We start from the raw sequence: 136,870 nt of genomic DNA, 5'->3' as shown, positions 1-136,870 counted from the left end.
ACGAAGGGAAGGGAAGGGAGGGAGGGAAGGAGGGAAGGAAAGGGGTTTCTTTCTCCTGCTCTTCCAGTTTCCCAAAGTCAAAGTGCTCACCTGTGTGTCCAGGCTGGGGTGCCAGGAGCTGCAGACTCTCTCTATCCCCCACCCCTCCTCCCCCACCTCCCTCCTCCCCACCTCCCTCCTCCCACCCTCTCAGAGGGTGCAGAACCAGAGTGGAGTCCTTGGCTCCTTCTTTCCAAGTGTGAGATCATGACCACGGATTTCAGGCGGTCTCCTCCCCATTCCCCCCAGAGGTGGCTTTCAGTCCCTGGGTGCCGGGAAGTCTCAGCGAGCTGGGAAGCGTCCTCTGGGGCGCAGGGCTGGGGGAGGAGTCCCTGTGGGCCTTGCCCAGTGGCCCAGGGTGAAGGAGCAACCAAGGCAGGCAGGTTCTGTTTGTTGGCATTTGTGACTAGTGCCCATGACGATGCCGTGTGGCTTCCACTGCCTGGCCGAGGCCCGCACTGGCATCCGCGTGCAGCTCCCACGGAAGGACCTGCAGCTGCAGGCAAGTTTCGTTCTGTGTAACGCAGGGACCCGTTTTATAAACATCGGCCTTCCACCTGGGGGCTTTTCCTGCGGGGCAGCCAGATGTCCCGAGTCAGGACATGACGGACGTTGTGAAGGGTGACAGGATGGGCCTGGGGACTGGGATGGGCAAGCCCGGGGTGGCGGGCTGGCAGACTGGTCCTGAGCTGGCTGGCCAAGAGTGGCCGGGGGCAGGCAGCTGGCGTGAGTGTGAGTGTGCATGTGTGAATATTCGTGTAACGTGGGTATGTGTATGTGTGTGAGTATAGATGTGTATACGGGCATGTGTGTATGTGCATGTGTTTAACCCACGTGGCCTCCTACGGGAGTGTGTGCCTGGCCGCGGGCTGGCGGGAGTCTGCGAGGCCAGGCTGAGTGGCCCGTAGAGAGGCCAGATGAGTTTGTCCTTGGCTGTTGTTGAAGAGACAGGCCTCTCTCTGCTTATGTGTCCTTGGGGAGAATCACGCAGCCAGAGCCTCCTTCAACCGTCAGCCCTCGGGGTGGTGGGGGCAGCGCTGTCACCTCCTTGCTTTTCTGCTCCTTCCTAGAAGGGCCCGGTTTTGTGTGTGGCAGCAGTGTGCTTAACTGAGGACGCCGGTCCCCCAGTGGTCCTTGCAGCTAGCTTGGCCACGTGAGTCAGTTCTGACCCGGGGGTGTAGGCAGGAGTGTCCAGGGAGGGTCACGCCTCCTGATGAGAGAGGTTTGCGGTCCAACCCAAACCAGCCCGACCCAGCCCCCAGTTGGGAGGTGGGTGGCTCCAGGGCACAGGGAACAGGGCGGTGGTCAGACACCAAGCACAGCCTGGGACCGTGGGGCCTGTGGCAGCCACTGCCCTCCTCCTGCCTCCTGCCCTCCATGAGGTGAGAACAGAATAGCCTGTCAGGGCGGTAGGCCCGTGACGGGTGGAAGCCTCCCTCCCCAGCCCAAGAGTCGGGGCAGAGGAGTACATAGGTGGCAGGCGGACACATTAACAGGTGTGCAGAGCTCGTCGCCTCCCTCATGACTCAGGGCAGCCAGCCCTGAGGCCCAGGCCCAGCAGCGCACAGCAAAGGCCTGACTAGATGTCCCCTGGGGAACATTCTTGGTCACCTTCTTGGGGCTTCATCTAACCGGCACCATCGGGTGCGTCCTGCTTGGGGCATGATAGGACAGAGGAAGAGGCCGAGGTGAGGCTGTCTCCTCCCCTGGCCATCAGCCCCTCCTCAGGGCCCTGCTGTGACCCCTGCCCCTTCTGCTCCTGGGGTCCTGGCACGGTAACCAGACAACCTGGGGTCGGGTCCTTTCCTTGCAACTCCAGTGAATAACTCCCCTCCTCGAGCCTCCATCTCCTCTTCTGTCCGTGGGGTGTGCAGGGAGGTGTGCGGGCAAATGCAGCGGAGCCCTGAGCTGGACGCCCAGTGTCCCAGGCGGGCGCCTGTTGCCCTCCCTGTCTGCTTTCATCCCTCATTGTCAGACCAGCCTCGGGCAGGCCTTTGGGAGAGGAGGCGGGGTGTGGACACAGGGGCTGATCCGAGCAGGTGAAGTGACTTCCTTCCCCTTCCTTCTGGCGCCAGGAAGGGTCAGACCCAGGTCCCCCACCCTGGCCAGCTGCCCTGGGGTTCACGCCCCCTCCCCTGCAGGGTCACCACCCTGCGGGCCTCAGCCAGCGCCGTCTTCGGGGACCCAGCCAGCTGTGGGCCACTAATACCACAACGGCTGCTTCACTTGCTCAGGGTGATGGTACATTTTTTCGGGCAGCTGGACTCTTCCTGGCTTGCAGTGTAAACGATGGTCTGGCTCTGTCCCGGCTGCCCCCCTCCCCCACACCGTGTCCCTCTCGTTTATCTTTGGCCCCTGGGCTGCCCCGTGGACTCCCTGCCAAAAGCAATGACTGAATTTTGAATCTTGTTTTGCTGATGGTCTAGAATATGTAAAAAATGTTCCATTGGGAGACCTGAGGGCACAGTGGGGACGGAGAGCGGGGACTTGGGAGCCGTGCTGTGGCCAGCCTCCCCCACCCCCGGGTAGACCTTTGGGGTGCCTGGTGAGCTGGGGGAGGGCTGGGGCGAGCGGGGCTGTTTATTTAGAGCGGGCGCTTGTTGGTGCTTCTGGAACAGCAGTGTGTGTGAACTTGTCGCGCAGTGGGGGCGAGGCTTTCCCTGCTTCTCGGGAGAGGAAAATGCTTTTACAAAGTGATCCCACTTCCTATTTGACAGGCTGGCTTGGTCCCTGTGGGCTGTGTCCCCCTGCCCACTCACCCCTCAAATGCTTCTCCAGTGCACTGGGTGACTAGTTCCCGCCGGGCAGTGGAATCTAGACCTGCCCCGCCGCTGGAGGGAGCTCCTGGTCCCATGGGGGAGCCCAAAGTGGCAAAAGGGCTTGGCAGGCAGGGGCAGGACAGGCGTGCGGCTGGGCCATGTGGCCCAGAGGGGAGGGCTGCGGTCCCAGCCTGCAGCGGGGACCGAGCATGCCTCCCGGCCACGCAGTGAACCCAGGCTCAGTGTGGCAGTGAACCCAGGCTCAGTGTGTAGGAACCCGCGGGGCCAGCCAGGCGGTGTGGCTGTCCTTCCGAAGGCCCCGGGGCGGGAAGCGGCTTGGTGCTGGGTTTGGATGGGGCTGTAGCCAGCCGGTGCGGCTGGAGAGTGAGACCGAGTGGGGCGTCGAGGGAGAGCAGTCTGGCTTTGAGAATGGGGTCTAGCCTTGGACACTCAGGCCTGGCCTGCGTGTGTAGGGACACTCGTAGGCGATGTAGGCAGAAGAAATGTGCTTGCCACACCAATACAGCAGCACGGCGCCTTCCCGCCTGAGTGTGGCCCCTGTCCCTTCCGGATGGAGGTCTGGTGCCTGTCTCGGGAGGAGGACGGCCCTCGTGCATCTGATGGGCCAGGCCTGGAAGGCTCCAGTGAGCTGCAGTCATGTGGCCGGCGTGGGGAAGGTCCCCAAAGATCACCCTGTAGCCCCCTTCCTGCCTGCGGACACGACGTTCTTCAGGGCCAAGAGCAAATGCCTCTGTCTGAGGACACTTCCTGGCTTTCTCTGCACCCTGAACCCAACGTCCCCCTTTGCTGGGACTTCTGCTGAGACAACAGATTTTGTGCCCTCTGTTGGACGGGACTTGCAAGTGAGAAGTTCCAAAGGACGGGCTGGTGTGCACGCGTGTGCAACCCCAGGGCCGGGGACCCAACGGAGCCGCCTGTGGCTGCCAGGCTCCACGCTACACCTGTGGGTCGGCTGGGGGCTCCCGGGGGCCTCTCCAGCTGCTGTCCGCGTCCGGGGTGTGCAGGGTTTGCTCCAGGACAGGGATGCCCTCTCCTGCCTCACCATCTTGCCTCTCCCCAACTCATTACTAAGAATAAAAGTTGAGTGCCTGTCGGGCCCCTCTGCTGTTTCTGAGAAACAGGCCCCTTCCTCAGACCATCCACTCCAGCCTTGGCTGTTTTCCCTCCTTCATTTCGAAGTTCAGACATAAGGCATCTGAGTCAAGAGCTCCAAGCATGGGGTCTGGCCCCTGAAAGGCTGGGCAGCGGGTCTTCTCAGAGGTGCTGTAGCTTTGAAAATTCTCCCACTTGCACTTGAAATGTGGGGATCATGCAAAGCACCCCCAGATTGGGGTGCAGCCAGCCCCACACCTCTCTCTGGGCAGCTCCCGGATGATGGCCGAGGAGCCCCTCGGTGGTGCAGAGGGCATGCCCCCATCCACGCAGCCTTGTAGCAGCAAGGGGGCTGTCTGACAGCTGGGCATCCCTGGGACCACTCGGTGCTTTCTCGGACTCTCCCTCGGGGCCGCGCCCTTCGGCTTATTCACTCCATCCTGGGGGGGGGCGATGGCAGAGGGGGGTTTCACCTGCTTACAACTGCGCGCAGCTTCTGTGTGAGGTCAAGGGCAGTGCCCTCACTGTTTGGGGCCTCCTGATGCTCCCCCTGGCCCCCACCACAGGTTGGCCAGCCTGAACTGCAGGCTGGAGGACCTGGAACAGGCCCCTGGCCTCTGGGAAGCAAAGCTGCAGCAGACTTGGCTTTCCCTCGGCCGGGAGTTGGGATCCCTGACTCGAGCAGCTGGCGAGCTGGAGCAGAGGCCTGGCCTCAGGGATGGGCTCCTGGGGCCCGGCCACAGACTGGGCATGCAGTCCTGCCCACCTGGGGCCCCTCCTGGAGCTCCTGTCCACTCGGTCTCAGCTGGGGCTGACCTGCCGGTCTGGGATGTGACGGGCTCGGGGGAGAACATGGGGCCCCCGGCCTGGGAAGGCCTCGCGAGAGATGGCGAGGTGGAACAAGGAGGTTGGGGCGTGACCAGTCCAGCGGGAGATGGAGGTTGGCACGCACACGGAGGGTGCAGTGGGAGAGACCGTGGGCTCTGCAGGTCTGGGTCCTGCCCTGTCACCTTCCAGCTGGCCCTGGCCGTGGGTGTGATGCCTGCCTCCCATGCTGGGTTGAGAGCACCTCGGCCTCGGCCTCGGGGCAGCCGGAGGATTACACGAGTTCCTACATGGAGCGCGAACTGGGAGCTGCAGCCCCGTGCTGGTGTCTGCAGGGGAAAGGGTCTTGGATTTCAGGTGATTTAAAGGGTTTTTTTAAATTCATCTACACATTTGAATTTTTCTACGACACACATGAATGACTGGGGTCATTTGTGAAAAAGTTAAATGGTTGCTTGGAGCAAACTAGAATTGTCACCTGTGTGTTGCCTGTGTGGTACAACGTAACTAAAAATTACTACGACACCAGACGGCTCTGCATCCCACACCCTGATGGGATGGCGCTGGCCGCAGAGCTGGGGATCAGCAGGGGAACCGAGTCAGTGGGGCGCGGTGGGGAGGGGGCTCTGTCCGTCGGAGACGTGCACGCGTGGGTGCGTGTGTGGACGCAAGGCCCCTCTCAGCAGTGAGTGATGAATGGAGGGAGGGGTTCATGGAGAGGCAGTTTGGGGGACCATGGGAGGGCCGGGTGTGAGTATGATTTTAACAGGCAGGGAGCAGAGTGTGCCCGAGAGCGTTGCAGGTGCAGGAAACAGGCCGTGTGTGTGCACACGCCTGCAGACACATGTACTCCCACGTGCACACACGGAGGCATAAAGTGAGTGCTGGGGGTGGCAGTTGCAGCCTAATGGGAGGGGAAGCCAGAGGGCAGGTGAGGCCGGGCCTCTGCAAGGCGCATAGGCTCGACAGGGTGGCCGCAGGATGCCACATGCAGGTTTTGCAGCCGGGGGAGAATGGTGACCTGGCCCCAGCATCTTACTGGGCAGGGGCTAGGAGAGCCGCAGTCTTGACCAGGAGGGGTCTCAGTCCGCAGTGGCCGGCATGCAGGATGCTGGGGCCAGGCTGCACCAAGGCCTCAGGGCTCAGTGGTGGCTTCTGAGGACGATGATGAGAACCATAGTGCAGGCTTCCAGAAGCTACCAGTCCCTCTTCATCCTTCTTCTCAGACACTCTGGGGAAGTCACCCCGCTTGGGAAGGCCTCCAGAGAAGAAGCTCACACATTCCTCTGGTTTGGCGCTAGAGATATCCTCCCACCCGCAGGGCTGGAGGCCGGGTGGGGGATTGCTTTGTCAGGCTGGGACACGCCGTCCCCTGGCCTGGCCTGGCCTCCTGGCGCAGGGCCGGTGCTGGGAATGGCGTCTGACCCTGTTTCCAGGCGAGGCTGGGGCAGTGTCCTCAGGACAGCTGTGCCCAGCTGTTTCCCGGATGACATCGTCCAGAAAGCCCACCCCCTCCCCAGCAGCTCTGCTGACCAAGGGACGCAGGTGTCGGGGCCCTTTTGGGGACCTTATGACCCTGGGTAACAGGACAGAGGCCAAGACTGCTTGGCTTGCATAGTCTGGGAAAACGGTCGACTTCCTGAGGCCTCCCAGGTACATTGTGCGGCTGAGTTTTGTCCACAGCCCGGTCCAGGAGATGCCCTTTGCTCGGGCTTACCTACCTAGAGGAGGTGCTGTCTTCCAGTGGAGGAGCTCATAACTCCTCGTCTTGGCCCCAGCGTCCCCTGCAGAGAAAACCCACCCTGCTGCTGCGAGCTCCGCCCTCCCTGAATCCACAGGTGTTCTGCCGGGAGCTCCTACCGGAGTCCTTGCTGGAGGCTTCAACGGGAGGAGGGGAACCTGTGGGTTTGCCTTGGAGCCCCGGGCGTGGCCACAGGCCTCGGGCAAGTCACGAAGCTTCTCCGTGACCTGGGGTTCCCAGGGGTTTAGTGGGCTCCCTCCTCACTCCTGCAGCTGCCTCCCAGAGGCACGGGCACTTAGAGGAGGGGTCCCAGCCTTGAGGTCCGGCCCGAATGGCCAGTGTGGGCTCAGGTCCCTCTGGAGACACTGAGCCTCTGACGGCTGCCACTGGTCTCTGCAGAGGAGGGCTCTGCGGACATCCCGCCTCACCCTGTGCCCACTCCCACGCAGCGTGAGTGTCCGTGGGCGGTAATGTCCCCTGGCTCGTTCACCGCCGAGTCTCCCCTGCCTCAGCGCTGCCTGGCATACAGAAGACGCTCGGTAAATATCGGATGAATGAATGAATTCACCAATCACTAACTCGGTGAGAAGGCAGAGTTTGCATAGGCCCTGGAGTCAGACAGTCCAGGTGCTGAGGTTTGAGTCCGTGACTTACTGGCCTCTGAGAGAGTTCATGTCCCTGTGCCTCGGTTTCCCCACCTATACAATAAAGGTAAATAGATTTCTGCTCTTATCGATATGAAAAGAAGCTATGAATTCAGGATCGAAGGAAAGATGTCCATCTTGAATGCTGCCTTCCGTTGGCAGGATGGGGGCAGGAGGGGACCCAGAGAGAACGTGGCACACTCGAGCTGGTTTTGCTTTGAGATGTAGGGGGATGAGGCCACCACGCCACATCTGGAACAAGAAAAGCTGCATGTATCATTTGTTAAGTCAGGGATTCCATGTTCGGCGCCTGGTGGCTCAGTCGGTTAAGCGTCTGACTCTTGATTTCAGCTCAGGTCATCATCTCGGGGTCGTGAGATCGAGCCCCACATTGAGCTCCATGCTCAGTGGGGAGTCTGCTCGAGATTCTCTCTCCCTCTGCCCCTCCCCCCTGTACTTTTTTCCTCCTCCAAAATAAATAAGTATTAAAAAAAAAAAAAAAGAAAGCCAGGGAGAACCGTGGTGGTGAGGGACAGAGTTTTATCAAGGGTGGCCTCAGGCCCTCCCCGCGGGGCCAGACGCTTTTGGACTGAGGAAGGGTGGTCGCTGGAACGGGGCTGCTCTTTGGCTGTCCCAAGCAGGTCGTCACCGGTAGGCTGGGGTGGGTTTGACGCTGGTCCTGGTGTTTACTGGTTGTGATGGCCAAAGGAGAGTCTGTCTTCTCTTTTTGAATATGGGGAGCTGAAACTTTTCTGTCTCATGGGTAAATTGGAGCATCAGTTTTTGGCTCTCTTTGGGACCAGGGATGGAGGACAAAGTGCTGGGCCTGGCCATGTTGGGGGTGCCACAGAAGACCACCTCCATGGGCTCAGGATTCCCAAGCACCCCACTTCACTGTCAACGTAAACTAGAAAATCCACCTGGCCCCCAGGTGTTGCATCAATAGTGTCTAGCTCAGCCCTGGTGCTCGGGAGAGGACGGAGAAGTCTCTAGAATTCATAATCCTGAGCTGGCCCTCGTGTGCACGTGCAACCTGAATTCAATGCCCCTCAGTTACCCCAAACCTCAAACAAGGGATTTCAGCCTAAAGGGATCTCAGGCTGGGAGTGCCCTGGTTGTGCGGCAGAAGCAAAGGCAACACTTTGCAAAGGAATCTGCCTTCATCTCAGGCCTCAGAAAATTTCCAGAAAGTTCCACAGCTTTAAACAAGCCATTCAGAGTAAAAATTCATTAAATACACAAGGGAACAAGGCACCATGAGCAAAAGCTGACAGAAACAATAGACCGTAGAATCAGATCGGCGAAATGAAGAAATAAATAAATACATAAAAAAATCAGATATTAGAAATACCTGACCTAAAAAACAAAATGAATGTGTTTTGTTATTTTTTTTAGAAGGGGAGGGGCAGAGAGAGAGAGAGAGACTCATGGGCAGGCTCCACGCCCAGCACGAAGCCCGACGCGGGGCTCGATCTCACCACCCTGAGATCGTGACCTGAGCTGAGATCAAGCATCAGACGCTCAACCGACTGAGCCACCCAGGCGCCCCAAGATTTTATCCTTTTGAGTACAGTCATCCCGGCGGGTGCCGGCTGGTGTTTCGGTGCGGTGTGATCTCGTGGTGTGGAGCATCTTCTCACGCCCTTGTTGGTGATTCCTAAGTCTTTGGTGAAGTGTCTGCTGAAATCCGCCAATTTTTTCTTGAATTGTTTATCTCATCACTGAGTTTTGAAAGTTTCCTTACATGTCCTGGATACAAGTCCTTTATCTCATATATATATATATATATATATATTACAAGTATCTCCTCCCGGCCTGTTCCTTTTCTTTTTAATTTCCTTGGTGATGGCTTCTGAGCACCAACGTTGTAAATTTTGATAAAATCTCGGTTACTAATTATCCTCTCTGACGGATCACACTTCTGCTGTCCTCTTTAAGAATCTTTGCGTGACCAAAGGTCACAAGGACTTTCTCTTACGTTTTCTGCTGGAAGCTTTCTGGGTTTTGGAGTTAATTTGGGCTGTGGTGTGAGGGAAGGTTGAGGTGCGTCTCGCCGGCGTGTGGTCTGTCTGTGCCGGCGTCCTTTGTTTCAAAGGCCGTCCGTTCCCGAGCGGGAGGTTTGACTACCTCTGTGCCGGCGTCCTTTCAGCCGCTGCTCAGTGAGGATGCAGAAGGCTGAACCGGTTCAGCCGCGGAGCTGAGTTGACGAACTCCTACAGAACGGGCGGAGAAAACACGCGTGCAGGCTCCAAGGCGCGGTTACGAAAACTGACCCACACAGGAGCTTAAAGCCTGTCTGAGCCCGTTTCTACACGTTGGTGTCTCGTGGACTGATCTCGGTACCCGTGAGCGATCAGTGATAGCTGGACCCCCCGCCCCCCAGTCTGCAAATCAAGAAAGAAGACATCATAACAAAATCAGAACAAGGGCGGCCACACTGCCAGTCTCCGAGGGAGGGCGGCGGTGGAGAGGCCCGAGGCAATGCGCACAGAGCAGGGTGTGGAAGGGTCTGCAAGGCATGGTGTATGCTGGTGGCCGGCCTTTCACTCCCTCACTCCTGCCGGGCCGTGCTCCTTTGCTGATTCACATACGGGTTTATGTGCTGGTGTTGCCGGCCAGCCCAGAATTCCCGTGCAGCGAGAAGCCACCGCAGCGCCGTGGCCGGGTTCCCGGCGTGCTCACAGGAGGTGAGCTTGGATGGTCCACGATGGAGTTCTGCATTGTGTCATCACACAGCAGGACCAGAGGGGCTGTGTGGGGCAGTGGACAAGACACAGGACTAGGGAGCCCACGCCAAGCAAGGTCAAGTCCCGGTTTGGTGGGCGTGAGACCTCAGGCACACTGACACGTCACTGATTTCTCAGTTTTGCAACCTGAGCTATGGGGACAGCCAAGATGCATTAGGATGAGGCAGCGATGACAGGTTTGAGAGCCCCTTCCTGGCTGCCGTGGGGCCGATCACACAGTTTGGAGGATGTGGGCATTGTGGGGCCCAGAACAGAAGAGCAGGCGTCTGCGGGAAGGACGATCAGTTGGCCTCTGAGGTTATCTGTGGTGTTGACGTTGTGGGTTCTGCCACTCTGTGATTTCTGGAACTGGCTGGAGGCCCCCGTCCCCTCGGCCCCTCCCCTCCCAGCCCCGGAAGTCAGGGCTGTTGGTCTGAGCCGGCAGCTTCCCGGAGCCCAAGCTGGAGCCAGCAGCAGGCGCTTATCAGCTGCTGCTCTGAGGCCCGCTACCGGGGGGCAGGGGGCCGGGGCTCTGCCAAACATCTTCCAGATGTGGCCACAGCTACCCGATAGCCTGGCTCTGGCTGGGGCCCTCAGCCAGCAGTCTCCTGTTAGCCGAGCTGTTAGGAAAACAAAACCCAGCGAAGTCACGGGAGGCCCAGCTTCTCGGAAGGGAGAGACGGGCGATTGGGCCGGACGTGCAGTTCCAGGCACTTGCTGGCCTCCTCCTTCCCTGTGGCCTTCTGGCCCGAGAGCCCGGCCTGCCCAGCCAGCCCTGAACTTGGGGTGGTGGCAGCCATCGGCTGGCTGCCTCCTGGGTGGGGATCTCAGTCTCCCCGGCTGAGGGCTCCCTGGGGGTTTCCTCCACAGCTCACATGCGTGGGTGACGTGGAGCTCATGTGCCCGCTGTCCCCAGGATGGCAGCTTGACAATGTTGCTGGTTTGCCGGTGAGATTGAGGGTCCCATGAGCCTCTGCCAGCCTTCCTGAGCCAGGAGAGGTTTTTGCTGGGGGTGGGGGGGCCGTGGGGGAGGCGCCAGCCTACCCGCCGCCCTGCTGGACGGCCCCAGCAGGATAAGCAAGGGTCTTTCCCTTTAGAAGTGTTGGGGCTGAAGGGTGACCAAGGCCACATGGCCCCAGGGAGGGGGCACCCCAGAGCTGTTTCCTTTCCAACTCTGGGCCCCTCCATCCTGCTCCCGGTGTGCAGGTCAGCAAGGGGTCAAGGCCAAGGCTGCTGAGGTTAATGACTGACTAGCCTTTTACCCAGTGTGGGCTCATCAAGGAGCCATGAGTCTGCCCTGGCTAAGACATGGAAAAACCCACCCATTCCTTTGTTGAGGAATATTTGTTAACTGTGCGTGGAAAGTCGCCTACACCCTCCCTCACAGCCCTCCAGCTCCTGGGAACCCGGCCTGCCCGCCCCACGTCCACCTGGCCCTGCCCCCAGCTCCCCAGGGCCGCAGCTGCCCCTGGCGGTTCCCACACAGACCCTTGACCCTTGACCCTCTCCCTGGACCACTGCTCCCTTCTCCTTCAGCGCGGCCAACGGCACCCACCCTGAAGAGCCTTCCCTGACCCCGGCCCCCTCGCTCACCTCTGTCTCCGTTGCACCACTAGCTTGTGTGAGGGGGGTAAGGCGGAGCCCGGGGGCGGATCCCGGGGGGCAAGGTGCTCCCTGTGAAGCCCTGGGGCTGGGAAAGCTGCTTGCAGGAAGGGCACAGCGATGTTAAGTGGGGCCAGGGCAGGCATCGGGGAGAGACAGAAACCCCAGAGCAGAGCTGGTGACAAGACACCAGGGCGTGGACCTTTCTTGGGCAAGGCTGCACCCCGAGGCCAGCACACGCCTGCTCTGAAGTGCCGTTCACGTGCTCAGGTGGCTGCACCCCTGCACCCCAACCCGGAGAGAGCAGGAGGGGGCCCAGTATGGCCTTCTTCCCCCTCCACCTTTGGACGCCGAGCACGCCAGGCCAAGCCCATCTAGCTCCCTGTGGTCCTGGATCACAAGCCAGAGACGGAAGCGAGGACAGTCCAGCCGTGGGCACCCTGCCCTCCAGCAGAGGTTCTCTCGTGGCTCTGATGGGAAGGAGGCAGGAGGTCGGGAGAGGTTCGGGGCACGGAGGACGGTCCGACTCAGAACCACGGCATGGTGAAGCCGTCACAGACGAGGCTCAGGGGCCAGCCATCTGCAGGCTCCTATGGTTCAGCCCACTTTGCTTTTCTAGTTTCAGTCTCAAAACTGCCTCTTCCAGGCAACCTTCCCTGCTTACTTCCTTGATCCATAATAAATACTTGCTTTGAAGCATTTCGTTCCCTTGACAAATGGGGGCATTTGGTGCCATATCTGGGGTGAATGTCTCCTGACAGTAAGGACCCCTTTACTTGTTTGCTCCCTACCCTCTTGCTTGCCCATGACCACTGATAATGAAAATAATGTTGCCATTTCTTAAAATGCCATTTATACAATACTGTGCTAAGTGCTTTGTATTCAGTGACCTTGTTTAATCTCAGCAACAGCCCTGCGGGGTGGACAAGAGGAGGAAGCTGAGGCCGAGGGAGCTGGGAGGGGCAGTGGTCACAGAGGGAGAGCTGTTTGCTCACCTCCACACCTGACCTCCCAGCCCAGCCTTCTGCTCCCTCTTTCTGCCTGTTTTACCTTCCCAAGACCAGTCTCACTGGCCTCTGACTCGGTTTACCCCATGGGCCGGAGTGGGGCTGTGGGCGAGGCCACTGTCCATGGTCAAAGGTGAGGACACCAGGTGCGGAGATGGGACGACACAGGCCCCGGGGCCCTGCACCGGGAGGGGGTCCCTGGTGGCCCGTGCCCAGCGTGGCCCTGAGCGGCTAGGTTTGTTAAGCAGCTGTCCGGCTCCGGGCCGGCCGGGTTACGCCCCGGGCCTTCTGCCGACTCTGCAGAACGGGTCTTGCCCACATACCTGGCGCTCCTCCCTGCAGCTCCCAGTTGCTTTCCTGCGGGGCCTGCGCCAAGCCCCTGCGGCCGAGCCCAGGGCGGATTCCTGCCGCAGGGCCGGCTTCCCCTAACTACAATCGCAGCCCGCGGCGGCCCTGCAAAGTAGATGGGGGGCTGTAAAGCCTTTTTAAAAGGGGCAATAAAAGTTTTGGGTTTCAGATGGTCTTACTGAAGGAGAGAGTAACAGAGACAGGAAATGTTGGTAGCAGACGGACAACGGCGCAGTGCACAGACTGCCCTCGCAGGAAGCACCTCCTTCCCAGCACACAGGCCGCCGGCTCCCCCGGCTGTGCGGCCCTCGCCCGGCTCCCCGCTCTGGGGCAGACGGAGGGGCCCCTGCAGTAGACTGTTTTGTCTGCGTGGTTGAAAGTGTTTATAATACTTCTCTGCCGCGGAGGAGGCGTGCTGCGCCCCCCAGCTGAGCCCCGTGCTCCCGCGTGGCATGCGTGTGTGCGTGCATGTGTGTGCGTGTGCGTGCGTGTGCACGCTGTGTGTGCACGGGAGGTGGCGTGCCTGGGTCCGGGTCACGCGTGTGCTCCAGCAGGGGCATCGGCAGGCAGCGTCTGCTCCTCGCTCTGCAGGATCCGGAGGCCAGCGCTGGCCCCGGGGAGGCCCGTGCCCCCCGCAGCCCCCGGGGTTCAGGGGGGTCCAGCAGGGGGAGGACGCCATCCTGCTCAGGCATCCTGCACACCGCAGCCCCTCTGCTCATGTCACTTGGTGTCACTCAGGACCCCCAAACCGCACGTCCAGGGAGCTGCCCCGCTCCTTTGGTTTCTGGCGGCCGTGTTGTCCCGGGCGGTAGCCGCTAGCCGTAGCCACAGGGAGAGGGTTGCCCCGTAAAACGCAGGGCGCCGTGTCCAATCGGACTTCCTGCTCAACAGTGACTCCTGCTTTAGTGTAAGTATGTCTCACGTAAACACATCCCTAATACGCGTGAAACGTACGCAGGCGGAATCATTATTTTTAATCTGAAATTCCTGGGTAACCAGGAGTCCTGTAACCCTGCATCCCTACACATGTGGCTATGCAAATTTAAATTAATTAAAACGAACCGCTCGTTAGCTCCTCTGTAGCTCGAGCCGCATTTCAGACGCTCCGCATCGGCGGGCGAGCCGGTGGCCCAAGCATCTCGGTATTCGAACGAGCTCTAGGGCACCGGCTGCCCCAGGCCTGCCGTTAACATCTCGGGCTCCGCGTTAGGGCGTGGGCTGGAGGCAAGCTCAGGGCTCCTGGCTCCCTGATCCCTCATCAGGACTGGGTGGAAGGTGAGTCCCGTCCAGAGCCCACAGGGTCCTGGGAGGGCCTCGGGGGTCCTTGCGGGCCCCAGGTGCCATGATTGTCAGATCCTAGGGCATGAAAACTGGGGGCCTGACGGCACTGGGGTCCAGAGGTGTTTGGTCTGAAGGCCATGACCCTCCTTCCCTTAGTCTCGAGGTGGACGGGTGGCCATTCCTGGTGGCCTTCTCCCTTTCTGTCCCCCTCCCGGGCACTCACGTCCTGGCCCTTGGCTGGAGCCACTAAGACGTCAAAGGGAGCTTCTGAGCCGGAAGAAGATGCCAGTAGGGTGAGGAGTGAGACCCTGGGGACATCGCCTCAGTGGTCAGTGTCCGAAGGCCTGGGGCCAGCCATCGGCATCCCGGCCCTCAGTGTCCTCATTGCACGGTGGGGTCTCCGTGGTGCTGAGCCCGCTTGGAGTGGCACAGCGGGCCTAGAGCCCGAGAGGCGGACGGGGCTGAGGGCTGGAGCGCGCCTCCTAATTGTCCATGACTTACAGACTTGGCCGGCCTCCCAGACAGCCTCATAAATCGGCACGGCCACAGTGAGTAGCCTGTTAGTGCGGCCCTTACGCTCTTGGCAGGCCCCTCACCTCCTCCCTGCGCGGGAGCACCCCGCTGTCTCCAATTTTCCATGTGCTGCTGCAGACCTGGGAGCTGGGGTGTGCTCGCAGGGCGTGGGGGGCAAGGGGGATGGGAGGGAGGTGCCGGGGAGGAGGGGGAAGGCCGGGGAGGGAGGCGACTGGCAGAGGCCAGCCACTTTGTGGATGCCTGTTTCCAGAGTGATGCCCCAGGCCCTCGGCGTGGCCCCCAACACCTCCCCCTTCCCTACGGCCGGGCGTCTCCCCTTGTGAGGACGTGCGACGGGCCGGATGGGAAGATGCTGGTTGCAGGGTGCTCTATCTCTTCACGGGGTGAGCACGCACATGGGGCGTGACGTGTGTGTCTACAGGGTGTGCCCTGCGCGGGGGCGGGTGGGGACGTGTCTCTCTGGGCGGATGGCCCCACGCTGCGAGGCTCACCTTGCTCAGCTGGGAAGCGGAGCCATGTTGCAGCCCTGCTCCCCAGGGCCTGGCCAGGACTCTGAGAGCCAGTGTGGCGGGCCGAGCAGCTGCTCTGTCGTCACCGGGCTATAGGGACAGAATGGGGCCGAGCCAGCACGAAGCTGTGGGCGTCCAGGCCCCCACACGCGGGACCGCTGGACCGTCGGGAAGTCGACAGACAAGGGGGCTGGGCGGAGGGGTCAGCCTTGTCCCCAGCGCTCTCCTGGTCCCCTGAGGTGAGCAAGAGGTGACTTTAGGACAAATAATGGGCCGCCCTATGCAGTGGGAGTGGGCGTGCACCTTCTGGAAATACGAACAGGCCCCAGACAGGTGTAGGTAACTTCCTGCCTGACAGATGTGCCCACATCATTCGGGAAGCCAGGGCTGCTGGGGAGGCTCAGGGCTCTGAGGTGATGTCTGGGAGGCCTGCTCCCGCCACCCCCGGGGCCCAGCGCAGACAGGCTCTGGGCCCGAGCTCGCTGACTACCCACTGCCCTGCGGCCAGCCGGCCCCGGGTGCCCGGCTGTGGGCCTGCTGGCCCCTGCTCAGGTTTCACTGCGCCCGGACCCCCTTCCCGCACTGGCTCTTAGCCCAGGGGAGTGCTCCCAGGGCTTGGAGGACCAACACAGGTGCTCACGCCCGGCCTGTGCGGCCGCTCCAGAGCCAGGTGGCGGGCCTGCCTCTGACCAGCGGACTGGGGTGGGGCCCCGCTCTGCCCTCACCGGCTCAGGGCCTCCCACACGCCATTTCCCCTGAGCCTCGGGCTGTCTTTAGAACGGAATGAGCATGCGTTACTGCAGACTTGCTTTAAGAGTTAGATCGAGGGCTGCGGAGACAGCTTCGGTGCACAGTAAGGTCAAGACAGAGAGGAGCCTCACTGGGGTCGCCGTTCCTGAAACGGCTGGATTCAGGGACCGGGCTGGAGGGCTGGCCACGCAGGCCTGGGCCAGGGACAGAGCTGGCCGCCCGCTGGCCTCTGTACTCAGAGCCTAAGGGCACAGGATAGAAGTGGTGTTTCCAAGAGAAAACAGATGGTGTGAGGAGCGGGCGCGGGCAGAACCCCTCTGTGGCTGGGACCGGGCCGAAACTTTTGGGTGAGGAGGGAAGGAGAGATGGGGGGACACACGCTGGCTCCGGGCTTCTGCAGACACAACATTGGTCATGACTGTGGGGGAGGAGGAGGGAGGAAATTCTTCTCTTTCCAGCATGATGTGGAAACCTAGTAACTGGGCCCTCAAGAAGGCACTCATCAGGGAGCTCCCCAAATCCCCAGGGACCTCCCAGGCTCGGAGGAAAGACGCTTCTCCTGGGTGCTCGGGGTGGGGCAGGACAGGAGGCCTCTCTCTGGGAGTGAGACGGGGGAGGGCAGGGGCTTGCGGCGGACAGGGGTCAAAGGACAGGGGTGCAAAGTCAGATGCAGGCACAGCAAAGGGTAGGACAGTCCAGCTTGGCCGGGGGCCCTGCGCTTCCAGCCTTCTTGTTGACCTTGGGTAGCAGGAGGACGAAGGACATGGCCAGGGCACCGTGGTAGAAGCTGTGCACATAGGTGTAATCCCAATCCTGCAGGGGTGGGGAAGCGGGGAGGGGGATCAGTCTGCGGCCTCAGGACTCCCCCCCAGCCCCCCACTCCACGCCTCTGCTCGAATGCCTGGCACGCTGGGGTACCCGCCAGTCACTCCCCCGCAGAATCTGGCCAAGTGCCTTCCTCCAAGGGGCCTATCCTCAGCGCGCCCCCCATGGGCAGTCTTTCCTGACCTCCAACCCCTGGAGCGCTGAAGGTGGAAAGTGAAAGCTCAGCACCATTCCCTGGGCCTTGACAATGAGGCTGGGGCTCCTCCCTGCCTCCCTCCGCCTCCCCCTTCCCGCAGGTTCAGGCTCCAGCCCCAGGCCCCCTCTGGGCTGTGCGCCTCATGTCAGATCCATGGAGAGGAGACAGCGAGAGCCCTGGTGCTGGCGATGGACGGTGTGCGGTGGGAGGGAGGGACAGAGGAGGCAGGAATGGGATGCTGCCGAGGGGCCCCAGTCCCCGTACCTCAAAGAAGAAGCGCAGCATAAGGGCCAGCGCCCCGAAACAGAGGCCGGGGCCTATCTGCTGGGTGTAGACACTCTTGTCAGGGTACAGGCCCTTCTTCTCCTTCATCCGTCGCAGCTGTGGGGGGAGTGGCCACGCAGAGAGGTCACATGCGGGGCTGCTGCTCGGAGCTGGCCCGGCACGCACACGCCCCTTGGCTCTCCCTGGGTGGGAGGCGGGGCTCAGGGAGATGGCCCCGCGCGCCGGTCCCGCGGTGGCAGGACCCAAGGGAGCCCCGGCCTGGATGGCTCGGCTGGGAACCCCTGGGCCAGTTTGCCCCGTGAGGACCCCCGGCCCTGCCTGCCTCTTTGGGGCCTAACAAGGCCACCCTTGCACGCGCACCCCTGCCAGCCAGAGGGGATCCCCCGGGGACCAGACACAGCAAGAGGGTGTTGGAGCGCTGGTGCCGCCCACTGGGTGGCCCGCGGGGGCGCCTGTGTGGTGGTCCGAGAGACGCTTCGGAGGCTCGTAGATCACGACCTGTCGTGGTGCTTCTGAGTCAAGCCGACCAGCGCACGGAGCTCTGGTGGCTCAGGTGCTCCGGTCAATGGGAGGCATGAGCAGGATTTGTCGCTTAAAATGATGGGTTCACGTGCACCGAGAGCGTGCAGTAAATGCGGGACCACATCCTGCAAACTCGAACCCCTGGGGCCAAGGAGTTTCAGGGTGCAAGGAGTTTGGGACCTCAGCACAAGAAACGGCTGCACACACTGCGGATCGTGGAACCCCTTGTGGGGCTGGGGCCACCCCCCCAACTGCACACACCCTCCGCGTGTAGGAGCCCTGTGCCGGTCGGGGCAGGCTGGGCCACCAGAGTCTGGGGTGCGGTTTTCTTGAATTTGCCATTGCCGATAAGACATCAGGACGGCACAGGCGCAGACAGCGCGTGGGTACTGCTGGGGGGCCTGGGTGCCGGTGGCCACGGCTGCGCCTGCCCAGGGTCGTGTCCTAGGCTGGCCCGGCCCTGCCCCGCGGCCCCCACACCCACCTCTCTCTGCTTCCTCTCCTTGAGGGCTGCCGTTCCCAACTCGGGCTCAAGAAGGGACGAGCCTCTGAGAGAAAAATCCACCCTCATTCCAGGAAACAACTGCCCTTGAAAATCCAAAATAAACTCCACGTTAAATGGTCTGAAAAACACAATTTGAGCCCCAGATGTAGGCAGCCAAGCAGACCTCTTGGTTCCTGTGGCCGGATCCACAGCCCGAGGGCCGTGGAAGTCGCCGTGGCGCTTCCCAGGGAAACTAGCGAGTGGCTTCTATTCTGGCTAATTACAATCCAGCCCAGATCCAGACCTGCCAAGATCGGCATCAGGAACGGCCCTCCAGGGCAGTCCAAGCAGCCTATCCTACTTCCTGCTGGGGAGTGAGCACGTTATCAAGACCCAGGGCTCAGTGTTTATGCATTCTAGCTTGTTCATTAACGTGGTCTTTCCCTAGGTCCAGACGTGGCAGACCCAACATGCCTCCCCTGCTCTCATAGGCAGCGCCGAGTGGCCTCCTGCGGGGCAGGAGGGGGGCGGCTTGCTTCCCCAAGCTGGGGTGAGAAAGAGGCTCCTTCCCTTCTCTTGGAAAGGCAAGGCCTGACCTCGGCTGGTGCTGTGTGACTTCTTGTTGATTGCTGACCTCTCTGAGCCCTACTTCCTTCCTTAACTGAGTGGCAGAACAAATCCTCTACTCCCTGGCTGTAGGAGGAGCCAGGCTTTCTTTTCCCTCCTGCAGCTGTAAAATGGGTTGATGGACACCTTCTGCACCACTTGCCCAGCCTGACCCCTTTCCAGAGAACTGCTCTCCTGCTCCCCGGGTGGTCTGGCCAGCCCCCCCATCCCCTGAGGCCCTGCCATCTTGGCCTTAATTTTGGGGCCCTGAGTGGGTATGTGACTTGGGCTGGGCTGGACCAGCCCTCCTGCCAGCATTTGGAATTGCGACACCCCGAGATTCCAGGGGGAGCTCCAAAAGGGGTGAAAATGTGGCAGAGGGATGTCACCTCGGGGCTGGGCTGCTGCACGGCTGGAGAGCGGGTCCAGTCTCAGGCCAGCCAGCAGGCCAGGCCTGCGCTCTGGTCCTTGCAAGCTTCAGCTCCTTCCCTCGGTCCTTCCTGCTCTAGCATCTGTCAGCTTGGGAAGCGTGAGCAGCTCTCTGCCCTCGCAGCCCAGGAGGGCCTTGGTACAACAGAGGGTGCAGGGAGGCCTGGGGACCGCGCGTCAGGGCCACTGGGGGTCCACCGAAGAGATATCAGTGTTGCAAACTCTGGCTCAGGCTGCCTCAGTGCTTAGGGGCAGTTCCATCTTCCTGTCCACCACACACCACAGCTTCCTCCTCGCTAGAACCAAACTTAAGGCTCACCGCCTCCGTGAAGTCTTCCCAGATTAACCCAGGCCATTTCCAATTGCTTTTGCACCTTTAAAGCAGTCATTCTCTGCAAAGCATGATAATGATAGTAGAAATAGCTCGTATGTGTGGAGCCCATTAGAAGCCCGGCTCTATTCCAGGACTTTTAGATGCATTAACTCAGTCCATCGTTGAACCAACCCTATGAGGTAGGTCCTGGACTGTTCCCGTAACAACCACTTTTCCGATACGGAAACTGAGGCAGAGAAGTGCAGTCACTTGGGTTAGGTCCAGAGCTAGTGGGTACGGATGATACAGACGGGGTCTACGCAGCGGGGGGGCCTGCTGCTCGTTGTCTCTGTGTTTTAGCTGAAGCCCTGAGATGGGAGGTAAATGGAGACCCCAAGGTGGAGGGGTCACAGGGGACAGGCGTCCCTGTCCGCTGAGGCTCGCACAGTACGCACCCACTTCGTGGCAATGATGAGGACAGCCGTGCCGATGGGGCCCGAGTACACCCCGTAACCCCAGCGGTCATGGTAGATCCGCACCGCGATGGTCAGGACGCCAAACATCACAAAGGTCGACCTCTTGGGCTCGTCGAAGTCAGCCAGCGCTGGAGGTGGGAGAGAGGAACCGGGAGGGGTGAGCGGCCTCTCTCTCCCTCCTGGCCAGCGAGACCCCATGGCCCAGCCCGGTCACCCTGAGGTTTGAGTTCTGGCTGGTTGTAAGGGACAGATGTGGACAGAGCAGCCTGGGGGCCATGAGCCCGAGGACCCCGGGGACGAAGACGAAGACACGCAGGTAAGAGACAGGAGAGATCTGGGTCCTTCACGGGGCCTGGGCAAATAGCAGGGAGCCCGTGCGATGGGGTCCACGTGCTCCGACATTGCCGCCAGACGGCGCTATGTGAGAAAAAAGGTGCAGACACCATACGCTTTTGAGTGATTCCATCCTCTTAAAAACCTGAGCTGACAGTGATGTGCGTGGATGCTTGTGTGAGCCTCAGGAAACGTCTTGGGGGCAAACCCTGACACGTGAACAATGGTCTCCTGAGGGGAGAGCCGGAAGCCCTTCCACGGGTTCCATCACCTAAAGTGGTCTGAACAAGCCTTCATTCATGTGCGAATCAAACGGATGTGAGGATGGGCATCAGGGCATTTAAGGGCTGTGCGTTCTTTCTCATCAGTTAAACCAGGCTTCGAACCCTAGGAGAGGGGAGCAGACACTCCCGATGCGGGGTGGAGAGCAGAGCCAGTGGGCTCTGCTGTTTCTGGGAGCGGGCAGGTGGATGGCAGGGCAATCGGGCGACAAGGCGCGGCCACTCACCCATCAGTGAGACCCACATGCTCAGCGCTGTCCCGTAGACGCTGAAATACTCCAGGACGTCGTGTCGCATGAAACAGAGCACCGACAGGCCGGGCCCGTTGCAGGCGTGGTAGACCTGCCGAAAAACCCACAATGGTCAGGGGCTGGAGAGGACGGCACGGGAGCCCCGGGCCACGGCTAGGCCCCCGCCACCCCCCGCCAGCCAGGCCGCTCACTAGCTCCGAGGCTCAGGCAAGTCACTTTGTGCCTCAGTTTCCCCACCTGAAAAATGGAAATGGCAGCAGTGCTGCCCACTGCTCCCCTCATGGGGTCTTGTGGGGAGTAGACGAAACAATCCATGTGAGGCGCTGGGGGCCTGGGCTGTGCTAAGGGCTCAGTTGTGTCTCTTATGTTCTCCGTGCGACATGACCAGAGTCTGGTGGTGCTCAGGTGGGGACCCCGAAGATGCGCCCTGCACGTTCCTTCAACACCTGGTTTACTGGCAGCAGGTACGTGTGTGTTCCCTCAGCGCCTCTGGGTGTGAGGCCACCGCCTATTTTCTGGATGCCAGTCGGCCCTTCTCTACCGCTCCCCGTCGTGACTGGGCCACCCCACCGGGGAAGTCCTCAGACGTGAGTGGACACCAGAACCCTGGGGGACTTGTGAAGACTTGGGCTGCGAAGTCGGCAGGTCTGGGGTGGGGTCAGAGGTGTGCTTTGCTACGAGTTTCTCAGGCTGATGCCAGCCACCCGTGGGGAATAATACACTTTGAGCACCTCCGGCCTATGGCTTCTAGCTCTGGTTTCTTTAAAGTTCTGGGAGACTGCGGAGACCCCGTGCTGAGCACAGAGTGGTAGTTTCACCCATCCCTCTCCTGTGTCTCCCCAACACCTAATTTAATAGCAATACTTTTTAAAGATTTTATTTATTTAGTTGACAGAGAGAGAGAGAGAGAGTGCACGAGTAGGGGGAGAAGGGGAGGGAGAGAAGGATTCCCTGCTGAGCAAGAAGCCCGATGCGGGGCTCGATCCCAGGACCCCGGGATCATGACCTGAGCTCACCAACGGAGCCCCCCAGGCTCCCTTTATTGGCAAATTTTTAAGCAAAATGGCACTGTGGAGTATTCTCACAGCAGTCCACTGATTTCTTAGAAAACAGCAGCTCTCTCTGTTTGCATACACATTTCATCACTTTAAGTAATATTTAATTATGTGATGTAATTATTTTGACAAGTTCCATGGGCATAAACGAGCTTGGGAACCAGCACAATCGACTCTTGGTGAACCCAGCTCAGGAGGAGGGAGGAGGCGTCCAGGAGAGCAGCCCAAGTCTGGAGGCCCAGGGATGTTACGGGGGAGCGGGAGCCCTGGGTCACTTGGTGAGTCGAGCAAGTTGGGGTCGATTTAGAGCTCCTATTAGTTACAGTCGCAGGCAACCTAAAGTTATGGTACACGTAGGAGGCATGAATAGAGGTATGGTGTCCAGAACAAGGGAGGTGACAGTCCCGATTCTCTCTGCTCTGGTCAGACCCACCTAGAGAACTTGTTGAACTTTGGATGCTGCACCCTCTGAAGCGACACAGGCAAAGAGGATGGAGGAGAGCAACTAGGCTGTGGACATGATCGTTTAGCTGGGGAAAGAGAAACTTCAGGTGGGGCCTGATCAAGGTGCTCAGACCTCTGCAGGATAGAGCCGGAAGGACACTCGCCGCGCCTAGGCCCTGTGAGTGACACGGACATTCTCCTGCTACTTCTAGAACTACATCCCTCCCCCCACCGCCCAATCCCATCATCTGCTGCTTCTGCACCCGTCCCTCTCCTTCGTAGCACAGATCACCATGTATAACCACAGGCTTAAGCACTATGAGATTCTCGGCAGTGTCCACCCCGGCCCCATGGAGAGCAGGAATGCTCTGTCTCAGCCTGGCCGTGCGAATGCAGGGTCAGGGAGGCAGGGTTTGGAGTGGTTTGAAGGAGAGCTGACCCAGGAGGGGTCTCCGCCCCCAGGCCCTTGGTTCATCTCTGTCGAATGGGTGGGGAAGGGGAGATTCAGAACAGCGCTACCTGCCAAGGGGGCAGGGCAGAGCAGGGACTGGCGCCTGTCCTCTGTGCCTGTGACGCCTGCCTTCCTCTTCCGATGCGGGGGGGNGGGGGGGGGGGGGGGGGTGTTGGCGGGGGTGGAGTGCCATGAGGGTCTGGTGGGAGACAGCACAGCCTCCAGAGGCCCCCTAGGAGGTCCTTGCTTTGTGAGCTCAGGCAAATGGCTGGCTGCTGGGGTTCTCCTCTGTCAAACAGGGACGAGAATACCCATTCCGTGGGGCGGGCCAGGGGATTCCACGCGACCGAGCACACGGCGCAGTGTTGGGAACAGAAATAGCGACTGTTGGAGGAGGGCTCTGCTCAGAACACAGAAGAAACCACATGGGGGGCAGAAGGCGCAATGGTATCGTTTAGGGCTCTGGGAGAAAGGGGCTGAGTGTGGCTTTGAGGTCGGAGGACATTTGTCACAGGAGGCAGCTGCTTCTGCCACTCTGGGTGGGCTAGGGCGGGACAGAATGGGCCTCTGAGGTCAGCTTGAAGGCAGCTGGGGGCCAGCCCAGCCCCAGCAGGGAGGGGTGGCCTGGCGGTGTCTGTGGTTTCTGGGGCTGGGTCTAACAGGGACCTGGGGACAAGATCCCTGGCTCCTCTCCCCAGCCCTAAGCCCCTTATACCCGCAGAGAAGTCCCGAGTCCACTCTGTGCCTGGGTTTCTCATCTGTCAAATTGACCTCCTGGGACTCACCCAGGCAGGGGTCCCTCGCGGAGCTAACAAAGCAGCATTGAACAAGACGCCTTGAATGAGCTGAGAGCCCCGGGGTGCCTCTTGTGCTTATACAGTGACACGTGACTCCGCCTCTGTGGGACTCAGTTTCTTTATCTGTCAAATGGGCCAGTCACAATCTCAGGCTCATGGGGAGCTAAGATTACGTGAGACAGTGTGTCCAGAGCACTGGCATGCCCTACAGCCTGGATGCTGGCTTGTGGCTAGACAGCAGCCAAGGTCTTTCCCGCCCAGGCCTGGAGACTGAAGCCCCAGGCAACCCCCAGCCCCAGGACCCTGCTGCCTAAGGGAGCGCCATCCCATGTGCACACGCAGCTTCTCCCGTTGCAGGTAAGCGTGGATTTGGCTCACGAGGACGTCGGCGTGACAGGTGCACACACGTCTGCAAACGCATGCGTGTGCTCACAGACCTCACTGTCCAGGGCTGCCCCAAGGACTCTGATGCTCGCCCACAGAGGCCCTGCTGCTGAGGAGCGAGGCCAGCTGGCAGCAGGAGGCATGCGATTTTTCACATGTCTGGCGCTGCCACAGGGAGGAGACTGGGGGAACGCTTGCCTCCCCAGTGCGTGCTTCTCACGGGGAGCTGGGCTTCAGAGAAGGGTGAGTCTGACGGGAGCTGATGGGGAAGACCATCAGAGCAAGGGAGGGAGTCTAGCCGTGAGAGTGGGGGACTCAGAGGGACACAGGTCGACACTGAGACACAGATTGGTGATGGGTGGAGCGATGGGACATCGATTAGGTAGGCAGAGCTATGACTGATTAGATAGAGAGGTACATAGGAGGGCAGGCAGACAGACAGACAGACAGAAGCTTAAGGACGGTAGATAGAGCCACGGAGACACATGGAGGGCCAGGGGAACAAAGCCGGACAGGGAAAGACCAGGAGGTTTGGGACGAGAGCAAGTTCTATGGAGACAGAGCTCCAGAAACCAAGAGCGACCCAGACACAGACAGAATAAAAGAAAAAAGTCAGATGCGGAGAAAACGAATCAGAGAAATGCAGAGGGAGAAAGCCCTGCCGGGAGGGAGGGAGGGGGAGGGAGAGAGAGAGACAGTCATCCTGGCATATAAATGGAGAAAGAAGGACTTAGAGAGAGACGTAGGCCTCGAGAAGGAGAGACAAGCAGACGTGAGCAGGCCCTCCTGAACTGGGGCCAGCTCCGGAATTCTGGAATCAGACTCACCCAGGCCCTACGCATTCCCTAAACCCTACTAACCCCCTCCCGGGCCTGGCTCAGCCCCTTCCTCCCTGCTCCGCCGCCCTGTGCTTGGAGCTGGGAGAGTGGCAGGGGCCCAGGGTGGGGTGGGGGGCCCCTGGGGTGGTCTGCCAGTGGCAAAAGGAAGGGCACGCCAGAAGCCTCGAAGGGCTTGTCCTGGACTGACTGACGCCGGCCCACGTGGGCCTGGTTTTGCGAACACCAATCCTAGAGTGACTTCCTGGCCCACATGGGGAAACTGAGGTCCAGAGAGGAGCAGGGGTCCCCCTAACCCTCTCTTTTGGTCTCCGGGCTCTTCCTTTCACCTCCAAATCACTTTTCTTCCTCACCAATACAGGAAGGTGGTGGGGAGACGGCCCTTCTCCTGCGCCTTTGGGAGAGTGGCCCGGACTTACCGCCACGAAGAACATGGTGAAGAGGTAGACCATGGCCTCCATGTGGAACTTGCGCTTGGCAGCGATGCTGACGGTGGGGAGGAAGGCCAGGCTGCTGAGGGCGGGCAGGAGCAGTTTCGCTGCGAGCGTCCCCATGGGCCAGGGAGGAAGGCACTGGCTGGGGAGGAGGGGAGGACGCAGGCCTCCCGGGTCCCCAGGGCAGAGAAAAACAGGGACAAGGCCTGCTCCCTTCAGTGGGGCTCCGACAGCAGCTGTGGTTCGAATGCCCTGAAGGGAGGCGGGGCTAGGAGTGCATATGTTGAGGGCACCTGGACGGGGTCCAACAGCTGATGCGTCATGTGATCAACACTTGTCTCTGATTCTTTTTTTTTTTTTTTTTGGAGAGACCAGAGTTGTTGATTCAAGGAGACCAGACCTCTTTTCTCTGAGGCAACAACCTTGGCATAAAGTCCCCATGAGTTACAATCCTCAGCTTCCAGGCTCTTTCCGTCCTGGTCCTCTCCCCAGGGCACTAGGGAGCCCAGAACGAGCGCACCAGTGGTCTCTGCTGCTTGAGTCACCTGTCCGCTGGTGGCTAGAGGTGAGAGAACCCAAGGTTTAGCCAGTTCTGATCACAAAAGGACCTTGCAGACAAGCTTCGTATTTTCCCAGCCCACATCAGGTTCCGCTTGCTCTTTCCCCACCTTGGTTTCCTTGGCAACTGGACTAATGAAACAGTCTTTTCTCCTTGGTTACATTGTTTCACATCTGTAGTAAACAGCGGGACGATCTCTAACGAGCTCCCAGTACCAGGCTGAAGCGTCCATCTCAGCATCCCTCGGCTGGCTTTGGGAAACAACCTTCCCGTGGCGTAAGAGGTCTTAGGGGACCTGTCTGGCAGGGTGCCCCCTTATCCTCTGGCCCAGGAATGATGGGAGTGGTGAGCCACCCAGGCTGACTCTCCCTGGCCTGATTGCTTGTTTCTTGATTGATTGGTTGTCAGCCAAAGAACGATCTTCACTTCTGTTCTCTTTTTTCATCCTGATATAATTCACATATGACGGAACGCATGGATTCGAAGCACAGTGGGATGAATTTTGACAAGCGCATACAGCTGTGCGACCACTGCGTCCCATCGCCCCGGGGTGTCCGCTCACGTCCTCCGCCAGTGTAAGCAGGCACTGCCCTGGTTTCCGCCGCATGCCTGACTTGGCCTGTTCTAGAATTCCATACAAATGGGACCATGCGGTGTGCATTCTTTGGGGTCTGGCTTCTTTTGCTCCACCAACAGAACGTCCCTGAGATTCGCCTACGTCGTGTCAGGTGGGTTCTTTGGTTGCCGGGCGAGTAGTACTCTACCGCGTGGCTGTGCCACGCTTCTGTTCTCCTGCGAGCTGGCCCGCAGAGGGTGATCTCCCAGGGACAGCTGGAGCGCAAGTGTCCAGAGCAGTTTCTGCTGTTGGCAGTAATGCATTCGGTCACACCATTTTTCTGCTTTGGTGCCTTCCAAGGCCCCTACCGTCCTTGGGGTAGAGTCCAAGGGTCGAGGAGACCACCAGGCCCTCCGCGGCCTGGCCCTGTCGCCCCACCACGGACCCGGGTCTCCACCACACTCTCAGACCCCGTCTCTCCTCTTACCTCCCCCCCTACCCACTGCAAGAACAGACTTGCTCCTCCTCCTCTTTCTGGTCGCTGGCTCAACAGCACCGTCTGTGGGGGAGGCCGCCCCCCGGCCTGGCGCCCAGGCAGGCCAAGGTGTGCCTGTGCCGGGCCCAAGCCTGGCACACGGTAGGTGTTCAACAAACACTGGCTGAATGAATGACTTTGTTCAAAGAATGAATGAAAGTCCAAGGAGGCCAGGCTCCTGCACATTTCAGTCTGGCACTTCGGAGCCCCACTCCCTCTCCAAATGAGAAAACCAGATCCCGCTGTGTGTGCAGCTCCGGGCAGGGCAGGAGGCAGGCGACCCCGCGTGGGCCGTCACAGAGACCGGCTCTCCCTGCCCACCTCTCCACCCCTCCGCTCCTGCTTGCACCCAGCCCCCAGCCTCTGCTCCCAGGAGGAATACAAACCCCGTGGTGTGGAAATGCGAGTAGATGTCAGGTGCTCAGAGAACTCTCTGGAGCCATAAACCCTGCTCAGAAGCAGGAAAACATTCCACAGTTGGTTTTGTGCATGAGTGTGTGCGTGTTTTCTTTGCAGCTGTAAACTCCTGGGCCCGGGCTGTAAGCTTGGGGAAGGGAAAAAGAGAAGGGGGAGGCGTTGGAGGAAGGCAAGGGTGCGGTTGGCTGTACATGTGTTGCAGTGATTAAGGCAGAAGGGGGCCGAGGGGGGCTGCCCCAACGTGGGGAGACAGGTGACCGGGCCTGGGGCAGCCCAAGGAGCCCTTGCAGCCCTGCCGGAAGTCCAGTACAGGGTGGAGGTGGGGGCGGCCCACATGTGGCTCCCCTCCGAGACCTGGCCGCCTGGAGACCGACCAGCTGGCTCGGGGGAAGGCATCCAGCTCCGAACAGGACTGAAATGACCCTCGGCTCTCCCTGCAGCAGGGGAAGCCACGGGCCTGCGGGCCGGGAGAGGGGGAGGCAGAGTGGGAGACACAAGCCGGCCGCTTCGAGGGGAGTGTAGCCCTTGGAGAAGTGTGGGGGGCTAGGGTGGGGCGGGGCTGGGAGCCACTCCACCTGGGCAGGCTCCACGGGGGCCCCAAGCCACCTATGTGCCACCTGTGGCCTCCGCCTGCGGGCCTGCCTTGCCCATCCCCGCCCCGCCACCTGCTCATGCCCTGGCTGCACCCGAGCCCACGGGCCGCACACCCTCCTTCCGCGGAGACACTCGCCGCTCGGGCCTTCCCCATTCACCTTGTAGCCCTCAGCCTCCCCTGACCCCTGCCGGGGTGCGGTCTCTCCCTTCTAACCTCCGCCACACTGTGTGTGTCTTGAAAACCACTCGCACACACATTTATTCAGCGCTGGCCATGTGTAGGGCTCTGTGCCAAGCGCTCTTCCTACTTCGTCCTGTTGGGTCCTGCCAGCAGCTGGGGGGGGTGGGGGTGGGGGTCACTGTCTCTGCTCTCCCCATTTTAGAGGCCAGGAGACTGAGGCTCAGAGAAGAGCAGGGACTGGCTCCTGGCCCCGACTCTTGCAGCGTGCTCAGGGTCTCGGGATGCCCTGGCCTCCCTGCCCAGCCCGAGGCGGCATCCCCCCTCCACCCGGCAGATGGCGCCGGCCCCAGTGGGTCCCCGCAGGCGGGGGGTGGGGGGGGCAGCTGCAGGGGGAGAGGAGCCCACCGCCTGCGCCCCCTTCCCTCGCCCCCTCGGCCGCGAGCGGGCCGGTTTTATAGAGGTGCTGAAATGCCTGGAATGCCACACAGCTCCCGCCTCCCGGACAGCTGTCTGTCTGCTAGGCCCGGCCCGGAGAGCCGAGCCAGCTGCTGCGCCTGTGTCCTCCAAGTTTTGAACACCCGACCCACGGCTCTTGGTCGCCCCAGAGCACAGCGGCCTTGTGCCCTGGCTCTCTGTGTAGGGGCCCGCTGAGGCGCCCCTGCACCTGGCAGGAGGGGTCTGGGCTTTGATGTTTTCCAGCTCGTTCCTTGGGGCCCACCCCCCTGGACTGCCATGCGGGGCGTCTGCTCTGTGCACGTGTGTCTGTCTGAGCCGTCATGTGTTGTCTTCAGCCGCCTGCTGAGAATTAGCGGCTCGACCCCCCCCCCCCCGGCCTCTGAGTGCCTGCCAGGTGAGCCAGGCGGAGGGCTCGGCCCCTGACCCACGGGGTCGCGGGGAACGCTGATGAGTGTGTGGTGCTCTGAGCAGTAGCCCGTCCGTCTGTCTGGCCTCCGGCCTTCGTTTCTCTGGAGCTCCCGTGGCAAGCTCACTTCTCAGCCGCGGCAGGGCTTCTCATGCTCCCGTCCTTGTTCCGTATTTGGGTGGAAAGGAGCCTCTTCTGGAATCCGAGAGCCAGAGAGGCCTACACACCTCCTGGGTCCCCCTACTTGAACTTCAAGCCTTGGCCTAACAGAACATGCCGGTGCTTCTGGCTGAGAAAGAAGGATGAGGAAACAAAGATATCCATTTTGGGGTCCAGCCTCCCACCTGCTGACCCCCCAGTGGTCCACAGGAGGAGGTCCTTCCCGAATGTCCAGGCCCTGGACCTAGGGCAGAGAAAGCTGTCTTCTCCCCTGAGCCGGGCAGGGAGCTCATGAGGAGGGGCTGGCTGCTGGGGCTGCCCTCTGGGGCCTGGTCCTCTTCTGGGGTCTGGCTGGTCACCACCAAGCTGGCCAGATAGCCCCTTGGTGGCCCAGTGCCTGTTGGGTGGGAAAGCTCCACTGTCAGAAGGCGCCCAGCATGCCCCAGGCACTGGGTGGACAGCAGAGAGGACAGGCAGGACGGTGGGAAAGATGGTACAGGTGAGCCGCCCTCGAGTCTGTGCTGGCGGGCCTCTGGGTGCCAGGGGCGAGGCCCCACCTCACACAGCCTCTGGCTGCCGTCCCCATGCTTCTGAGCTCTGCTCTGGACGCTTTCCTGTACAGGACAGCGCCGGTTCCCATTGTGACTGTTCAACCACCAGCACCCCCAACGGCTCACCCCGTGGCCCCCGGTGCCCCTCCCCAGCCCAGGATCTCTTCTTTTCCCTGAGCCTTCGTCTGGTAGAAATGTGCCTGATTTCCCGTTTCCAAGCTTCTCCCCAGACATCCAGAAGGCTCTGGTGGAAAGACCGTCTCCTAAAACACAGGGGTCTGCAGCACCCCTTCTGTGGCCAGGGCCCCGGGTGGCGATGCACGTGGGTGAGGCCACTCTAGGGGCCAAGGCCCTGGGAGCTGTCGGCAGGCAGCAGGGAGCTCTGCCTCAGGAGAACAGAGGACCCCCAGAGGACAAGGAGATGCTGGCGTCAGGAGGGGCCACGCAAGTCCACCCCTTTGTTTCTTGAGCACCTGGTATATCTAGATGATTCTGGCCCCACAGAGACACAGCGTGAGCCTGGAGCAGCCCCTGCTCTGTGGGGTCCCGGCCACCAGCCAGGGAAGCTCATTCTGAAGTCTCGACAGAGTGCTGGGGCACCGGGGGGGCTTCGCGTAGGAGGTGACTCCAGGAGACCATCTGGGGGTCCTGAGCACGTCCAGATGGGCATGAAACAAGGGCTTTACGGGGTGGGGAGCAGGACCGGAGAGGGGGTCCTGGAATCCTCTCTTGCAGTGACTCTCCAGACAGTTGGAATCACAGGAGGGATGGAGCCAGGAGGCAGTTACCCTGCGACGTGATCTGTGGGGCTCAGTGCAAAATGGGGTCCTTGGTTTAAAAATCAGGATGAAGCTTTTTCTTTCCTCCACGAATTCTCCAGACTGAACGTGCTGTTTTTTATTTGAAGTTTCAGGTCGTGTTCCTTTGGACACTAGGACACTTTGGGGATGAGTGTTCACCCTCACAAGTACCCAGGACCCCACCCAGAGACTCAGCCTCAGCCCGGCCCCTCGGGGGCAGGGAGCAGCTGTGGTTGCAGGGGTGGGGCTGGGGGTGGGTTGGGGGCGTCCAGAACCTGGGAGATGGAGGGAGGCGGGCCGTGCGTGAGCTGAGGCTCCAAGCCCGTGTGTGCTCCGTCGCCCCATCCCATGTCACTTCCAGAGCACGGATTCAAAGATAACATTATTCAGACCTTCAGTAGGGTGAAGGCAGAGCCTCGGCCCCGGGCGTGGTGCCTTCTGAGCACGGGCTGTGCTGCTGTTCAGGGTCTGTGTGTTGTAGCTGGCCGGGAGGCTCCTCGGGCGTCTTGGGTTCCTGCCCCGAGAGCCTGGCCGGGACCCTGTGAGGTGGGACCCAAGAGCACCTAAGGCCTGCCAGCCCGGGAGGCCCACCCACACCAGCTCCCTCCACACTCCGAGCACGACGAGGCCTTCAGGGAGGTGCTCCTGCTTATACTTTATTCTTCACCCACCCCCGCCAATTCCTAGGGTCTTTGGGGGTCCCAGAAGCCTTCCCTGGCTCCCAGTGTCTCCTCCGACTGCCCCGGGGCCACCAGCAGAGGAAGCGCAGCCGCAGCTTCCTGTGGGTCCGGAGTGTGGGGGCTCGCCGGTGTCACGTGGGGGAGAAATTTGGCGGGTTCCTTGAGGTGGAGGGAGGGGTGGGATGGAGGGTGGTGGGCCCGGGTCACACACCTGCGGGAGGTCGCGACGCCGGGGGGTGGGGTGACAGGTCTGTCTCCCAGGCGCTGTCCCGCCGGGCTAAGTGGAGGCACTGGGGGTGTTTGCGTCGGTTGGCTGTGGGGTCCCTCCCAAGGGAAACCATTAGTCACCCTGGCGCTGGCTGGATGTGGAGCCAGAAACACTGGGAGTTTCGGGACCGCGCCAGGGGGTGCAGGGCCCTGGCGCTGGGCTGGAGGGGAGGGGGGGCAGCTGAGGCTCCGAGCGCACCCTGGCCCTGACTGTCATGTGTCTGTGGGGGGGTGTGCGTGGGTGTGTGTGCTCCAGACTGCCCGGGGACGGGCTCTGTCCTGTCTGTGCTTCAGCACGCTGGCCGCAGGGGGCAGTGTGGACCTGGGTTCAAGTCTCCCTTGCGCCGACTTTCCCAGCAGCCCCAAGGGGCAACTGAGATGAGCCAGACCTGCCACCCCGACGTTCGGGGTGGGGGAGGGGCGCGTGCCATGTCGGCAGACAGAGAGGATATGGTCAGTGACAGCCGTGGGGTCCTTGACATGCCACGAACCAGATGTGCCACCCGGGGTGTCACTCAATGGTCTTGAAGTCTCAGTCCCTCCATCTGCAAGATGGGGGTGTTCAGCGTGCTGGTCTCAGAGCTCTTGGTGCATAGAAAGGACGCCATGCAGGGTGGGAGGCGGTGTTGCTTTCCTCTCACTCCTTCTCAACTGTTCCTGTCTTTGGCCAGACTCAGGGCAGAACTTCCCCAGGGCTGGAATAACTCTCAGCCACCCCAGGACGCAGCAGAAGGAGGAGCTCACGTCCCAGTTCGTCTGGCAGGGAGGACGGACGGGAGGGGGAGGATTTTCCAGGTGCCACTGTGGGCTATGCCACCTGCACGACCGAGGCAGGGAGGCAGGTGAAAGGCTCAGAGGACCTTACACGCAGCTTCCACCCCCACCCTGCGTTCCAGGAGCGTAGGCTCGGGGTGGGGGGGAGGGGCTGGTGTGCAAGGGGCGGGGGCCAGGCCTGGCTTTGGGTATAGAGCTTGCAGAGTCTGGGGTCTGCCCGGGTTCCTGGGGGCTGGAGCGCGTGCTCCGTCCTCCGCTTCACGCTCTGACTCAGCAGGAACACAGGCCTGGAGCACCACGTCTGGCCTGCCATGGGCTGCCCACCTGGCCCAGGCCCAGCCAGGCCTCTGTGCCCTGCCAAGCTAGTGCTGAACATCTGCACAGAGTTCCCCAGGCCTCCCCCCACTGGCCCTGGCCATGTCGGCTGTCTGGTCAGCAGGCCACGGGCACGTCTGTCCCTTTCCTGGAGCCCCGGGCTGAGCCCTCACTGGGTCTCCCTTCGTCCCTCCACCTGTGGAACCATCTGCCTCTCAGGAGAACCTTTCCAAGGCTGGCCGGGTGACCCGGACCTCACCTTTCCTGCCTGTAAAATGGAGCTATCAGACCGGACACCTCCTACAACCCAGAGTCCATTTGGGGGTGGGGGGCAGAGACTCGGTCCCCTCCGGAGGAAGACGTCAGACAGGCCTAGGCTGGGCTCTGCCACCACCAGCCTCCCCTGTGACCCCAGGCTAGCGGCTGCTCTGTCTGGACACCTCAACACATGGTTCCCAGTGCTGGACCCGGGACGGCGGCCTCCCTGCTTGCTGCGCTGGGCCGCTGCCGAGGCAGCAGTCAGCAGGCAGCTGGGCCGGCCTGGCCGGGCTCCAGAGGCGCGGAGCGGGTTAAAGTGTGCGCCAGGCCGGCCGGCGGCGGGCGGGGGAGCAGCCTGGTGGGAAGTGTGAGTTCCTCCCTGTCTGCCTGACAGCTATAAAGGCAGCCGGGCCCGAAGAGCCGCCACTGGGCTGCGCGCTTCCCTGGGAACCCCTCTTGTGGGTGCTCTTTGAAGTGAAGGAGGGAGGCGGCAAGGGGGAGGAGGAGGAAGGGAGCGAGGCAGAGCCCACAGCTCTCTGTACTCTGAGCCTCCCCCTGCTCCGAGCACCTGGCGCCGCCTGCCCACAGCAGCTCTGCCCCTTTCCCCGGGAGGACAACCTGCTGACCCCGGGGCCAGGTAGGCCACCTCAGCCTTTCCGCTTCCCACCGCAGCCGTCCCAGGGCACTGGTGCAGCTCCGAGGGGGCTGGGGGGGGGGCAGAGCATCACCCAGCCCCCTCAGGGAGCCGTTATATAACAGGAGGAGGGCTCACAGGGAGGGGTCGGGACCCTCGGAGCACGGCGAGTGTGGCCCCTCAGCACCCAGCCTCGGGCGCCTGAAGCTCTATGCGAGGTAAGCCTCTCCCGCTGGCCGGTGGCTGTTTTTGGACCCCAGGGAGGGATGGATCCCGCGTGAGCCGGACCTGGCCTGTGGCCAGCGGTGTCTGGGAGCCTTAATGAAAACCAAGTGTGGGGCCGGCTCAGCACCTGTCTTCAGCCCGGCAGGCAGGAGCTGGGGCACCGATTAGCCAATGGGACCGCCGAGGGGGCTCTGTGCTTACGTGAGCCTGGCGGGGGCTGCGGATGGAGGCCTGCGGGGGAGGGGTGGCAGACGGGGCGGGGAGGTGGCAGGCAGGCAGCTGGTGAGGTGGGGGGTCTCGAGGACTCTGGCTCCCAGCTCCAGGCCATCCTGCTGCCTTGTCCCGGCAACGGCGTTCTGAAGATGCCCCGGCGCTGCTGGCATAACTCCTGGAGAGCTGCAGGTGCTCGACCTGCAAGGCTTGATGGAGGGGAGAGGGGACAGATCTGGAGGTGGCCTCAGGGCTGCCAGGGCTGGCAGGGCTGGGGGCTTTCACACCTTCTTCCTTGGAATTAGCCGGCTGCAGGCGTGAGTCCTTGCATTTACTCTGCTCTTTGGTTTGGACAAGTTGGCTTCCCTTTCTCGGTTCCAGGTTCCAGGGGGACAGGCTTGGTGGTTTCTGAAACCCCTTCTCTGCCTTGCTGGCAAGGGACACTTAGGACCGGAGACAAATCTCAGACAGAGGCTGCTGAGGCCCCTTCAGGAGGCAGGTGTCCACGCAGAGAAAGCACATAGGCAAGGCTGAGAGCCCAAGAGGCTGGAGGGTCCCCTTGATTTGACCCCTGGCAGGAAGGTCAAGTGGTGTTTGGGGCTGGCCGTGCCCACTTGCCGGGAAGGAGACAGCCCCATAGCCCTGGGCTGCCTTCTCTCCATGCTCTGGGGGCACAAGGGTACATCTTGGCTTGGGGCACGAGGGGCACACATGCCTGGACCCTGCCCGGCCTGAGCTCTCTGAGGGTCCTGGGCCCAGCCCCCTCATGGACAGAGGTAGTGGTGGCCAGGGAGAGGAAGGGTCTGGCAGAGCAGGGGGCGTCTGTGGGCCCCTCCAGCCGCCCCACGTGGCTGGCAGGGAGTTCACGCTCTCACGTGGGCAGCCAGCACTGAGTGGGTGAAAAGCCCCAGGTGCTCTTGCTCAGGCTGGTCCCACCAGCCACGGTGGTAGCCCGAGGTCTGGTGCTGGGCTCCTTCAACCAACGGGTGAGGCCTGGGCCTACAGCCTCCTCCACTGTCCCCCGTGTGCTCCACAGGCACTCCCCAAGGAGCTCAGGTAGTGAGAGGCGAAGCGGGCTACAGGTCTCTGCCCGCCCTTCTATGGGGGTGGGTGGGGGAGCCCAGGCTCAGCAAGCAGCAAGCACACCACCACCTCCACAGGGGGCTCACACCTGGGGCAGGCATCTTTAATCACTCACCGACCTCTCCCAACAGGACCACCAGGCAGCCACGAGCAATCAATCCCAGATAGCCTCTGGGCCTCGGGGCTGGGTGGGCCCCAAGGGCTCTTCCCTCTTCCTGGTCAGCCTTCAGAGGAGCTGGGCCTGGCCTAGCAGTGACGGTGGCCTTGCTTCCTAGGATGGATGGCAGACAGCAGCCTTCACGCTGGGTCTGGTCCCTGCTGGCTCTGGCACTTCTGGCTGGGGGTGTGGCATCCACTGGGGCCACGGTGAGTGGGGCGCAGGGTCTCTCACCAGAGGGGCTAAGGCTGGAGGGGGTGTGGCGGGTGTAGGGCAGGTGTCCCAGGATCCCTGCATGCATTCCCGGAGTCCCACTCAGCTCCCAGCAACGTGTCTTACAAGCACGTCAGACCAGCCCCGACGCAGGGGCCCTGGCCACTCTGGATCCCTTGCTGATTTGGCAGGATGAGGTCGGAGGGTGCTGAGTGCTTCCTTCCTAGCAAAGGCCTGGAGCGAGGCGTGTGGAGGGGGCAGGTGGTGTCCTGCAGATCCCAGGCCGGGGCCCGGGCTGCTCAGAAGAAAGAAAGCAAGGGCAGCCTCACGTGCCCACCAAGCCCCCAGGAAGTTCCAGATCTCAAGATTGGGAGGACCCAAGGCCCCTGACTTGCGGGGAGTTCCCTCTAAGACCACCCTGGAGGTCTGGGCCAGGGCGCCAAGTGACCCAGCCAGTGAGCATCCAGGGGCTGTGTCCTCCTGACCAGGGCCCGGGGATGGCAGGCCAGTCCTGCCCGGTGCTCCAGCTTTCTAACCGCCTGTGGGGACTCTCTCCCAGGACAACAGCCCCACGTCCAACAGCCTGGAGGGGGGCGCTGACGCCACTGCCTACTGGTGGGGAGAGTGGACCAAGTGGACGGCGTGCTCCCGCAGCTGTGGGGCAGGGGTGACGTCCCAGGAGAGGCACTGCCTGCAACAGAGGTGTGGGGCTGGCGTGGGGTGGGGCAGCAGGTGATGGGTGTGGCGGGGGAGTTGTGTCTCAGGCTGGGAGGGGTCTTCCATTGGAGGCAGCATAGGCCAGGTGAGCGACAGGCTTCTCGCTGGCCGTTGGGCCGAGGCTCCCGACGGCTCCTGGGCGATCGTGTCCTGGGGTTCATCCTGCTCCGGGTGCTGGGACGGCACTTTCATGACAGCGTGGTCCGTTGCTTGGGGCTTTTTTTCTTCCTCTTTTCTTTCTCTTTCTCTTTTTTCTTTTTAAAGTAAGCTCTAGACCCAACGTGGGGTTTGAACTCATGACCCTGAGATCCAGAGTGGCATGCTCTCCTCACTGCACCAGCCAGGCGCCCTTTCTTGGGAGTTTTCAATGAGGGGTGAGGTCCTCCCTGGCCTTCTCTTCTGGAGACCTGAGTTGAATAAACACGGGGAAAAACATCGGGTCCCGTGGTTCCCATCAGTCAGACCTGGGTTCAAATCTTGCCTCTGTTACGTCCTAGCTGGGTGACCTTGGGCAAGTCCCTGAATCTCTCTGAACATGAGTTGCCTCACCTGTGGAGTGGAGATCATGCTAGAACCACCTACTACCAGCCTAGGGCTGGCACACAGAACGCGTCCTCGGGCTTATTATTCTGTGTACAGAGACCTGTGCTTTGTGCCCGGGATGCAGGGGTGAACTGGGCTGCGGTGGAGCAGTGGGAGTCAGAAGAATTAGGGGGGCTTCTGGGGCCCAGCCCAGAGGCCATTTGGAGCAGGAGCGGGGTTGGTGCCTGCAGCTCACGGCTCCCCACCCTAGCCCAGCCCGCGTCTTCCCGCCAGGAGGACATCCGTCACGGGCGCTGGGAACAGGACCTGCGCGGGCACGGCCAAGCGGTACCAGCTGTGCAGAGTGCAGGTGAGCCCTGCCCGGCGCCATGGCGAACCGTCCCCCCAACAAACTCCCTGGCAGATCGCCTTATGAGTCTTCCTGGTGGCTCCCAGGCCCTCCAGACACTCTGTCCTGGGCCTGGCCCTTATTTCCTGTCGAAGAGAAGGATGGTGAGGGGTGCTGGGCTCAGAGCCCCTTTCCCGCCTCAGATCAAATCTGTCCTGCCCACCCCGTCCCTCCCGCCCCCCGCCGTGTGCTCCACACTTGCTTCTGCTGGGGGAGCTTGGAGTGTCGCCTCAAGGTTAGAGATCTCTGGCTACGCCCCCTCCCCAGTCTGCTCACAAGTCCTGTGCTAGGTGCTCACTGGGAAAAGGATGGTCCCACTGGGCATCCCCGTCGCCACCTGTGAAAAGTCCCACTGCAGCCTTCTCCAGCTCCCGGGCGCTGGCACCGTCCGCCTCCCACGGGGGGAGGGAGAACTGACCCAGGGCTCAGCCTCCAGGCAGCTTTCAATGGAGCCCAAGCCACTTTGAACCTGAACTCCCAGGCACCGTGTGGCAAGACAGCAAGCCACTGGGGTCTTTCTGTCCCCGAGACCCGGTGTCTGTGTGGCTGTGTCTCTCACATGTGCACGCGCAGGGGGCTAGGACCTGTGTTGGCATCACTAGTCCGCTCCCCTCCTGGCTGCTCATGAGCTTCAGAGGGAGACCCACCTAAGTTCGGGTTCTGGCCCAGAGCGACCAGCTGCTCCCCACTCCCAGGCCTCCCCTCTTCTGTCCCGGGGAGACGAGCCCACCTCTTTCCATGAGCCATGTTCCAGCACCGCGGCCATAGCCACAGACACCCAGGTGGGCCTCTGCCCGAGGACGCAGGGCGAGTGGGGGCCGGCACGAGCACCACCCAGGCCAGGCGTGCCTTCTGCGCCCCGGTGTGTCTGCGGAGGAGGCAGGGCAGTGGGGACATGAAAGGATCCTGCCCAGCGCACGAGGAGGGCCAGTGCGTGTACGTGTTTGAGGGGCGGCAGCTGCCCTTCTGCTTGTCCTTGCTCCTTCCAGAGAGCGAGTGACACTGAGGGAGAACGAGAGGCCACCGTGCGGGCCTCGGCGCTGGCCCGGCCATCCCGGCTGCAGCCACTTCCTGCTCAGCTGGGACAAAAATGCCTTTGTCGGGCCGAGTTCCTCCTGGAGACTCCCATCTCTCGCCCCGCAGGAGTGTCCGCCGGACGGGAGGAGCTTCCGAGAGGAGCAGTGCATCTCCTTCAACTCCCGCGTGTACGACGGGCGGACGCACCAGTGGAAGCCCCTGTATCCCGGTACCAGGCCCGGGGCTGCCTCGTGGGGGGCAGAGGGCAGGGAGGCCCCTCCCCGCCAAAGGACCCACACCCGATGGCCCCTTTCTGGGGATGGGTGGGCAGGTGGGAGGGTGAAGCCCAGAGGGAGGGGGCTTGTCCAAGGTCACAGGCAACAGTGACAATGAGTTGGTCTCTCTCACTCCTGGAGTGGGTTCCGGGGTGCCCAGGACCAGTAGCCCAGGGCCAGCAGTTGGCTCAGACCTGCTGCGGAGGGGGCAGTGCCCCTCCTCACAAGGAGGCAGAGGCTGGAACTCGTGGAGCCCAGGCTGCGCCAGATCCCCAGTATCTCAGTCTTTTTTTGCCGCTGAGATGCTGGGCCAGCCCCTTGCGCCCAGCCCCTTGCCCGCTCCAGGCCTGAGATTTTCCATGTGTGCCATGGGTGGGAGGACTTGGTCTCCGTGGATGGGAGAGGGGAAGGCCCCAAATCCCGCCACCCCCCACCCTGAGAGCCTCTGTCTCCCTCTCAGATGACTACGTCCACATCTCCAGCAAGCCATGCGACCTGCACTGCACCACCGTGGACGGCCAGCGACAGCTCATGGTCCCTGCCCGCGACGGCACGTCCTGCAAGCTCACCGACCTGCGAGGGGTTTGCGTGTCTGGAAAATGTGAGGTTGTTAAACATTGTAGCAAAAGTCCCGCTGGTCTCATTGCACTGACCGCCCTGCCTGTCCGCCTGTGGCAGGCGCGGCCCCCGGGGCCCGGGTCTCAGCGCCCTCCCAGCGGCCCTCTCCGCCTCCCTTCCTGCAGCCCATCGGCTGTGACGGGGTACTCTTCTCTACCCACACGCTGGACAAGTGCGGCGTCTGCCAGGGGGACGGTAGCAGCTGCACCCACGTGACGGGCAACTACCGCAAAGGGAACGCCCACCTTGGTAAGAGCCCCCTGCGCCCCTTACCCGGGGCCCCGGCTGTGAGCCTGTCCCCGAGCTGTTGCGTGCCTCTGTGCAAGTTGCCTTCTGTCTGGGGCCACCTGATCTGCCCCACTGGGCCCAGGTGGGCCGGCCAGGTGCTCCAGAACACCCCCTATGGCCAGGAATCCTGAGCGGCTCTTTGTTGAGTACCTACGGATACCCCCTTGCCTGGGGGATCATGTCTGACCTTTGCAGCAACACCCGAAAGGGGGAAACTGAGGCACACTTCCTCTCCTCACAGCCAATGTGAGATTTGAGTCTGGGCGTGAGCATTCTGAGGCCTAAGCCCTCGAACCCGAGTTTCGGGAGGATGAAGGGACACGGATGGAGGCTGATTCCGGCACAGAGCCAGCCCCTCCCTTCCCTAGGCAGCGGCATGGACAAGTCCGTTCGGCAGGTGTGCCCGGCAGGTGGCGGGGCTCAGCTGGCGCTGGCGGGGCGTGGTGGGCAGGGGTCTGAGCACGTGACAGGACTTTGTATTTTGGAACGATGTACTTCAGCACTTGGTGTTGAACTGACTACATTTCTGGGTCTCAGAAAATACTTGTGGGGTCAGCCTGGGTTAGCACAGCCCTCAGACTGGGGAAGGTGGGGCACTTGAAACCCACTTGGCTTCTGGGGAAACTGAGGCCCGCCCTGGGAATTCCTGCTCAAGGTTCCCGAGGGAGGCTGGGCATGTCTGGACTAGTTGGAGCCACCCTGGCCCGGCTGTCGGGACCCTGGCTGCATCCTGGAGGTCCCACCCCCCACAGGAGGGGTAATTTCGGAGTTAATGATAGGGCGTGGACAGGACCCAGGGATGGGCATGCGGGACTGAGGAGGGACAGGGTAAGGGTAGCAGGGAGTGTCTGCGATGGTCGGCCCGGGGCAGAGCGGCCAGATGGGGGTCTGAAGAACACTTAGCCACTGTGGCGGACAGAGGCCACCTTCCGCCAGATCCCGGGGCGTGGAGGTGGCAGTGCGTCCCTCTCTGGGCACTGGGGGCCATGTTCTGGGGGGTACAGGAAGGCCGGGGAGACAAGGTCCGTGCCCCATGGAACTCCCACCTTGGGCGGCTGGAGGCTGACACTTCCAATCCCACCTACACCTGCCGAGTCCTTTCTGGGCGCCGGGCTGAGGCTTTCACACCTCAGAACATCGCCAGGCAGGTACTGCCACGCGTGCCACGTGGCAGGTGTGGACACCGGCAGAGAGAGGCGAAGAGGTCACACAGCCAGAGGTGGCAGAGCAGGATCTGAACCCCGACAGCCTGGCTCTGGGGTCGTGGGGTCCACTCTTCCTGATGAATGTGCATGTGTGCTGACCGTGGCACCGGCCCTGCTCGTGCAGGAGCCATTATTAAATGCATGGGAATCTTGTGAGCCGGCTGCTAATTTACAAAGGAATGTATTTAACCCTACATTTAGATAAATGACGATTAAACCAAGTCCTCACTTCCTGTTCGTTTTACGGCTCTTTGTACCGTGGGTGTGCTGCGGAAACACTGTTGGGGCGGGTGGGCTAGCGTGCGCCTCTCCCCTGCTCTGTCTGCACCCACCCCAGCACGCTGGGAGCCCGAGCTCAGCGGCAGTGGGGGGCTGACACCGCGGGGATGGGCCCCTGCTGCAGACCAGAGCGCCCCCCGCGCCCCCGCCAAGAGCCACTTAGCACCCTCTGGCTGGGAGGGACACTTAGGGCCTTGGGGACCTGCAAAGCAGGGCGGGGGAGGCCTGCAGGAGGCGTGGGCAGGCACAAGTGGACTCTACTGTGACACAAGTGTCACCACCCCACAAACCTGATTTCTGAAAACACAGTCACCGTTTTCTCCTGGGAGACTTTTCTATCTTCGGTGTTTTAAAATCTTTCCTCCTTCGCCTCAGACCACCCTCCACCCCCTGCTGGCAGCGCCTCTCCCTTCCTCAGACCCCTCTCCCCTCGACCCCATCGTTGGGCATCTCTGTGGAGGGTCCCTGTGGCTGCCTCCTGGCCTCCATGACAGGCCCTCAGCTGTGCGTCCTCATCCGCATCTTAGAATGCAGTGAGCGCTTAAAATCCTCTTGATGCCGTGACAACATGGGCTTTTAAAATAATAGTAGTGACAGGGCCCTTGGTGCGAGGCTCTGGGCCCTGCAGACATCTCCCCACGTGGCCTAGAGTGGGAGCCAGTGTCCCTATGCACAGACGAGGAGACTGAGGCCCAAGGGCTCAGGACCATCTCGGTGATACATGGCAGAATAGGACTCAAGTCTGCTGGACTCTGTGGCCTGTGGTGTCCCTCCGGAGGGGCTGGGGCAGGGACTGATGAGTGTCACCCATGACCTTGGTGGGGGGGGTCATGGAACCTGGATGGCAGGCCAGCCCTCTGGCGTCACGGGGCTTTTCCACAGGGCCTTGAACTTGGGGGCAGCCGTCGAGGGGGGGCTGCCTTAGCCCGTCACCCACCAGGAGCACGGGAGGGTGGTGTCTTTCCAACCAAGACGTGGTAGCCACAGCCGACCCGCCATTCACTATCACCCGATTTCCCCCAGGTTACTCTCTGGTGACCCACATCCCGGCTGGTGCCCGAGACATCCAGATTGTGGAGCGTAAGAAGTCTGCTGATGTCCTGGGTACGTGTGTGGGGCCTGGGTGCTGCCACACGGGGGCTTGTGGTTTCGTAGGGGGCAAACCGTATGGGTGCAGGAGGGGCACTTGACCCTGGATCCGTCCTGTAGGAGAGGGTCAGGCCCCAGAAGCCAGAACTTGACCTGGGCGTGTGTCCGTGTGTGTTGGGGGGTCCTAGGGGAGCTGACCTCACCCTGTGTGGAAGGACCTCTACTCAGAGCTGCTTGACAAGGAGGGGCCGGTGAGGACAGATAGTGAGTTCCCCATCCCTGGAGAGCCTGGCACAGGCAAAGGCCAGAGGCGTTGGAGGCGGGGTCTCTGGCTGCCCCCCCCCCCCCGCTTCTAGGGCACAAGAGTGAGTCAGGAGGTGAGTAGGTTGAGATGCAACGAGGGCAAGTAGGTGGCCGGTCGGAGGCCACAGGGGACGCGAAGCACAGGTGAGGTTCACACTCAGCCCTGGCGGCTCTCAGGTCGACGCGCTTGCCACTGGAGGGTCTCTGGGGGGGGCGGCTGGACCGTGGTGGGAGGGGTCCTTCCACTTGAGGATTCTGGGGTGATTTGCATAAGTGGCTGAGGCGGTGAGGCCCCGAGTTGGTGACAATTTCTGGGAAGTCTCCCTGTGTAGTTGGAGCGCTGTCTACACCCCCGGGAGGCAGCCCGAGGCCCTTCTGGTGGAGGTGGGTGGGTACTGCTGCCTAGAAGCTGTTCTGCCCCTGGCCTCGCTCCGTGGGGGTGCAGGCCGGGGCCCAGGCAGGGGAGCCGGTCCCGACGCCTGGCTCACTTCCCTGTGTCTCAGGGCAGTGTGTGAGAGCTGGGACTGGTGGTTTGACACCCACCCTTCTCAGGGGACGCCGTGGGTGGGGACTCTGCGAACATCCCCAAGGAGGCACCCGGCGGGGGCTCTCTGCCCTTCAGGCCTCCGAGCTCCAGCCCCCTTGCCGGCAGCTCTGCACACCCCAGGCCCGAGGCCCCGCCACCCCAGCTTGGGAGCCAGGCCTCTGCCAGGCCGGTGGCTCTGTCCCCCGCTGGGAGGGTGGCGAGGCCAGGAAACACCGTGTTCTCAGAGCTGGCCGCAGAGTAATCGCTCTTAAACCAGACGCGTGGAAACAGCAAGGACAGCCCCCGAGCAGCGGGAGAGCCACAGGAAGGAAGGTCATTACTGTCAGGAAACAGGCTTTGGATGCCGGCCGGGGATTTAACCCTGTGCACATACCTGGCGGCCAGGCCCAGCCGGCCGGGCCCGGCACGCGCCCCACGGCGGACAGCCTGGGCGGTCATTCACGCTGTTTTCTGACGTTGCTGCATTGAGGGTGTTTTTCCAGCAGACGTGTCTTGCTTGTTGCGTCTGCCTGATAATAAATGAATGGCCCAGCTCCTCTGCTCCGATTGCATCAGGAGCTCTGGAAACGGAGCTCTTCCCCGCCCTCGGGCCAGTTTCCGGAACTGGCTCTAAGGACAGCCTCGGAAAGGCACGCTGTCCCCCTGCATGGAGCCCGCCTCCTCACTGCCAGCCCCTGGGCCCAAGGCCCCTGGCCCCTCTGCTAGCCCTTCGCAGCCCCAGGGAGGGCCAGCTGCCCCCGAACAATGACCCCAGCTCCGGGCGATTGTTCCGGCCTCTGGGGCTGGCAGGAGACGGGCTGCTGAGGGTTGCACGCACGTTCCTGCTGTCTGGGCGTCATCAGGCCCAGGTCAGGCCCTGGGAGTGGCCATCCTTCGGAGGTCCTCTGTTCCAAGTGTCCGCCCACACCCCGTCTCAATGAGAGGGTGACTAAGCATGTGCCCGGGCTGCCCTCGGCCACGCCTGGGAGAATGGATCGATTGGGCAAACGGTCAGCCGGGTCACAGCAGCACAGGCCACAGAATGTCAGGGCTCCCAGTGACAGCAGGGAGCTGGTCAGCTGGGGGTGGTCTGGCAGGGCCTGCTGGAGCTGCTGGGACAACGTTCCGGGCCAGTTAGGCCAGGGCCACAGAGTTGCTCAGCGCGGGCCCTGGGGGACCCTGGGTGCTCCTCTCTATGTATAGTCCCTTTTCCAAGTGGGAAGCTGGGTGGGGGGCAACTCACCCAGGGTCACACTGAGTGTTCAGCAGGGCCGGGCTGATGGCCCGGTGTCCGCTGTGCGCCTTCCCCAGGCTGTGTCCCCCCCCCCCGGTCCACCTGGTCCCTTAGTCCTGATGTTACTCATCACGCTGCAGACCCTGGCCTCTGTAGAGGTGGCCAGATGGGACCACCTGGGCCCCAGGCCAGCCAGCTCCATCTCCAAGACGATTTAGGCTAACGGGAAAGTGTGTTCACACCTCCTTAGCATTCCCAGGCCAGGGCCACATCCCGGACGTGGTCAGAGCGTCTGCCTCCCCCACTATAGGGAGTGTCCTGGGGTGGGTCACGGGGCCGAGCTGGCCGTAGCTGCCTGAGTGGGTGATGCTGGCTACTCCCTGTCCCTCCGTCCCCCTCTAGCCCGGCCAGCTCAGGTGACGGGGTGGCTTTGCCCTTTCAGCTCTCGCAGATGAAGCTGGCTCCTTCTTCTTCAATGGCAACTTCAAGGTGGACAGCCCCAAGAATTTCAACATCGCGGGCACTGTGGTCAAGTACCGGCGGCCCATGGACGTCTACGAGACCGGCATCGAGTACATCGTGGCGCAGGGGCCCACGAACCAGGGCCTCAACGTCATGGTAGGTGAGCCGGGCCGCGGGCCAGCAGCGCCGTGCGGGGGCCCCAGGGCGCGTATGCACGCGGGAGCACCTCCGGCCGGCTTGGCGGGGTCTCCCCGTCACTCCCTCACTCATCCCGCGGCCCAGGGTCTAATTCATTCAGTTAGTTTCCAGCAGCCCATTAGTGCATTACTTCATTTACCCGGTCACTCGCCCAGCCGGCCACCCGCTGTCTCAGCCCTCATCCCAGTAGTTGGTGGTTTGGTCCTTCACTCACTCACTCATTCACTCATTCATTGACTTTACTCACTTACTCATTCACTCACTCATTCCTTTCCTTCCTTATTCACTTATTCATTCTTTCATTTACTCATTCACTCACTCATTTCCTTCCTTCCTTCCTTCCTTCCTTCCTTCCTTCCTTCCTTCCTTCCTTCCCTCCCTCCCTCCCTCCCTCCCTCCCCACTGCTGTTAGCGATCCTGGTGGATCTGCATAGCAGGAAACCGAAGTCATCAGGACCTGCAGGAGCTGCCGAGGACAGGAGGACAGGAGGCTAGCCGGGAATGTTGGGATGCGGGCCCCCTCCCCACTCCACAGTTGGGTGTTATACCCCCGCCTAGTTTCCTGCCGCTGGCCCCACTGACACTGTAGCATTCTTGCCAGATCCAGACGTTGGGGGACCAGGACAGGGCTTGTGGTCCCTGCCCCCACCCCCATTGCCTCTCCAGGGTGTTCCTGGCTTCTGGGGGCAGGGCAGGGAGGGGAGCAGAGGGCAGGAGAGAGTCTGGGCCTGCTTTGCTAGCTTGCCAGGAGTTTTCCGATGGCTGGTGTCTAGAAAAGAGTGCCATTGCCACTTGGGGTCCCAGCACCGAGAAAACGGGAGAGGACTGGTCACTGAAATCAGATGACATCCAGATGGGCAGTTCTGATGTTTTTCCAGGTTGGCTGGCTTTTGTGGAAGCCGAGGGATATGGTGGAGACAGAACCCACCCACCTGACCTGATTTGATTTCCAAATCCCACCAGGGAAGGCATTCATATCCTCCCTTTAGAGGAAAAGCCTGGGCACGTGGAGCCAGTGACCTGTGCCTGGGCACAGGCTGGCCAGTGGCACTGCTGTGCTCTGAGCCCAGATCTGCCTGGTGCTAGAACCAGTTGTTTGTTTAAAGGCTGTGCTGGAGGGGTCTCTAATTGGGGGTGCTGCCCCCAAATCCCCACACTGCTTCTTGGCTGAAGAGCTTCCCTGGATGGGCCCCAGAACCTCCTGGGGGCCACAGACTTCTTTGCCTTCCTTGGGGGCAAAGAATGGCTGAAACAGAATGGCTGCCCGGCTTCACCCCCAGCCTGGAGGAGCCGTGTTGCAGGTCAGGGTCCCAGGACACGGACTCCGGGACAGAGGTCTGTGTGCAGTGGGGTTTGGGGTGTGGTCTCAGCAGCAGCAGGTGTGAGGGGGTGAGGGGGAAGGGACTGGACGGAGGGAGACTTGGAGCCTCGGCTGATCCCCCTGCGGGCCCTGGGGTTGCCATGGGCCCTCAGAGTTGTTTCGAGTTGAGGCAGAGAGGCATGGCCTCGTTGCCAGAAGCCACAGGGACGGGCATGACCTTAGGAGAGGGGTCAGGTCTCACTGTGAACTGTCCGGAGCTGCTCCAGGCAGCTCACCGACGGGCAGGGCCCAGGGGCACGCTGCTGCACCTGCTTGTACCCAGCTGCTTTGTAGAGCGAGTTTACTTCGTCAGGGGAGCTCTTCTAGGATTCTGGTTGCTTTCCTCTCGGGGAGCCTCACAGGGAAGGCTGGTGGGATGAGCTGCAGCTCGTCGGGGGGCTGCCGCCGAATCGTAGTACTTGCCTCCTCCACTACGCACTCGCGACTCCCCTCTGCTAGTCTAGGGGGCTCACCTGTCCAGGAGTCCCAGTCCCTCTTCCCTGAGGGGCCTGGGTTCCTGATCTCCAGGCCCTTTTCCATCCCCGTTCTTATCTAGTTACCATCGAAAATGGGCAGGGGGAGATCAGGAGCTGCCCCAGTGGGGCAGCAGGGACCCTGATACATTCTCTGCCTGTAATGTTGAAGCATCCGTACACGTGTGCCCTTGGCGGTCAGGGTCAGTTCCCCACCAGGGTGGCCACTCCTTTCCTGCCGCTGTCCTGACACAAGGCGTCCAAGTGGACCAGGTGGCAGTCAGAGCTGACAGTTGAGTGACGTTCTTGCCGCGTCTCCTGGTGGCAGTGCCCCTCCCCTGGCAAGCACGACGTGTAGACCCGCAGACGCTAGAGCCCCAGGGGCCAGAGACCCCAAATGCCCACTGGGTCCCGGGGAATGATGGCGACAGTGACTTCCATTCTGTGCTTCCCAAAGCCCCGCGGTCTGCCCACTGGGGACCTGGGATGTTGTGTCATGGACGTCCCCCCTCCCCCGCCCCTGGCGCCTCATCATCACGGGGCGCTGCTCTCTCCTAGCTGCACCATGGCTCTACCTTGCATTGCTCTATCAGGCTGGAAGCTTCTGGGTGACGCAGTCTAGGGGGGGCCCGGTGAATCTCATGATCACGTGCCTGCCATGGTGCCTCCTTTGCTAGAAAGTGGGTCCCTTTGTCCAATGTAATGTCACCTGGTATCTTGTCTCGGCCGATCAAAAGCTCTGTGAGCCTTGGGTTTGGGGGCGAGGCCCTGTGGGCAGGAAAGGCAACCTCATCGTCAGAAAATCAATCACTTCCCCTGCTAGGACAGAAGGGGTGTCCCGTAATGGACTCTGTCAAAGAGCCGATGGTCCCTCGAGGATGGTGCTGCGAGCTAGCCCGAGTGTCAGCGCTGGACGGCTGGGCTTCCAGTAGTGGGAGTAGCTAGAGCCTTGGTGGGTGAGCGCCCATGCCCTTAGGCCTATGCATAGTTCCCATCCCTGCCACCGCGGCTATTCCTTTTATGCACCCGTCCTGCCAGCAGTGGGCAGACTGATGGCAGGGGCTGGCCTGGGTCAACCGGCACAGCCATCCTACCTATAGCTTGGTGGCTCTGTGCCCCTCCCATGGGGGATGCTCCCCAGGGCACGTTAACAAGTGACACGAGCCACTCGCATCTTATGCTGCATGGATCCATCCACGGGTATTTACTCCAGACCTCCTCACCCCCTACCCCACACCCCTTTTCCACCAGGACCCCGACCCACCACCCAAACCATGTGCCCTGCCCACGAGTCAGTACATGTTCTCACCTTGGGCTGCTCTGCATTTCCTACAAATTAGATGATCACCCCACACGCACTGCGTAAAGCCTGTTGGGAAGATTTCCCTTCACTGCAGTTTTCCGAAGCCCCCCCCCCCCCCCGAGTGGGGCTCTAGTGAAGCAGGTCCCGTTTTCGGCTGATACCCCACACCAAGCTGACCCATCTCAGGCTTGAGTTTGGCCATTTTTCTCCTCCCTGACTTCATCCTAATCATACGTCGTGCAGCCATCGCTGTGAGCTGAGAGATGCCCGGTGAGGGGGGTCGGACGCTGAGGGTGTTGGTCACCTGCCCATCCGGGCTTCTGGCCCCCCCCTGCTCTGACTGTGCGTAATCCTGGAGGGGATGCTCCCCTCTTACTGTGGATACTACAGGGCCTCCCAGCCGAGTAACTTAGCGGAGTTGGCTCTGGCTGCATGGGTTCCTTGATGTCCCAGGGTCGCAGGGTTCCTTCTCTAGCAGGGCCTGGCGGTGCCTCAGAAGCTCTTCCCCGAACGATGTATACTTACTTGTTGTGGGCGGCTTGGCCTTGCTCCAGAACGCTAGGGGACTACGTTGTCACTCTCCTCTCGAGGCTGGCTATAGTCCACCTGACATCTTTGCCTAGACCTGACGGCCTAGACCTGCCGCAGAGCCCCTTCTCCCCAGGACCCCCACCGATTGTTACGACACCAGTGTATGGGTTGGACCCACGTTCCCGGGTACGTAATATGCTACGTCCCCAGTTCTTCTTCATAAGGGAGGAAATGAGATGCAATAATGTATCCTTTACTCTCAAGGAGATGTCCTGGCATGGCGAAGACCACTGAGCCCTGGGGTGCTCGCTGGCGGGGGCAGGGCACTGAATCTTTATAGGGTTGAACGTCCGCTCCTCTGGCATATATATGCTTTACCGAGGCCTCCCACACCACTTCCTGCTCAGCCGCTCTGGTAGACATGGTGTCGTCAGGGACGACGACCCGTGTGACGTTCTGTAGGATGGTCCAGACCCCCTGGTACTGTATGATGTCGGGGAGCAAGGGTGCTGAACACAGCCCTGGGGCAAAACTGCAAATGAGTACCGTTGTCCATCCCAGGTGAACGAAAACCGCTTCTCCCCGGTCGGGGTAGAAAGGAGGGTATTTGCCCCACGAGAAGCCACAAGTGATGAACTTGAGGTCATGTTAACCTGGAAAAACACCGTATCCATCACAGGGCGGCAGCTGGGGCTCCTGCTCGGGTGGGTGTGGAGGGGCTCCCCGTCAGCCCCCTGGATCTGTCTTGTTTTCATAGGGGCCAAACTGTTGAGTTAGGCGGGGGATACGGGGATTACCGCCGCGCATCCTTCTGGTTACTGTGAGCGGCACTAATCTCTGTAATTTACCCAGGATGCAATATTGTTATTGATTTACTCTCTCAGATGGGGATGGGGGTCAGGCGCCGGGGTCAGGGGCTTCCACTCAGCTCTCCCCACTATGGTCGCTCTTAGCCTACAGGCTGAAGGGCCGACTGCCAGCCATGCACTTGGGAACCGGGGAAGCCTTGGATCCAGTGGACACACTGTGAGCCTGACCTGGGCCATAGTTGGGCCACTAGTCACCCACATGCTCTCACACTAACAGGGGGCAGCTATGATGCTTTGGTCCCCGATTAACTGTGACAAGCTGGACCCTGGTTCCCAAATGTCTACCCATTTCTCTAGCAAACAGTTAACCAAGTCAATGACTGTCAGATCTTTGGGAGAAGAACTGGGGGAATCATTACCTATACACTTCTTCTCAGGGACCTGGCCGTTCCATCATTCACTGGACTGTGGTCTGAATGCTGGCCCAGGAAATCGGGTGGGGCTGTGAATTTTTCTGGGGCAGCTGCCCTCCGCCCCCTGAATATCTACCCTTGGTTATCTTTTGATCTTACAGACCAAGAAACCGCTTTTCTGGACCCATTTATTTGTCCCCTGGGAGTCCTTTGCCCTGTTAGCTGTGCGCAGAGGTCTCTGTGGGTCAGGCCTCCTGGCCTCCACGGCAGCCTGCCTTGTTCTGATGATCGCGGGGAGTCTGGTTCTATGACAGCATGTCCTGCCCTCTGCCCTGGCCTCCTTCCAGGTGTCCCTCCAAGTGATGCCAGCGCCTCGTCACGGGCACATTTCCTTCCGTTCTGGTGAACAGAATGTCCTCCAGGTGCTCCTGCAGGAAACGGTGCCCTGGAGGGTTTTGCAGCCTTTCCTTACACTCCCATCTCCTGCCATGGCTTTACCCTTCGCTTAGCGTTGGCCTCCTTTCTCCAAGCTTCCAAGAACCACCCCGGTGACATGTTAGCACTTTCTCCCAGAGCTACATCCGTGGGATTTCTGGCCTGTGGTGAGAACAAATGCAGGTCGGGTTTTAGTCGGCTTTATTGCTTATAGAGCACCCTCCGTGCACCCTCCATGGCTGGTGCCTGGGGCGGACAGCTCCCTCGCCCCCTCCCTGGGTGTGCCCCTGCTCGCCAGGCTTTGGGTGCGGGCTGCCCGCGGGGCGAGGTGCAGCCTGGATGGAGGCCCTGCTCTTTAGTCAAGGGCGCGTCCCTGGGAAGGACTCAGCTGTGGGCCACAGCAGGGACTGCGTCGGGCAGCTCAGGACAGAAGTGCACCTTTCCTCTAGGGGCTGGTGGGCAATGACCCCGGCAGCCGCCCCAGGCTTGTGCGGAAGGGGTCGGTCCCGCTTCTTCTCCTCCCCAGGTGTGGAACCAGAACGGCAAAAGCCCCTCCATCACCTTCGAGTACACGCTGTTGCAGCCGCCGCACGCCCACCGCCTCCAGCCCCTGTACTACGGCTTCTCCGAGCCCGCGTCCGAGAGCGCAGACAGCCAGGAGCTGGACGGGGCCGCGCTGCTGGGCTTCCTGCGGCACAACGGCTCCTTCTACGGCCAGGCCTCCTCCGAGCGCCTGGGCCTGGAAAACCGGCTGTTTGGCCACCTGGGCCCGGGGATCGAGCTGGGTCTGAGCGAGGGCCAGGAGACCAACGAGGTGTGCGAGCAGGCCAGCGGCAGGGCCTGCGAGGGGCCTCCCAGAGGCAAGGGCTTCCGAGGTAACCAGGAGTGACGGGATGGGGCGGGGGCTTCCTGGGGGAAGGGCCCTGGCCACGCAAGGGGTCTTCAGTCCCCTGCGGGCCACAGATGCTACTGCCTGGGGCAGGCAGGCCCGTTTCAAATAAACTCACATTCTGAGGTTCGGGGCAGATGTGAGTTTTGGGGGGACCCTATTGAACCCACTGCAGAGGTCAGCAGATGTCCCTGCAAGAGCTGGTCCAGGCCGGCTGGCTCGCACACCTCTACTTGGTGGTCCGCCTCCGCTCCGTGGGCAGAATCCTGCCTCCGGGAGGCTCCCGGTTCGGGTCTTTGCTGCCAGCCACCCTGGTTCCCCCCACCCCCTGCCCCCATGGGCAGTTCTAGCACCCACACAAGGGAGCACTCGAGAGTGAGCCACCTGTCTCCCTCGTAGACGGCAATGCCACCGGGACAGCTCTCGCGGGGGACAAGGATGACCAAGAGGTGGACGCACATCTCACCTCTCAGCGGCTCCTCTCTGCCAATGTCATCTCCGACCAGCTCCTGGGCGCCGGCTCCGACTCCAGGGAGCTCCCCTTCAATGAGACTGGCAACAGCATCTTTGCACAGGGCGTGCCGAGGAGCTCCCCGGCAGAGAGCCTCTACGTGGACTATGAGGAGAACGAGGGGGCCGGTGCTTACCTGCTCAATGGGTCCTACCTGGAGCTGAGCAATGACAGAGTGACTAACACCTCCTCTGAGGCCCCGTTCCCGAACGCCAGTGCCAGCCTCCCCACCTTGGCGGGGAACCGGACTCACAAGGCCAGGTAGGAGCCGGGGCTGCTGGGCGGGCTTGGTGGGCGAGGGGACACATGGCAGAGAGCCATTCCTGCCCAGGCTCCCCGCCCCCTGATCTGAGTAGGAGGTTGGAAGTCTGGGTTTTAACGAGTGCCGAGCGCCAGTGTGGATCTCCAACACTGGCTCGGGGGGAGGAGGAGGGAAACCGTTGAGTGGTCATCGGGAGCCAAGCTTGGGCTAAGCATCTATGTGTAGGGGAGACACCTGCCACAACACCCTTAGGGCAGTTGCAGGGACTTAGAGGGGGTCACAGAGCCTGAAGGCCTGTGTTCTCAGTCTGGACAGTCGCCGCACACAGGGTCACTGGGCCAGAGCCCGGGAAGGGTCCAGCGGGGTCCTTGGCCAGGGCTCAGAGCCCGGAATCAGGCATTGGGAATAAGGCCTTCTGCTTCAGGGGCTGGAGTCACCTCTAGCATGTGTCAAGTAAGGGTCTACCTGGGGCCAGGCCCCCAGAGCCAGGGACGCACCTGGAGATGCCTAGACAGTTACACCTGGGGACACCTTGTCAGCCACACCCAGAGATACCTGGACAGTCATGGCAGGCTCTGGGTCGGAGGCAGCTGGGAGCAGGGTGGCCCCAGGCCTGCCACCATCCCTGCCAGGAGACGATCCCTAGTGACAAGTCCCTTGAGCCGCTCCTGACCACCATGGAGGGCCCCTGTGCCGTTCCCCAGAAGCTCAGGGGGGCAGCTCACCCTTGACTCACCTCAAGCACAGTGAGTCAGGCTCGGCAGCCCCCGGTGGTGGGTGGGGGCTGGGGGTGGGGAGGACTCAATGGTTTTGTCTTCTGAAGATCCACCCAAACCCCTTGACTTTAGACACCAAACATGAATGGACCCCTAACCAGGGCTGAGGCTGCAGAGGTGGGCATCCTTGGGACCCTGGGGGCCTGGGTTTAATAGAAGGCTTGGGCTTTACTCATAAGGTGATGTGGTTGGGGTGACACTCTCGCCCTTGTGCCTGGGGACAAGAGCAGCAAAGCGGCCCCCTTCAGCCCACGAGGGTATCTGTGTCTGCTCTTCGGCTCTTTTCTGAGCCCCCCCCCACCAGTCACAGGGAACAGCTGGGGCACATCTGGGACACCTCTTACAGGCTCTGTGTGGAATTCTTCTTTGCAAATGTGGACAGAGTGAAGCTTCTGTGGCCGCCCTTCTTCCCACAGGGCCCACCGAGGCTGTCTGCTCACCTGCCTGGGGGCCCAAAAGCTTGCAGGGTATGGGGCCTGGGGGCCATGTGGGTCCCAGCAGCAAGGAGGGGTGGCAGGCTTTGCTTCCAGGTGCACATCCGAGTCTGAAAGCAGGGTTCACGGGCAAAGGGCCAGCGTTCACAGTGAACCAGCACTTGCTGGTGGGATTGAGCTGGTTCCCGAAGGCTCTGAGCCTGGTCTCCACATCTTCAGCTGGCCTCTGGTCAGCTCCAGGCCTGCCCGGAAGACTGCAGTCTATCCCCAGTGGAAGCCCCGAATGAGGACTCAGGATATAGAAGCATCGGTAGCCCGAGGAACCTCCGGGCTGGGGCCGGGGCTCTTTCAGGTGTCCAGGAAGGTCGGCGTCTGTCTCTGGACGGCTTTATTGGGGTGGCACAGAGGTCCGGCTGCCTCATGTGGCTTATGGCTTGGAGAAAGCTCAGGAAGGAGCATTGGGAGACCTGGGTCACCATCCCAACTTCCCGTGTGACTCAAACATGTCTCCCACCCACTCCGGGCTTCAGTTTTCACGTCCTTGATGCGGGGCTAGGAGGATACCCCAGGGCCCTCCAGTTGGGCAGCCTGGGATTCCCAGGCCAGATCACACACCCACGAGCTTTTGGTCCTTAAGCCACGTTGAAAGCATCTCTCCTGCCCCAAACCCAAACGACTCTTACCCATTTCAGCCCCGGGGCCAGGGCAGGGGGTGGGGTGGGTCCTGGGCCACAGGAATCAATACAATTGATTGTTCTGGCCCCTGGGGGAGGGGGGATGGGGCGGCACCCCCAGCCAGCTGCCATCAAAGGATGCTGCAGCGGGGAGACCAAAGATGGTCTTTGGAGATAAAGGGCCCAGGGAGGCGGCAGGGAAACCACCCGGCCAAAATAGCCCGGCGGCCCACTGTCCAAACACAGGAAGTCGCGTCTGCTTCGAGAGAGGCCGAAATCAAAGGGGCAGTTCAGAAAGGAAAGGTTATTTTCATCTCTTCAGAGCCGCCTCAAACAATCAAGGGAGGGCCCACCCCCGTCTCTAGAAGCCGATGCTAGGAACCAGCACACGGAGACACAGGCACTTGCTGTCTGTCTCTCTCTCCCTTGGGCCTGGAGGAGGGAAGAACAGCAAAGAGGCTTGCTGGTTCATTTGTAAACAAGAGACTGCCCCCCACCCGGTGTCTGAGCCTAGAGCCCCACCGAGTCTGGCTGAGAGGGGCATTCTCTTCGTTACAAAAGGAGGCAGGAGAGGGTCGTGGCTCAGAGATCCTGTGGGTGTTTTCCTCCTGGGTGCTCGCTCCTTCCAAGAGCCGAAGCTGCCAAGCATTGCTTTGTTGTGCAAATACGGGCCGGGTTAGTCCCGAGGGGCTCTGCTGGGCCCCGACGACGTGGGCCGGGCAAGAGTGAGGTGTGGGCAGCCCCTCCAGAAATACCTTTTGTGCTTCAACCCCAAAGGGTTATTTTGAAACAGGCCCCCTCTCTCTCTCTCTCTCTCTCTCTCTCTCTCTCTCTCTCTCTCTTTCGTCAAGCATGAGTCACGCAGCCTGCTGGCTAAGGAGGGTGTAATTAGTGGAAGACAGTGCTTCTTTCCCAGGGGTGGGGCGGTGGGGCATGGCTGGGATCTTTGCATGTCTTTTTGTTCTTGGGGAGAATTTAAAGCCATGGAAAGGAGGGTGGGGGACCCAATCAGCAAGATTCATGTTCTCCGAGTCAGGCCTTAGGTAGCAGGCTTCCGGGCCCTTCCTCCCCAGGAGGCCTTGTATGAGGGAGCTGGGTGCTCTCTCCCAGGTTTCCATGGACCCCTTGCTCTGAGATGACAAGGTCTTGGGTGGGTGGGGAGCCCCACTTAAACATTTCTTCTCACTCATAAGGAGGAGGGAGGGGGACTTTCCTCTCCCCCCGCCCCCAGATCGATGAAAGGGAAGGGCTGGCTCTTGGTTGTAAAGCCTCCAGGTAAGGGGCTCCATGGCTTTCGTGACCCTTAAATTGGTCACTGACTCATGTTCTGCTCCCCCACTTTCTCGTCCTCAGCCCCCCACCTCTCTCCCCCTCCCTGGGTTATGAGGCCACATCAGGGGACTCATTCCTTAAGGTCGTGGGTGGATTATTTCCTGGTTCTCAGAGCGAGATGCGCCTTCAGGGCCACGTTCCCACAAGAGTGGACCACGGTGCCGGTCTACGCGGGAAACCACAGAAGTGGAGCGAGTTCCCAGTTGAATCCAAACCAATGTCTCGATCACGGAATCAGCGGGCAAGCCCTTCAGAGTGAATGCCCTGGAACCTTCACTAAGCCCGACCACTGACGTGGCAGAAGGTTCCCCAGGAAGGGACCCATGACTGTGCCCACGTGGAAGCCTCGTGGAAGGGTGGCAGCTCCAGGCGGTCGTCAGTCAGCCCCTTGGGCGTGAAGGGAAGTGGCGTGGGGCACCGGGACAGTGTCCGACGTGAGAGGGATGCCGAGGCCCAAATGACGTGCCCCGTCAGCCGGGCCATCACCCCACGTTCCCTCTGGGGGCCGCAGGGCCTTCAAGCTCTGGCGGCCACATCTCGGAGCAGAGGCTGGGGCTCTGGGAGGTGCTGCTGCCGCCGCTGCCACTTCCCTCCTCCCCCACTGAGTCCAAACCCAGCCGCACACTGGATACGGAGGCTGGGCCCCAGCACACCAACTGGTTCAAAGAAGCAAACAGTCCTGACAATAGCTGGCTTCAGCTGCCCAGGCTCCGGCCAAGAATCATAGCTGGTTGCTGGCGCAGACCCAGCTTGCTTTCCCGGGCACAACAGCCATCGCAGACCTGGGCAGACGTGTCTGGGGGGCACCGGCCGCTCCCCTGTCTGCAGCTGAGCTTTGCTGTTTTGATCCTTGGAGGCTGAATGGCTAGCGTCCCCATTCAAGCTGAGTCCCTGCTGAGGGAGGCAAGAGAGAATTCCGGCACATTCCCTCCATGGAAGGTGCCTTCCGAGGTCCCTTGGAGGGGTAGAGAAAAGGAATCCACGCGACAGTGGGAAGCCGGCGTGTGTGCAGGGAGCCGTAGCGATGTGGGTGATCCCCGAACTTGCCCCCACCCCGGGGCGTGGGCAGCTGCAGGGCCATGTGCTTGCACGGCCCCTGGGCAAGGACAGAGCAAGGCGAACGTCTGCTCCAACCTAAGGTGTGCGTCCCTGCGGTGCTCCCGGCTGTCCTCCGTTCTAGACGGCAGGTGGGCTAACCCCGACAGTGCGGACTCTGCCTGGGGGAGCGCTCATCCCCTTCTCTGCGTCTCCCTTTCAGGACCAGGCCCAAGACGCGCAAGCAAGGCGTGAGCCCCGCGGACATGTACCGATGGAAGCTCTCGTCACACGAGCCCTGCAGCGCTACCTGCACCACAGGTACGGGTTGCCNGCCGGGCCCCCCCCCCCCCCCCCGGCCCGCCTGCACAGCGGGGTGGGAGCTGCGGGGCCTGCCCGCTAGCTAGCAGCCCCACGCCGCCTGCCGCGAGCTTGTCTGATGATCTCCTGATCGCGGCAGCGGCATGAGGGGACAGGAGTTGGTGTCCTCGTGCTCACAGCGTACCGGACCACAGTCAGGCCCGGCCTCCTGGGGGTCACGCGGGCTGCCCCAAACACTCCCTCATCTGCTGTTCTTTGTATCCTATTTTGTTCGGGCAGATGTCCTTTTGGTTAAAAGTAAGACTGGTCAAGGGGTGAGGATTTTACTTTTGTTCACAGCAACCTAGGACGGGGAACTCGACCCACAAGGGAATGGGACAGATTCTAGGGCCTTGTCAGGGGAGCAGGTGGGAGGGGAACAGAGACCCCCCACCCTTGGCAGCCCCTAGACAGAGAGACACACACGGTTAGTTAGTAAGCATTGAGCTGAGATTTGAACCTCTGTCTGTCTGTCCACACGGTGGGCAGCCATCACATTCAGATGCTGGCCGCAGCCACGGGGGACCTGGGTTCCATCTGCTGCCAGCTCTGCTTGCCTCCCCTGGGGGCTGCTGCAAACTCAGATGTCAAACCCAGGGCCAGCACCTGGGGGAGACATTGTGGGGACACCCCGAGTGCTGCCTCACCCGTGCTTGGGACTTCATGTTTGGGTTTTGTCAACACTCGGGCTGCCACTCAAAATGTGTGATGCCCCCAACATGCCCCAGCACCCCCCAAATTGGCCTCTGCAGTCTCTGGCCTGTGAGGAGGATGAGGCAGGCCACTGGTGGACCCCAGGCAGCTGGGGGTCTGGGATGGGTCACGCACGCCTCCTGCAGCCCACGGTTGGCATAGGAGATCCCCGAGGGAGGAGCTGGGGAGTGGCCCCGCAGGGCTCTGAACACACCGTAGGTCCTTATGTCCGCTCGCACCGGAACTCACTGTCAGTTAGGGGGCTTGGGCCCCTCGTGCTATTGCAAGAGCCTCCTGGGCCGGGTGTGGGCATGCCGCGTTTGCCCCTGGGTGTTGTGGGGGTGCGAGGCCAGCTCTTCAGGGTGTGCAGTGAGTACAGGAATGACACCGTCTGGCTGACTGCACCATGTGCCCTCGGCAAGTTGCTGAGTCTCCCTGAGCCTCAATTTTCTACCTGTAAAATGGGACGTACACCCCCGTCAAGGTGGTTGTGAGGATGGAGGCAAAGGGACAAGGAAGCTGTCATGGCCAAAGCTCAGCAAGCAGGCACTGCCTCCAAGACGGCCGCCACCCGCCTATCGCCAGGCTGCTGGTCCTGGGAGTGAGCCGCGGGAGCCACCTCTCAGGGCTGGTCCAAGGGGGCTGGGCACATGGGGTGGGGGTTTTGAGGGAGCCTGCTTTGCCAGAGGCTGTCTCGGCAGGGCACGGACTGGTTCAGACAGAGCCCCCCCCGGTCTCCCCAGGACGCTGCAGGTGCTGGAATTGTCCTGAAACCTTATGTCTGGGAGCAATTCCTTTCCCTCCCGGACGAAGTGTTGCCTGGGGGGGGCGGTGACAGCGCTTGGGATGATGGTGAGGGGCCTGATGCCCAACCCTGGGGGGAAGACAGTCCCCAGGGAGGACACAGAGCCTCTTCTCCTTGGCCACAGAGTGGCCAGGCAGGGAAATGGTCTGGCTTTGCCTCTTGTGGCCCGAGGGCATAGTGGGGTGAAAGAAGACAGGAAGCGAGAAAAACTGATTTGGGCTCTGCTATGGGAGGCACTCTCCTTTAGCCGAGGCTGTCCAGGAGCGCAACGAGCGGGCCCAGTAGAGGGTGAGTTCCCCATCACCACAAAGGCACCCAGCTGGGCCCAAGTACCACAGGGCAGCAATGGCGCGGTCGGGTTCCTGCTGAATGGCCCCCCTGCCACTATCAAATTCGAAGCTGGTGACTGTGGCCAACTACTCTCCAAATCCCATTTCGCGGGGTGCCGAGGCCAGGCCAGGTGGCGGTGGGGTGAGTACAGGGTCATGGCACCCAGCGGGGGCCCCTTGGTACCTCCTGGGAGAGGGCTGGAGGTAGCAGGGCCGGCGGGCCCCGAGCCAGTGCAGCACACCCATCCATGTTTCACGCGCTCAGGCTCCCTGCTCGCTTTTGCTTAAAGGGAAGGCCCCGTGCGTAAGGAGGTTCAAAAAGCGCTGTGCGCAAGACTAAGGTAATGAAGAAAATCGGTACCTCGACTCTCTCAGCATCTCGGGGAGGTCCCCAACTTGGGGATGACCAAGCTAAGGCCTTGAGAGTCAGAGAGTCTGAGAGTGTTCACGTGACCCCACCGTGCCGAGGAAGACACTGGGCCGGGTCTTGAACCCGTCTCTTTTGCTCAAGACCTGCCGTGTTTCCACTCAACGGTGACGTCTGAATGGCTAATTAGGCACTTGGCGAGGGTCTGCAAGTCCCCAGCCCTGGACCTCCCTGGGCCCCAGAGCTGGTGTCTCTGAGGCCTGGGACATTCCAAGCAGACCTGGCCAAGAAGGCGGCCTCCCCCTCAGAGAGGGCGAACGACGACACAGCCTACTGCTGGCTCAGAGGGGCCGGTGATTGCAGCCTGGCTCGTCCTTTACGGGAAAAAAAAATCCCCATGTAGGCTGCTTCCCTGGCTGTTTCTTTCTATCCAGGGCTGGGGCTCTCCATCAATGGGGAAATTGTTTCCTCCTGGGGGACTGGCAGCCCTATTGAGGAGGACTCTTATCTCCAACATTCAGGGAGGCTGGGTCATCTCTCTCTCTCTCTCTCTCTCTCTCTCTCTCTCTCTCTCTCTCTCTCACACACACACACACACACACACACACACACACACACACCAGCAACAACAAACCCTAACCACACCTGGCCTTCACCGATGCTAAAAAATCTCCCTGAATCATCCTGCTTCCTTTGCAGGGACCCAATCACTGTTCAGTGAATTTGGCCCATGTGCCAACTTAGTGCCGGGTACAGGGGTGCAAGGGCAAGAAGACCCTTCTTCCAGAGGAGTAGAAGATGGGGGTGGGTCAAAGAACGAACGGTATTGGGTGAGGGCTGGGCCATTACACATCGTCCCCCTGATGGGATTTATGGAGTACTGGGGAGCCAAGGAAGGTAAACACATGTAATAGTGATTAAAGAAAGTTCAAGAGAGTTGGATGAGGATTCGGTGTGCCATAGGAGGGCAGGGAGAGTCTGAAGATCGAATATAACACCTGGGGGAGGGGAGCTGAAAAGACCTGGAATGGTGAGAGTTTCCAAACATATCCATTCACCCACCCACCAACCTATCCATCCTTACTCACCAAACTGTCTATCCATCCATCCATATCTATCCACCCATCCATTTATCCATCTACCCATATCCATCCACACATCCACCCATAACCTGTCTGTCTATCCATCCATCCATCCATCCATCCATCCATCCATCCATCCATCCAACCATCCATCCATACATCCATCCATCTACCCATATCCATTCACCCATCTACCCACAGCCTGTCCATCCATCCATCCGTCCATCCATCTACCCACAACCTGTCCATCCATCTGTCCATCCATCCATTTATCCATCTACCCATATCCATCCATCCATCCACTCACAACCTGTCCATCCATCCATCCGTCCATCTATCTACCCACAACCTGTCCATCCATCCATCCATCCATCCATCCATCCATCCATTTATCCATTTACCCATATCCATCCATCCACCCACAACTCATCCATCCATCCATCCATCCATCCATCCATCCATCCATCTATCCGCCTCTCCATGTATCCATCTACCCACCCACCCTCCCATTTACCCACCCACAGATGGGTAGTTGCTGAATGAATGAAAATTAGTGACACCTGCCTGTATTTGACTCTGTACCCCTATAAGGGCCAATTTGACCCCAGAGTTTGTGACATACTAAGTGGATGCCCAGTCTGAGCTGGATGGGGTAGGGGTGGCAGTGGGGGTGCAGAGAGTGGTCAGACCCTGAGACATGGGCAGGGAGAGAGTTCAAATCCACAAAGCTGTCCTCACTGGGCTCTGCCAGTGTTCTGTAAGCTAGTTACTGTCATTATCCTCAATTTAAACCGGGAAGCTCTGAGAGGTCAGGTGACTTGTCTGTGGTCGCATGGCCCATCTGCTGGTCTCCAAGGGATTTGCTTATGGCTCATGGGCCCTTCCCTTGTCCTGAACCAGGGGTCATGTCGACCTATGCCATGTGCGTCCGCTATGATGGCATCGAGGTGGATGACAGCTACTGCGACGCCCTGACCCGTCCTGAGCCCGTCCAGGAGTTCTGCGCCGGGCGGGAGTGCCAGCCCAGGTACCTGCCACCCCGTGCCCTGGGCCGGGGTGTGGGGCAGCTGGGTGTCTGCTTCGCCTCTGCCTCTGCCTGGAGGAGCAGCAGGACTTGGTCAGCATCCTGCTCCTGTGACGGGCTTTGTGGGCAGGGGCCTGCGGGGTGGGGGTACGAGCCTGGCCTTCCGGTCCTCCTGCCATGTATCACACGGCCTCACACGTGGTCAGAGACTGAGCCCTAAGTGTGTCCTCTTCCCACTCACGACCCTGACGGGGTCCCCAGAGGAGCCCGAGGCTATGCACCTCTTTCCTTCTGGCTTGCTCCATCCGGGCCCTCTGCTCCCTGCATATTTGCTCCCTTCTGAGAAGCTGGTTATGGGGCCCCGGGGGCCTGCCCTTCCCCCTTGGAGCCCCCATGGAGGTCAGCACAGGGCCCTGGGACACTGAAGCATGACCTTGAGTAGGAGAAGGAAGGAGGGCACTTCAGGAGGAAGGAACGACATGAGCAAGGGAGCAGGGCCAGGACATGGGTCCTGAAGTGGCTGGAAAACCGGGGGGTGTGTGGAGGTGAGAGCAGGTGGAGGCCAAGTGGGTTCCTAGGCAGGCTGGCCAAGTGCATGCTCCGGGCACCAGCTCCGGGCACCATTGCGCCCCCCCCCGCCCACCTGGGTGTCTCCCAGGGGGGCTCAGGGTCACGCGGGCAGCAGCCTCCACCCTGGCTGGCCTAGCGCAGTGTGATTTCGGACGCCGTCGGGGGGCTGCGTGGGGTCCCCACTGCGGGAAGGAAGGTGGGGTGTCTGAAGGCCAGCCCCTCCCGAGGCAGGTGGGAGACCAGCAGCTGGAGCGAGTGCTCGCGCACCTGCGGCGAGGGCTACCAGTTCCGAATCGTGCGCTGCTGGAAGATGCTGTCCCCCGGCTTCGACAGCTCCGTGTACAGTGACCTGTGCGAGGCGGCCGAGGCTGTGCGGCCCGAGGAGCGCAAGACGTGCCGCAACCCGGCGTGCGGGCCCCAGTGGGAGATGTCCGAGTGGTCCGAGGTGAGCGTGCGTGCCGCCAAGCCCGCGAGCTCGGGGTCCGTGCACATCGGGGCAGCCCTGATCCCGCCCTCACCCGCTTCCTTGCAGTGCACGGCCAAGTGTGGGGAGCGCAGCGTGGTGACCAGGGACATCCGCTGCTCGGAGGACGAGAAGCTATGTGACCCCAACACCAGGCCCGTGGGGGAGAAGGACTGCACGGGCCCCCCCTGCGACCGCCAGTGGACTGTCTCTGACTGGGGCCCGGTGAGGGCGGGGCCCGGGGGTGGGGTGGGGTGTGCAGGGAGGGGGGACTGCTGCCTGTGCCCAGTGAGAGTGGGTCCCCGCTCTTCACGTTGGGGTGCCTCAGTCTCCCTGTTTGTCTTGAGTGAGGATGTGGGGTTAGAACACCTAACCAGCCATTCTCCTTGTTATTATGAGGAATCAAAGCCTTATCCGAAAGCACGATCCCTTTTCATGACCTCCCTGTCTGTGTGTCTGTGTGTCTGTCTCTGTGTCTCTCATCTGTCACAGACACTCAGCTGCTCACCAGGTCCCCTCTGGGTGCTGGGTACACGGATGACCTTTTTAGGTATTTTAGGTGTGCTTTTCTGTGTCTGTTTTTCACCGAGCATGGAATATTTCTGTAATTAGAACAGAAAGTGTTATTTAAAAAGTGGTTGCCCTGGCAACTGCTCCCTCCCCCACGCTGCCCGGGGAGCTGGTCCTCTCTGGGAACACAGCGGGGTGGGGGGGGGACGTGGAGAGGGCCCTGCCTCTAACCCCAGCCTCCCCCCTGCAGTGCAGTGGAAGCTGCGGCCAGGGCCGGATGATCCGGCACGTGTACTGTCAGACCAGCGATGGCCGGGTGGTGCCCGAGTCGCAGTGCCAGATGGAGACCAAGCCTCTGGCCATCCACCCCTGCGGGGACAAGAACTGCCCCGCCCACTGGCTGGCCCAGGACTGGGAGCGGGTGAGTGCCCCGAGCCAGCAGCAGGGCTGCCCTCTGCCTGGGCGAGCACGCGGCCGAGAGCCAAGTGGCCAGAGGGACAGACGGGTCACACGGGGAATTAATCGCACGTTACGATGGCACAATTCACTAACGAATTGATTTGAAATAGAAAAAAAAGCCCCAAAGGGAAGAGCACCCCTCAAAACTTGCCAAATCTAAGGAGGCAAATGCTTGGTGAGGCACGTGGAATGGGTCGTGGTTCCTTGGCCCCCTCCCGGCCCCCGCTTTCCGGATTTGTAGGAAACCAGGGCAGGGGGCATGCAGGCCGTGCACCCATTTGTTCCCTGACCATCTCATCTGCCCACCGACTGGCCAGTCGCTGACTTGCCCCTCAGGACAAGTCGTTCTCGCCAAGTTGCTGTGCGTGGACCACCATTAGCCCAGTCCTCTTGGGACAAATTGTCATTAACCATTTTGTTTCAAAACAGATGGTTTTCTGCGAAATTGCTTTTGATCAAATGTGTCTGAGGCCAAATGGCTATTGACCAAAGAGTTCTCAGCCAATTTGCCGGGGATGCAAACGCATTCACCCGGTTGTTACTGACCAAGCCGTGTCACCGCAGTCCCGCGTGCTGTGTTCTGGTCCTCCTGGCCTCTGACCTCTGACCCGGCCCCATCTGTCCCCTGGCCTCAGTGTAACACCACCTGTGGCCGAGGTGTGAAGAAGAGGCTGGTCTTGTGCATGGAGCTGGCCAACGGGAAGCCACAGACCCGCAGCGGCCCCGAGTGCGGGCTGGCCAAGAAGCCCCCCGAGGAGAGCACCTGCTTCGAGAGACCTTGCTTCAAGTGGTACACCAGCCCATGGTCTGAGGTGAGCGAGCAGCTGGCCCCTCTGCACCCTCGGGCCAGCCCTGAGTCCTGGTCCTGCCATGGTACCCCGCCCCCCGCCCCAAGTGCCCCTCGCTCACGCCCTCCATGGTCTCCTTGATGTGTCCTTAGCAACAGTGCCCCTCCTGGGCCCCCCAGGCCCACTCCACCTAGTGATGCCATCCGCTTTCAAAAGGAGGCAGAAGGGGACGCCCAGAGTGGTCTTTGGAGCGAGGTGGGGGAGAGAACGGGAGCCCCGGGGCCAGGGCCGCTGTGGCCAGGCTGTGTGGTCTGGGGTCTCTAGAGCCTCTGGCTTCAGTGTCCTCATGGGCCAGCTCTGGACGCTACGGGGATGATGCAGGGGTGTCACATGGCACGGGGAGCCCTGGGCACTTGGCCGTGATGTTCTGCCGTGCGCCTCAGACACCCATACCCAAGGCTTCCGTGGTCTTGGGTGCTAGGATGGTGGAGGCCAAATCTCCAAATCTTAGAGCTCAAGGTGAAGATTTCTAGAGTCTGTGAGACAGGGTGAGTCTGGGGGTCCCGTGATTGCTGCTCCTCCCGGAGGACCTCTGCCCCCCCCACCCCGGCTCAGGGTTCTCAGTGGAAAGACTGGAAGTGATGCCAGTCTTGCCCTAGACGGGACCTCTGCTTGCTACGGCACGCGTGCTTGTTCAAGAGGCAAAACCTGCGCGTTTAGTCATTCTGTGTTGCCCATGGAAGGACCCACCTGGGAGAAGGCAAGGGGCTGAGGGTGGGGTGGAGGCTTCCAGAGGCGGCGTGGGCAGAGCCAAGGGCCTGAAGGGTGAACAGGCGTCCAGGGACCTGGATGGTCTTTTGGCTACAGAGAGCAGGGCGAGGCCTGTCAGGGGGCCAAGCCTCCCCCCGAGTGGCAGTGCCTGGCTGGGAGGGGAGGGCGAGGAGGGCATCAGGTGGGGCTGAGAGGCTCGTGAAGTTCGCCTGGGGCTCCAGGCCTCCAGGAGCCAGCTTCGGAAGATGGGGGCAGCTGTGGGGGTGGGGCAGGTGCAGGTGCTATGCTGGGGGTTGGGTGTCAAGCCCTGGAAGGGAGGAGAGCCACAAACAGGGAGCAGACCCTGCCCATCCCCCAAAATGACCTGAGAGCCCTGGGGGAGGGACCTCCCCATGTTGCCCTGTTGACAACGTGTGGGTGAGGGGTGACTGACACAGATAGACCGTGGTGGGTGTGGGGACCTCTAGCATCTTGTCCCTGTGCGTGCCCCTACCTGGGACGTGGGCTCAGTAAGAGTTCACTCCTCCCAGCTGTCCTCTCCACCACTCCCCAGGGGTGGGGGGTTCCCTCCGGGGGCACAGCTCTGGGGGTATCCAGCCATGGTGGGCGATCCTGTGCGCTCAGTGCTGAGCTGGCCTCCTCTTGCCCCCAGCCTGGGCCAGCCCCCCACGCTGGGAGTGGGTGGGTGGTCCTCTCTACTAAGTCTTAATCAGTTGAATGGGAGGCTGGGTCCAGGGAGGCTGGGGCCTCCCGCCCATAGCCCCCTCAGGGAGTCGAGGGCTCAGGTCGGAGATGTGCCTGGGTGATGTGGGGTCACCCATATCGGGGGGAGCAAGAGGGAGCCACCGCCTGTAGGATCTTGGCAGGAGGATGACGGGGCAACTGGGGTCAGCAGATGTCCCTGGTGTTCTGGGTAGCTCAGCGGGGTTTTCCAAGGGGAACATCTGGACGGGGGAGCCTCCGGTGGGAGTGGCGACGGGTTGAATTGGCCCATGACACACACAGTTTTTTAGTGGAGTGGGAAACCAGTGCCCTCCCTCGGCCATGGCCCCGTGTGTCCGGAGTGTTCTGTCTCATGAGCCCTGGGAAAGCGGAAACCAAAGGACCCCCCCAGGGACAGTGGGGAGAGGAGGGGTCCACTGCTTCACTGCGGACAGCGAGGCTGAGCGTCCCTGGGTGGGCTGAGTGTCAGGCTTTGAGACCCAGCAGCCTGGGGGTAGGGGTGGGTTCCCTCTTTGGCCGGAAGCCCTGCCTTGCTAGGTGGGCGGGGGGGGGTGCTTTGGTCACGCTGTCTCTCTCGTCAGTGCACCAAGACCTGTGGGGTGGGCGTGCGGATGCGAGACGTGAAATGCTACCAGGGGACGGACATCGTCCGGGGCTGCGACCCGCTGGTGAAGCCTGTCGGCAGGCAGGCCTGTGACCTGCAGGCCTGCCCCACGGAGCCCCCAGGTGAGAAGGGGAGGCCGACAAAGGCGGGCAGAGCCAGGGCCTGAGGCATGAGCAGGCGTCAGCCAAGGGGCCAGGAGGATCCAGTAGCTGTGGACCCCAAGTCCTGTGGGGGGGCGAAGGCTCCACACCCCTGAGAATGGCTGAGCTTGACTGGGAGGTGAGGGTGGGCAGGCGGCCAATGAGACCCAACTGGGGCTCAGGGTCCCCAGGAGCCATTCGGAAGCATCTGGCTTCCGAAGATCGGGCCGACTGGGGGGGGGACCAGCAATCCGGGGTAACTCAGCCTGCGTGGGGCGCACAGCTCAGGTGCCAGCCACAGGAGGCCAGGCGGCGAGGGCCGACGTCGGGCTCGTGTGCCTGGAGCAGGTGCGGGGTGCTAGGCTCTGAGGGGCACTGGGACAGGTGACGGGCTGCTTCACACCCCTCCAGTGGCGGGGACACCTGTGCGCCTGGGGGCCTCCTGGGAAGTGAGGTCAAGGACCCCTCCCAACCTGGCTCTGGGCATCGCCCTTCCTGTGCACAGATCAAACCACCCGGGGCATATCGTGCCATCCTGGGGGGGGGGCAGAGGACTAGCGCTCGAGGTCCCAAAGGGAGGTGGGAGGCCTGTTGCCCCTGCACCTAGAAAGGGGCAGGGAGGGGCCACCTGGCCCACCAGTGCTCTGCTGCCTGGGACCACCCCCGACGGGACCAAGCTCGTGCAGTGGAGAGGAGGTGGTGGGGTGGGGGTGGGAGTCCTGGCCTGTTGAGTTTTCACCCGTCGGCTGCCTCTGATGCCCTATCCACCCCCACCTGCCCTGCCACCGTGTCCCCTCCCAGACGACAGCTGCCAGGACCAGCCAGGCACCAACTGCGGCCTGGCCATCAAGGTGAGCCTCTGCGGCCACTGGTACTACAGCAAGGCGTGCTGCCGCTCCTGCAGACCCCCTCGCTCCTAGGCCCTGCCGCCGCCCCTCGGAGACGCGAGCACCTGCTCCGGGGCCCCCCCCAACTCCTGGGGCCCCTCCACGGACACCCTGCCCGAGGGCGCCCGGGCTGTGAAGATGAGACCCTGAGCCTTTGCTCTCCCCCCGGGGAAGGAGAGCCCCCCGACAGAGCCGCCCCTGCCCGGGAAGGTGTTCTTCGAGCGACGAGGACGGCGTGTTTGTGGTTCCCGAGCCGCCGGCACCCGGCCTGGCACCCGGCCCCAGCCCAGGGGCCTGGGAACGTCCTCTCTCCCTCCAGGGCTGTGGGGCCAAGGAGGGCGGGGGCGGCCAGGAGAGCCAGGTGCCACCTCGGACCCGGGTCCTGTTTGGCGTGCTCCTTCCAGAGCAATTGTGTCTCACAACCTTTGTCCACTTGCCTCGTTCCACGGAGCTCTCACGCGCGGAGGGACCCGCTGCACTTTACGCCCCGGGAGGAGGCCCTGTTCCTCACGGCACACTACCATACGGTCGTCAGCCAGTACTCCTGTCTGTTAATAAAGTGGTCGTGTTTACGGCGGCATCGTGGGCTTCCCGCGGCTCCGGCAGGAGGGGTGGGGTGGCGTCAGGCTCTGAGAGCCGGGCTGTCCAGCTCGTGAGTTCAGGAAGATTGGCTGAGGCCTCGGGCTGAGCTGCGGCCTCTTCCCGAGGAGGTGACAGTCGGGGGCAAGCAGACATGGATGGGGTGCCTGTGGGGGTGAGGGCGACAGGGGGCATCGGGACTCCCACATTGTACTCAGAACTGAGCCACTCTCACGCCTTCTGGCTGGTGTGGAAGCTGGGGAGGGGTGGGGGGCTGGAGGAATTGCCTGCCCTGAACCTCGGGAGAAAAGCCCCACTTCAGGGTGTATAGGGAAGGAGGAAATGGGGCAAGTGGGGCCGGTCCCACACTGGGTGCTTGGGAATGCCCTCCCTCATTACTGTTTCTGGGCCTCGTAGAAGGGCTAAGTAATCTGGACTTGGGGGTGCAGGGCCACACAGGAGGGCTTCCTGGGGGAGGTGATATTTAGGCTGGTCCCCAGCACAAGTCCTTCTCCTGGATGAAGGGGTGGGGAAGGGCGAGCAGAAGAGGAAGCAGTGAGCACAAAGCCTCCAGGGGAGGGTCGGGGGATGTGGAAGATGCTGAAAGCTACTTGCACTGGCTTCGGTGGAGGGAAGGAGGACCGGAAGTGAGACTGCCACAGGGCCCAGGAGGCCACAGGGATTTCTCCTTTGGGGACAGGTAGCTTCCCTGGGATGCTCGGCCAGGCACTCCCCAACCCGGGGCCAGAGCAGGGTCCACGCACGGTGTTCAGGACAGCCCTGGGGGGCTGCGAGGGGGATGGGTGTTGAAGGTCACTGAGGTCGTGGGGTGGGCTTGCATGAGGTCCCCAGCTCCGTTCCAGGAGACGGGGGTCACAGCAATCCAGAGGTCTAGGTCTCCCTGATGCAACCTGCTGCTCAGCCCTGTTGTCAACCCCTCCTCTCTCTCCTCCCCCTCTGCTCTGCTTCCCTCCCCCATCCTGCTTTCCAACAACACTCACTGTGCACTCACTGTATGCCAGGCTCTGCGTCACACGTTTCCTAAGAGCCCCGTGAAGGGGGCATCGCTATCACCCCACCGTGTTGATGCTAGCACAGGCCCAGAGGCCCTCCACCACTCGTCCCAGGTGACTCAGCCCGTCACCTCCACCCCACTCTCCAGGAGCTCAGAGTTTAGGCCAGTGGCTCCCAGCCTTGGCAGACAGACACGACCACCCTGGGAAACACCCTGAGATGCGCCGTGCTGTGGCGGATCCCCCAGATGGGAGAGGACAGGCAGACTCTGCCTGGCACGGGGCTGGACGTGGCCCCCGCCCAGACAGTGCCGGGGAGGGGTCTGGGCTGGCCTGGAATCCCAGGCTGACCGAAGGCGGTAGTGGCAGCAGTGGCGGCGGTGGCGGCGTGGTGATGCCGGAGATGAGTTTTATTGGCGTTCGCTTTTCTCAGGGAGCACCAGCTCCCCGCAGGTCCCCGCAGTGCAGCTGTATGAGCTCACACGGAAGGGGGCTTATCTCATTTCAAGTGGATCTATGAATCTATACAGAGAATAGAGACCAGAGAAGGAAAGAGGAACCCGGCACAGAACCGCCACCTCCCGGGGCTCGCCCCCCCACCCCAACCCACCCCCCAAGTAAATGCACAAAACGAACTCATGGGGTTCCACAAAGGAAGGGAGCTTGGGCTGCGGGGAAAGTTGGGGATGGATTCCATTAGCGTGTCCGAACTGAGGCAGAAGGAGAAAGGAAGAAGGAGAAATAATCCAGAACGCTAAAAATAGTTAAGTCTTCCCTAACTCTGCTCCCATCCAGATGACTCCACTCCTCGGGGCTTTCGGCAAGAGGCGGGCACAGGCTGCCCGCGGCTTGGGGTCCTCAAAGATCTGTTTGTCTTTTAGGAAGATGGCGTGGCTGAGGAGCTTGGTCTGCCTCCCTGGCAGGCAGAGGCTCCCCTACCCTGGGGGCTCCACGGTGGGCCCCGAGAGGGCAGGGGGCTCTGGGGCCCTGCTGCAGAGGAGGAAATGCTGCCCCCGGCTGGGTGGAGGGGCAGCGTTGCCCGTGCCCGGGACCCTGGGGTTGGGACATTTCCCTGGGGTGGCCACTGGGCATCACTTCCCCAGCCAGAGGGAGGGAGTTGGAGGCTGGGCTCCCAGGGAGACCCTGGCCCTGCTGGGAGCTTGCTGGAGAGTGGGCTCAGTTGCGTTCCGCCATGGAGTGAGATCAGGATCATGGGCCTTGCTCCCCGACCCTCCTGAGACACAGGGGTTGGGTGGGAGAGCTCGGGGTGTCTCCCCTGCGGACCAGAGCTTGAAGGGCTCCCGGAGGCTGAGGCCCAGCGGGTAGGAGGGCCTGTCCCAGGCCTCACGGGGAGACAGTGGGTCTTTTAGGTCCCCATCCTCGCTCGTCTACCCTACCGCACCGGGGCTGTGGAATGGGGCGCGTATCGTCGTGTGGACGCTCCAGAGGCAGGGGGTTGGCACGTGGCCTCTTCTTCCCTTGGTGCCTCCCTCTTTCACCAAAAAGCCAGTTGGGGCTGTGAGTGGCGAGGGCCCAGCCGCCCCTGAAACTCTTCCAGGGCACCTGCAGGCAGGCCAGCCCAGAGAGTTGTCTCAGCGGCCCGGCACTGGAAGCCAGGGCTGTGGGGGGGGCAGGGTGGGGGAGGCAGCGGCCCCCGTTCCGGGACAGAATACTTGGTCTGCACTTGCTACTGGGCCAGTGACGTTGCGGTCACCTCCTCTTCCTCGAACAGGTGGGAAGGCGGAGCCCCAGGGAGCGGGGGACAGGGTCAGGTCTCGCAGCCAGGGATGGCCACGTTCCCGGGGCTGGGGAGGGGGGCACGCTCCGCGGCGGCTTCACTGAAGGGTATCTTCAGCGTCAGGAGCCTGGTGTCTCCGCCTTGTCCTGCAGCCTGACACCCGGGAACCACCGCTCGCCTGTGCCTGCCTGCCTTCCGGCCCCACAGCCCCTAACCCTGGCGGCCACGCGTGTGCTCACGGGGCCTTACCCCTGCCGTGAGCCGCGGAGCTCCCCCGCGGGCCCCCGTGGTGACCGGGAGGCGAGGAGGGCTGGGCCGAGCCCTGGTTCGGGCCCAGGGCCAGGCCGATGCATGCCGGGGAGCCCAGCATGGTCCGGGGACCCGGCGGGCAGGTGGGGCCGCTCAGACGTCGGTGCTGATGCTGCGGCTCCGGGAGAAGGCCTCCCGCATGGCCGACAGGCGGTTGGGGTTGAGCGCCTGCAGGCCTGCAAAGCTCGCGGGCGGCAGCTCCGTGTCCTCCTGGCCGATGCTCTGGTAGGCCACGCGCTCCCCGCCGTTGCGCACGCCCTCGTCCTCGGGCTCCTGCAGGAAGAAGGCGGGGGGCTCGTAGTGGGAGCAGCTGCGGCAGAGGGCGCGGGCCTGTGGGGTCTTCTGGCTGAAGGAGGTGGAGGCGGCCGGGTAGAGCGCCGGCCCGTTGGGCAGCACGAGGTTGCGGCCGCAGGGCAGCGGGGGCAGGTGCGAGTGCACGGCGAAGTCAGGCTCCTCCTCGTCCTCCTCCGACTCGTCCTTCTTGCAGCAGTAATACTGCAGGCAGAAGGCTGGTGACCCCCGGCTCCCGCCCACCCCCCACGCGCACGGTGGCCACACTAGGGGGAGCACGCTCGGGCCAGGCCCCCTCTGAGCGCTGCAGGGAGGCACGGGCTGGTTTCGTCCCCACCGCAGCCGGAGGCAGGCGTGAGAATCATCGCCATTTTGCAGGTGGGGAAACTGAGGCACAGAAGGGTCAGGCAGCCTGAAGACGGGCACTGGGCGGTGCTGCCTTGCCCTGCCCTTATGGCTTCCCCTCCCTTCGGGGAGACGTGGAGGGCCCTACGGTGTGGCAGGGAAGGGAGAGCGCAGGGGCGGGGTGGGGCGAGTAGCACAGCCCAGGCGCTCACCCCTGCTTTCCAGCTTGGCAGCTGTGTGCCTCTTGCTAAGTCCCTCAGCCTCCCTGAGCCTCAGTGGCCTCCCCTTGCAGGGAGTCCGGGAAGCCCTGGGTGAGGTGAGCCCGCAGGACCCGACCCTTCCCCTCTTCCCGGGCCCCAGCCCTCGCGGGTCGGGGGGCTCCCCCTCGCACCCCCCTCCGCGCCCCGGGAGTACCTGGAGCCGGCAGTAGCACAGGACAGCAATGATGCAGAGCAGAATCACAGTCGCCAAGATGCCCCCAGTGATGACCACTGTCCCGGCTGTCATCCGCCCCCTTCTCCATCAACAGCCTGCAACACACGCCACCAGCCTTACTGCACCCTTGCTTCCTCACGGCAAAAGCAACCCCGGCCAGTTTGGAAAGTTGAGGAAACTGGCGGAAAGGGGAGCTCAAACACCCCGGGGCATGCGCGCAGGAGGCAGGGGCAGGAGGAGACCCAGGCCGGCTCTGCCCTCCCTCCCCGGGGGCCTGGCTTTCACATCTGGGGGCGCTGCTGCTCGCGGGGCTCGGAGAAGAGCTCGTGAGCACATGCTTCAGCGCTCAGCGTAGCACGCGCTCTGGGAATGGCGCCCTTCCAGCCTGGCTCTTGCGAGCTCACGCATTTTTAAATTCACCCAAACACAGTCAAGCTGAACATATGGTTTTGTAACCGAACGAGATCATCCTTATTTTTCCATATCATTACATTTTCTTCTGCGACATGATTTCTAGGCATATTCCATCATATGACATAACCGATCTGTTTTCTTTAAAATGTTTAGTCGGGGTAAAACACATACGCGGCGCTCTGCCATCGTCACCTTGTTACGTGCGCTGCTCAGGGACGTTGAGTACCCCGCGGCGTCGAACAGCCGCTTTCCAGCACTCTCGTCGTGCACGACTGAAAAAACCAACCCTTTTTTGATATTTAGGTTGTTTACATTCAAAGGAAATACTCGAAGTGGGTGTTTTTCAGGAATTGTTCTCGTAGCTAAGCGATCGGAGTCATCCAAGCCACGGCCTGCTTCAACGACTCTTTGCGGATAAATTCTTAGAAGTGGGGTTTCTAGGCCAAAGGACAGGTCCTTTTGTAAACGCTCCATCACGGCGCAAATCACACAGACACAAGCAGAACGAACGTGCGTCATGGGCTGTGCTGTTAGCTGTGCCGTCCGTCCAGCCGGGCGCCGATAAACCCGTTCTAGAATCAAAGCGCCCGGCCTTGTAGCCGTCGCGGATGCCCGTTCTCACTATGGCCTGGCTCCAGTTACACAGGTTTGACAGCCGGCTTGCGAAGTTCCTGGATGGCTAGCAAGCGTCTCCCACGAGCCAGGAGTCGCTGGCTCCAGCATACCCGGCTCCAATTCGCCATCCCTCTTTTGCAGGGGCAAGGCGTGGAGGCAACTGAGGCTATTAAAGGAAATCCCAGAGCATATCAGTTTCGTGCAAAATCTGACAGATGAAGACTTTAAAAAAAATACCCAGTCTGTGTTCAGCTTCCTTCCATCCGCTCCAAAATGTCTTTTTACAGTTGGTTTGTTCAAATCAGGATCCAGTTGCGTTTGGCTCTTTTGACTCCAGAACATTTCAGTTCCCTGCACTCTCCTCGCCCACTCCCCACCCCAGGTTGTTTATAGAAGAAACTGGGTCATTTCTCTGACAGAATTTTCCATGTACCAGAGCTGGCTGGGTCTCCTCGAGTGGCGCTGGGCACGCTCCTCTCTCACTGCTTCGTCCTCTAAAATGGCTTCCTGTCCCATCACTTTCAGGGGCAGAGACTGTGTCCCTCTCGTTGTCACGTCGAGAATAACGGGTGGGGTCGGCTGCTGTCAGCCCAGTTCCTGCACTGGAAAGTTCCTTACTGGCCCTCCACCTCATTGATCTAGCAGCTTCCGGGGATGGTTACCTCGATCCATTATCTCATTAGGGGCTGCAAAGAGTGACTTTTCACACACTGTCTTCTCTTCTGCATTTATCAACTCTGGTTCTTCTCTAAAGAACTTTCCCTAATACCTACACGGTTATCCTAAAATACAGTTTGCAGGGGAAAGGTCCGCATGCTGAGTTTTTTTTTTTTTTTAAGATTTTATTTATTTATTTATTTAAGAGCTTGAGCAAGTGCACAGGCAGGGGGAGCGGCAGAGGGAGAAGCAGACTCCCCGCTGAGCAGGGAGCCCGACACAGGGCTCGATCCCAGGACTCTAGGGTCATGACCTGAGCCGAAGGCAGATGCCCAACCGACTGAGCCACCCAGGTGCCCCCGGATGCTCAGTTCTTTATCAATATTCAGAACACGCTGGCTCCCCAAGAGGTGTGTGGTGGTTTCCTAAGATCACTGTGCTCTCACTGATTTCTATATATTTGATGTACTTTTTGATGTTCAAATGATCCCATCGGGACAGTGGGTTTAGGGCCCCCTCCATGTTCACTCCTGTGTCATTTTGATGGGACCCCCACTGATCCCTGAAAATATTTTGCTTTTAGATACAAAAAGTCCCAGCTCATCTTGACCTTGGGACCGACTGTTCGTCTCTGACAGCCTGGGTCTGCTCGTGGGAGGTGGTTGGTAGAGAACATAGTTTGAGCCCTGAGGTGCTAGGGTTTTCATTGGTTCTAGGCTTTTTCAGACACCAGAGCCAGGGAATACTTTTTTTTTTTTTAAGGAAGAGAAGAATAAAACATGAGTTTATATTGACTTTACTCCTTATTTGTTTTTCCCTATTATATATAATAATTTAAAAATAACATTACCCATAATTTTACTAACACATCTACTGAATGGAACATGATACTTATTCGATATTCTTTTTTGTTCTTACCCCTCAGGGGTGGACAGTAAAGAGACCGTCTCAAGGTCACTTGATATAATTCTTAGGATGGTTTTCCCACCAACTCGATACCCAGACTCATTTATTCTAGTTAGTTCTTACCTTCTTTTTCTTTTTAATTGACTTAATTTTGCCTTTTAATGGTAGAAAACATTTGGTTCCAAAGTCAGAAGCTTACAACCAGGGGCATGCAGAGAGGTCTCCCTTCCCGCCTCGTCCCTGCTCTGCCCCAGAGGGAATAAATAATTTTACTTAGTTCTAGGTATATCTTCCAATTGCTCCTTTCTAAAAATATAAGAAGTATGTACTTCCTTCCTTCTCTTAAGCTAAAATGGCATTCTGTATCTACTTTCTGCCCCTTCCCCGTCTCACCAGGCTGTCTATCACTGCATGGGACACATGTGCCCTGGCCACACGGAACATGCCCAGGGACCCCTGCAGAGCCTGGCTTCTTTTCCGGGCTTCGTCGTGCTCCACAGTGCGGGTAAGCCGAGCTTACTCAGTCAGGCTCTATGGGGGAGTACTTACATTATCTCCTACTTTGTACGGTTACAGGAATGCGCAATGAGGAGTTTTATGGTGTGCACGTTTCTAAAGTTTTTGATAAACCTTGCCAAAGACTTGCTGGAATCTGGGCCCATTTTTCCCCTTCCAGGAATGTGTGAGAATTGACATGGGATTTTCATTCGGAGGCTCAAGATCTGAGCAGCTAGTGCATGGGGAGGGAGGGGCCGGGCTGGGCATGAAGGCCAGCACCGTGTCTACAGACGGCGCGGAGCGTGGCCACGTACTGACATGGACAGTCTTTCCCAGGCAACACTCTGCTTCGGAGGCAAGGCTGGGGTGGGAACCCAGACTCGGGGCAGACAGATAGACAGACAGCATGGCAGGTCTGGACAGACCCAAAGTGATGAGACAGCGAGACACAGACTCACAGACAGCTCCAAATTCAGACAGAGGTGCAGACAGGCAGATGCAGACAGGGCCCGAGTCAGGAAGACACAGCACAGGCCACACAGACAGACAAAGCAGGAGCCCCGGGGACCCCCACATTCCTGGGCACCCTGCCGGGCAGCTCCCACCCGCCCCGGCCCCCGGGGGCAGCTGAGGCCAGCTGGCCCGCTGGCCCTGCCAAGGGTGCAGGCCGACCTGGGGCCGGATCCAGGGAGCTGGGTGTGCAGGCGAGGCGGCTGGCGGGGGGATGCTGGGCAGGGGCCAGGCCTGCTGTCCAGATGCATTTCATGCTTTTCGTTGAGGTGAGGCAAAGCAAAGCAGACAGCTGCTGGCCCGACTCCCCCACACCCTGCCCTCCTGTGGGGCTGACAGGATACGGCAGCCCACCTCAGCCTTGCCCTGAAGTGGCCAGAAAGCGGCAGGGGAATGGACCCCAGGCAGCTGTGGGAGGGGCAGAGCAGGCACTGGGATCCTGACTTTGCAGACCCTCGAGGAGTTAGGTTCAGAGAAAAGCAGGGCCATTACCGGTGACCCAGCCAAACCCCAGCGCACCATCAGCGTGGGCTGGTCCATGCACACCATTCTGGCAAACAGGCCCCATCGCGGCCTGAAGCCATACAGGCCCCACGGCCCACCACCTGGAATCCAGGGCCTCCCAGGCCCAGAAGGCATCAGCCTCCCCCACGGTCCTGCCCAGCGCTTGTCAGGCAGGAGCCCCGGGTAGACCCCGCCGGTGTGGTGGGTCCCATGTTTGAAGATGAGCAAACCAAGGCCGGCAGAGGTCCCGGCACTCATGGTTTTGGGGTCAGGGTCGAGGTCAGACCTGCCATATCTTCAACATCTTGGGGCTGAGCTGAGCCTCAGTTGCTCCCACCGGAAAGCCCTGCAGCCCGTGGGTTTCAGGGCGCTAACCAGCCCTTGCTCTCCTCTCTGAGCCTGGCCCTGGGCAGTGCACTTGTACCCTGGCTCCCAGCCCTCTGGCCTTGGCTTGCTGGGGTCAGGGTGGACGGGTGTCCCAGGCTGAGCCAGTCCTTCCCTCTCTCCCCAGAAACGAGTCTGGGACCCCGCACTGGCCAGTCCCCGCTGGTCACCTGCCCCGAGGCAGAGACACGGCTGCTCTTAGCCACGTGTATGGACAGCCCGAGGAGCTGGTCCCAGGCGGGCGGCGGGAGCGGAAGGACGCCGGTGCCCAGAGGGCCAGGCTGCGGTCCTGACTGGCGGGAGTGCCTCTCCCTCCCCGGATCCGCAGAGTGACTCATGCTGTGAATGTGTCACCTTGCCTGAGTTTCTGCCTTTTAAACCCCAAAGGTAAGTATGTTCGTAGTCATCAGTGAGGGAACTTAGTCAGCTCGACAGAAGTCAAGAGAGGTCGTGCAGGGATTAAACTCGGCTGGGCAGTTCATCGCCCAGCTCCCAGCACCCAGCAGACCCCCTAGAGCCAGCCTGGCTCTCCCACCAGCTAGTTGCAAGATGGGGCTTGCTCCGTGCCTCAGTTCTCTCCCGGGTATGGTGACGAGGACGTGAAGGTTCCCGCCAGCCGATATACCGTGCCCACACTGCTATTGTGAGTATATGTGTCCCTCCCTGGCCCTAGCTCCTCCGTCAGGTCCGGAGGACGCTGGGGAGTGGCTGTGGTGGCCACAGGGCCCTTCTCCGGCATCTGAGATCCAGGAAGCCCCTTGCTCGGCCTGGCTGTCGGGGCCCCTCCAGCGGCAGGCAGCCTGGTGGCGTGATGGGAAGGGTGCCGGCGCAGGCCAGGCGCCCAGGGCTGTCAGCAGCCACGGCTCCGACACCCGGGCCACGTCCAGCTGGAGCGTCTCAGCCTCGCTCTGCAGATACACGCATGCCGAGGGGCAGCGACACCCGCGGCAGGCGCCAGTCCCGGGGCCAGGCCCTGCCAGCAGACGCGCACGCCGCTGGCAGCTCTGCTGACGCCCCAGCCTGACATCAGTCCACAGTTAACTCCGAACAGCCCCTCCGAGTAACACGGCCTCCCTCGGCCCCACCCTACTGCCACCCCTCTGCCCTGGCCGCGCGCACCCCCAGGATGCCCTTCCCCCTGCCTTTCCAGGGCCCACACTACCATCAGGGCCCACAGCATGTCACCTCTTCCAGGAAGTCTTCCTGAACTTCTCTATCCTGGAAATGCCGGTGCTGGGATGTCCCCCTCCTCCACTTAGCAGTGGAGGGTGGGGACAGAGAGGCTGAGGCCAGTGTGGGGAGCAGGCGTGGCTCACCCATGACCTCACACAGTGAGTTAACGGAAGAAGAGCAGCCAGACGCCTGGTTCTCCGACGCTCACACCTGCCACCCATGCTGGACCGTTGCCTTTCAGACCTCCTTCCTGTGCCTGGGGACAGCCCAGCCTGACACTGCGGTGACGAGACTTGAGGGGCCCTCGTCCTGCCCAAGAAGGGCAGCAGGTGAGGAAAGTCCTGCCGTACAATTGCTGATCACCCTGGGTCAGAGACCTCTCTCTGGGCCTCAGTTTCCTTATCCTGTAATAGGGGTATGGCAGGGTTTAGACAGCAGTTCCTACAGTGAAACATCGAGGTTTGTACCTTTAACCAGCCCAGCCTGCTCGGGGCTGGGGTGACTGAGATGCAGGACAGAATCTGAGAAGCACCAAGTAAGACAGCACCAGCCACAGGTCCTGGCAACAGGTTAAGATGACGTCCCCCAGGGTGGGCAGAGAGCTGCAGACACGCTGGGTGCACGCTTCCCTGGGAGCCTGGAGGAAACCGGACTGACCCAGTGGCCCCTGGACACTTGTGTCCCGAGCATGGCTATGCTGAGTGCCCAAGAGACCAATGGAGGGCTTTGGGGGGCAGGGCTGGAGACAGGTGGCCCTGCACTGGGGGGACCCCAGGGGGCTCCCTGGAAGGAGGGCCTGGCTGGGCTGGAGGAGGAAGGAAGGGGACGGCTGTGGGAGGAGGGACAGCAAAGCAAAGGCTGGGAAGCAGAGAGGTGCTGGCAGACCCAGTGACAGCCTGGTGGAGGTCCCTCCTCGGCTCTCCCTAAAGTCTCCACCGCCCTGCCAGCCAAGATGGTTTGGCCGGGATTGTGCTGAATTGTTAATCTGCCCCCTGGGACCATAAACGGTTTTAAAGCTTTATAAACGGCTTTGCTTCCCTGTCCCCACCCTCGGTTTTTACAGGGACAGGCTGTGAGATGGGACCCGACTGTGCACCCCCAGCCCCTCCCCTAGAGTCTGTGCGGAGGAGGCCGGGCAGCCAGTCCCCCTGTGGGCGGGCGGGGCGGGGGGAGTCAGCGGCTTTATGAGCTCCGGTTGTCTCCCTCCCGCGCAGGAAGACCAAACGGGGTGGTGTCGGAGGCGGGGAGCAGGAAACACCTGGCGACAGAGCCAGACGCCAGCCTCCACCTGCCTCCCCCCCATGGACCCACGGAGCCCCCTCCCCACCACCACCTTCCTCTGGCAAAGACCCCCGCGGGGCTGCCACCTGGACCACACGTCCCGCACCAAGTTTCAGGCTCCTATTTTCCTCTGTTCCTCTTGCACCGCCCTCCCCACCACCCCAGCCCCGAGCCTTGCAGGGCGCAGGGCATGCAGCAGCACCTCAGGAAGGCTTCTGTCCGCTGCGTTCACCTGAGATGCCCGGTGCTCCTTCAGGAGCCAAGGAGAAGCCAAGCCCGGTGTCCTTGCGCCCCGGCCGGGCCTCTGGCTCCTCTCGACCAGCGACTTCCAAACCCGCCAGGCACCAGACCTTGGGGGCACCTGGGACACACACAGATGCCCAGGCCTCCCTGGGTCCACAGGGGGCCTTGGAATCTGCTTGTTTAACAAGCAGCCCTTCCAACCAAGCGATGATGGCGCCACTCCCTTCCAGATGGGGAAACCGAGGCTGGGGGAGCCAGGCGGAGGGTCCCGCTTCCCCGCAGGCCTTTCCCCATCCCGCTGTCTCGTCAAGGGCTTATGGAGAGCCAGCCCGCCTTTTCCTCCACAAACACATCTGTCTGGTTACAAAAGCTCTCCTGCTACCTGGAAGCCCAAGGGCCCCGTGGTCCGCGAGGGAGAACGGCCGCGGAGTTCCTGTCTAGACCTCCTCCACATTTGTTCCTAATTTCACGCTCCGCGGGCTCCCAGATCCCAGTGTTTGGTAATAAATAGACAAGGACGTGCTCAGCAGCACTGTGGCTGGTCTCAGAGATACTCTCCAGAGCCTGGCTGGGCTGGGCCAGGCTGGCGGCGCGGGGGCCTGGCGGCCTGGAGGGGTGGTTCCCAGCAGCCCCTGGGGATCTCCTCTCCAAGCTCCCTGAACCGCAGGCCCACCTGGTGAGGGGCCCAGCGAGCCAGGCCTGTGCCCGCCACCACGTGGAGGCCAGAGAATGTCCAAGGCGGGGGTGGGGGGGATGCCCGGTGCTGCCAGGCACGGCTGGGGAGCTGGTGTTCAGGAACCCGGGGATGCCCTGGGACCGGGCTCCTTGAGGAACCGCCAGGAACAGCATAAGACGCTGGCCATTTCTGGGGTTCACAGACTTCCAGACGTTCTCCCCAGACCCCCACTGAAGAGCCCCCACCCAGGGGTCAGCGCTGGGAGAGCGGGGTCTGGCCTGGGGTTTCCAGCTCTGTTCCCGCTACCCAGCCCAGCGCACACAGTAGGTGCTCAATGCTCAGGGGAACTGTGATGAGTGAGTGTGGGGGACTGGGAGCGCTCGAAGAATGGACTGGAAATTACAGGACAGACCCAGGAAAGGCCAGGAGCATGCCAGTGGTGGCAGCAGCGGTGGCCTGTCCAGCTCCTTTCTCCCCTTGCCTCCCCCCTGGAGGGTGCCCCCCACCCCCACCCCAGGCCACGTGGGAAGCAGGGAGCCAAAGATCTCTTTGCAAGATGACCCCACCCACATAGTCCAGGGATAAACCGAGGTTGGCAAAGGCAAGCAACCCACCGAGCAGGCAGGGACATCTGGTCTTGTGTCCCTTCCAGGCCTATGCGGATGTGGCTGAAGCTGCAAAGGGGAGGCCGTGCACTGTGGGGAGAGGACTCTGCAGACCCTAGGCCCTGGGTGGCTGTGGGGCCTGGGCCATGGCCAGGAAACTGGAGGGAGCAGCCCTGCCTGCCCCACCTGGACTGGGGAAGAGGGGCACCTCAAGCTGGGTGGCCTTCCTGTCCCCTCTGGCATGGTCCCCAGGCAGTCGCTGTCCCCTTCCTCAGCAACCTTTGGGAAGGCAGAGAGCGGCAGGAGGAAGCCCCTCCTGGCCTCTGTCATGGAGCCACGCCAAAGCCACCTGGGTCCTCCCGGTCCTTTGGGGGCGGTGGGCAGCACCCAAGCATGCCAGTGGAAGGGCCAGCCTGTGGGGCCCTTTTATGAGGCAGGCCACCATGCTGTTCATTGCCCCCAGGGCCTGCTCCAGAATTAGTTCAAGTCTGAGCTGTCACTGTTGCAGCCGGCCCCAGGGGCCCCGCCTCAGCGCACTGTCCTGCTTGTCCAGAAGAGCGGATACTCGGGGAGCACGGAGGCGTGGGGTCACGTAAGCCTGGCTCCCCCGGCTCTGGCTTTGTGGGGACCAGGCTCGGTGGTGTGGAAGGCTGGGAGCGTGCTGCTGTCGCCTCTCTGTGCAGACAGGTGGCTGGGCCCCCCGGAGAAGGAGTCTGACCCAGAGTCACCCTGGACATCTGCCGTAGAACGAGGGCTGGGCACAGGCCAGTGACACTGAACTGCCTTCTTGGGCCCCGAGGTGGGGGTGGGGCGTGGGAGGAGAACGAGGCAAGGCGCCCATTGTCAGATGTTGAGCTCGGCAGTGTCTGGCCCTGGGGCCCCAACGGCCCCCAGACCTCTCCTGTCTGACGCCCCGTGGTCCAAAAGACGTACGTATGTTTCAGACGCTCACAGTTCGTGCCCAAGCGACTCCAGCACAGCACAGAGGCTGCCCAGGGGTTCCCACCCCACCCTCCTGCCCAGCTTCCCTGCTGGGGTTCCTCAGCCGGTCTGGACAGGTCACTGCCTCCTTCCCACATCCCAGGTGGCTCCCTAGTACCCCACGTTAGTAGGAAGCCCGCGATCCTGTCCCGAGCGCCCTCTGAGCCTGGCGGGGCGTGAGATTCCTCACCAACATCTCTAATCCCTGGCACAGTCTGAGCGGGTTTATCATCACCCGTTTTACAGACAAGGAAACAGAGCCAGAGAAGTGCACAAGGGGTCACGTGGTTCGGGGGGGCAGCAGGGGGTGAGCTTGGGGGTCCACCCCAAAGCTGGTGTCTTGTCTTTTCCCTCTTCCTGGCTGCCCCCCACTGCTTGCCTAAAGGTGGGAGGGACGGGACAGGGGCGCGTTCTCCTCCTTGTCCCATCGGACTACAAGCCCCATGAAGGCAAGACTCCGGTTTGCCACGTTTCCGCCGCCCTTCTGTCACTAGGGGTCAGCACAGAGCAAGGATACAGTGAGGGCTCCGAAATAGGAGGGGTTGGAATGGGGTTGGGGTCCAGTTGGCAAGCTCCCAGTGACCAGGCCCTGAGGTTGGGGAGGAAGGAGAGGGGTCTCACCACGTGGCCCTCACCTCCTGGACCTGCCTGCCCCCCATGTCTCCGGGGCAGGTGGGAAGGGCGAGCCCCAGCTCTGCTGCAGGTGGGCTGCCTTTTTCTCTCCTGTAAGAGTGACAGTGGGCAGAAGCTGGGTTTGCAAAACCTTTTCTGATGCTTGACGTAAATTTCTTTTTCTGTCTTCAGCTTTCTCTTCTAAGGACGGAGCGCTTCTCCCGGGCCAAGGTCAGAGGTTGGGGGTGCACAGGACGAACGGAGTGTGAGCCGGCGTCTGTTGGCGCGGTCGGAGCTTCTGTTTATCAAACACGCACCATGTCCCAGTGCTGAGCTGAAGGCTATACCCCTGATGTCACTTAACCCTCATGGGCACTCTCACCCCAGGCCCCGTGAGTGTCCCCATGCAAAGACAGGGACACTGAGGCACGGAGAGCACGGTGCGTCTGGGTCTGGACACGAGGAGGAAGCACAGCTAGGCTGTGCCCATCCAGGCGTTGCCCATCCCTGCGGCTCAGCACCCTGAGTTTGACGAAACGCTAATGACGTTCAGTAGAGCCCTCGTGGCCTCAGCCTGGTGGAGCGGAACAAACAGGGCTCGGGGTTGCTCAGCCGGGATGCACCCAACCCAGGGGATTCCAGGCCCACCAGCTAGTACAGGGCTGGGCTCCGCACCCCTGGGCTGCACAGCTACCCAGAGCAAGGAGGCAGGCATCAGGGCAAGGCCTGACAGTGGGTCCAAGGGGGGTGGGCCTTTCTGCTGGAGGTCTGTGCCCACACCATGCCGGCCACCGCGGACAGTGATGTGTGGACCTGGAGACCGGTGATCGCTAAGGCATCCAGGTGGGTTAACCACACCCACTTCTTTGCCTGTTTGCTTCTTTGACACGTGTGTTATCTAGTCTGTGTCTGAGACTGGCCCCGACTGTTGAAGACCCCTGTGTGTGCGGGGCCGCTGGAGCAGCACCCGTGGGTTTGGGTCGAGAGAGGACCTGGATGCTTCGGTCACCTTTCAGAAAGCAGACGTGCAGGGATCCTGCGAGAGGCCCCGGCTCGGTTCTCGCCCTGCCCTCCCGCTGCACCGTAGAGGCTCAGTCTGGTCCCCAGCAGCCGGGGCTCCGAGGAGGGCAGGGCCCAGTCCCCGGGTGTCCTGGTCTGTCCTCCAAGCACCTGTTCAAGTGCCTCGGACCTGCCGGGGGCCCACTGGGTCTCCTGCTCTGCCAGGGTGGGCGCAGCATCTCACACAGCTCCCTGCGCCTGCGGCTCTTGGCTCTGGCCCCTTCCCCGCCCCTCACCCCTCTCCATCCCTCGTTTAGGATGGGGTGCCCGCATTCTGCCAGTGCCATGTGTACCCACACTCCGCCGGGCCAGCCCGGGCCCCCACCTCCACTACAGGATGGCTACGTATGCTGGTCTCAGGTCTGGCCCTGCCCTACGGTCCCAAGGCTTGGGACACCCCTGGGGCCACTGCTCACTGCCTCCCAGGTGGCTAAGACTTTCTGGTCCTTTGGGACAGTGTTCAGGTCCCGCCTTCTGCGGGGAGCCTTTGCTCCCTCTTCTGCGGGCCTGGCCCATCTTCTGTGTCACGAGCTGCTTCTTCCCAGTCGTCCTGACTGACTGTGGGCTCAGTGAGGGCTACACCATCGGCCTCATCTCGACGCACAGGCCTGGCAAACAGCAAGAGCCCCATATATGCCTGTGGAGTGAGTCACCAGCCAAAGCAGCGCCCTTGGGAGCTGAACACCGGGGGAGGGAAAGGGGGAGGGGAGACTTTGGAGCCGTAGGTGAGTTTCGGGGGAGAAGATCAAACCAGCTACAGAGGGGCTCCTGCGTAAGGACAAGGAGGGGAGAGACTGAGGAGACCCTGGCCATATCCGCTCCTGCTCCTTGTTCTGGCTGTGTGCCCTGGGAAAGCCCGGGGTTCCTGCATCCGTGGTGCTGTGGGCGGAACGCACACTTCACCCCATCCAAGCCTCCTCCTCATCATCCTTGGGCTTCACAGATGAGAAAACCGGGGCTCACGGAGATGGTGTCACTTGCCCCAGGGTCGCACAGCCAGTGAGAGGCAGAACTGGGGCCTGGCCAGGGCGTGGGGGGCTTTTTCAGAAAGGCTGGCTGCCCCTGGCATCTCTCAGGATTTGACACGGACCTCGTCAACCACGGGCAGCTGGCTGGGTGCCACTCCCAGGGCCTGGGGAGGGCCCGGGGGCGCTCGGCCCTCTGTCCCCTGTGGGGGTGGTGAGTGTTTGCAAGCAGTTCAGGGCAGAGGGTCAGAGCAGGGGTCAGGCAGGCTTCCGGGAGGAGGCAGGGTAGGGGGTGGTCGGGAGCCAGCTCCCCGTCACAGAGGGCCCAGCTCTTGTAGAACAGAAAACCAACCTCTCTGCCCCCAGGCCTGCCTCTGCCCTCCTCGGCCACCAACCTGGCAGCCTTGCAGACAATCAGCGCCGGAGCCTGCTTCCCAGGGCCTGTGACTTCTCACTCAGAGCACCCCCAGCGTCGCCTGGGAAGCTGGTGAAACCAGATTCAGGGTCCCACCCAGACGCACTGGTCAGGAACGCTGGGAGCCTGGGCTTTAACGAGGCCCCCAGGGGAGCGACAGGCTGGCACTGTCAGGACCATCTGGGCAGCCCATTGCCCAGCCCCACCCCAAGCCAAGTACGTGAGGGGCCCCGGGGGGCGGGGCAATGGGTTGGGAACGCAGACACCTGTGGATGCCCAGTGTCGTCTGCCACGCTGGAGGTCCCCCCAAGGGCCCGGGCTGCACTGGAGGCGCCCCCCCAAGCCGGGGGGCCCCAGGAGGTTCACTGCATGGCCCTCCCTGGTCTAGGAGCTCCGGGGGACTGTCTCCGTTCTGCAGGGATGCAACCTGCCCAAGGGCAGAAAGCAGGGGCGACATCCCCATTGTGGCGAGGCCCTGCTCTGTGGTCCAGGGGAGACCCCTGTCTCAGCTTGATTTCCTCCCTTACAGCCAACCTCCCTCAAATCCTGTCCCTTGGCTCCTGAGGAGCTCAGCAGCCCCGAATCGGCCGCCTCAATCATGCCCTTTGCGGTCTCCTAGCCCAGGCCGCCCTCCGCATCATCTGAGCTGCCACGGCTGATTACATCTGTTCTCTCAAGGAACCCTCACCGCCGCCACCTGCGGCCCAGCTCCAATGCCTCCTCCTCCAGGCAGCCTGCACTCATGCCAGTTGGTGCTGGCCTCTCCCTCCCAGTCCTGGTGTGCCCGGGAGTCAGAAAGACTCGGTGCGAGTTCAGACTCTTTGCCTTCGTGTCAGGGTGACCATAGGCCTTGGCCCCTCATCTTTAAAACAGATGTCTCCAGCCCCCTCCCTCCTTCCTCTCCCCCTCCCTCCTTCTTCCTATCCTCAAGCATCCATTGAGTGCCGGCAGTGTGCCAAGCGTGGCAATGACTGGGACCAGGGAGCAGGACTGTCAGGCCAGATGCGCACACTTGACCCAGAACTTTAAATGCTGCCTGTGGTCTGGGGGTGACAGCAGCCTCGACGGAGCCCACATTGACCTCCTCTCTTCATATCTCTGTTCAGAAGCCCGTGACTTCTCTCCTCTCAGGCCGTGAGCTCTGGGGACCGGCCCGTCTCAGCACCCAGCTCAGGGAGCTCGGGAAGCGCTAAAGAGGTGAATGCAGACATATGAGGTGAGGCCGGGTCCAGAGCGCTGGGGCATTTCTGAGAGTCTCTACTAACAGGTATGATTTGGATGATTTTTTAACAAGACAAGGCCCCACACGTGGACCACGCTGTGTTTATTTTCCTGTCGTGTCTCGTGTTTGCACATTCAGAGCCATGGTTCTCCTTTGCAGGCACCCCCAGCACTCCAGCCAAGTACCCCCCCCCCCCAGAACTCAGGCATGCGCATGACTCTCCTGGTCTAGGCCCAAACATCTGGGTGCTCCTGACCCTCTGAGCTTGTCCCTGATTCACTTCCTCACCGCGGCATTTGCTGTCCCTGCCATGCTTCTGAAACTTGTCTGGCTAAGAGGCTCGCTCCCTAGGCCTCCCAACCACACGCTGCATGGTCTTACCTCTAGGACGCTGCTGGTGCCGTTCCATGGGCCTTGAACTCCCTTTCAGTTCTGCTCATTGAAATCCCTGGCTATCAGTTGCAGTCTGGTGCCCTTTCCTTCCTGAAATGCTTTCTAGATCGTTCATCCTCACTTTGGGATGTGCACCGAGTCTACCTGAGGTCAGAGAGAGAACCATTGGAGAGGATTCTAGAGAACACTACTCAACGCTCACACGGGTCCAGGAATGGTTCCTGTCCCCGCTGTCAGAGCAGAAGTTCCTAACTCAGAAGGGCTGCACTGAGTCCTGCTCTGGTCCTGCCCAACGAAGCGTAAAAGCTCGAGCTGAGAGAATCAGACTGCTTCCAAGTAACAGCCACGTCCCAGAACAAAGACGGCAGAGAGGCGTAGGGTGAAATCCGCCACATGCGGCATCCCGTGGAAAGTCACCGGCACAGTACGACCCATAAGGAGGAGAGGAGTCAATCCGTCGGAGCTAACCTGGAAATGGCACAGATGACAGGCTTAGGGGGCAAGGACAGTGAAATAGTTCTGACAATTGTCACCCCCGTGGCCCGAACGCGGGAGGAGAAATTGGGCGCGTCAGGTAGAAACACAGACGACGTTAGAAAGAAGCAAACCAAATTTCTAGAGTTTAAAAAAAGGCTCCGGTTCCTATGACAAATACGCCGGATGGGATTGACGTCAGGTTAGATGCCGTGGAAGAAGTGGGCTTGGAGATGTGGGGAGGAACCGCCAAAATGAAACCACAGAGAGACAAACCCTGAGCGAGGGGGCAGGGCTTTGGGAGGTGCGGGGGTGCCCGGCGCCCGCGGGACCCACTTCCCCACGGGGAGGCACGTGGACAGAGGGCCGAAGAGAAGAAACAGCGGCTGAAACTTAGATCCCAAACACCCCACGCACCAGAAACTCCAGGAGCGTGCAGGACCCGTTCTGAGCAAATTGTCTAGAACCAGCAACGACTTGAAAATCGAAGGGAGAGACAAAGGCCCACGAGCGACAAAACGGGAGAGTCGCTCGGACATCGCGGTGAGAGCAGTGGGCGCCAGGAGACAGCGGGCGGCGGGTGTAAAGTAGGGACAATACACCAACCTACAATCTTCTGTACAGCAAAGATCTTTCCGAAATTAAGAGGAAATAAAGAGCAGCCTGGGTACCATCTCCTCTTCTTGACTCCCAAGTCCCGGAGGGCAGGGCCGCAGCCCGGCTCCTGGCCAGGGCACGCCCTTTGGATCTATTGCTGGAAGATTCCTATTTTCTCATTGGGTCTGGGTCTCCAGCAGCCCAACCTGAGCACGGGCTGAGGAGTCCTGGGGGAAGGATTCTGTTCATGGGATCGGGTGGAATCTGGCTTGTTTTGGGGGAAGCCCAGGTAGAGAGAGCAGCGGCCCTTCAGGGGCTCTCCCCACGGGGGACCCCAACATCCTGGCCCCAGGCCCTGCAGAGTGAGTGGAGGGGGTGCGAGGCACGTTCTGTAGGACAACCCTGTGCCTGATATTCCCCTCCCCTATCCCCACAGGAGGGTAAAAGCGGAAGAGAAATCCACATCAGGTTTTTGAAAACAACAAACCAAACACACACGCGTCCTAGCGGTTCACAGGGTCACCGCAGTTTCCACGGGCGCCGTTGGACGCTGCATGCACGGAGATGGGCTCTCCTCAACCCGGCACGTTAGGGCCCTTGGACCTGGCTGCTGGACTGGAGGGAGCGAGGGAGGGAGTGAGCCAGACTGTCAGCTCTCTCCCCAGGATGGATTCCGTGGCTACCCAGAACACCACCTGTGTCTTGACAGCTCCCTGCTGTTTAGGACGAATCTTCAGATACCGCGTCTACCCCGAGAGCAGCCCCGTGAGTTAGGAAGACAGGAGTCCTCATCCTTATTCACAGGTGGGGTTACCCAGGGAAGGGGGGCGGTGGAGTGAACGGCTGGGCTGCGGCCGCACCTGTCCAACTCCCAGGACTCTTTCCTGTGTCACCGCCTCAGGCGACCCCACACACACCGGCTGCCCGGAGATCCCTGCTGCAGCCAGGACAGCCCGGAGCCGATGGGGGGCCTGGGCCAGCCTTGCCCTGCAGCCATCAAGCAGTGCCCCCTCCTCATCCCGGGGCTGTGCGCGTGCAGGTGTGGGTATATATCGTGAACCTTAGAAATACGAGAGCCGGTTATTTTACTAGCAAAATGGGTATATTCGGGAATATATATGTACATGGAGTTGCAGTTCGTACCTCTGGTTTTGCAGTCCCTCGCATGTCTTGACTTGCAGGTCTCTGCTGTCCCTGAATAAATACGTGTGTGTGTGTGTGTGTGTGTGTGTGTGTACAACAGATGAGCCCAGGCACAGGTGAGTCGAGCAACTCGGCGGTCCCAGAGGGACTGGCTGGACGGTCCAGCGGCTGGGGGTGGGCTGTGGGCTGCCACCGCCCCCATCTGGGCACTCCCCTCGGGGTTCAGATGCCCTCCAGGGGACCTGGCACCTACCACAGAGACCCTTGGATCCCTGCCTTTGGGGTCAGTGCAGCTCATTTAAGGCAGGCCACCCTTCTGCCCTGGGGCTCCAGGCAGGGTCTCCAGTGGGGTGGGGAGTCAGAGGGCGGGTGGGCGGGTGGACAGCCAGAGGGCTACCAGAGCCTGGGAGGGGAGGTCCAGCCGAGGTGGTGGAATGGTGGACTCCCAGAAGCTGAGCGCCACACAGCTCAGAGCATCAGAACATCTGAATAACGATGCTTGGAATCTAAGAGTCCCCCACTTTCCCCCTTCGGTTGGGAAGGGACTTCGAACGTGACCTGGTCTAATCACCTGTTCAACGAACCTGATGGAGATTTCCCTCTGGAAATCGCTGTTCATCCAAGACGGTCAACCCAGGGGGCTGGATACACACCCTCGGGGAAGGGAGGGAGTGGCACCCCCTCTGGCTCCCGGCCACATTCCAGGCTTTTCGCTCCTCCCTGGGGGTCACCTCAAGTTCTCTCCAAGTACAAGCCAGGAGGGCCCCCAGGAGGCCCCACCTGCCCGCGCATCTGCTGTCCTGGGGGCAGAGGCCTCCGAGGGCAGCTGTCAACCCTCCACCCGGCACCCCTCCCCCATTTCTTCGTTCCTCTGACGCAGTTCTCGGCGCTCGACAGCCAGCCAGGCGGGCACTGGGCACGGACCGCGGGCACGGACCGCAGACCCGCCCCGGCCCCCTCCGCGAGGCTCTGCCACGCAGCTAATTCAGTGGCGCCGTTAGAAACTTGTGGGAGCAACTCTGCCACCCTAAGCAGTCTTTGGTGGCCCGGGCTTCAGCAAAGACCCTGCCTGAAGCAATTTGTTTTATATCAACTTCCCTTTGTAAGAAAACTGGGCTCAGCCATTTTTCAGTGAGTGTAGGCGTGTTGTTGAAAGAGCACGTCTTGCAGATTAAGTGATTTTCTTTTTTTTTTTTAAACCAGTAGTTGTTGTCAATGAAGAATGGTAGCATTAACCCCGGAGGCCAGCCTCAGCACTGCCCCCGCCACCACATTCCTGCAGCTGGAGAATGCAAGGCGGCTCCCGGAGCAGACCCCGCTGACCCCCCGAACGGCTTCGCAGCTGGCCGTGCTCCTGCCACGCTGGCTTACTTCTGTTTCTGGAACACTCTGAGCCCCTCCCTCCCTGAGGAGGTTCTGAGCCATTGGAGGGGCGCTCCTGATGGGAAAAAGAGATGTCATTTGTGGCTCTAATGCTGGGGTGTCTCAGTCCAGGGAAAGGCCGGACAGAAGCTGCTCCAGCCCCTGGCAGACGAGGTTGGGCCTCAGAATGGCACAAAGGCTTCCGGCTGTCGGACAAGTATCTACCGAGAGCTCCCATCTCTGTGCCAGCACCGTGCCGGGTGCTCGGCTCACAGGTGAACAGCATCAACAGGTGGCCTCCTCCAGAGGCTCCCCGTCCTGTGTGCAGAGGGAGACCAGTCGGGAAGACGCACAGAGCCAGTGGAACAAGGGGTCCGAGAGTGTGTGTCATGGGGATGACCTCCGGGGAGGTGATGTGGGGTCAGGGACGCGATCCTGAGGCACGCCGTGGATGCCGAGACCTGCGCCAGCCAGGAGAGATCGTCCAGGCAGAGAGGGGAGTAGGCAGGAGGACCCCCAGGGTGGAAGGTTCTGGGCGTGTTCCAGAGTGGGAAGTGAGTCGACATGCACAGTGGGGCTGACAGGCCGGTGAGGAGGTGGGGGTCAGCAGAGTCTGTGGCAGGCAGGGCCCTCTGGGCTGCAGCAGGGTCTGGGCTCTGCCCTCAGCTGGGACGGGATGGACGCAGGGTACAGACCCCCAGCTGCACATGACGACGGGGAACCTGAGATCCACCATGGATGGGTGTCAATGCACCAGGACCTGCTGTCCACTGTGCTCAGAGACCCCAGAAGCTAGCACTGGGCTCCCTCGGTCATGCTCCGACCGGCTGATGACGAATCCTCACCACCAACCTGCAAGAGGGGTACAGCCATCCCGTTTCTATGGACCCGGACACCAGGGCGCAGAGCAGCTCAGTAATACGTCTCCGCTCGCCGCTGGGAGGAGCCTGCTTTGAGGGTTGGGCTGAGCTGTGGGGTTCTAACCATTGTGCCTGTTCGGAGCATCCGGCGGGGTCTGCAGCCGCCAGATCCCTACCCACCTGCCCCCACTCCCCCCTCTTGCCCCCAGGTCTCATGGCCAACCGTGGGGATTCTTCCAGAGAAAAGAGGGCGCTCAGGGAAAAACAAGACAGCCCGTGGCGATAAAATCCACCATAAAAGTGATTATGTAAGACGTTGCGTCGTCAACCAAACATTTTCTTTTAGAAATAGAAATCTGTTTAGTAATTAGAGGAAAGTCTCGTGTGGGAAGTTCCGTGAAGGTAAAATTAAAGTTGACTATATTTTTAATTTTGTAAATGGGTTCGCACTGAGCCAGGAGCTTTCTGTATAATGATTGTTTTAACCAAACAAACTCTAAACACAGGTAAATACCAGAAGCTCGCAATTTAACAATGTTACAAAAAGTTGCTGTTTTTCTGCGAAACATTAGACTTTATCACTGTCCTCCTTCGAACCAAAATTGAATCATCATACCCCGGAATTAGCCCTCTCAAAGCCATTCCTGATTTTGCAATGTTTCCAGGGGAGACACACGGTCCTGGCCCTAAGTGTGGGTCCTTCCCTGAGCCAGTGGTGTCTGCTGGGCTCTGGGAGCAGTGTGTGTGTGTGTTGGGGGGGCTGCCCTGCAAGAGAAAGTGTGTCTGGACGAGGTGCTTGCCTTGGAATCTGAAAATGAAGCTTCTCGAAGGTAACCAGTAAGTGCATTTGTCAACAGCAAATGGAAGAATTGGGAAAACAGGGAGTAAATATGACATTCAGACACTGCGAGGTGAGGCCCCCCCAGGTGTCAGGGGCACACTAATGATGCTTCCCAGCCTCCTCCTATGCCCGGGGACACACACTCTTGTGCTCCGAGCAGCCCCCGTTCCTGCTCCCAGCAGTCTGGCAAAATAACCACGGGCAGGAAGCACGGACGGAGGCAAAGCCGGCTGGCGCTCTGGAGTTGAGGCAGGGCCATGGGGCAGGAGTGGGGGCTTGGCCGCGGGTCCCTCCCTTGTCTGCAGCAAAGCTCTCGCAGCACCAGGACGGCGGGGAGCCTTTTCGAGCCTGGGCAGAGAGACCAGAGGAAGAAAGAGGGTGATGCATGGGAGAGTGGACTTCAATCACAACAGATTTGAGGCTCAAAGCCTATGAGACCACCAGGAATTGGCCATCTGGTTCCCCGCACCCTCACAGGGAGTGGCTTGCTGGAGAAAGTCAGGGTATCTTCTGTGAGTCACTGATTATCAGCCCAAGTCAACAGACAGGTGTCCTGCATCCCGGTGATGGCAGAAATGCCCCATCTCTCCTGCATGCCTGCTCCTCCCCACTCCATACTCCTCCTTGAGGGCTTAGCTCAAGTTCCACCTCCAGGAAGCCCTCCCTGACTGCTCTGTCTGGCCCATGGGGCATCTTCCCCCGAATCTGGGATGCCTGCTGCTGTACCCATGCTACAATCCATTGAGAGCTGCCCATGCCCTGCTGTCTCGTTCTATTCACAAGTGCACACCCCCCTCAGGCCCCTTCCACCACGAGAGCCTTTCCTGCTGGGATCACACCAGTGAAGAAATCAATAACATTGTCCAGCACAAACAGAAACCCAGGATGACCTGCACACCGGCTTACTAGTGCAGGGCCTGTTGAATGGATGAGAAGATGGGTGCTGACGCGGGGGCAGATCAAATCTGCCACTACAGGGCAAGGGAGGAGGACCCACAGAGAAGGCCCCGGAAGACGCCAGGGCGGCCGGCGCGCAGATGACTAGCAGGGGCCGAGTGCCGGGGGTGGGTCACCGCGGGGATGCCCGTGGCTTTTACTCTGTGGAACACAGATGAATGGGTGGTTTGATTTTTCTTTTAGAGCCAGCATACATGCATTTTATTTAAAAATTCCTTTAGCGTATTAAAATGTAATACAGATCAGCTGAACACCTAAGTGGCTCGGAGGAGACAGGCACCTGCGAAGCTTTCTGCAGGTGGAGTCGGTTCTCTGTTTTGGTGAACAGCATGTTTTCTAGAATAGTGTGTCTCCAACTTCACCAAACACAGGAATTACCCGGGGAGCCTGTTCAAGCAGAAGGTCTGGAGGGGGTCTGAGAATCTGCGCTCCCAGCAATTCCCGGGGATGCCGACATTGCTACCTTGCAGACACGCTGGGCCGGTGCCGCTCCCAGGGTAGGCTCCTGCGGGATGCGCGGCCAAGTACAGCAAGTGGCGGTGAACAACAACAACGACGATAATAAGAGGAGGGCTGCTCTCCGAGGACCCAGGCCGGCAGAGGGCCCCACTGGCCAGGGCCAGCCTGGGAGCGCCCCGAAGGACCACCTCGGCCATTGCCATTGCTTCGCAGAAACGGTGGATCTGGTCTCTGGTCGGGAATAACCCAGACGGAGGTGGTAGTCAGGGAGCCAGGGTGCCCCGAGGCCATTCGGCCCTGATGCCATGCTACGGCTGAAGCAGGAAACAAGCACTCAAGCACCCATCCGGGCTGCCCGGGGGTGGGGGGGGCGGGAGGACTGGCGCGCAGCATGCCTGGACCACCCCCCCGTCGGCCAGCTGGGTAGTCGTCCTACGAGGTAGATGTTAATATCATCACTGAAGAACCCAAGGCCCAGAGACGCTAAGTCACTTCACTAGGGACGCACAGCTTGGGCAGAACCATGGCTTTGGTCAGCCCCAATGACCAATGCTGTCATCCACTCGACCGCTCTACCAACCTCTCCACGTGGCAGGCAATGTGGCAGATGAGGCTGTGGCCCCGGGAGCCTGGCCAGCCTCCACGGCGGGCTTCCCGTCTGGCCGAGCCTCTTACCACCTCTGCCACCTGGGAAAGCTGTGCACAGGGGTAGAGTGACTGGCCAGGCGCGGCCAGGGCCCACTCCCATGGAAAGCCCCCGAGGTGGGCAGGGACCATGTGCAGAGGACAGGAAGTACCATCGAGTCAGGCTATGATGGGCACTTCTGACACCGTGCTGCTGCTGGAACAGAAAGTCCTCCTTGGGGGCCCTGGGGGCTGCATCCTACCACTTACACTGGCCCATCCTGCATGTCCGGCCATGCCTGGGCCTCTGGCCCAGCCCCATGCAGAGGTGTGCTCTAGGACTGCTATTTGCTCCGTCCCAGCCTCTCCCACCACCCCAAGCGCGTCCCAGTGCCCCACCTCGGCTGGAAGGTTGTTGCTGCCCACTTCTTACTCTCCTGGTCCAGGCCTCCATCGTTTCCCTTCTCACTGGAGGCAGTGACCTCCTCCAGAGCCTTCCTGCCTCCAGCCTCACTCTCTCCAAGCAATCCTTTACATTGCAGCTCAAGAACATTCTCTAGAGGCTGGATCTGGCTGTGTCCCTCCCAGGCTCACGATGCCTATGGTTTCTGTGGACGTCTAGGGAAACCCACCCCCGGAGCAGGGCTTACAAGCCTTGCCTGATCTAACCTCCCCCTTGCTCCCTACTCCAGAGGCCCCAGGACTCTCACCAGGATCTTTTGTTACATCCTGCAAGGCCCCCAGGGAAGTAGGGCTCACAGTCCCCATTTCACAGCCCAGCACGTCCCACAGCCAGTTAGTAGAAACACCAGACTCAGAAACAAACCTCAGTGTGATTTCGGGGCTCTTGCTGCAGCCCACTCTCCCCCTGGGACAAGGTGGTCAGTGCCCCCAGAATTCCTCCTGCAACCCCCACCACCCTTAGGCAGCCCCCAGCCAGGGGGCTGGGCCAAGCCTGGGGGAGGGCTCCCCAGCTTGAGCCTGTTCGGGGAGGGGACCTGATTCCCAAGGGAACAAAGCTTTGAAAAGAGAAACCAGCGCACCCGCACCCAGGAGCCTCTCCGCTCAGCGGTGGAAGGAGAGGAGCTGGCAAATACTGAAAAGGCTGGGCTTGTCAAATCCCCTTTGGAGCAAATCCAAAGGGATCGAGACACCGCAAGGAAATCCAGCTCCAGGAGGAGAGCAAAGCCAGGCTGAGAAGCCCCCAGTCGCCCTGGCCTCTATGGAGCAGACCGTGGGAAGAGACTCGGGGCGTCCAACGCCTTGGACAGGCCCAGTTTCTCAGTGGCCGTCGTGCGCTGGCGGGGAAGCCAGAAGCACCCTCAGTTCTAGGCACGAGGAGGCTGAGCGATTTGCCCGAGGTAGCCCCAGAATCCACTTTCCCTACCGCACGCACTGCCGCACTGCCTCTCACTGATGGACAGACGTAGACTTGCTACTTTGGAGAGAGTGGCGGGGCCGGGAGCTCCCGGGGGGACGGGACAGGGGCCCTGTCGCCACTGTGCCTTGCCTCCTGCCCGGAGTCAGACACAATTTATAGAGATGTGATAACGCTCTCCCGCAGCCCTGCCTGCTCCCTCACCCCTCCTGAGCTCTGTAATGATTCCTCACTGGATCTCGCTGTCTCCGCTCCGCTCCGTAGACCAGGGCCAGGGGCCTCCCTGCGGGAGTGGGGCCCTGCTGTGCAGCCTCCAGGCCGGCGGGCCATCTGGCTCACCCAGCACCAGCCCCAGCAGTCTGCGATTTTAGAGCTGACCCCCAAATATGCAAGCCTGGGGTGATCACTTGGGCTCAGGTTTGCCTGGAGATTTCAAAACCCCTCTGTGCTCCCTCAAAACTGTAGCCCCTCCCAGCCTTACCCGCTCATTCAGGGATTAGGTGAACAGAGTGGTAATGGCCCATCGGGGGCATAACACGAGCCACTCCATCATTTCACAGCTGAGAGACTGAGGTCTAGAGAGGGAGAGTGACTTGTCCAAGGTCACCTGGAAAGATGGACAGAACTGGGCAGATCAGCCTGGGCTTCTCCGGCTCTGCCCACCCTTCCCCCCCACCCCAGGGTCCTTACTCATGTTTGACGATTGTGCTGGTGTAAGCAATGCGCCTCTGGGAGCTCGAAGCCGGAGGCTGGGAGGGGCTCTGCGGTGGACGCCCTCCTCTCTCCCCTGGAGAGGCCAGGCTGAAGAAGCTGTGACACGACAGGCCAGGCTCTCAGCAGAGAGTGCCAGTGAGCTCCAGAAAGACCAGCTGATGCTCCCCAGAGCTCCCCCACGCACCCGTTGCCATGCACCCCTTGGGCACCGAGGCTGGGAGAGCCTGCGGGTCCTTCCCAGACCCCCAAACCGTTCAGGAGGCCAATTCCAAGCCTTCCAAGTAAATTCGGACCCGTGAGCCCTGCTGGAAACTCAGGTGGCAGGGAGACCAGAAGTCAGGAGCATTCAGGGTGTAAGGATCACCCTGTTTTTTTCACCCTGTCACGCAGGTGCCCAACAGCCACTGCCAAACGGAAAAATGAACACAACCCCACGCTGCCTGAGCCCCAGCCTCAGGAGCAAGATGAATTCGTCACAAGTTGCCAGCACCCGAGCTCCTGAGGAAGCTTACAGTCCTCGCATAAAGGACTAAAGTCACCCCTCCCTGGGCCTGGGAAGTGCTTGCTTAGGGAAGAAGAGCTCTAGTTCCCTAGGCTCTCTCCTCAGTGCTACTGGCAGAGGGGGATGGATGCTGTCCTAGCAAGTGGGAACTTTCTGGGGTTAGAAGTTCTCATGGCGTCTGGAAACGCCCCCCACCCCCCAACCAAGAGCCTTTCCTGGCATGAGTTGAGGGGAATGCTGGGGAAAGGCTGGCAGGTTGTCCCCTCTGATTCTCCAGAGCTCCAGCTTCCAGAGGAATGTGAGAACAGGACATGCAGGGGCTAAGGCCTCTGGGACACTCCCTTATCCTCGGGAAGGGTCAATGAACTTGACCTTTGAGATTCTTGTCACCAAGTCATGGGGGTGACTCTGGGGGGACCATTAGTGTCCATGTGGTCCTTGGCTTTGGGATAACTGGACACTGGTGGGATGAGGGGGCAGAGTCAGGAGGGTGGACAGGCAACCTCTCCTGGATTTTTAGTGTTTGGAGATTCCTTTATTCCCGACTAGGAAAACGCAAATGCCAGTCTGGTTCTCCTCTCCCCCATTTAAGCGGAGATTTCAAACAGACAAAGGTGCGTGTAAGGTCAGTGGCAGCAACAGAGGATGGGATGTTTGAGGTCAGCTCTACACTTACTGGCTATGTGACCTTGGACAGGTGACCAAACTTCCCCGAGCCTCAGTTTCCCCATCTGTCAAGTAAGACCAATGCCCCTTTCTCCTGGGTGTTGGGTGAATTGGATGAATGACTACTCGCAGGCCAGGTGCCCAGCAGGTGCCCGGTGGAAGGCAAGCCTCAGTAAATGAAAGGTCTTAGCTCCTGGCACCAGAAAGAATGGAGGCCAGGCTCCTCTCGGAAACTTTCTCTCCCCAGTTTCCTCCATGCCCAGGCCAAGAAATAGCCTAGGTGTCCCTTGGCACAGTGGGTCCCCCGCCTCCCTCAGGCCGGCGCAGCCACCTGGGTCCCCGTTCACGGTCCACAGCCTCCTCCCCAGGGGCGCACTTCCAGTGCAGATCGAGATGGGACAGGTGGTGTGGCCGGGCTTCTGCGTGGGGCGGGGACCCTGCTCCAAGCTGCTGGGCAGGCTGCAGTGGGTGCTCCAGCCGAGGTGGGCACCGAGCCGGGGCTTCCCTGCCTGCGTCCTTGGCGTCCTCGTCCCCCGCGCCCCGTGACCGCTCGGCCCTTACCTTGAACCATGGGAACGGCGCTGCCCCGGCCGGGCGAGGACTTGGGCGCACGTGACGGGGCGGTCCGGCGTCCGTCCCGGGCAGGGCGCAGCTACCAGCGGCCGCTCCTGCCCAGGCCACGGGCTGCGGCGCCTGCTGGGGCCGGGCGGGCCAGGCTGGCGCTGGGGAGGCCCGGAGGCCCGCGGGAGGCGACTGCTTGCCGGGGCGGGAGCGCGCCGCCGGCTCCGCGCGCGCCGGCCGTCGGGGGCTGCGGGGAGCGGTTCGGGAGCTGTCCCTGGTGCTGACGGCTCGTCCGCGTTGGGGCCAGGGCGGAGGCCGCGCGACCTCCCGCCGGCCTTGGGGGCACCCCCCGCGCCCTCCCCGCGCACTGCGGGGGCTCCCTTCGCTCTTCGCGTGCTTTCCGGTGCTCCCCGTTTCCACAGCGTTGGGATTGGGAGTCAGGCTGAAGCTGCTGCTGCTTACCCACAGTGCGACCTTGGGGCAAGTTCCTTCCCGAGGGGGACCCTCTCTCTGGTTCTCACCTTTGAAATGGGCCATAGAGGTGCCTGTAAGGTCGGTCTGAGAATGCAGGGCAGGGACGTCCAGGGGCCTGGCACGCAATAAGTGCTCAGCAAACTCTAGCCTTTCTGGTTTGTTTTCATTTTCTGGGGAGCAACCACCTGGCCAGGGGGAGAAAGGGCAGTGCTTGTCCTGCTCTGGGCTGGCAGGGGTTTGGAGCCTACCAGCTGCCTTTGGATCTCTCAGGGCATCCATAGAGGAAGGAGGCAGACTTCTTGCTTGGGACCACAAAGCACAGAGTTAGGACCAATGGCTGCTCATTGAAGGAGAACAGATGGGGCTGGTTGCTTCCTGACATAAGGTCCCTCCACCCGAAAGGACTGCTCCAAGAGGCGGTGAGTGGCCTCTGTCCCTGCAGATAGATCTTCCAGAGGAGGCTGAGGCACAGTGCCCCGGAGCTAGGGGAGGTCTGGAATGAAACATTAGTTAGAGTACGTAAAGCACTAAGAACCATGCCTTGCACATTGAAAGCATAATATGAATGTTTGCTTTTTTGACTCTTAAGTTCTTTATAGGACACCATATCCTGGTGGGAAGAACCTGTTACGTCACTCCCATTCTAGAGATGAGAATACTGAGGACATATAGACGGGATCAAGCGACCTGCTTGGAATTCATTCCCACCTTATAGATGGGCTGAGGAGAGAAGGGTAAGCAACTCGCTCAGAGTCACCCCACAGGACCAAGAGGGTGAGTTCTTACAGACCAACACACGTCCAACCTGCCACCTTGCCCTGTCAGGTCCCCTAGGCACGGTCACTGCCCAGTTTCCCAAAGCTGTTCAAGCCATATTGACCCTGGAGAGCTTCCTTACAGCAAACTGGGCAGGTCCCTCATTCCTCTTCACTAATGGAAAGAGCTGGTGCCGCCCGGGTGAGCACCTCTGTCCCTTCCGAGCAGGATAATTAAGTGTCACCTGCCTCATTTCCTAAGGGGTCAGTGGCGGTGCTTGATTTGCTGATTAACTGTGCAGAGCACCTGCTTCCACCAGGCACTCATTTCATGATAAACATCGCTCATTATGTGCCCGGTACGCCCCGGACACAAGGCTAACCACATTGCCGCATTGTCTTGTTTAAATCTTCTCAACTATCCAGTGAGATAGACACTGGTATTGCCCTCACTTTGCAGCAAAGATCGGAGGCTGAAGACCCGCAGACCAGAGCTGGGCTAGACTAAATCCCAAACATGCGCTCCTTACACCCTCCTTCCAGATATCGATGTTCTCCCCAACCTAGGAAAAAATACGGGAACATTAATAGAAATTCCATATAAGGAGGGGCGGGTGGGGGGGAGCTGGAGAGATACAAACAGCCAGCCAATCGCTGCCCTAGGAGTCAGCTTAGAAATCCTTTAAATTGAAATTTTCCTTCAAAATCCCCATTATGACAACTGAGCCACTTGTGTGTGTGGTTTTTTTTTTTTTTTTTTTTTTAATTTCAGGGCTGCTTAGATCCTGGCAAACGTGTGCCAAGAATTTTAAAAGAAGCATCCATGCCAAATCCTCTTTACCACCCAGCTCCGATGCCCTTCCACTTCTTCCCACGCCTGCTCTTCCTTCACATGCTGCAGAATTCCCCAGCTGTGGTCTGGGCGGCTGCAGACCTCCGAAGCTCCTGACCCCGTGAAGCTCTGACTTCCTCCCCATGCTCTATGGAAGTGGGCTCCCGGGGCTTGTGATGAAGCAATCAGAGCCCATGTCCCTTAATCCAGGACTGAAAATACAACATATAAAGTAGATACCCTTCTTCCTCTCGCTTTACCCGTGGTAGCCGAGGCATAAAGTAGATTACTGCTGGTCCCACGGGCAACAAGGGGGCGGCCGCACTGAACGAATTCATTTGGAGAACGATGCTCCATGGTCACCCCTGAACTCACTCTTCAGGTGACCAAACCATGGCCTGGTTTTAAGCAAAAACCCCATTTCCAAAAATAAAAATGGGGGGAAAGTGAAGAGTCACTGGTCCGATGTTATAGAAACAATTCACCGTCAGGTTTCCTTAAATAGCCAGGTCTCCTCGTGCTTGTGAAAAAAGGATTTGAGCTACACATTGTTCTTCCCGGTTGGCCAAAAACAGTCCTGGGGGTGGGAGGAACGGCTCGGCGCCCCCAGCCCCCGAGTTCCTTCCACTACCGCACGCTTTCAGTCACATGGCAACTTTAGTTCATGGCGGCTTCTGCGGCCCATCACCAGCATCTTTCCCCGGCACAGAGCTTCATGGATATCACTCAGATCCAACAGATGGCCGAGTTGGTTGAAAAGCCCCAACACGTTTGAACATGTGTGGCTGTTTACAGGGGTTCATTTTCCACTGGGGGCAAATGGGACTTTTGTAAGGTCAACCCCGTGCTCCAAAGACAGGACCTTCATGTCTATCCACTTTCTTGCGGGGCCAGGGTGGATGGCTTGTAGAGGAGGGGCCGTGATGACCAATGCCCGTCTCTCTCTCGGGGTCCGTAAAAGTACGTGTTCACTATGCACGACCCTGACTGGATGTATAGGAACACCGTAGGCCGGTGACGACAGGTGCCTGGACATTCCGCTCGTAGCCGCACACTGAAGATTGCCACATACCAATTCAGACAGAGGGAATTGCGTTCTTGGAGGCAAAGGGTACCCACCCAGCTGCTGCTTCTGACCTGAGTCTCATCCGGCTGAGAGGGAGAGGAGCCAAGTTCTGGAGTGAAGATTCGTCCAGGATATGAAGAATAATGGCCCAGAGCCTTTCCAATTCCCTTTCTGGGAACCCTCAAGAGGGGTGAGTTCACCATCACTAGGCATGTCCAAGCAGCAGCTGGCCGTCCACTCACAGCAGACAAGCAGGCTGAGCTGGCCCCTGGGGGACCCCCCTGTTCTAGAAAGTCTCTGAGGTTTCAGAAGGGGTGGCTGATGGCAGCTCAGAGAGGGTGCCCCACTGCCCAGCCCCCATTTCAGCTGCCCAGTGGCTCTCAGGCCACCAAAGGGGGCCCCACATGGAGTCTTCCAAGTTCTTCTTTCCCCAAATGGGCACTGGGCCGGATGACCCAAGTGGCTGCTGTTTCCACCAGCATCTACTTCTGGAAATTGCCAGGGCCTTTGGGTAATTACTAAATTAACCTTTGTTTGGTCTTGAATTGTTTTCTTTCCCCTGGTCTGCGCTCCCGAGGGGTTTTGCTGTTGATCAAATGGGCTCTGTGTGTCCACTTACGTGACTGAACCTGTGTCTACCCAATTCCAAAATGTCCATCCAGGTCAAGCCCATTTAGAGAATAGATTTTTTTTTTTTTTTTGAAGAGATGAGCAACGCCGTGACATCGCGATTATTTTGTGGTGTTGGCTAGGCAGAGCGCTGTCACATTCTAGATCAAGGGCTGTGGATTGGGCGTCTTTAGGACATGACTGGGAGAATAACAAGGCATCAAAGCGTGCAGGAGAGAGCAAGACACGGAGCGTGCAGAGGGACGGGAGCAGGAGGACTGGGGGCACCTGTGGGGGCCCGTGGGTTCTCAGGTACGCGTGCCGTGCGCGGTGTTTCGTTTGCCCTGCTTTGAAAAGACAGCCTCGTCTGTTTGAACAGAAATCACTGGTGGTTTTCAATTACTGCAACATTTTACAACGTTGTGACAGCAAGCTTGATATGCTCATTCTTTAGGAATCTCCGAGGATGATGGATGAAGATGAGGTGGCACCGGCGAGGTGCTGACGATCAGCCGAAGGTCCCTCGGGGCTCCTTGGGTGAATCACAGTTCATCGTGACACGTCCCACCAAGGGTGGGGCATGAGGCGGGGGCTACAAAGAGTCTTCCGTCTCCTCCGTTTCTGGGAATGTTTCTCCAGAGGAGCGTTAACAAGAGCTCTGGTGATCTCATCTTCGCTTCCCAGCCAGCCCACTCACCACAGCTTGAGCAAATCCAGGCGGTGCGTGCGTGGACTCGTTCATTCATTCACGTGCCATGCGCTGTGGGTGCAGAGATGGAGCTGAAGGCCCCGGCGTCGGGGAGCGCAGTGGGGGCCAGGTTCCAAAGGCTGTGGAGACGGGGCTCCCTGGGTAGGATGGAGCCAGACCCAGGACGGCACTGGGGATAGTGGGAATCTGGGGCGAGCTTATTAGCACACGGTGCTCCCAACAGGACGGAGACAAGGATTCATCCGGCACTGAAGGAATTGTGCCTCGGAGAAGGCAAACAGCTCTCGCTAGGCCACGCTGTGGCCACCATGCCCTCCGCGTCTGACTCTGAAGTCTGAGCTGAGCACGTCCTATGCTGCCATGTGGCCCTGAGTCTATCCTGCTGAAAAACAGGAGATAAAAATAAGACATTGCCTATTTGGACCATGGGATGCTAAAATTAAAGCGATCTCCCTATAACCTGTCTGCTTCTGTTAGCCCGGGCTTGTGGAGGCTGCAGAACGCCGCTCATTTGAACGGCAGGTGAAGATAGCAGGACAGTAGCAGACATCACACGTAACAGTGAGGCGTCGTGGGAGGGGGGACCCATCACTGCCCCCGGGGGGAGAGCAGGGCCTTCCCGCGGGACAGTCTCTGAGGGGCCACACGCAGCCACGTCTCCAGGGCCCTATAGCCCATGACCTTCTCTGGGGCACAAAGATCGAAAACAAGGGCTTGGCCATTGCTGTCCTATCAGACCCATCCCTGCCACCGGCCCCTGATGCCCTGGCTGATGGTGGCGGATTTGGATTGGGGGCCAGAAGGAAGGAGGGTGTGGGAGGAAGGAAGAGGGGGAACAGTGGGGTTAAGAGTGGGGAAGGAGGGGCGCCTGGGTGGCACAGTGGTTAAGCGTCTGCCTTCGGCTCAGGGCGTGATCCTGGCGTTATGGGATCGAGCCCCACGTCAGGCTCCTCCGCTATGAGCCTGCTTTTTCCTCTCCCACTCCTCCTGCTTGTGTACCCTCTCTCGCTGGCTGTCTCTGTCAACTATATAAATAAAATCTTTAAAAAAAAAAAAGAGTGGGGAAGCAGAATGAGCACGGCACACCAAAGACAAGGACAAACCCGGTGGTCCAAGGTCGAAGGGTACAGGGCGTGGTGTGGGCTGCCGAGGCTCCCTCCTGCCTGGCCTTGCTGCCCCCCACCCCCACATCTGGGGCCTCAGCTAGGGTCTCGATGCAGTAGCACGCCCAGGACGTGCCCAGGGCCCTCTTGCAACCCCCCAAAGAAGCATGGAGGATGAATTTCCCTCTCCGTCCAGCCCCTGCGCATATTGTCCATGGTTCTGATTCTCGGGCATGGTCTCATTCGTGGGCTGCCTTATTCTCTGCCTGTCTGCTCTGGGCTGGAAGAGCCGTAAGGACAGGGCTTTGTCTTTTCTCTTCTCCACTGCCCCCCTGCGCCAGCCTCCGTGGGAAGGCATTCGCCGGAGGCTCTGTGCTGGTCCTGGATTTTCTGCACCCCAGACAAGGGGTGACCAGAAGCACAGCCTCCCTCTGCTCTGCACGCCCCCACTGGAGCCCCCCGGCCACTGTGATTTTTCCCATTAGACTGACAAGGACATGCGAGTGACAGGCCGGGCTACAGAGGTCATGAGCAACTCAGGGGTGACTCCTGCCCAGAGCCCCCTGTCCCCATCCTGGGGCCTCCCAGGAAGAAAGGATGGACACCGTCTGAGCCCATCAGCCCTGGGGACTCTTGGACCAGCAGAGCTTCTGTCCCCCTGAGTTCACCCTACACTCGCCCCAGGCCCCTGTGCTGCAGGAACTGCCAGACTGTTCCCCGTTGTTTCCAGGAGTGGGGGCAACCTTAGCTCTCCATGCCTGCCCGGCCCACCATCCCTCTCTAGGCCCAGCCCTGCCCTCTCAGGACTGACGTCCTAATGGGTCTGCTGCTGCCTCCTCCAGGCCTGCTCCGGGGCTCAGCCCGCAGTCTGAGGGGGCCCAGAACTTGGACCCAAGGGTGCAGATCCAGTGGTGGCCATACAGCCAAGCTCCACACCGCCGTGGGCCGAGCGATGGAGAGACGAGGGCTTGGAGGCGGACAAGACTGGGCCGGATCCTGGCCCTGCTCATTGGGTGGGTGAATACAGGCCCTTTGCTCAGCCCCTCCGAGGCTCAGTTTCCCCAGGTGTGGCTCTGAGCTACACAGCTCTGCCTATGTCACAGGATGAGGGTGAGGTGACCCTTGGCTTGCCCAGGCTAGGCTGGGCCCTACCAGCACGGATGTGGCCATCCTGGCAGAAAGGTCTGCACTGAGCCCCGAACCCCACCTCCTCTTCTGGCCTGGAGCCTGGGTGCTGGTGTCTGGAGCCCCAGTCCTGCTGGCTTCCTCCATCCTGGGTGGGTGGGTGGGGACCTTGGCGAGACAGCCTCCTTACCACTGACGGAGTCTGGAGGGGGGCTGGCGTTTACCCGGGACCTCTGCCTGTGGCCGCTTCCCACTGACTGCCCCAGGGACTCCCCAGCCCTGACTGGCAGGCCTTCCCTCCGCCCCTGGGCTCTGGAGAGGCCTTTGCATTCTTGTCTTTCCCTTGGCAATGCTCAGTCTCACAAGGCTTTGGGGAGAACATCTGGAGGCACATTAGCATGCGCCTCGGAGCCGGGCCGATGGATGCACTGCTCCCAGCCCAGGCCCGTCGCTAGGCCACCGATCTACTCTGCGAATCGCGGTCGGAAACGTGGCAGGGAGGGGAAGCGCCAGCCGCAAAGCCTGCCTCCACGTGCCCTCCACCACCATCACTGGTCTTGTCGTGGACCCCTGTCACCCCGAAATGGGGTCAGCCCCCCTCCCCACAGCTGAGGGTGCAGCATGGCTCCTGGGTGGGCCGCTGTCCTTGTTATAAAACCATCATCACACACAAGGGCACTTGCCCTTCCCCATGCCGGCCTGGCCTCTCTCGCTGCACCATTTTCCTTTTGTTCTGTTTTGGGTTTTTGTTTGTTTGTTGAAGATTTTATTTATTTACTTGAGAGAGAGACAGAGATAGAGGAGAGGGAGAAGCAGGCTCCCCGCTGAGCAGGGAGCCCGATGCGGGACTCGATCCCAGGACCCTGAGATCATGACCTGAGCCGAAGGGAGATGCTCAACCGACTGAGCCACCCGGGCGCCGTTGCTGTTTTGTTTTGATGAGAAGCTGGGGGTAGTTACACCACTGCAAGACAAATAGACCGCTGGCTCATGTTCCCCAGTGGTGACTTCGCGAGACTCTCGTGTTTGTGAGATTAACGTTTCCCGTCCCTCCCCTGGGAGCCTTCTCCAGAGCTGCTCAGGCTGACTGTGCTTTCTTCCCCTGAAACCTGGGGCTGAGGACGCCCTGTCCCCCATGTGGCAGCTCGTGGCTCTTAGGAGGGGCTCGAGGGTTGTGTGTAAGGGGCGGGTGGCGGCTGCTTTCCATGGGGCGGTGGCGCTGGGCCTCTGCTTTGCAGCTTCCCGGCAGGGGTGGCCCTGACGGGGGCGGGGAGGAGAGGTGCAGGGACTTCATACCTGTGGCTCCCTCACTGTAGGGCCATGTCAGGCGGGGCTGTGTCTGTCCACGCCACACACCAGCTCCCCTGCCCCCTTCCTGCGGGGGCCTCGACCCTCCCCGGCCCCGGCGTGGGAGTAGCCCCTGGTCACTGCCTTTACCTGGTGGCTTTCCTCACCTCGCCCACGTCTCTGTAACAGCCGCTTTCTGATGCCTCCTCGAGCATTCTCGTCTGAGGGCCCTGCTGGAGGTGCCCTCCTCCCCGCCATGCTGGACAGAGGGCTGTCCCCCGCGTCCTCACCAACGTGGGGTGTCACTAATCCGTTCTATTTCCTCCTACTTGTCGGCAGAAAACTCTCTGCCTGGCTGAGCGTCTTCCTGCTGCTGGTGACGTGGAGAGCCTTCCATACATCTGCTCCTATCGTCTGCCCGTTTCTCCCAACCCTGAGTCGTGTGCCTCACACTGACGTGCACACACTCTTCATACACTCAGGATAGGAATCCGGCGCCTGTGTGACGGGTCACAACTCCTTCCTCCGAGGCGGGCACCCGTCTTCACCTGGGTGTAGGGTCTGTCATGGCGCGGAGGCCGCCAGCTCTCACGGGCGCGACCCGCCAGGCTTCCTGGGAGGCTCGTGAAAGTAGACGGTGTTTTCCTTACCGTTTGTGCCGTTCTGAGTTGATGTTTAGTTTCTCACCCACGTAGGACTTCCGTGGCCATGCGCTAGACGTTTACGTGCTCTTGTTTGCATTTTGTTTGGACGCACGGAGAGCCAGCTGTCACCGGTTCCCTGTCCAAGTGGAAATTGCGTCCATCCAGATACGCAGGGGTCTGGCCCCAGAGCCTCTGCTGCCCTACGACCCACGTGCCTGTCTGTCCACTGCAGGCGACACGTGCAACTTTCACAGCTCCGTGGAGCCACTGTCACCTGCAAGCTTGTCCATATCCTCTTTTGCTTCACGGCTCTCTTGAGTTTTCTCTTCTGCGTGATCTGTATCATCAGCTTGTGAGACTCGAAACCCTTTAGGGGCCCTAACTCAGATTGGATAGAATTACAGGTCAGCTTGAAGAAACCCAACCCCTGGAGAAGCAGGGCAAGAGCGACGGAGATGTGAGGACCTAACAGCCTGGGTGCAGATCCCAGCTCTGCCGCTCCGCAGCTGTGTGCCCTTGTGCACGTTGCTTGACTTCTCTGTGCTTCGGCTTCTTTAGCTGTAAGGTGGGGTAATAACGAGCCCAATGCCGCTCCAAGGGTTAGTGTAAAAAATAAATGAGCTATCATGTGAGAAGCACGTGTGGGAATCAGACATCATCGCTTCTAAGATAGAGCATTATTGCGTTTACTACTAGGAAGGGAAACAAAACGCGGCCCGTCCCGCCGTGATAAGCCCTTGATTGTAAAGTCTATCTCAGTTTCAGAGATGTTCGAAGATGGAAGGCGTGTTTATTAGAATCCATATGGCAGACCATTGTCTTTGCAGTATGGCAACAGCTCCCATCCAGAGAACAGGGTTTTACCTTCGCTCACGTAGATTTCCTTTGCTTTCCTGCAGTAGAACCTGAAAGCCTACAGTCTTCATATAGGCTCTTCACGGTCTTCAGAAATTTTTAGGAGGCCAAAGGGATCTTGAGGCCCCAAAGTCTGAGAAGCACAGCTCTGCATTCTTAGAAAGGCAGGGAAAGCTTGGGATAATCTGAACGGACACTGGAAAAGCGGCTAATTGAAGTCAGTGGCTCTTGCTGATTGAAAAGAAAAGGAGAGAATCTTGCTAACCTGCAGAAGGGTATTGACGCCGATCGGCTGCAGGTGTCCTGCACCTTGGGAAGCCTGGGAAAAGCTAAGCTGCCCGCCCCTTGTCCCCGTGCGGCTGCCTCCCCCAGGCCAGGAGCCTGGCGAGAATGCTAGACAGAAATAAAAGACAGAGATATTGAACCGGGAGAGTCTGTACTATGACTCCTACTCCCTGACACTCGGAAAATTCCGCTCGGTAAATGCAAGCGAACCCAATGAAGATTTATCAAGGCAATTATGAGTTTAACAAGGTAGCCACTTACAAAATAAACATTTTAAAAAAATCAATGTTTTTGTACCTGTTACCATAACCCAATTAGCTATGTGATGAGAAACGGCTTTGATCTGAGGGGCGGTTAGGGAGCTTAACTGGACCCGCGATAGGCCTTTATTTTGTAAGAACAAAGCAAATAGAGCACAACAGTCACACAGGAGATCTGAGCAGCAGGCACGTGAGTAGTGAGTACGTATAATCTCACTCTTTGCATTGTTCTTGTGTTGACAGCTGTCCTAATCCAAAGACGACGGGAAATCCCACTCCTGGTAACAACAAAACCACCCAGACTTCCTTCCGTGTTCTATTAGATTTTATGTCCTCATCAATTCTTGCGTCCTGTCTTCCTCTTCCCCGGGTTAAGATTTTTGTGCTGTCAGATCGAGTTATTGGACTCAATGCTTTCAGAAAGGGTGGCGGTAACATTCCCAAGTCCTTGAACACCTGAATTTTTCTTTTGCTCCCAAACCAGAATGCCGGGCTTGGGATGGTGGGTTGAGTGATATCGTCTCTCGGAACTTGGAAGGAGGGCCCTACGTCTCCTGCTGCCTGGTGCTGCCGGTAGGAGAAGGGACAGGGACCGGGCTCCCACGCCTCCACAGGTGCCATCCCTCCCTTCCTCATGGTGGTTCCAGGCGCCTGCGCTGGGCTCTCTCCGAGCGCACGGGCACCTTCACTCCACTCCTGCTTATGTGGAAACGGGCCATGCGGCTGGAATGGGCCTGTTTTTTTCATCTGCACCTGGTGAGTTCTTGGAGTCGAACATGGCATCTCTCTGTGGCTCTGGGTCTTTCCATGGTCACCTTCTCCCCTCTGTCCTCACTGTGCCCCTTGGGGCACATCCATCAGACGGCCGAGGGGCATCTGGAGCTGTCCCCAAGGCCCCGACTTCTGCCTTGTGCTCTCCATGACTTTGCCCTTTAAGACGCGTTCCTCGCGCGGCACCTGGCCTGATCTTCCAGCTCGCTGATTTGCCCCTCAGATGTCTCCTTTCTGCTTTCAGCCCATCTATTTTAAATTCCAAGATCTCTAATTAGTTCTTTTATATAAAAGCCCATGCTTGCTTCGTGGATCCGATAACCCCTCTTATCTCTCTAAAGGTAGTAATTATGCGTATTTTAAAGTCTCCTTCTGTTGACTCCATCAGTGCGCTCCCCTGGGCGTCCGGGTTTCTGTGTCTGAGGTGATGGCTTTTTTATGGGGGTGCTTTTCCTCACATGCTTGGTCATGTGGGCAGTGTGCCTATTTCTGCATTAGATTCCCTGTTTATCTGTCTGCTGCCTCTGTTTCTGAACCTCTGGGGGAAGATGGGGAGGTCTGCGCACCCAGGCGAAGTGGGTGGGGGATTGTTCCGTTGGATTGGGGGGGTCCCTCGATTCACCGAGGTCTGTGGTTTCCTGGTCACTGTCCTGCTGTGGTGACCACCCTCTGCTTTAATCTGGGGACTTGGGGGTTCTCCACTATCAACGTCAGTGGGCAGGGAGCACCCTGACCGTTGCCCCCACCCCACCCCTGTGCCTCACCTCCCCATCTCCTGATGGGGGGGCCTCCAGCTGCGTTGGCCACTGCCCAATCTGGCCATCCTGTGGGATGTGGTTCCCTCCGATTTTGGGTGTTTTTTTTTTTTTAAAGATTTTATTTATTTATTCGACAGAGATAGAGACAGCCAGCGAGAGAGGGAACACAAGGGGGGAGTGGGAGAGGAAGAAGCAGGCTCATAGCAGAGGAGCCTGATGTGGGGCTCGATCCCATAACGCTGGGATCACGCCCTGAGCCGAAGGCAGACGCTTAACCGCTGTGCCACCCAGGCGCCCCTTGGGTTTTTTTTTTTTTTTAATCTTTCTGGGATTCTTACAAAATTCTGATCCCCTGAAAAGACTCATTTGTTCGAATCAATTCCATTTTGATTTTTTTTTCTTTTAAAAACATTTTTCTGACACTTGGTAGGATTTGGGAGGTGGCATGTTTAGTTTCTCGTGTGACTGAAGGCCCCCGAGCGTCATTCAACAGCGCTCGAAGAACACGTTCGCCCCGGATGCCCAGCAGGCCCCTGGCCAGAGCAGGGGAGGTACCGGTGGGCCCCGGCACTCGCACCAGCTGCAGAAGCACACGGAGTCCCTTTTCTGCAGATACTTTCAGGTTGAGACTAAAATATGGGTCTGCCTGGCATTCTGAGACTGCAAAACAGAAGGTAACCAAAACGCTAAGACCACACCACTTATCAGTGACTTCCGGGGCCTTCCTCCGAGGGAGGAATGCTCCTCTGGTCCCTGATGGAGATGCTGGCCTCCCTGGAGTCCCTCTGATCCCCAGTGCCAGTTGGTGTCTCGTTTTACGGACTGGCCTCCATGCTGAGATGTTGTCAGGGACAGTGAACAATCAGGACACTGACGCCCAAGACTCCATGAGACGTGCTCCTCCACAGGTCCGGGGATGGACCTGGAGCCCTTAGCAGTGACCGCACGGGACTTTCCATGCAGACCCGCTGTCCGGGGACAGATGACACGGGCCTTTGGCAGCGCGATAGTCTACACAAAGCCAGCCGTTCCAAGACAACCCATCGCTCCAGACATTGACCAAGCGCCACCGGAAAGATGGCCCCACCCGCCTGCCCTCTGGCTCATGCCACCCCCTCACCTCCTACGTGCGGCAGATCCATGTCCTGGTGGTTTTAATTTACCCCCCCCCCAATTCCAGTGCGTTACTGGACGAGTCTGTCCCTAACTCGATCAGCCGCGGGAAAATTGGATCAGGGTGGGCAGATCGCTGTCCCCTTCTTGCCACGTGAATGTCAGAGGCCCCCAGGCATGGGGACCTGCTCATTTCTACAGCTTCCTCTTTGAAAAGCAGATGGCGAGCCTTGAGCTCTATTGAATTTGTGTTTATGTATGTGATGCATTTGATTGTAGCCGGAGGGCGGCTGCCTGGTCCAATAGCAAATTTGGCCCATCAACAAGGTTGAAACCTGTAAGAAACTGTTCCAGGGAGGTGGTTTTGTCTTTGGTGGGTGGCGGAGAGCAGCTAGCAGTTGAACGAGCTCCTTGATCAAGGCCTTTGAGCCTTGGGAATGACTGTGGTTAGGGGGCTCGGCTGCCTTAGCCACCCCCCCCCCACCGACTTCCACTTGCAGGGATTTATACTGAGAAATCACAGGCCCAAGGATGAAGGATAGCTGTGCACAAGCATTCAGTGCCCCACTGCCCCTGCTAGTTTAATTAAAAAGCAAACAACCCAAATATTTACCAATGGGGAGCTGGTCACATCGATTGGAGCATAGCTATGCTGGGACACTTGAGAGCTGGTCGAAGGAACAAGGTCGGCTGGGTGTGTTAACAGTTGAGGGAGGGATGTGCGCGGAGGCTGTGGAACGGCCCAGAGTGAGTGGTCTGGTACACACGGCGAGAAGCACTGACAGGTCCCGAAGCACAGGATTCCTGGATGAGCCCCATTCCGTTTCTGCCAGGAGCCTCCGAGAACGAAAACGTACTCAAGCAGATGTTTGCACATCGATGCCCAGAGCGGCACCCACCCAACAGCCAAGTGTCCATCAGCAGATGAGGGGCCAACAAAGCAGGGTCTGTCCACACCACCGACGATCACTCAGCCTTCAAAAGGAAGGGCACCGTGACCCCTGCGACAGTGTGGGTGACCCTTGAGGACACGAGGCGCAGCGAAACAAGGCAGCCACAAAAGGGAAAATCCTATAGGATTCTGAGGATCCCAGATTGGTCAGATCCATGGAGATGGAGAGTAGAATGGGGAGTCCAGGGGCTGGGGTCCATGGGGACCGACGGGGTTCAGGTTAGGAAGATGGAAAGTTCTGGAGACCAACGGAGGGAACGGCTGCACGGCAGTGGGAATGTGCTTCATGCCCCTGCACTGTGCACTTAAAAATGGCTATGATGGTGAATGTCATGTAATACACACAATAAACAAATAAATAATAAATAACACACGAAAGTTAGAAATCTATTTAAATAGTGAAAAGGGATTCTGAAATATGATGCACCAAGCTGTTAATAGCGGTTATTTTTTTTTAAGATTTTATTTATTTATTTGACAGAGAGAGTGAGAGAGCACAAGCAGGGGGAGCAGCAGGCAGAGGGAGAAGCAGACTCCCCACTGAGCAGGGAGCCCGATGTGGGGCTCGATCCCAGGACCCCAGGATCACGACCTGAGCTGAAGGCAGATGCTTCCCCGACTGAGTCACCCAGGTGCCCAATTGTGGTTATTTTTTGAGGTGGGGATTCTGGGGGCTTTTGCTTGCGACCTATTTGGGGCACACGTGCACTTGAATAGTAACAGAGAGCTCACAGCTCCCTCCCGTGAGCCTGGCTCCATCACTCTCCCCGCCCAAAGTGAGATGAGCAAACAGGTACAGAGAGGTTAAGTCCTGTGTTCCTGCCTCTCCCCCTCTGTCACTCTCACTGGGGCAAGAACCATTTCCTGCCAGTGACACTCATCTAAACGTCAAGGGACAACTCTCCCCCTGCCATGTCCCCAGAGGCCCCCTCCCCACCCCTCCCCCACACAAATGCAGCCGCTCTCGTCTTCGCCCAGGGCAGGACCTCAGATGTGGTTTGCACTGAGCCTGCAAGGTGCCGCCACGTCCCTGATCTGACTTCCAAACGCGCCTGCCCCGCAGCGGCCAGGGGGCTGGGGTGCAGGCTACCCTGACCCTGGGGCCCGAGTTGTGTTTGCTTGGCTGAGGCTTAAGGAGTGGGAACCAGGCCAGAGGGTCCCAGGCTGGTGGCTCCAGTCCGATCCCTGGTGTTCTGCAGCAGGGGCTGCCAGTGTCACTCCCGAGCTGCTCAGGACCAGGGAGGGGCGTGAGGGATGTGTCACCCGGAGGTGGGCCTGGTCGGCGGGCAGCCCCCAGTCAGCCCTCCACAGCCCAGTGTCCTGCTTCTCCCCTCAGCTAGAAGGCTGGATCACTCCTTCCCAAGCCAAGGGGGTACAGCCGGCAGCCGTCCTGTGGTCTTTGGGGAGTGGCCTGGCCTGGCCCATGTGGCTTACGGCCAACCCCCTCTTCAGTTCCCCCCACTTGCTACAATCGGGGCACCGGGGAGCCAGCCGGAGTCGGCCTCACATGGCAGAGGCAATGGGGGATTACACGCAGAGGATGACAGTGTCAGAGAGATGCGGAAAAGCAAAGGGCTTATTAAAACGTTGAAATTGGTTCCAAATGAGGTCAGCCATCGAAGCGCCTTGGAGGGGAGCCAGGCGCTGAGCAGCGAGCGGTGTTTATTTCCCAACAGGGTGCCGGCGACGCCCCGGGTGCCACCCCCCACCCACCCTGCGTTTGGAGGGCAAATGGTACTTGAACACCAGTGCTGAGCCAGGCGGGGCGTGGAGCAGGGGTCAGAGGGCACGCGGGAGGGGGGCTCTGCAGCTCCGCACTGGAGCTGTCCACGGGGCACCCGGGGCGGGCAGGTGGGTCACCGGATGCGGGACGGGCCTGGAGGACAGCTGAGCCCTGCTTCCTTACCCCGGCTCGAATTGCTTGTTTGTAAAAATCCATTAATGCAAGGAGAGGCACATCGTGGCAGAGGCCCTGCAATTGGCCGGGGTCCCTCCCACCCCCTCCAGGGCCCAGAGCCTCCGCAGCTTTTCTCCCTGGTTGCATTTCTCATCCGAGTGTCCCTTTTTCCTCCAGACTCCGGTGGAATGTCCCTGACCTTGGCCGCTCCCAGTGCAGCACCCTCCCCTCACCCCCCCCTCCTGCCAGGAGGGCATTTTGGGGTCCTTGACCTGGTACCTGGCCTGGCCCAGCCCCAAGGGCAGGTTGTTAACCTCTCTGAGGCCCAGTGTCCTTGTGTCTGAGGACAGTCACTGCTCTGGCCCCGAGGCTGGCGGGGGTGACATGGAAGGAAGCTGGTGGCGGGCTGGGCGTGGAGACGCTTTCTAGCTCCTGCTGATTCCTAGTACTTGGTGGTTATGATTTCTGCGATCGGCTGCCTCAGCTCTCTCAACCGCAAGGGGAACGCCGGCGCTCCGGCCCAGTTCCGAGCCGGAGAAAGAGAGCGCCTCTGGAATCCTGTTAAAAATAAACGCGTGTACGTAGCACTCTGCTGTTTACTAAAAGCCGTGCAGACCTTCCTTCCTTCAGAGGAGCAGCTTGGAACATCTGTTGATCTCCCCACATCCAGAGAGGAACGGAGGTGTGCTCGGCTGCCCAAGGTCCTGCTCGGGGCTGACATGGCGTCCCGGGGCTCCTGAGCCCAACCTGGGCCCTGGCTCCCAGGCCGAGAGACTGAAGACAGCCAGAAGAGAAATCGTGGTTGTGCCCGAGTCCTCTGGCGATCTGGGTGGAGAAGGGCATCCCCAAGGATGGGGGACTCAGCAGAATTTGGACCCAGAGCTCTGACGTCCAGGGAAGTGTACCGTGAAGGCCTTGGGGTTTCACTGCCCCAGAGTAGGAAGCCACCTGGCCGTGGGTACCAAGGCCACTGCGAGGCTCACTCACAGCCGGGGCACACCCATTTTGCCTGTGCTGACGTATGTGCCACTCAAGGAGCCAGCCCCACCCCCTTGTCATGGCCATTCCCTGATCCCGGAAGGCACGTCTTGATCTCAAATGCCAGACATCTGCTTATAGGGTAGTTTGGAGAACGCAGGCTGCCCCCTCTGGGAGGAGGCCTTTGGGTGGGCCTGCCTATCTTCTGGGCAAGGCAGCTTTGCCTGAAGGCGTCTGGGACTGGTCCTATAACCAGATACCCCCTGGCTCCCCCGACCTCCAGAACACCCTCCTCCCAGGCGCCGTGTCCCTCCCCGGCCTCCAGGAGGCTTGCCTGTCGCCACCCTGGGCTCCGACTTCTCCGTCATGCTCGGCATCTGTGACCTCTCTCGCCTCACCGGGCCTCTGGTGGCCAGTCATCTTTGCACATCTGTCCCCAAGCCCAGCAGGGAGGGCCTGTGCCATGACCCTCGGGTCTCATTTACTCACTCAACTCTTATCTGCCTGGCCCCTGCTCTGCCACCTGCGCTTGGGCCCCACAGGATGGGAGGGAGTTGGCGTACTGCACCAGAGCTCTGAACCCCAGTGGATCTGTGCAAAGGCCCGGTGGTAGGTGTTGGAGAAATAGTGTTATAGGCCAGCTGGCCTGGGAGGGTTCAAGTTTGGGCAGGGTCCACTGTAGGCTAATGGACGTCCTCGGTTTGGGAGCTTTGGGGATAGGGAAGCAGGCCTGTTACTTGCACCCTTTTCTGCAAAGTTTGTTCCCCAGCAATGCACCCCGTGCCATCTGGCCCCACCCCCCCAGCATTGCACCCACTCCTGCTGGAGCAGCCGTGGCACCAGCTGGAGCGTGTGAGGAAATAGACAGGCGACCAGAGTGGGAACAGCAGGCCATGGAGAGAGTGTCTAAACACAGGGACTATGTGGGGACCGTCTTTTATTTTTAGTCTGAAATTGGTCCACCCCCAGCATCATAGAAATGGCTCACTGGGCCAGGCCCACAACAGCAAAGTCACGTTACTCACTGGTCACCTCGGAAATAAGCCCTTGGGGCCTCAGTCTGCCCGTCCATGGACGGGGCGGCATCGGGCCCATCCTGCCAGCTCTCTGGGACAGAACAAGACGGCCTGCCTGATGGTCAGCCCGGTGCCTGGCCGGAGGCATCTGGAAGGCCTTCTGGCTGCAGAGAGGGGCCCCTCTCCAGACAGCTCTTTAGAGACGACAGGAGGGAAGCAAATCAGCCAGTCTGCTTCAATTCCCACTGATGATGCCCATGAGTCATTAGTGCCAATTAGGAGAGCGAGGGAGGCAAAGGGTTTGCCCCGGGGCACAGGCTGGTGGGAGGGTCACCGGGACAATTGAATTCCCTACCAGACAAATGTGATTAGTGGTGCAGCCTGGGCCCACCCCCTGGAGGGCCAGGACATAAATGTCCCAGTGGGGCGGCCGAGCTCACCCGAGCCATGCAGGTCCCCAGCCCCAGCATGCGCGAGGCGGCTTCCATGTATGGTACGGCAGTGGCTGTCTTCCTGGTCATCCTGGTGGCCGCGCTGCAGGGCTCGGCACCCCCCAAGAGTCCCTTCCCCTACCGAATACCCCTGGACCCCAAGAAGTCCCTGGAACTCTCCTGGAATGTCAGCTACACGCAGGAGACCGTCTACTTCCAGCTCCTGGTGCGGGAGTTCAAGGCTGGGGTCCTGTTTGGGATGTCGGACCGTGGGGAGCTGGAGAACGCTGACTTGGTTGTGCTCTGGACGGATGGGGTCAAGGACTATTTTGGGGTAAGTTTTTCCCCATCCCCACTCTCCTGACCTTGTCCCTACCCAGCTCCCACCCAGCCTTCATCCTGCACTCACTCCCTTCAACCCAGCAAAGAAAGTTCTCCCGCCTCTCCGTTCCTGTTCCCTCTGATCTTAGCCAAGTCTGTGTCCCAAGCTTGGGCGTCTCAGGGCTGCCCGTCCGAAGACAAAATGGGACATAGATGCCCTCCCTGGTCTTTGACCGCACACCCAAAACAGAATGCAGTGCACCCGAGAAGCGCACGCCGGGGACACACACGCCACATTAATGAAGGTACTGGCCTGGCCCCACCCTCGTGAGGGCCAACCCCATGTCCCCCCCCCCCGGCGCCATCACCACCCAGCGCACCCCTGCTACGCACCCAGCCCCTGTGGGTTTCGCGGTTGCATGTGGCCAAGCACTGCACCAGGCGCACACCCATCGCCCAGGACGCAGCACTTTCAGACCTTGCTTGCCCAAGAGGGTGAAGCGAGCCCGTGCAGACACCCTCCCACCCCACCCAGGTGTGCAACAAACCTACCGAGCTGACCTGAAACGGGGTGCTCTTGACTCCTTTTCTCCAAGATGCACCCCTCTTCTCGGAAAGTGTGGAGGAAGGAGTTTCCCTCCAAACCAGAGACAGAGAGGCTCTGGGGCACTCTGCCAGGCGAAAGGAGGTGCAGAAGGGAGGGGCCACCAGCTTCCCGGAGCCTCCCCTCCGCCTTCTGCCCCAGACGGGCCTGGCCGCCAAGGCCACCATGGGGATGAAACCCACCTTCTCCACAAAAACAGACACCGGAGGGTTAAACTTTTTTTTTTTTTTAAGTCAGGAGGCACTTTATCTGTGAGCAGAGGGGCTTTTCTGACTTCACTTAAACAGGGGAGCCTGTAGGAGCTGAGCTAGGGGTCCTGACTTGGTTTCCTCATCTGACCCGTGGGGACGGTAATCCCTCTCGACCTTTTTGGGTTGCTATGAGTTCTGGGGAGCTGACACCGCTGATATTTCTGGAGCCCAGCAGTGCTTCCACCCAGCCCCCACCACAACTCAGCAGGTGCGGGGCGGGGGGCTGAGAGAGTTGGAGCCAAATGCTTGGGGCCACCCAGGTAGGACGGTAGGATGGTAGGACGGTAGGACAGGGTGGAGGTGCCGGGTGGGGGCCCAGACCTGGCCGGTCGGGCTGCACTATGTCCCCCACACAAGGATGCTCCATGGCCCAGGGGGTCACAGCCATGAAAGACCCGGGGCAGCCCCAGCTCTGAGCCATCAGCCACTCCCAGAGGAACCCCCCCTCCCCCGCCCCTGAATCAGGAGTGCTAGGTCCTCCTGGGGCAGCTTTTCCTGGCTGCCAAGAGAGCCGGGGTGACTTCCCTCCCGCACACTTCGAGATTAATTTGCACAACAAATTCCCGAGCAAACAAACGTCGTCAGACTCTTTTTTTCCTCCTTTCGCCATATGTTCAACAAATATACTCTAGATTTCCAGCTGAAGATCAAACTAGCTTTCTGCCTCGGTTGAAAATTTTCCTGCACCTGAGTCGTGTCCCTTAGCGGGAGCTTCCTCGCGGTGCTTTGCTCTAGGGGAAATTCTGCAAAATCTCTTGCAGGTTTCTTTTTTTCCCCAGGAACTGAAGAGAACATACTTTAGGGCTGGGTACGGGGTTAAAAAGAATCCTAAGGCCGAGGGCTTGTGGTGCTCCGGAATGAATGGGAACAGAGTCCTGTGAGGGGGGGCTCGGCGAGTGGGGAATGGGGGCTGCGAGTAGGGGATGGGCCGGTTCCTCCCTCCCTCTGAGCACCTTCTGCAGGGACCTCTTTCCCTCCACTGGCCTGAAGGGCTCTGGATGGCTAGGCCTGACACCCAGGTGCGCAGAAGCCGGCCGGAGAGGGGGGTGGCGGGGAGGTGGGTGGTAGGAGAAGGCCAGGGCCAGGCAGATCCACTCCCTACTAGTCCAGGCAAAATGCAGCGGGGCCCACTTCCCCTGGGGCCTCAGTTTACTCTTTCAAGCAGAGCTAGGGCTAGGCGAGGGGGAGGGGAGCAAGATGCCTGGGACACGGTGTTTAAGGTGGAGCTCACTCTCAGGGGTGCGTGAGGTCTGGGTGGGCACTGGGGAGAGAGAGCCCCCTTAACCCTGCAGCTGATTTCTCCCTTGCTTCCCCAATCTGGTCCAGTCTCCATGTGTCCCCTTTCTAAGGCTCCAGGAGCTGTCATGACCTCTCTCTGTGCAGAGCAAGGGGAGCAGTACTTGTCCAAGGCACCCGTTCCCCATCACAGCACCTTCTCGGTGCCCAGAGGTCTGGGAACATACTTGGGGATGGCTTATCTGGGCACACCGTCCTGGTACTCTGGGGGGTCCAAGGCCTGAGTCCCCATCTCAGCTCTGCCTTTCACCTGGGGTCTCGAAGGTCTGTGGAGAGATGTCCCTGTCCCTAAGCAGCCCCCTCGAATCCTGGCTGGCATTTGAGAGCCCTGCTTCAAGGAGCAGAGGGAGCAAGTGGGATTAGTTAGAGCTTGACTCTGCCATTTCAGGCAGACACAGAAAGTGGGAGTGACCCCCCCACCCCACCCCACCCCAGGAGGACTCCCGGGACCCACAGGGCTGGGAGCCGCATTGTGGCAACCAGCCTTGAGCTCCGGCCATCCTGCTTGGCATTGGTGTTCAGGGTCAGAACTTGTCTCTGCAGGATGCCTGGAGTGATGAGCGGGGACAGATCCACCTGGACCCCCAGCAGGATTACCAGCTGCTGCAGGCGCAGAGGACCCCGGAAGGCCTGTGCCTGCTCTTCAAGAGGCCCTTTGGCACCTGTGACCCCAAGGATTACTTCATCGAGGTGGGTGATGGCCCCATGTGCTCAGGAGAGCACGGAGCACCCCACAACCTAGGCCAGTGCCCCTAGGCCTGTTACGCACAGAGGCAAAGACCAGGGAGGGATCTCAAAGGTGCTGGGTGAGGACAAGGGACCAGCTCTGCCATCAGCCTCTGGTCCCCTCAAGAAGTACTCCTAGGTGACATGTAGCTGAGATGTTTCTAGATGCGGGTCCTGCCCTGCAGTCTCTCAAACTGGGACCACAATGATCTCGGTCCCAACTTTCTTTCCTTCTGGTCCATTGTCTTCAGGCGGAATTCTGGAAAGAGCCCAGGAGACCTGGTTTCGCAAACTGCCCTGTTGCCAACAGGCTGCGAGGCTTGGGACAGGTCCCCTCCTCCTCCAGACCTCCTTGGTTGACCTGTCTGTAAAGTGCAGGAGAGAGTAGGGGGCCTGCAAGGCCCAAGCGGCTCTGTCGAGTTTAGAACCACCATGGATCCAAACAACTGCAGTCTTCTCTCGCTGCTCCAACACCCGTTAGGGAAAACCCGCCCAGCTCGGCCCTGAAGACAAAATTCCTTTAGTTTTCCAGCGCACTTTGACCTCGGTCACCGTGTGCAATCTTTCCAGTCTGGCAGCGACGGGCTGTCTGTGGGCCAGACAAGGAGATTGAGGCCAGACAGGGGAAGGACTGGCTCAGGGCCCCCACGGCATGGTGGGAGCAGAGCTGGACCCACAGAGGCCTTCCAGCAGGCCGTGGAGTCCTCACACCCCTGGCCTGCCTTCCCCATGGACGGGGCAAGGATAGGCAGAGGACCCTCTCCAAGGACAGTGCATGGGGTGCGGCTGCGGCCCCCGTGCACTCTGCTCAGAGCCTTGGGGCTGCATGTGGGGGAGCCCCCTGCCTGAGGCTCCCGATAGGCCCTTTGGTTAGAGCAGTCAAGGGGCCCCCAGGATTCTGTGGCCATAAACTCGGAGGGCAGAGAGGCTGTCCACCACGAGGACAAGCACACACGTCCGTTGGTGCCCGGAAAACCCCGAAAGGCATTTTCAGGACCACATCCTACGGGCAAATACAGGCTTACATCGCTGGCAGCGCAGCGGGGGGAAAGACAAACCCAGACTCTCACCTCTCTGGGTCTGTCTGAGATCTCTAGCACAGTGTCGACTAGAACTCTCTCTGTCTGTGTTGTCCAGCACCAACGGGACAGCACTGCTCTCCAAGCTCTGGGTGACTGTTGAGAAGCCTCGGTTTGGTGTTTTTCCCTTCACGGAGTCGCTGACTCCTCATGCCGAGCTGTTCACTGGACCAGAGGAGATGACCCACACCTGGTCCCCAGTGACCTTGGGGGCGGTGGAGGGGACAGATCTCTGAGGACGGCCAGCAGGTCTGGCTCACAGTGTGGCAAAGCAGTGGCTAGCAGAACAGATGCTTTGAGAATGTGGATGGATGGCATTTGCAAAGAAAACATGTGATTCATGATGCCGGGGCAAGCTGTGGGCTGGGGGGTGAGTACCCGGGATGTGGGGAGCCTCAGAGACCCAGACAAGAGCCGGGCATGTCAGCAGCCAGGTGAGGTGGCAGGGACCTGGCTGCGCCCGGTCAGGGGAGCCCAGCTCTGGCAGGGGTCTGTGTGTCTCGACTGCAGGACGGCACCGTCCACCTGGTGTACGGGATCTTGGAGAAGCCTTTCCAGTCGCTGGAGGCCATCAACATGTCGGGGCTGCAGACCGGACTCCAGAGGGTGCAACTGCTGAAGCCCAACATCTCCATCCCGGCTTTGCCCTTGGACGTGCGCACCATGGAGATCCGCGCCCAGCACGCCCTGATCCCTGACAAGGAGACCACGTACTGGTGTCACGTCACCGAGCTTCCGGCTGGCTTCTCCCGGCACCACATCGTCATGGTACGGGGCAGGCGGGGGTGGGGGGAGGCGGGTCCCAGGGTCTCGTCCCTTCTCTGCTTCCCCCTGGGGCCTCAGAGGCTGCTGGAGAGACGTCCCTGTCCTGGAAAGCTGTCCATGGTGCCGCTTGCCCCAGGGGTCCCCTCATTGCCTGCACCCGAGGTGCGGTCTGAGCTGCGTGCCCCCGTCACCCTGCTCACCCCCACCCGCCCAGGGCACCTGAGCCCCCACTGCCCAGAGGGGACCAAAGGACACTGATGTTTTGATTTCTGCATCTTTCCTAGACTAGAAGGGCTGTCTGTCCATCTATCAGGTCACATCACCCTGCACAAAAAGGCAGCTCAACCCACAACTCAATTGCTCTAAACACCCACCCGGAAACAGGATGTGAGGGCGACGGCCGTTGGACGCCCCTGTTGTCCTGGCCCTGGGGGACAGGGAGGTGCGGGACTCACTCTGTCTCCACAGCAGTGCCCTCAGTAGAGAAAGTGCAGCCCAGAGAGGTTGTGTGAGTGCCCAAAGTCACACAGGGGTGGCCAGCCTGGTCTCCTGGACTCAGCCTTAGCCTCAGGGCAGCCTCTATGTCCTTGCCCGGCCACGGCCATGCTCACGCGAGGACAGCTGCCTTCCTGTCCCCACCTTATCGGGAAACGGCTGCTGGGGTCCTCATGCCCCTTGCCTGGGAGCTCTTTGTGCGCTTCCGGAAGATTCTGCCGGGTTTCGGGTTGGTGGTTCCCCCTCCAAAGCCCCGGGCTCCAGAAGCGCCCCCAGAAATCGCTTCCCTTAACCCTTCCATTTCATAGATGGGCAAGCAGAGGCCCATGGCAGGGCGAGGGGGAGCCGCTGGCCGGCGGGCAGGCTGGCAGGCAACCACGGCCCCAGGCTCAGTACCCTCCCGCTCCCCCAGTACGAGCCCATCATCACCAAGGGCAACGAGGCCCTGGTCCATCACATGGAGGTCTTCCAGTGCGCCCCCCAGATCGAGAGCGTCCCCCCATTCAGCGGGCCCTGCGACTCCAAGATGAAGCCTGACCGTCTCACGTACTGCCGCCACGTGCTGGCCGCCTGGGCCCTGGGTGCCAAGGTTCGTGCCCTGCGCGTCCCCTGGGTGCTCGCAAGGCCACCGGAGAGGACCCGCTCCACATCACCCCCCCCACAACATTGTCTCTTCCACCCCTCTTGGGCCGTGAAGGTTTTTTCCAGCCTTTGTGGCTTTTCTATAAAAATGCAAAGTTTGAACCTAGGTACTTGTGAGTATTGACCTTGCTTCCCCGCTAGACTTGGGGCTTTGTGCCCGGGGGGTCCTGGCGTGTGGGTGGCGGGGCCAGGCGCTGCGGTCTCCACAGGCTGCGTCCGCGGGGTTTCCATCAGCGGCTCCCATCAAGGCAGAGAAGGGCGAGGCAGGGCCGTGCACAGGGCCTGGGAGGAAGGTTCGCCCCCGGAACGCCAGCTCCCCCTACTCCCTGACCTCAAGTTGAATAGGGATATCCGGGTGGACTGGTAGTGAGCTGCCCGTCAGTGGGAGAGCATCGTTCTAATCCTGCGGCCCCGCCCACAGACCCCCACCGTAGCTCAGGCCCCAACAGCTGGGTGGGTTTGTCCCCACCCCCATCTGGGAGGAACCCCTTGTGAGACGCCAGTCCTCCTGTGTCTGATTTCCTCCCCCACCCATCCCCTGCAGGCCTTTTACTACCCGGAGGAAGTAGGCCTTGCCTTTGGGGGCCCCGGGTCCTCCAGGTTTCTCCGTCTAGAAGTTCACTACCACAACCCAGAGAAGATCCAAGGTAGGGAGTTCTAAGCATGTGTTTCTACCCCTGCCTCTGTCCTCACTTCCGAGTCCTTGGGCTCGGACATGCCCAGTCTGGAAGGTGATTGGGGTGTCTGCTCAGCACTGGACCCCCCGTCCCCAAGGTGCAGCCTTCTTACCACCCACGGAGGCAGGCATCCCTCTTACACCTTTCCTTCTGTTCCTCTCCTGAGACTGTAGTGGGCTCCCTGGGGCAGGGCCCCGTCAGGCTGGCTCATCACTGCACCCCCCACAGTGGGGGCTCAGCACCCCCATCTTCCTCGTGAGCCCCATCGCCAGGTACCACTCTCTGGAAAAGGCAGATGTTGCTTGCTTGCCCATCTGCAGATGTGGAAATTAAGGCCCAGGGCTGAAGGGACCCCCACCGGAGCCGTGAAGTGAGTACGTGGGGCGAGGAGGTCTGGGTCTAGGCCGGCCGTGACCTCAGGCGCACAGCCGTCTGGAGGCTGCACTGCACTTGAACCGGCAGGGCTGGTCAGACTCCAGAGCCGTAAGGACCTTAGACACTGGTTTGGTCGGAGCCCACGTGGCCCACCCTCCTCTCCACACCCCTTCCTTGCTTTGCAGTGGGGTGAACAGGTTCAAGGTCAGTGAGGAGAGGTCCCAGGCCGGAGCGCTGTCCCCTGTTTCTCTGGAAATCCCACTTCTCTGAGGCTGCTCACACCAGTAGCTCCCTCTGGTCCCCACCCACCCCTCCCCAACGGGGCGACCGCCAGCACCCAGCACGGGTCTCTGCCCTCCCCACAACAGGCTGGGCCGCAACAGGGCACCTGGCAGGACGGCAGGTGCAGGCCACCCAGAGCCAGCGTGGCCCCTGCCTAGAACCCGCCCTCCAACGGCCTGACCCCTGGGAGGCAGTGCCCCCGGGATTGTCTTCAGGCCAGGGGAAGAGCCCTGGCTCACCTGGGGGCATTTCTGGCTGTGTGCTCCCCCCGGTTTCTCAAAACTCCTCCCAGCAGAGCAAACGCACGCTTGCATCTAACACGCATCTGGGTCGGGGTGGCAAACAGGCCTTGCTTGTGGGCTCCTCTAATGGACCCTCCGCGGCGGCAAGGGGCTCTCCGTTGGAGAGGCGTCTGAGGCTGTCCGGGGCCGGCACAGCAGTGCTGTCAGTGAGATCTGCCCTGTGGAGCGCTAGCTGCTGGATCGCCCTGTGCCTGCAGGCGGACAATGAGAGTCGATCTTTAGGATGGTGAGGCCAGTTGTTACAGAGTCAGAAACTGAGATGTTTCTGTCTGCAGCCCGAGCTCCTTCCACCACATGCGGCCACACAGCCCTCTCCCTCTCCCTTTAAAAGGACGCTTATTTTCATTTGTGGAAGTGAAGAGCAGAAACAGCCTGAGACATGAGAGCGGGAGCTTCAGCCTGGGCCCCAGCCTGCCCTTCTCCAGCCGCGTGACCCTGGCGGGGACGCCCCCTCCCACCCCTCGCAGCCTCCCTGAGGCTGGGAGCGCTCCCACACGCAGCTCCGGGCTGCATGTGGGTACCGGGCTGTGCTCCGCCAACGGCTGCCAGCGATCTTCCTCTTGGCGGCATAACTAATATTTCCTGCCACCGTTGGAATTATCTACAATGTGCACAGAGAAGGGCATAAGTCAGCCTGGGCTTTAGCGTGAGATGGGATTTATTGCTCGTTTAAAACCTGAAAGCGAATGGATTTTTGAAAACTCCTTAAGCGTCAGGGAGGTCTGTCTCTTCCTGATTATCTGGTTATATTTATGGATCCTTTGCCAAATATAAGGACGCTCTGTCACTTCACCAATCTGGAGATGGGCCGCGTGGCTATAAATACCAAAGTGCCACAATTATTTCATTATTTAATCCCCATCTGAATTTTAACCAATTGCATCTCCTTTTTATTATTATCCTCTGATGTAACCGGCCCAGAGATACAGAGGCTGAGTTTGGACATTGCGGGGTGGGGGGGGGAGGCGGGAGTAGGGAAGAGGGAGGCAGAGGCAAGAGGGGGCATTCTTGGCTCCACCTTGGGGCGCATGAGCATGGAGACCCCAAGGCCGCTAGCAACGCCCTGGGCTCAGATCCCAGCTCTGCCACCTTCCAGACCTGCGATCTTGGGCAGAGCCTTCAGTTCAGGCTGGGAGACTCAGTTTCCTCATCCGTAAATTGGGGAGGATGATTCTTCAGTTACATGGGCTCCCCTGCCCTGTCCCAGCTCTCCCGTACATTCTGAGAGTTTGGGCCCATGGGCCAGGCCAGGGCTCCGCCCCGAAGTACTCATGGACGCGGCTGACCAATTCCAGGCAGGGGTGGAGCAGGGGCTACTGGAGGCCACGTGGTTGTGAGGCCGTGCCGGGGCTGCCGGCATCCGTGACTCTGACCACCAGCTTCATGTGAGCGCCAGGAGGCCTGCCCAGGGAGCTTCGTGGACTCTCCAATTAGCAAACCGCAAGAAGAACCCCAGGTGTGGCTGGACAGTGACGGGCAGAAGCACTGCTTTCTCCTTGGGAAGAGGCTCTCAACTTTGAGCCCAGAGAGGCCCAGAGAGGGACAGTGACTTGTCTGAGAGCGCACAGCACACTGCTGTTGACCAAGTGGAGTCTGGGACCGTGACGAGTCCGGGGGTGAAACAGCTGACGCCGGCCCGGCTCCAGGGCTCCAGGGCTCCAGGTTCCTGCTCGATGTCCTGTGAGGTCCTCAGATGCGTGCCCTGGGTGAACCTCGATCACGCAGGCGGTAATCAAAGGAGCAAAGTGGGAGGCTGCAAGAAGAATGCACGTTAGGTGCCTCTTGTTGACTTCAGCACGCAGACGCGCGCACCCACTTTGGCCAGGGCGCAGAGACTCTTCGGTGAGACGGGGTGGCCACCGTTCCCCACCCTCCCGTTTGCACAGACGCACCCACAGGTTGTCCTGCAGGCAGATTCCCGTTCAGATTCCTTTGCACACGGGAAGGAACGTGGAGCCTTTGCAAAGCCATCTGAGGAACTGCCTGCTTCCCAGATATCCCAGATAACCTGCAGGCAGCTGGGCCCCACTGACTGCAGGCGCCGGGTTTTAGTTACTTGCCTTTATCACCACTTTCCCAAGGATCCACTTAGTTTTCATAGAAACAATGGCTCTTTCTTTGCACGTGGGTGTTGCAGGAGCGTGTGAATGCCTAGCATAAACAGGTGTGGGAGCAGAGGCAGCTGGTTTCTGGTGCAGGTGTGGGGTGCTGGCGTGGCTGAGGTGGGGGGCTGGGGGTCTGCAGGAACCAGAGCATGGGGCTGACCCACGGGGGCAGCTGAGAACACCTCCACTCACCTCCGCCCTGCTTCCTCCCAGGCCGGAACGACTCCTCGGGCATCCGCCTGTATTACACGGCCACGCTCCGGCGTTACGACGCGGGGATCATGGAGCTGGGGCTGGTGTACACGCCCGTGATGGCCATCCCCCCACGGGAGACGGCCTTTGTCCTTACCGGCTACTGCACGGACAAGTGCACCAACCTGGTAAGTGGGGCCAGGCCGGCACCTGCCACTCCCTCGCCCCGGCTCCCCGGCGGAGGTCCTACGGGGGGTGAGCAAGGAAGGGCGGCTTCGTGGCTTTGGTTCCCCCACCCTGCAGCTTTGCCGCAGCCCTCCCCCGACCCACGTGTGCAGAGGAGACTTTCTGTGGGCCTCCCTCTCCAGTGACAGCCTGGCTCCCACCTGGTCTACACCACGTGCCAGCCAGTGCTTCCTCGCGCTGCATTTGAAACTCTGCTTTCATTCTGTGAGTAAAATAGATGTGCATTCACTGCTCACAGTGCAGGCACTGCAGGGACAGCGAGAACCCCCCACAGCGGCAGCACCCGCTCCCTTCCCCCCAGACAGCCAGACTATAAATTGCTACATGCCCTTATATGTGATGTCTGAGAGCAAGCGCGCCGAACGGGAAACCTTTGTCCCATAACTCGCCTTTCGGTGGCTACATGCCCTTGCCCAGCATGGCTTCACGGTGGACCTCCCCAGGGCTGGACTGCCGAGGCCAGGGGCACTGTTCTCAGGGCTATGGGAGGGTAGGTTGGGGCGCAGACCCTGGAGCAAACGGCGGGGATCTAGCTTCCCAGGGAGCGGCAGAGACTCCCTGGGTTCCGCGTCCTCGGTGCTCCCCTGCCTCGCCCAGCGCCCTCTGTGTGGACCTGCCCCCTGGTCGCCAGCGTGCAGACCTCCACCAAGAGTCTACGGGGAAGTCCTTGTATGCCAGGAAAGCGTTTTATCAGGTAGATTCCAGAAATTGCCGCGCACAGAGGACATGAGCTTCAGTTTGAATAAATTTCACAAAATGCCCTCCAGAAAGCGCGCCGGATACTTTTTCCCACGCACAGCACCAGCGGGTGCCCGGTTCCCCACACCTGCCCATCCCCCACGTTACCACTATTCTAAATATTCCCTTTCACTCTTGTTCAGTGTGAATTTCCCTGACTAGACTGTTGAGTTGAGGTTCTTTTCATCTGTCTCTTGGTGGATGTTCTTTCCTGGGAATAATCTGTTTATAACCTTCGTCCAGTGTTCCTAGTGGGTCTTTCCTCGTCTTGCTATTGGCTTCTGGGTCCTTTTTATGTTATGTCTGTGACTGTGCCGACACTTTCTCCCACACCGTACCTTGCTTTCCACAGACAGGCAGGGCTCGCTGGGGCCATAGTCCCAGCAGGTGCAGAGCGCAGAGCTCAGTGTGGCTCCGTCCAACCTCTAGAGCTCTGCCCGCCGAAGCAGGCCCCAGCGATGAGGTGTAGAGTGGATATGCCTCTCCACTGAGTTGATTGTCCAAGTGGACTTGTGCTCCCCGTGGGCTCCCCGAGCTTGTAGGCTTCCCACCACTAGGCGAGCCGACTGTCCTCGAGCGGAAGAGAGATGGAGCTATTAGCTGTGCAGGAGAGGGGCTCTTCTGTATGAGACCCGCATCAGGCATTCTTTCCCATGTCCCCAGAACTCCCTTCAGTGACCTCAGTGATGCCTCCTGCCACGTGGGGAGGGCCTGGAGCTGGGGGTGACCTACTCAGGGTGCGCCAGGGACAGGGGCCCCAGGATGCTGTGAGCCCTGCCCTAGAGAGCGCCTCTAGGCAGCCTGGGCATACAGACCTGCCTTCTCTTGCCAGTCCCCACATACTTGACCGCAAGGAAAGGCAAAGAGCCCGCCTACTGTTCTTTCCCTTCAAACACGGCATTCTTCTTGAAAATTGCGTCATGTGGACTACTCGTTGAGGGGACTCCGCGGAGTCTGGCCTTGCCTCTCCTTTAGCACATCGCCGAGGGGCATAAATTCAGCAGTTGAAAGGCTGGCGAGATCGAGATACCCTTGTCAAAATGGACAAGCCAAGAAAAAGGATAGTGTTTGGGACCACAGGCCGCAGGCCGGCACATCTCTGGGCGCTCATCAGACCCCGGCGTCTCTGGGCGAGCGGCCAGCCTCTGGGGCCGGGGGAGCAAAACCCAGGGCCCTGCGAACCAGCAGAGGCTCCCAGGCCCCACTCCCAACTGTCACAGGTGTGCCCGTATGGTTCCCCCGGCCTCAAATCATTGCAAGGGGGCCCAAAGTCTCCCTAATGCCCAGGGCAGGACAGTAGCAGTTGGGGGGCACGAGAGAGGGCAGAAGAGAAACCAGCCCACCTCAGAAAGCACCGCCGTCTGGGGCCACTTGGTGACAGAGCCACGGCTACGGGAGCTCTTTGAGCTGCCAACAGCGTGGACGGCACCTAGTGGAGCTCAGTGCTGTGCGGTCAGGGAGATGACAGGTGGTGAAGAAACCGCTTCAAGTGTGTAATCCACTTAGGAAATGTTCTGTCTTAACAAAGTGCATCTGAAGTCTGGGAAAGCAGCCTTTCTCTGGAAAATCCCCTTTAGGCCTTAATGGTGAAGCAAGGCGTCTCGATGGGATGGCTGGCCCGGCTCTTCCGTGTGCCAGCCGACCGCTTCCGTGGTTAGTGCCACAGCTGTAAGACAGGGGAAGGTCCCCCGGGGGCTGTGCCGGTGACACGAGGTTGTGCCGCAGGGCGCTGGACGGGATAGCCTCGGCCCAGACCTGAGCCTGCGGAGCAAGGAGGTCACACCGTGCTCGCCTTGGTGGCCTCCTGCCGGTGGCGGGCTCCCCCTTAAAGTCTGTTGAGTGAATGGAGAGTGGACTGAGCAGCCCTCGGGGGCTCCAGAGAGAAGGAAGCAGGCTGTCACCCCCTCCCCCCAAACCTCTGGGGGCTCCTGGCAGGGCTGCTGCTTTGGGAGACGGGGGCGGTGACAATGGCATCACTTTGCGGACAACTCTTGCCCTACTGAGTTTCCAGAAGCGGCCTTAGACGTCCAGGGAGAAAGACGAAGCTGGGCAATGCAGATGTTCCAGGGAAGCAAACTGGGCGTCCTGTCCCGTGGCCTGTGGTCGGTGCTGGCAGCCAGCGGGAGGGCCAGAGCCAGGGTCCCCCACGTGCCAGGCCCTGACCCTGCTGTCCCCTGCCCTGCAGACGCTGCCTCCCTCAGGGATCCACATCTTCGCCTCTCAGCTCCACACACACCTGACTGGGAGAAAGGTGGTCACCGTGCTGGCCCGGGATGGCCGAGAGAAGGAGGTTGTGAACCGGGATGACCACTACAGCCCTCACTTCCAGGTAGGGGCTGCTCGCGCCGCGGGGCCTGCTCAGGGCCTGGCTGGGGGCCTGTGGCACCTTCTCTCTCCTGCGGCCGTAGGAACACCCCTGTAGTGGGTTCCCTCTCCTGGGCCAGGCCCCAACACCCGAGAGCACACAGCGGCCAGCCCTTCCCTTTTGTGGATTTGATCCAGGGGAGGGGCTCTGATGGTAGAATCTGGCATGTGGCTGATGGAGAATTTAGGGGACCCAGGCAGCCCGATGATGAAGTCTGTCCTGGGTAACCACCTTCTTGTTGTAATTTCTTCCTGGCCGGAGGCCGCACTTAGCCAGTCCTGGCCTCCCCAGAGGGGCTGGGAGCACAGCCCCAGAGACCGGGGGAGGACGAGGGGCTGGGAGTTGGGTCTGCAGCTATCTGAAGTCCCCCCCCCCCTGCCCACCCAGGAGATCCGCATGTTGAAGAAGATCGTGTCTGTGCAGCGGGTGAGTGCCCAGTCCGGGGCAGAGAGGCCGGGAGGGCTGGGAGTGCCCCCCAGAAGAAAGCCAGAAGGGGGGGGTCGGCAGAGGCCGTGTGAAGGTCTTCTAGAACCACGTCCATGCAGGGCAGGGGCTGAGGCCATCCCGCGGAGAAGCTCAACGGGATGTCACAGGCCTCAGAGGGGACCGGAGCAGGCGGTACCCAGGGTGACCTGCATCCTCCCACCTGATTGGCGCTGGCCACAAACCCTGAGAGCTTCAGGGAGAGACAAGGGCATGGGTGTCTCTGGTGGGGCTGCTGATCACGCAGAAGGGGAACCCCGGGCCAGGCAGGGGCGTGCCCAAGTTCACCCGTGGACTGTGACACGGCCAAGCAGTCTGCACTACTCTGACCCGTGTACTCAGGAGCCACGGAGGCCAGCAGGGAGTCAGTCCCTGGGGACACCCTGATTTTGATCCTCACGTATGGGGGCCCAGAGGCCACCACGGCATTCCTCAGTAACGGGTTGATAACCACGTGCCGTGGCACGTGCAGTAGCTTGGTCACACGTGGGACAGGCCCGGTGCACCTGTCACCCCAGGTGGGCAGGCACGGGTGAGCATCTGCTGGCTTGGTTCCCCAGGGGGACGTGCTCATCACTTCCTGCACCTACGACACGGGGGACAAGAAGCTGGCCACTGTGGTGAGTCACCCTGACTTCTCCCTGCCGCTTGCCCACAGATGTGCGTGGCCTGGGGTGGAAGCCGGGGGTCCCATTCGGGGCTTCCTGTGCTTTCACGAGGACAGGTCTTAGGTCCTCACCTAGAGCGTCAGTTATCAGAGGGCAGGGGGTGACCTCCCTCATTCATTCAGGGAACCGGGGGTTCTCAGGGTGTGGTCCCCGGGCGAGCCGCGGCAGCTTCCCCCCGCGAACTTGGTAGAGACACAAACTCACAGGCTCCACTCCAGACCTTGAGGCAGGATGCGGGTAGCGACACGTGGCATCTGCGGTTGCAGCTTCCCACGTGACGCTGATGCCCGCGGGAGAGGGAGAGCCGCTGCCGTAAGCGTATCCCCGCCTGTGTGCGGACGCTGGGGAGGGGGCGCGTGCCCGGTCCCTGTCTTTGTGGAGCTCCAACAGCCAGAGGGACAAGCCACACCGGGGGCAGGCGACAAGCAGAGTTAGAGTGAACACTAAGGAGCAGCACAGCGCGCCAGGGGCACGGGCCAGGAGGGAACGGGGTCAGGAGGGGGCGGGCAGAGGGGAGGCTGCAGGAAGGCCCCGAGGACCCAGAACACCCTCGGACCTTCGGTATCAAGCCTGCAGACCGTGGACGGCAAGAGTAAGCAGGCTGCGGGAACACCCACCCTCGCGCCACTCCCTCTGGAGCTTCTGGCAAAGACCAGAGCGTGCAGGTGTGCGGCTGACGGCTCAGCAGGGGTGTGGCAGGGATGCATTTGGGCTGCGCTGTAGATAGCCCGGGAGGAGGGGCTGTCCGGGAGACACTGTGTCCCCGAGGCCAGCCGTGCGGGCAGGTGGTGGCACGCTGTCAGCCGGCCGGCTCGCTCTGGAGAGTGATTCCTCGTGGTCAGCGGGCACCAACCCCGGCTGTCCGGGCAAACTGACCGCCTGCTAACAGAGGCTTGCTAATCACCTCGTTCATCACTGAGACCCCAGTTATCCTGTGACCCATGAGGCTCCCGGAGGAACAGACCTGGGGCTACAGCCCCCGGGACCCTGGTTGGCCACACGGCCCCTGCTTTTGGCTCTCCCTCGGTGGCCTTTCCAATGGCTATATCAAGCTGTAATCCACGTACAAAACAATTCACCCATTTCCGTGACTTTTTAGTCTGTGCCCGGGTGTGTGCGGCCATCCGCAGAGTCAAGTTCACAACAGGCCATCCTTCCAAAGAAACCGCCCCCCCTTCGCCACCACCCCCAGCCCCTGGCAAGCGCCGTCCCGCCCTCTGTCTCTGTGGGTTTGCCCATCCTGGACCTTCAGATACACGGAGTCCTGGAATCTGTGCTGTCTCGTGACGGGCGTCTTGCACTCAGCATCACGTCGTCAGGGTTCACCGGGTTGTTACGAGTACTTCCCGCCTTTCCACCGCCCGGGGACATGCCCGTGTCTGGATGGACCACGGTCGTGGATCCGTTCTCCAGTGATGAACATTTGAGTTGTTTCAACCCAGGCTTCAAGGTGGAAGTCTCTGCATTTTCACCGGTGACAGAGGAGGCTCAGAGAGGGAAGACACTCACCGGAGGTCACACAGCCAAAAACGGGAGGATCGGGGATTTCACGCAGGGCCGTGGGCCTGCAAGGCTCCTGCCACGTGGTTCCTCCCTCCCTCTGGATCTGAGGGGACAACTACTCTGCGTCCATGGGCATAAACTCAGGGAGCAGGAGAGCTTGCAGGTGTACAGCCCTGGCCTAAACCCTGCACCTCCTTGTTCTATCTTGAGAGGGGCTCAGTCCACAGAACAGCTGCTGGCGTGGAGTTCTTCCTCCACACAGCAGCGCTTAGTCTAGCGGCTGTCCAAGCTCAGGGACCCCCGAAGCCTCGCCAGGACCCCGTGAGGCAGGTGCCCCCGGGAACCTCAGGTGGAACCCCCAAGGGCCCTCTGCTCACAGGGAGCAGGGCTGGTCCAGGCACCAAGCCCACAGTGGCCACCCCTGCGTAGAGAGCTCTGATCTCTCGTGCCATGAGCAAAGCCCCCAGCAGGATGGCAGCATCTCCCCATTCTTCAGGTGAGCCCACTGAGGCTGAGGGCAGGAGGGGGGATTTGCCAGAACAGTGAAGGGGACCCCCAGGCCCATCCCCACCCAGCACTGCTCCTGCGAGGGCCCTGCTCCCTGCCCCACCTGCCTCCTCCAGGGGAACTGGAACCCCGCCCCGGGATGTTCAGGCCAGGTGAGCACCCTGATGTCTTGGACGCTGGGTTCTTCAGGCCACAGCCCCAGCTGCCCAGCTCCCTTCTCACAGGGACACCAGTGTCACTGCTGGGACCGAGGAAGGGGACGGTGGGGCGGCTCCCAACGGACAGACTGAGCTTCCCACAGTGGGACAACCTTCACATCCAAGAGACAGGGGCCTCCGCAGGGTGCTTTCCCTGCCAAGGTGGAGACGAAGGGACGGCTTCCGTGAGCAGAGCCCTCCCACGGTCAGGACTCTACCCTGGGGTCTGCGGCGCAGAGCTCAGCTCCAGAGTCGGAGGAGGGAGGCAAACCTCCTCATCTGAGGCCGGGCTGGGCCGGGTGGTAAACTGTGAGGGGGCCCCGGCGCCCTGGGAAACCAGAGGACGATTCAGGCGGCTTCACCCAGCAGGGGCCACACAGGAGCCATGGAAATTTCCCGGCTAGACGGGCCATCCTCGAGCAGCAGCGTCTACACTGGGATGGGGACCGAGGCGAGCCCTCAGCCGGGCTCTTCGCCACCTTCCTTTCTGCTGCCGAGGAGCGGATGCCACTCTTCCCTCCGACACCCTCACCAGCCAGCCAAATGCCTAGACACCCATCCATGTTCACAAGGAGCTGGGAGCCCAGGACGTGGCACAGGGGGGCCGGGAGGCACCCACCCTGCCCTGCTGGGGTCCGGGCTGGCTGTTCTTTTGCGGCTTCTGCCACGGGCAGCATGCCCCTCCACCCCCCACCCCCGCCTCCGCTCCTCCCGGCTGCCTGTGCTCTGCTCCTGCCGGCTCTTGGCTCCAGGCACAGGGACCTGCCCCCTCCCACAAGACAAAGCCGCAGGGTCACCCTGGGAGGCTGCTGTGTGGGCCTTTAGCCACCGTCCCCCCTCCCGGAGCCCCTCCTCCCCTCAGAGCCAAGTTCTAGAAATTCCTGGCGGACAGTGCCAGGTCCGTGGTGTGAAGTGAGGTCTTCTCTGCCGTCCCGGGCTCCAGGCTCTCACAGGGTGCCGAGGGGACCCCTCCTCGGCCGAGGTGGGGAGGCTGTGTCCACTCAGGCCTTGCCCCTTACCTTCCATGGGACTCAGTTTTTGTATCCATGAAATGGGCGCACTCGTCCCCCTCTCTGCTCGCCCCGCCGTAGTTCTCTTCCTCACACGTGTTGCCACCTGAGACGTAGCTGCTGGCTGACTTGCTCGTGGTCTGTCTTTCCCGTCGAGGGAGACAGAATTCCACGAAGGCAGGACTCTGCTCACTTCCGACCCTAGCTGGCACGTGCGGTGCGCATGCGTGCAGCGCGGGTCCTGACGCGCGCCCCCCCCCCCCCCCGGGGGGCGNACGAGGAGATGTGCGTCAACTACGTGCACTACTACCCCCAGACACAGCTGGAACTGTGCAAGAGCAGCGTGGAGCCCGGCTTCCTGCAGATGTACTTCCACACGGTGAACAGGTGACAGGTCCCCGCGGTGTCCCCGGGCATGGCGGAGGAACCCCCACGCAGGAGGTGTTCATGCCTGGGGGAAAGTGAGGCATCCGGGCTAGAGGCTGGGGACAGGAGGAGCATACGTGTGGCGGCCGTGCCTCCACTCCCCTCCGAGGGGCCTCTGGTAGGCCTCTCTAATCCATCCCCAAACTCTCTTCCTGCTGAGCTTGGACTTGGCCTGAGAAGCCCCCTCGGCGCAAGCCCGGCCCAAGCCCGGGGTAGCCGGTCCCAGCCCATCCAAGGTGACCCGACAGAGGAAGCCTACTAGCCTTTGGTCGCAGGCACAGAGGCGGAGCCCAGACGGTGTTTTGGCGGCAGCAGGGCTGGGGAGGAGGTGTCATCCCACTGGCCCCACCCCAGCCTGGGCTGTGTCTCCTCCCTCACCAGGTTCAGTGGGGAGGAAGTCTGCACCTGCCCTCAGGTGTCTGTCCCTGAGCGGTTTGCTTCGGTTCCCTGGAACTCCTTCAATCGAGACATGCTCAAGGCCCTGTACGGCTTCGCCCCCATCTCCATGCACTGCAACAAGTCTTCAGCCGTCAGCTTCGAGGTATGCAAGCCCTGCGGGGGCCTGCCCCCTGCATCCCACGGGCCCCGCCAAGGACCCCAGTGTGGAGTGACAGGGCTCCACTCCAAGGGGCCGGCAAGAAGCGCTCACTCAAAACAGCTGGAGAAATCAGGTGGTGGCAGGCAGGCCCAGATAGACAGACGGCCTGCAGAGGGAAGGACTGATAGCACCGCCCGGCAGGGCGGCTGCCCTCTCCTGGGCGACATCACATCACGGGACTAATCTCGGTGGTGTGAGCAGGGCGCCAGCAACTCCCCCGGAGCCTAAAAATAAAGTACAGGGGGAGGGGCAGGTGAGAAGCCAAACAGTCTGAAGCTGGCTTGTCTCCTTATCTGGGACCCGCCCCCGAGCCAGCGAGCCCTAGAGAGCTGCTGGTGGAGGCCGGGCTGGTGCTGAGCAGGGTGGGGAAGGGGCTGTAAGCCTGCAGGTCTGGGAGGCAGATTTCCTGCAGGCCTCTGAGAGCCGGAGTAATTGCCGAATCAAACATTCCCAGCGCCAGGCACAGGGCTAAGGCTGGCTCGTGAGAAAGACGTGGCGTGGGCATCTGATGTGGTTGAAAACGTGGCATTTGGTGCAGCCTTGTTGGAGAGGACGGTCTGCAAACTCAGCCTGCACTCAGGGGCTCTGATTGCTTCATCTGGGCGGTGGTTGAAGTGAGGGACAGGCAGGGAGTAGGGGGGCCCGGGGGGGGCTCCAGGTCAGGACCCCCAAGTAGCAACCAGAGGGGAGGAGGGTGAGTTCAGTTTGGGACAAAGTGAATTTGAGGGCAAGAACCCAAGAGTTCATAGGGGAAAGTGGCCGGGAAGGCAATGCCCTGTCTCACCATTCCAGCCTCAGTTTACCACCTGGTCCTCTCTTTGCAGGGTGAATGGAATTGGCAGCCCCTGCCCAAGATCATCTCCAAGCTAGAAGAGCCCACCCCTCGGTGTCCAGCCAGCCGGGGTCAGAGCCCCGCCAACCCCACTGTGGTCAGCATTGATGGGAGCAAAAGTTGAGTGGGGGGCTGTCTCTCACTCCCCCCTCCATGCTGTGGCTGTGGGCTCACACCAGCTCTGTGCACCCCCATTCTGTGAAGACCCCTGCTGGAACAGCTCCGCATGCCCAGGATGAATGGGCTGGGCCGAGCCACTGCCTGAGACCATGGTCCATTCTAGCCTTCGCCCCTCAAGGACCCCTTGCATGACCGAGAGGGTCCCGTGAGAGTTCCCTGTCGACCTATCCAGGACCGGGGAGACCCACGCCTTCCCCACACCCCCTTGGTGGTGCGCCAAGTCCGGTGCGCCCTCCCACCCTGCCCCCACCCCTGAAAGCCCTGACTGTTGTGCTGGGACAGGAGCCGTGCCTGGCTGGGGGGCAGACCCCCCAACCCGGGCCCCGCACCCCAGCCCTGTCGATGGCGATCTGTGTCGGTGTGCTGTGGATACACACGCTACTTAGACATTTCCCTGCAGAGTGGCTCGTTTGTCACAGTGGGCGTCTTCCCTGCCACCGGGGCAGGACCGCCATTTAGCTAGTTAGGGATTTGCCTGGGGAGACTGTTCCCTTGCAGGGTAAATAGATATTTTCGCCCACCTAAAGGGAAACGCTAACAACTCTCGCCACCACCGAAAGATGAGTCGGCAAAGACCCAGACGGGGATCTGGGTGCCAGCTCCTTGGGGGAAGTGGAATCATCGGCCCTGGGGTTGCTTTCCTTGGCGGTGGGGGGACAAGCGGGTGATGGACCCAGCTCCAGCCTCAGGCCTGCCTGAGAAGGGCTGTGTTCCGCCTCTTGCTGGAACACCCACCTCCCTGGCCTTCAGTTTTCTCATCTATCAAGTGGGCCTGTGCTGGCAGGGTGAAGGAGCCCCTAAAGCTGACACGTGGGCCGGTGCCCGGTGACGGCCAGCACAGGGCGGCACTGCCCCCATGGGAGAAAGCCTTGGCTGAGCGTCCTTTCCACGGAGGCACTCTGCCCCATGGCGGAGCTGGGACATGCCTCATGCTTCCCGGCTTGGCCTCCACCTTCTTCCCCTCTGAGCTGCCTCCCGTTTAAGGCCAAGTTTCGTTCCTTGATGGTTTCTGTAGGGAGTAACAGATGCGACTCTGTTCAGCCAGTTCAGCAAGAACGCTGCACAGCCTCCAGGGGAGCGAGAGGGTGATAGATGGCCTCCCGGTCCTCCCCCTCGGAAAGCGTCAGCTAAGCGGCTGCCTGTCCCTCTGAGAGCCACTTCATTATAGACACGGACAAACGGGCCCAGACGCTCTGCACTGCGTCATATAAATCATGGCTTCCCGCGCTGTAAGTCACAGGGCGTGATCACTGCGAAATGCCAGGCCCGGACGGAGGCTGGGGAGGAGGCTGGCCCTCCATCATCTTTATAGCTTCGGGTGACAGGTGGAGGAGAGGCCCCTCCCTGCAAGGGCAGGCCTCGGGAGGGCGGCCCGGAGCAGGCCCAGCCTCAGGCCCTTGTCTTCAGGCCCAACAGGACCCCTTGCGTCTGACTGTGATGATTGCCAGCCGGGACAAGGGTCCTGGTCAGCTCAGAGCTGTGGGAGAGGGTGCCAGGGAGACCCGCAGGCCACAGTGGGCCACCCTCACACCCGCTGAACCCTTCCTGGCCACCATCACTTTGTTCCCAAGCCCTCCCTCCCAAGGCTCTTGTAGTCTTCCAATCTCCCCAGAGTAGAAATGGTTCACTCAGGGTCCCTGGAGGATTAGTGATGTTGAGAAGTCACACCCAGTTCCAGAAACTTCCACTGCCCACATTGCCAACCTCTCTTCCCCCCCACACTTCACTCACTCTCACCCTCTCAGGCTGGTCATCCTGTTGCCCCCCGGGGACAGCCTGTTGTGCTCCTCCTGCAGGGACCCCTGCCTGCACCCTGCCCCACCCTTGCTCCTGGCTCCCACAGCCCCGCCCCACCTGGATGTCCGCATCCCTCCTCCCGCTAAGAGCTGCCACCATGTGCACGCTGGTTCTGTGCCAGCACGCCCAGCAGACCCACATCACAGCTGTTCCTGCTCCCGTTGACAGAAAGGGAAACTGAGGACAGACCTACAATTAGGTGCCGTGGTCATCCAGAGGACTCAGCAAGGGTGTATGGGAGAAATGCTTTATTACCTGAAAACAACCTGTCAGAGCGAGCGTGCTACTTGGCCAAGTCCCTCCAAGGACTCTCCAGGCTCTTCTGAACAGCTGGGTTGTGGAAGAGTGAGGGTCTAGCAGCCTGCATTCCCATTCCTCCCTCTGCTGTGTGGCCCTGGGCAAGTTGCTTTCCCTCTCTGAGCCTATCTCCCTTGCTGCCCTTTGAGGGGCAGCGGCTGCCAGGGTAGACAGGACCCATCCGCTGTGAAGGGCCCTGAGTCCCCGGCTGAGGTGTGCTCACCCAGGATCAAGGTTGGGAGGGTCTGGAGGTGGGGGCGGGGAGGCATTCTCAGTCCACAGGCTCGACCTGGTGTGGCCACCTGCGCTGGCCCCAGTGTGCTCCCGGGCTGTGCTGTCCAGTGGCCATTAGCCTCATGTGGCCGTTCAAGCTTAATTTTCAACGAATTAAAACGATATAAAAGGAGACATTCACGTTCTTGGTCACACCTGCCACATTGCAAACACTCCACAGCTACACGTGGCCGTGGCCGTGGCCGTGGCAGCGCAGAGCACAGACACAGAGTTTTATCTCCTCCTTGCGGGAAGTTCCGCTGGGCTGCGCGGCCCCAGGGCTGTGGTCCCAAACAGCGCCAGCCTTGCCGAGCTGCGTGGGGGCGGAAGGCACCCATACCCGATGGGCCGCAGCGGGCCGGCTCTGGCTCGCTCTGCACAGAACATCGGGACCACCGCAGGGTGCCACGATTGTCCACGGGGGCATTTTGGCAGGACCCTTCTCCATGGCTAAGGATCATCCTTCTCTGGGCCCCCCACCCGCTGGGCCCCC

At 60.5% G+C, this 136,870-nt stretch overlaps 4 protein-coding genes across 7 annotated transcripts; 2 read left to right on the top strand and 2 right to left on the bottom strand.

Moving 5' to 3' along the window:
- Positions 1-15,811: 15,811 nt before the first annotated feature.
- On the bottom strand, positions 15,812-25,818 carry MYMK (myomaker, myoblast fusion factor). The gene is made up of 5 exons (XM_034663820.1): positions 25,266-25,818; positions 20,856-20,970; positions 19,994-20,142; positions 17,164-17,280; positions 15,812-16,691 (listed from the first exon to the last, which is right to left on the bottom strand). The coding sequence occupies exons 1-5, from the start codon at positions 25,398-25,400 to the stop codon at positions 16,542-16,544; spliced, it is 666 nt and encodes a 221-aa protein (XP_034519711.1). The 5' UTR covers positions 25,401-25,818; the 3' UTR covers positions 15,812-16,541.
- A 7,326-nt stretch (positions 25,819-33,144) lies between these two features.
- On the top strand, positions 33,145-66,838 carry ADAMTSL2 (ADAMTS like 2). 4 transcript variants are annotated; one of them, XM_034664767.1, is made up of 20 exons: positions 33,145-33,425; positions 33,548-33,640; positions 35,216-35,306; positions 35,870-36,012; positions 36,821-36,919; positions 38,102-38,204; positions 38,711-38,851; positions 38,994-39,117; positions 41,664-41,744; positions 44,235-44,410; positions 50,303-50,651; positions 51,065-51,437; positions 55,913-56,010; positions 60,226-60,352; positions 61,151-61,364; positions 61,452-61,607; positions 62,143-62,313; positions 62,987-63,163; positions 65,215-65,359; positions 66,179-66,838. In XM_034664767.1, the coding sequence occupies exons 3-20, from the start codon at positions 35,217-35,219 to the stop codon at positions 66,295-66,297; spliced, it is 2,886 nt and encodes a 961-aa protein (XP_034520658.1). In that variant the 5' UTR covers positions 33,145-33,425; positions 33,548-33,640; position 35,216; the 3' UTR covers positions 66,298-66,838. The 4 variants fall into 4 exon arrangements, with proteins under 4 accessions (XP_034520658.1, XP_034520660.1, XP_034520659.1 ...); XM_034664769.1 differs by having other exon boundaries at positions 33,530-33,640; XM_034664770.1 differs by having other exon boundaries at positions 33,148-33,425; positions 36,844-36,919; positions 38,711-38,856.
- A 1,415-nt stretch (positions 66,839-68,253) lies between these two features.
- On the bottom strand, positions 68,254-96,444 carry FAM163B (family with sequence similarity 163 member B). The gene is made up of 3 exons (XM_002920698.3): positions 96,226-96,444; positions 70,954-71,069; positions 68,254-70,398 (listed from the first exon to the last, which is right to left on the bottom strand). The coding sequence occupies exons 2-3, from the start codon at positions 71,044-71,046 to the stop codon at positions 69,997-69,999; spliced, it is 495 nt and encodes a 164-aa protein (XP_002920744.2). The 5' UTR covers positions 71,047-71,069; positions 96,226-96,444; the 3' UTR covers positions 68,254-69,996.
- Positions 96,445-114,161: 17,717 nt separating this feature from the next.
- On the top strand, positions 114,162-135,149 carry DBH (dopamine beta-hydroxylase). Its single transcript, XM_034663819.1, has 13 exons — positions 114,162-114,479; positions 117,161-117,307; positions 118,933-119,190; positions 120,095-120,271; positions 120,869-120,971; positions 124,279-124,445; positions 127,427-127,570; positions 127,994-128,032; positions 128,650-128,709; positions 130,785-130,793; positions 132,243-132,361; positions 132,782-132,941; positions 133,823-135,149. Exons 1-13 carry the CDS (start codon positions 114,162-114,164, stop codon positions 133,952-133,954), a joined length of 1,833 nt encoding a protein of 610 aa, XP_034519710.1. The 3' UTR covers positions 133,955-135,149.
- The last annotated feature ends 1,721 nt before the right edge of the window (positions 135,150-136,870 follow it).

Source organism: Ailuropoda melanoleuca, chromosome 7, assembly GCF_002007445.2.
Source record: "Ailuropoda melanoleuca isolate Jingjing chromosome 7, ASM200744v2, whole genome shotgun sequence".
NCBI classification, from domain to species: Eukaryota; Metazoa; Chordata; class Mammalia; order Carnivora; family Ursidae; genus Ailuropoda; species Ailuropoda melanoleuca.
This window is presented reverse-complemented; position numbering and strand designations above follow the sequence as displayed.

Bases quoted from the DNA above. Each gene is read 5' to 3' on its own strand.
- MYMK (XM_034663820.1), bottom strand. From the start codon at position 25,400: ATGGGGACGCTCGCAGCGAAACTGCTCCTGCCCGCCCTCAGCAGCCTG. The intron at 20,971-25,265 runs GTAAGTCCGGGC...GTTTTTCGGCAG, and splicing joins TCACCATGTTCTTCGTGGCG to GTCTACCACGCCTGCAACGG. The intron at 20,143-20,855 runs GTGAGTGGCCGC...TCCCACCTCCAG, and splicing joins CATGTGGGTCTCACTGATGG to CGCTGGCTGACTTCGACGAG.
- ADAMTSL2 (XM_034664768.1), top strand. From the start codon at position 35,217: ATGGATGGCAGACAGCAGCCTTCACGCTGGGTCTGGTCCCTGCTGGCT. The intron at 38,205-38,710 runs GTACCAGGCCCG...TCTCCCTCTCAG, and splicing joins GTGGAAGCCCCTGTATCCCG to ATGACTACGTCCACATCTCC. The intron at 44,411-50,302 runs GTAGGTGAGCCG...TCTCCTCCCCAG, and splicing joins ACCAGGGCCTCAACGTCATG to GTGTGGAACCAGAACGGCAA.
- FAM163B (XM_002920698.3), bottom strand. From the start codon at position 71,046: ATGACAGCCGGGACAGTGGTCATCACTGGGGGCATCTTGGCGACTGTG. The intron at 70,399-70,953 runs GTACTCCCGGGG...TTCTGCCTGCAG, and splicing joins TGTGCTACTGCCGGCTCCAG to TATTACTGCTGCAAGAAGGA.